The following is a 144,179-nucleotide window of genomic DNA, read 5'->3' as shown; positions in this document are numbered from 1 at the left end:
CAAATGAAAGGCTCAGATATACCTCCACATACAGTACACATAAACAACATGACTCATACACAATTTAGGTCTGAATTCGGATCCTAAACATGGTATCTAAGTGATAACAACATATTCATATTTATAACATAACTCAAATAGAAAATCTTAATCAGGCTTGCCTACTGATTTTAACATACTGACAGTTAAACGAAGACGGTTCTGGCAAACTCCAACACAACCTCTACAGTCTAGTGAGAAGGAATGGAAAACACTTGTTTTCCCTTTGAAGCAGTCTCGCAAAGGCAAAGGCAAGCCAGCCACCATTGAAAGGCCCACAGGTACGTTTTCTAACTCTCAATCATTAATTCCTAATTATCTTTCTAATACAAAACTTAACCCTGCTAATACTGGTCTTATTAATTCCACTAATGTGTTTAATTGTTTAGACAATGATAATGAAGAACTCGTGGACCCCACCACCTCCACATCACACCCAACTAAGCAGTCTCCAACACATATGTCGACTATGATAGTGCGTAACACACAAAATTGCCACGATTTTCTGCAACATTCCACTGTCCATGTCCATAAACCTTCCCTTTCCACGTATAACTCTACTCATGCCGTAAAAATAACACGGTATAAATAGTTTTTGGATTGGTCATTCAAAAATAGCCAGTGTTTATCAAGTCAATGAAAAATAGCCACTATTTTGCTGCAACAGAGACCTGTCCAGCATAATATACTGGAGTTCGGTGCACCTGTGTATGAACTCCAACATATTATGCTGGACCGGTATACTTTACTGGCTCCAGTATAATATACTTGAGACTGGAGCACCGGTGCTCCAAACTCCAGTATATTATGCTGGACCGGTATACTTGTTTGAACTCGAGTATATTATGCTGGAGTTCTAGTGTACTTATGCTAGAACTCCATCATATTATGCTGGAGTTCCAGCATACTTATCCTGGAACTCCAGTATAATATGCTGGAGTTCAAGTATACTTATGCTGCAACTCCAGCATAATATACTGGCATATTTTTTGTGTTTAAATAGTGTTTTCGCTCAGATTTATCTTTACATAAAAAATGGCTAAATTTCGATTATTTTTGAAACTGAGTTATTTTTAAACCAATTGTAAATCTGGCTATTTTTTAATTTCTCCCACTCATACCACATCCATAGGGGATCAAATCAAATCCTTTTTCCCAAATCAGGAAATAGACAGTGCAAGCCTACCCACTTCTTCAGCAGCCGACACTAACCCAAGAGGCTCCAAAATATCACCCCTATTTCCTAAAACAATTGATGAAGCCCATATACCAAGTTCCCAAAATAATCATCATATTCCCTCACATACTCCAAAGTCTGATAGCCCAAATATCCCATCACCGCCTACCACACTAATTCTTTCCACCCAAACTAAGCTACAACATACACTATTGCCTTTAGAAGATTTCCAACTTCATTCACAATCAACTATATCTAATGTTCCTTCACCATCACAACTGTCCATACCCAAGAATTCCCCTACACCACACTCCTCCTCCACCGCACCATCTTCTACCACCTCTTCCCATCACCATGCAGAATCCACACCTACCCCTCTAGTATCATCGAATCTACAACTCATCGACCACCCAACCACTTGCACCAACACAGTCTTGGCTCGAGATGGGACTACTGGGTCATCCACTGACCTTAGTGCTGGAGATAAACAACCAGGAAGTCCTAATCATGATACAAAACCCCATGGACACTGCTTAAATCCCGACGAAGGGGATGAGGCTAGATTGAGAAACCTATGCTCAGTACCAATCTTTTATGCACCAACCTCTGATGTTCAATCCCTACAATTCCATCTCACTACCCTCCCAATATCCCCCACCACAAGACTTACTAATACACACGTGGGAGATGCCATTTTACAAGCCGCTATTCCCGGAGAACCCTCCTGTTTCCTGTATACACCAACACATCACTCAACATTCTCACATGCAGACTTCCCCTCTACACACCACCCTTCCACTGTCCCCACCAGCCCATTGTACCTACACGCTCCCCAACATACTCCAATAGTACAAGAGGCCATGACCCAGCAAGAAATATCGGCTCTAGCCGCCGAAATGCGGGAAGCTCGCACAGAATTGATCGATCTCGACGGAATAGAGCTCTTAATCCTAAAGGAGCAGTATCAAAAAAAATTGTATCTTCGATGTCCACCAAATCTCAAAAAATGCCTCATCAAACTCCGCCCCACTGTCAACCTCGACGTAGGCAAGCTCGCATTAGTTCTCTTACCCACCCTGCGCCCATCGGAGTAGAGAAATGTGGAGAATCCATCAGCAAACCTCCAGGTTGCAGTATCACCCCCTACCCTCCAATAACCCAAATATTAAATTCATTATATTGAACTGTAGGGGTGTTCGATCGCCAGACTTTCATAGAAATTTCCGCTCTTTGTTGGACTTTCACCACCCTGCGTTGGTTGTTCTGTTGGAAATTCACCTAATGGATCACCAACCTTTACGTGATGATTTTACTTTTACTAGTATGGCTTCCGTAGCGGCTGAAGGCCATTTTGGTGGCATTGCCGTCCTCTAGGATGAAAATATTCTTCTTGTAGAGGAGATAATTATTACTAACCAAGAGGTTCACTTCATGGTGGAGGTATTATCTCTAACTCGAAAGTTTTTATTCTCTTCAATTTATGCAAGTCTTACTTTAGCTCATAGACAAATTATCTGGCAAAATCTTTAGTGCATATCGGACAACTATCGTGGTCCTTGTGGGAGGTGATTTTAATGAAGTTACACGTGCTTCCGAAAAATTTGGGGGACGCCAATTAAACAATAAACGTGTTGATCAATTTTTAAATTGCCTCAATTATTTTAATTTAGTTGATCTTGGGTTCAAAGGTAGCCGCTTCACTTGGTCAAATAATAGAAGTAATTCTGCCACTATTTTAGAACGATTACACAGGTTAGTAGCTAATTATGGATGGATTAATTTATTACCTAATGCTCTTGTTCGCCATCTACCTCGTACCCACTCAGATCATTTACCATTACTTCTTACCCTTACTCCGCCTACTGCAATTACGAATAAACCTTTCCGTTTTGAATCTATTTGGACATCTCACTCAGGATTTCGTCATCTGGTCTCGCATGTTTGGCATGATAATAATGATTCTCTTCTTCCAGCCATAACAAATTTTAAAACTGAGGTGCATGACTAGAATAAAAATACCTTTGGAAACATCTTTGAAAAAAACGTATTTTACTTGCTAGGTTAAGTGGCCTCCAAAAGACTCCACACTATCCTACCAACAATTTTCTTCACCATCTAGAAGCTGACTTAATTGCGAATTTAATAATTTATTAAAATTAGAAGAGGATTTATGGAAACTAAAGTCTCGTATCCAATGGTTAAACGATGGGATGCAAATCTGCAATGTCGTAAGTGCAATCGTATCACAACATTGCGAGACACAGCTGGAAATTGGACTTTTGATAATGTTGTTATAAAAGATTTAATCTACTGTCATTTTGAAAAACTCTTCACTACGGAGCATGACTATTCCACACCTCACTTATTTCCTAATTCCCACCACTCCTTGTCCTCTATAGATTCCCAACATCTTGTTCATTCACTTCTGCATACAGAAGTGTTAGAAGCCATTAATTCCTTCGAACCATTTAAATCACCGGGTCCAGATGGGTTTCACCCATATTTTTACCAACAGTACTGGAATGAAATTCATACTTCCGTTCTTAACTTTTGCAATCAAGTTTTTACCACATATGAGATTCCTCTGGAAATTAACTCTACCTATATTTGCCTCATTCCTAAAAACCAAACTGCAAATTCTCTTAACCATTTTAGACCCATTAGCTTATGTAACAACACTTATAAAATCATTACAAAAAATCTCGTTGGTCGTATTAAGCCTTTCATTCAACAATTAGTAGGACCTAGCCATTCCAGTTTCCTTCAAAATTGTCGTGCAGCGGACAATGCTATTATAGTACAAGAAATCCTCGATCACTTTAAGAGAACCAAGGGGAGGAAAGGGCTTATGTTACTTAAACTTGATCTAGAAAAAGCGTTTGATCGTATTGAATGATCTTTCATCCATAAAGCTCTAAACCTTTTCAATTTCTCAAAGCTTTTAATCAAGCTTTTTATGTCATGTGTTATTTCATCCACTGTCTCTATACTCATTAATGGATCTCCTACCACCTATGTTTCTCCCACAAGAGGAATACGACAAGGCGATCCTTTATCCCTATATTTATTCACACTATGTTTAGAGATGTTTTCTAGAAGTATAAATGTAGCTGTGGATTATAACTCATGGGAACCCATCCAAAACTCCACCTTAGGTCCTCAAATCTCGCACTTCTTTTTTGTAGATGATCTCATTGTCACTGCCCAAATCTCTCACAAATCTTGCCATACCATCATTGATCACCTCTATATGTTCGCCAAAGTTTCAGGTCAAAAACTAAACTTTGATAAGTCCCGAATCTTTTTTTTTTCCAATAATTGCCCACACGAGGATAAGCATTATGTCCTCTCTTCATTCAATATGTCAGAAGGCACTTCCTTTGGGAAATATTTTTGTTTCCCTATCTTCTTGAAGCGCCCTACTATGAGTGATTATCAATTTATTCTAGATAATTTTAAAGTGCGTTTGGCAGGATGGAAAATTACTTTTATAACCAAGGCAGGCAGGACAACCCTCATACGATTAACCCTTAATACCCTCCCTAATCATGTAATACAACTTCTCACTCTTCCTTCAAATAATATACGTAGAATGGAGTAATATGAACGCAACTTCTTGTGGGGTTCAACTACCAATCATAAGAAAATTCACTTAATTAAATGGGACAATGTTACCACCCCAAAGGATGAAGGGGGACTGGGCATACTAAATCTTTCTACAAAGAATTGTGCACTTCAAGCTAGTATGACCTGTTTCTAAACCTTCTAGAATTTGAAGGTTCATCCAAAATGGATGGCATCATTGTCAATGAGGCATCCAATGGCAACCTGCATATGGCTCCCATATCCTATTTTGGACTGAACCTTGGCTCCAAGCAAATCTAACCCTAAGGTCCCTTATTCATGGACCATTAACAAAATTTGAAACTACTGCCACTATAGCTTCCTATCGTACCCACTCTTGTTGGTACTTTTCTCCTTTATCTTTCGTGTTGCCTTCAACAGTATATCAATGTATATATAGCACTTACTTCCCTACAATTCCATCATCTCATTATCGTATAATTTGGGGCCTTAACTGTACTGGCCTATTCTCAGTCAAATCTAGCTATGCATCCCTCTGGAATAGCACTATTACTCACCTATTTTGCTGGATTTGGCCACTGAAATTACCTCCTAAGATAATCCACTTTACTAGGTTATTTTGTCACAAACGCTTGCCTACTGCTTCCTACCTTGTTCACCTAAAATTTCTTCCATCTTCCATCTATAAAATTTGTAACAAAGAGGTAGAAACGATCCGCCATATTTTCTTTGCTTGTGCTTCCGTTGCATCCTTTTGAAATTCACTAGGTCTCTATCAAGGAGTTCCTATACTGCCAGATGTCACTACATACCCCTTGATATATCTTAAGGAGATCATTCACCAAAGTCATACTCTGTACCCCAAACAACTCCCTCCTGCCCTCTTTATACCATTCTCCTTGTGGCATATCTGGAATGTTCGAAACCATAACACGTTTGGCGACACTCAACACTCCATCAGTACTTCTTGTATAATCGATCAAGCTACTGAATATCTTCATGGTTCCCTACCTCTACGATCTACACCTACCTTAACACCCATACATGTTCGGTGGGAACCCCCCAATCAGAATTTCTATAAACTCAATTCAGATGGTGTTGTGTGCACTATGACTGGCGCTAGAGGTTATGGAGGATTCATTCGTGATTCTAATGGAAACTGGATTGTTGGATACACTGGTAGTTCTACGCACACAACCAATTTATACATGGAGCTAATTGGCCTTCTACAGGGTCTTCGTTTTGCACACCAGTGCCAACTCACACCCTTAGAAGTAACTGTCGATGCAAAAGAGGTAATACATTTACTAAAGGTAGGTAACTTATTATACTCACATATTCTTCATGATTGCAGATCCATTCTCCACCAACTGGATGATCCTCTTGTTACTCATAAATATCGGGAGAAAAAACAAGTGGCGGATGCTATGGCAAAGCATGGTCTTTTGTAATACCGTGATCCATCAATGCCCGTTTTTGAAGACGCTCCAGTTTTTGTGTTGAAGTTACGTCTCAACGATAAGCACGGCTCAACCTATCAACGTCTATTTAATCCAACAACATTAGGCCAACCAAATGATCACAAATCTTTTTTGTTAAACTCTCATGTATCACTTTGTACCCAGAATAGCCATTTGGCAGTAGATTCCCACTTAGATTCACCAAGGTATGGCAATGCTTTTTGGTATTCTGTAGAAGAACAACCACCCTAATAGATCCTGCTATGTACTTAAGTTTGTTATATAATATTAAACTTTCAAGACCAAAAAAAAAATTAAGGCTAGGTTCAAAAAGTTTTTAAACTAAGGAAACAATTAGTAAGAATTAAGTAACAATGCAGACAAGGCAAGGGAAAATTAATTAAGGTAAGCAACTAATCAAATTAAGTGGAAAGGTAGGAGTTGAGATTCAGTAGCATAGAGTAGACGATTAGGACCAAATTCATAAAGCCTTGATTAAGGACGCAACTCAGTAGAAATAAGTATCATAGCAAATATGGTAAGGAAATCAGTCAGCTTAACAGACGGGGCAAAACTTTTAGGGTTTTGAAAGAAAATTTTCAATCACCATCAATTAAGAAAACCAGAATCGATCAAAATGGAGTCATGACTCTGAACTTTCAACATATAAATAGAGAAGGTCAACAGACGTAGCAAGAAAACATATTCAAAGCATAGTCACAGAAAGAAGTAAGAGAAGAACAAACAAAGTGAGCATAGTCACGCCGAAGCGACATAAGTAGGCTAGGATTCAGGAAAACATATTCCAAGCAGGGTAATCACAGGACTTCAAGTAAGCAGGCTAACACACATAAACGAAGTAAAGAAAGCATGCTAACCCTCATAGAAGCAAAGTAAGGAATATCATGCTAACATTCATAGAAACAAAGTAAAGAAAATCTTAAAAAAAGGGCTTTTAACGAAGTCAAGTTAAAAGCAGTAAGAGCACTAAATCAGACAAAACAAACAAGGGAAAAGGTTTAATCATAACGAAATCAGTTAGAACATGCGTAAAAGAACTCCGAGAAACCCTAGTTTTAGAAAAGAATGACTAAAATCGAAATAGTTAGTTAAAACAGGAGATTTTTAAAGGAAAACGCTTAATAATACTCGAATCACCTCAGATCTATAAAGATTTGGGAAGAATCAAACAGTAGCGAACTAGAGTTTTCAGAAAATAGTAAAGATGGAGAGAATTGGTTAAAAACTCAAGGATTCAAACGAAATAAAAGAGGAAATCCTTTCTTACAAATGAAAATGGCCGGAGACAGGCCAGTAAACGAATTTCAAACCAGAGCAGGTTGGCTTTCCTTGAGATCTTCTCAAGGACTCATGAAGTCGAAGAGCCATAGAGTATAGGAGACCAGAGGTGGTCGGAGAAGGCACGAAAACACCATAGGAAGGAGATTCTTGCCGGTGACGGCGATTAGGGTTAGGGTGAGTTGAGAGAGAATTTGGAGATGACAAAGTTTGAGGGCGGCTGTCTCTGAATTATGAGACTAGGGTTAGGTGTCGGGTGAAATTAAAAAGGAAAGGGTGTGTTTGGACCGTTGATCTAGGAGATCAACGGTCGAGATTAAAAGGGGTAGGTGGGTTCTGGATTTGGGTAAGGGTTAATAAAGTATGGATTGGCTGATTCGGGTGTGAAATTGGGCTGGAAAGGGGTCCAATTTTGGCTATAATTGAAAGCCAAATTTGGTTGTTATTTAAATAGCCAATTTTCCACCAATTAATTATAAACAATAATCGGTAATTTCTGGAAAATAAATTAAGGTGTCAAAATGATTTAAAATACAAAATTAACAATTTAACAATATAGGGTACAATTTTATGCATATAGAACAAAATTAAATCTTAAAAGGGATAATATTGCAATTATGTGCAATTTAGCTTTAAAAATACTAAATGTAATTATAAAAATATGTAAAAATTATATTAGCCATATTTTGGCATAAATATAGAAATCCAATATATGAATTATCAAAATAATAATTTTGAAAATAATTATTGGGGATTTTATTGATAAAATGGGAGAAAATAAATCAATTTAAAACGTTAAAATTATGGAAAAAATAATAAAACCTTGGACATGCTTATATATGATATTTTGAAGGTATTTTGCATATTTAAAATATATAGGGAAAATTAGGTATCAACAACTGCCCCTCTTTACCCGGGAAGGATGAAAGAGTTTTCGGATAAAGAAATGATGTCCAATTTTGACCGAGCGAAATGGTTTGGAAAGATTTAGGCCGCACCCTGGCTTCTGAGTTTCCTATACATCCCTAGTTTTACAGGAATCAGTTCATATGTAGTTCAGGATCCATCGGGGGAGTATACCGATGAAGCGATTTCAAGAACGGACGCAACATCTAGGGCTGGGTGAGTGGATGGTTTACAGGAATGGTTAGGAGAACTGGAGCGAGACTGCTCCTGTTTGGATAGCCTTTGCTTGCCGGATTACATGCTAATAAGTAATACAAGCATATATTATGCGTAAATTTAAACATGATGGAAGTTCCCGTTAGACTATGAATGTTATCTTCGGACGGTTAGGAATAGCGTCCTCAGACCATGATGTCTAGGCCATGGGTTGTTTGATGCATGATTCGCAGGCCATGAAATGATGTTCTCGGGCTATGATGATGGTGCCTCCGAACCATGACACCTTTAAATAATGATATGCTAAAGATTGAAAGAGAACCTCAGGCCATGACATGCTATTCTCGGGCTATGAAGATGGTGCCTCCGAACGATGATGACTTTGGATGAGTTGGCGATATTTTAGCCCATGAAAGATGCAGTAGTATGATATAGATAGGACAGAGCTTAGTCTTGCGAATTGAAGGGCAGAGCTTAGCCCGTAAGAGAAGCAAGATAAATAGTGCTTGAGATAGCTCTTAGTTTCGAAGAAAATTGGAGGCAGAGCCTAGCTTCGGAAGGCAGAATGGTAGCCTTATGCAGATTGGAAGGAAAAATAGTAGCCTTATACAATGAAGGTGCAGATGGAGGTAGAGCTTAACCTCGGAAGGTAGAATGGTAGCCTTATACATATTGGAAGGCAAAATAGTAGCCTTATGCAATGCAGATACAGATGGAGGCAGAGATTAACCTCGGAAGGCAGAATGGTAGCCTTATGGAGATTGAAAGGCAAAATAGTAGCCTTATGCAATGCAAATGCAGGTGGAGACAACGTTGAGTCTCGGAAGGTAGAATGGTAGCCTTACGCAGATTGGAAGGCAAAATAGTAGCCTTATGCAATGGGAATGCAGACGGAGACAGTGTTTAGTCTCAGAAGGCTGGATGGTAGCCATATGCAAGAAATACAATAACAAATAACAATAGAGTTTTCTTAGCTCATAGCATATTGTGGCGTTGTGATTACTGGGAACATTGTGACATGCAGAACATCACTGGTGTGTACTAATAGCAAATATTGGTAAGTGCAACGGTTCTGAGAATCGTATTTTGAACAATGTTTGTCTCGTGGGCATATAGTATATCTAATGATTTCACAATCTTAGTGCCTGCATCCAAATAAAAATAGTGAGTTTTGTAAGGGGAAGATTAGTTCGTATCCCCGCTGGCTTTGCTTGACTTGTTCGGCTTTGATCTGATGATACCATCTGTATTATTGGGGTAGCATTGCTAAACAAAGCAACTTCAATAATAAACATCCCTGATTTTGTAAAAGTATGACATAAATTAAAAAATAACTTCTAGATGAACCGACGACTATGACGTAGTTCAGGACATTGCAACCTCTCCTGCTAGGGAATTTTGATGGTCCTCCTGCTAGGTGGCGAACGACCATGGTGAGCTTGTTGTGTTAAGATTGCTTGGAGGTACCTTTATCATGTCTACGTGTATCTGACAGTGGTGGCATTTTTGGACATACTGAATGCAGTTCGTTTTTATAGTCATCCAAAAGTAACCAACCCGGAGTATCTTCTTTGCTAAGACAAAACCGTTCATATGTGAACTGTAGGTCCCAACATGAATTTCCTCTAGTATCCTGGATACTTCCTTTGCATCGACACATCTTAATAATCCTAAATCGGGAGTCCTCCTACACAGGATTCCTCCGTTGTGAAAGAAGTTGTTGGAAAATCTCCGAAGTGTGCGTTTCTGAATAGGATTCGCAAGCTCTAGGTACTCTCCTTTTGCCAAATACTCCTTGATATCATGAAACCAAGGCTTTCCGTCTGCTTCCTCTTCAATATGGGCAAAATAAGCTGGCTGATTATGGATTTTCACCAGAATATGATCAATGAAATTCTTGTTGGGATGCTGTATCATAGAAGATAGGGTATCCAATGCATCGGCGAACTCATTCTTGATTTTGGGAACATGCTGGAATTTCGTCTTCGTGAACCTCTTTATCAATTCCTGTACATGATGCAGATATAGGAGTATCTTGGAGTTATTGGTCGTCCAGTCTCTTCGAACCTGATGTATAAGCAAGTCTGAATCTCCAATCACTAGTAGCTCTTGAAAGTTCATGTCAATGGCCATTTTGAGTCCTAAGATGCAGGCTTTATACTCGACCTGAGTTTGGCAGACACCGGATAATGCTGACCGGTTTCTGATATTAGGACTGCTCCTAGGCCAACTCCTTTGAAGTTTGCTGCTCCATCGAAGAACATTCTCCAACCATCATAGGATTCCGGAATGTCTTCTCCTATGAATAATACCTCTTCATCAGGAAAATATGTTTTCAGGGGTTCGTATCCTCCATCCATGGGGTTTTTAGCAAGGTTGTCTGTCTGTGCCTATCCCTTGACCGCTTTCTCAGTTATGTAAACAATGTCGAACTCACTCAATAGGATTTGCCACTTGGCTAGCTTGCCGGTAGGCATGGGCTTCAAAAAGATGTACTTCAAGGGACCCATTCTCGATATGAGATATGTAGTATAGGCGTAGAAGTAATGTCTCAGCTTCTGAGCTACCCAAGTCAAAGCGCAACAGGTGCGTTCCAATAGAGAATATCGGGCCTCATACGGGGTGAACATCTTACTGAGATAATAAATGGCTTGTTCCTTCCTCCCTCTTCCTTCTTTAACATCTTAAAGATTGGCTCACAGATAACTGTAGACTATGTTATGAATCGGCTGATGTAATTAAGCCTTCCCAAGAAACTCATCACATCCTTCTTGTTCCTTGGTGGTGGTAGTTCTTGAATGGTTTTGACTTTCGATGGATCCAGTTCTATTCCTCGGCGGCTCACAATAAACCCAAGCAATTTTCCAACAGTTACCCCAAATGCGTATTTTGCGGGGTTTAGTTTCGGATTGTATCTCCGTAGTCTATTGAAGAACTTCCTTAGATCTTCTATGTGGTCAGTGGCCTTCTTGGATTTGATAATAACATCATCCACATATACCTCTATCTCTTTGTGTATCATATCATGGAAGATGGTAGTCATAACACTCATGTAGGTGGCCCCTACATTCTTCAGACCGAATGGCATCATCTTGTAGCAATACAATCCCCACGGCGTAATGAAAGTCGTTTTCTCAGCATCTTTCTCATCCATCCAGATCTGATGATATCCAGCGAAGAAATCTATGAATGACTGTAGCTCATGCTTGGCGCAATTGTCAATCAGGATGTGTATATTTGGCAAAGGGAAGTCACCTTTCGGACTGGCTTGGTTGAAATCCCAGTAGTCAACACAGACTCTGACCTTCCCATCCTTCTTTGGTACTGGCACAATGTTGGCTAACCATGTCGGGTATTCTACCACCCTGAGAACCTTAGCGTTGATCTGCTTGGTGACTTCTTCCTTGATTTTCAAACTCATATCAGGCTTGAACTTTCTGAGCTTTTACTTTACCAGTGGACACATTGGATCGGTTGGCAGTTTGTGAGCCACAATAGACGTACTCAGACCAGTCATGTCATCATACGTCCAGGCGAATATGTCCCAATACTCCTTTAGAAATTTTGTGTATTCTTTCTTCTCTGATGGTGATAGGTAAATGCTGATTCGCGTTTCCTTGACATTTTCTGTATCTCCCAGGTTGACAATTTCAGTCTCATCTAGGTTGGACTTAGGTCTGTTCTCAAAGTTCTCAACTTCTTTGATAATCTCGTCAGGTATGTCATCTTCATCTGAATCAATGTCCGTTTGTTGTGTTGTCTCATTGCATGTCATAGTCGTTGGTTCATCAAGACAAGTAATAGTAATGCTGTATTGGTAAAGCAAGGAGAGAAAACGATAACAATAAATATTAATTCATAAGAAAAATCAAAATGCTTTTGGTAAACTGAGTAACGGTTTTGAACACTGAAGATCTTATTGCGGGAATTGAAAAATGCAAAAAGAAAATCATTTATTAAATAAAACAGTGAACAATGCTTGTTTTAGCCTTGCTACCCCGAGGCTCGTCGGGCTTTAGTTGTCCTGATGGTCCAATTCTTGAGATGTGCCTCTCTGCTCACAACCTGTATGGAAGGGCCTTCCTCCCCCTCCTCCTCGAAAATAACGCAACAGTCCATATCACTGTCATCTAGAAACAAGTTCTTCACTGCTACTAGTGCTTCTTCTTCATCTAACCCATAAATAATGTCGGCATGTTGGAAGGTCTTCTCCAAATGAGGTATTGGCTGCTTTAGTGGGGAGTAAGGACTGCGCCATGGTGGCGACCAGCTATTGAATTCTTCCCAGGTGTATTCATATCCCAAACCGAAGGTAGTGCCATGTTTCTTTAGTTTATGGGTTTAGAGATTCCTTGGAGGTTCTTGCTGAGCCCTTTGCTAGGCTCGTACCCATTCCAACTAAGTATACTCTCAATTTTGCTATCCTACCATTTGTCTTTGTCGATAATATTGACCCGCTCAATGTGGTGGTAAGTTTGTCCTCCCAGATTCCTTCTTCCCTCGATCGCCAAAATGGTCTAGCGACTATATATAGGGTTGCTACCGTCGCCGTGAATGATCACTTCTTCATGATTCCATTCAAACTTTACTGCCTGATGCAGCGTTGATGCTACGGCCCCAGCAGCATGAATCCATGGCTGTCCCAACAGCAAGTTGTAAGACGCTGGTACATCTATTACCTGGAAACAAGGTTGGTCCCATCTGCAGGCATAGACTAATCTAACTAATGGTGGACCTCTAGGAACCATCTAAGGCTTTCACATTGATTGCTCCATCCTTTATCTCATGTAGCCATTTACCCAACTTCTTGAGTGTTACCAGCGGATAAATGTTAATACTGGAACCTCCATCGATCAGGATTCTGGTGATGAAATAATCTTCGCATTGCACGGTGATATGCAGTGCTTTGTTGTGCCCCAGCCCTTTAGGTGGCAGCGCGTCCTCATAAAAGGTGATCTTATGGCTTTCCAGCACTTGTCCTACCATATTAGACACTTCCCCACTAGTGATGTTATTTGGTACATAGGCTTCATTTAGTACCTTTAACAAAGCATTCTTATGCGTCTCAGAATTTTGTAGCAAGGAGAGAATGGATATTTGTGTTGGCGTCTTGTTTAACTGGTCGATGACCGAATATTCCTTGGCCTATATTTTCCTCCAAAGGTCGTCTGGACCTGTCTCAAACAGGGGCGGCCGATTGCAGGCCTACTTGCTTGATTCATGTAGATGTTCAAGAGTATAGACTCTACCAGTTCTTGTCATACCATGTGCTGCGACAGTTTCTTCAATCCTGACCTTGCCCTTCCTTCTCGCCTCAGTTGTATAGTTCCAGGGTACAACATTTGTATAGAAGGGTGGCATGGTTGACATCGCCACTAGGATCGGTGCGGCATGTGCCTTGGGTGGCAAGACTGCAACCTCAAATGGTGCGGGTGCATTTGCCGGAGACACGAATTCAACCTCAATTGGTGTTGGTGCCTTTGCGGATGGCGCTACTTCAAACTCAAGAGGTATAGACATATTCACCTCAGCGTCCTCAAACGGTTGGATCTAGACTATGATTGGATTGAGAGTAATTGTTGGTATCTTTGGGTTACCACCTTCTACAATCAACCCGATTGATCCCTCAGGATCCCAGTCGTATTCTACTTCAATAATGTGGATACCTCTTCCCTTATGGTCCAGTAGAAGGTTGTTACGGATATTTGGAGTGAGTTCCTTTGCCACAATAATCTTGTTATCAATCAAAGACTGTATCTTATCTTTCAAGGAGTAGCATTCATCGATGGTGTGCCCTTTCATGTCGGAGTGGTATGCATAGAATTTGTTTGGGTTAACCCACTAAGAAAGATTCTCAAGGGTTTCAACAGGGACGGGGTGACATAACCAGCAGCTTTGAGCCTCTCATACAGTCGGTTGATGGGTTCAGCTATGGCTATATATTGTTTTGGAGGTCTGCGATCAAAATTAGGTCGGGGTCTAGGGAAATTTTGGCATGCAGGGGGTGATTGATAATGAGATGGTTGAGCATTATAGGTTTGGTAGACATGAGCAGGTTGGGAGTATCTGGATGAAGTAGGTTGATATGTAGGAGGTGGAGATGACTGATAAATTGGTGGCGGAGCTTGGTACGAGGGTAAGGGTTCTTGGTAATTTGGGGTTGGCTGATATGTGAGTGGAGGTGTTGGGTAAGCTTGGTATTTAAGGGGAGACTTGGTTCTTTGTGCAATCATCACGGCCCCTATGTCCCTTTTTTGGACACACCATCGGACTGTAAAGCCTTGTTTGAAGCTTGTAAGGCCTCGAAATTTGTAAGCATACCACTTTTAATACCTTCTTCAATTCTCTCACCTAATTTAATAATATTGGTGAACTTGTGGTTCTCAATCATCATCAGTCGTTCATAGTACTGCGGATCCTGAGCCTGGACAAAGAACTTGTTCATTTTCTCCTCTTCTAAGGCGGGTCTGACCTTAGCAGCTTTGGACCTCCAGCTAGTAGCATACTCGCAAAACATCTTTGTGGGCTTCTTCTTCAAATTATGGATATAGAACACGTCTGGTGCGTTCTCTGTATTAAACCTGAATCTGTCCATAATGTCAGATGCCATGCCCACCCAACTTGACCACTTCTTGGGATCTTGGCTGATGTACCAAGATAATGCATCTCCCTTCAAACTCCTCATGAACAGCTTTATGCAGATCCTTTCATCCTTCCCTACTCCAACCAGTTTGTCGCAATAGGTCCTCAGATGGACCCTTGGATCACCCGTTCCATCAAATATTTTAAACTTAGGAAGTTTGTACCCCTCCGGTAATTTTACATCAGGCTGTATGCAAAGGTCCTCATAGTTCATCCCCTCGATTCCTTTGCTTCCCTCGACGCCCTGAATCCGGCTGGTCAATTTAAGTTCCTCGGCCAAGATCCTGATAAGCAGATCCTTTTAATTAGACTCAGGTGTGCATGAGATAGGTTGGGTGGAGTGTGACATGGTCTCCACGTAGATAGGAGTGTTATGGTGGCCTGGTGTATGGTCATTTGTGAAGTTCTGAGGTTCTGGGATGAGTAGTGGAGTGTTGTTAGGGGTATGGCAGGTGTTGCATTGGTTCTTTGGTGGAGCAGCATGATGATGAGGTACGGGATGATTATGCCGTTTTGGGATATTTTGAGGAGGTGTAAGGTTTTGAGTGTTGAGGAAGTTGATATATGGGGTGTTGAGGGAAAATAACAGGTTTTCCAGATTTCGAACCTGATCGAGCTCTTCCTAGAATTTCAACAGTTTCTGTTCAAGTTGTGATACATTCTCGTTGGGAACCCAAATACCCTGGCCATCAATGGCCTCAACCCGTTCAGCCGTGTTCTCCTTCCCGATGTTGTTTAAATCTTCCATTTTCCTTTAATGGGACTAAGCGGAGGAGTGGGTGGAGGGTCCCTGGATCTTGTGAAATTACATGATGATGCTAGAGTGCACGAACTAACCTTTGGGAAGGGGAATAATAAAAAAACAAAAGATAATCAAGTCAGTGAGGATTATATAAAGTATTGCAATATTTAAACACATAGTGCGGAAATGTAAAGTGTGTCCTAATTTGGGAACCTCTTTGTGCCCGAGGTAAGCCTAGTGACAAATAGATTTGGAGAACTTCTAATGCTAAATGACTCATTTTATTGATAAAGATAGGCGAATCCCAAAACGACACTAAATAAGCAAGAAATAAAAGTCACTAATGGCCATTGGCGTTATTACATTCATAAAGTGAAAAAGTAAATTCCTATCTATTTAGTCCCAGAAGGACCTTCCTCAGGTTGAATGCTCTCGTTGATCAAATCCTTCAGTTTGCGTAGGTTCACTAGTGAAAATGCCTTTGCCAGGTATTCTCCTTCGTTTCCCTCAGTGTTCTGGCAGTCGGTGACTCTCTTCCTCACTTTTCCTTCTAATTCCAGCAGACTGTATTCCAGATATTCCAACTTTTGCTAGCTTTGGCGGCCCTCTCTTTCCACTCATTCATTTGGTCATTTAACGGAAGACTCCTCCACCAGTCTAGCAAGAGTGGGGGCGTGCTAACCATACCAAAACTGGGGACCTCGTGCCTCATATTTCTGCAAGACAAACAAGGTTAGGCCCTTACCCCCACCAGACTCGACTATTTAACATCAATAATTAGCATGAAGCATTTAGCTCTCCAAGTAAATGCACTGAATGTGATGATGTTCATTTGTGTTGTAGGGAAACCCAGTGTACTTTTGGACAAGGCTATCTTAAGGGATCATTACATGTACAACATAACTGATCCGGCTAGGTTTGACCATGATGCATGCACAATTTAAATAGAGTAAGGTTTCTATGGGGTTTTAGACTGGTACCCTTGAGCGGACAACTCAAGGGGGAAGGCACGGAACTATCGACTGCACCCCTGATCGACTAGTTTTACCACAAATAAGTCTTTCCGAATTTAGGGGTAATGATATAGGAATGGCGCAACCACTCATCAAGCATTGCTATAGTATTTGTTTGGCACGAGTGGAGTATGATGTTGAGCATGATTATGCAATAATTTAAAGCATGTTGACATGTATTTGCACGTTAAGAAAGCAATAAATACAGCTGTTTTATAATTTAAATCAGTTATAAAGGAAGGAAACAAGAAAGATATGTCAGTTTTTCTTTTGAAGAAGAAATTAAACGCTTAAAAAAATTAAACAAATAATTACACATAGGGAGGGTACAAATTCACAAAAATAATATGAAATGGTAAAAGCCTAAAGATCCCTAGTAGAGTCTCCATGCTGTCGCACCCCCTTTTTCTCGCGAAATTGGGTTTATGACATTTTTGGTTGGGACAACTCTTTCCTTTTGGGAAAGGGGGTTTGCATTTGTTGAAGAGTCGCCACTTAACGATTTTAAGGTGCGTTGAGGAACCTATAGGGGTCATCTATAACTATATTTGGTAACCAGAGACAGGGTAAGGGCTTAAAATTATCCTATGGGGAAGGTGTTAGGCACCCCTCAGGATCCACTAGTGTGGTTCCCGGCCAAACAGTTTTTGTGAGTTTGTACAAGTAGCAAATAAACAACTATGGCTCAAATAGTAGGGGATTTAAGTTTAAGTAACACAGATGTTTGGAAAGCAGTTAATGAAAGCAAGATTTTGAAAAGAGTTACAATCTAAGCATATTCGGGAATGTAAAGGGGGAGTCCTAGGTTTGTTTATAATATGGATCACATCAATGCAATACCTGGTATGATACTCCTCAAAGAGGGGCTACGCGTGGTATTAACGCACCGGTCATCATGTTCATATCTACTCTTTTCCCACTTGTGAAGGTAATTAAAGCGAAGGTTGGTCTCGACCCCTATTGCATGCTGCTACCCATCCATTCCTATCAGTCCCGGAGGAATTTAGGACTCCTATCCTATAAAAGGGGGTTCTAGGCACACCCTCAAGTTTAAAGGTAAAATACTATAGCGACATATAATAAACAAGTAGGACTTCAATTAATGGGGAGCATGGAAGACAAATGAAAGGCTAAGATATACCTCCACACAGAGTACACATAAACACATACACAATTAAGGTCTGAATTCAGATCCTAAGCATGGTATCTAAGTGATAACAGCAGAGTCATATTTATAGCACAACTCAAATAGGAAGCCTTAATCAGGCTTGCCTACTAATTTTAACATGCTGACAGTTAATCAAAGACAGTTCTAGTTTTATTTTAAAGCTATATTACCTAAGGCTTGCCTAAGCGTAAAAATAATATGTAGTAGTTACCAGAATGATTAAAAAATAGTTTGGAGGTTATTTTACCTAAAGCATGTTGTTCTAAACGTTCCAAAGACATGCAGGGATTGTGACCAACTTCACTTAAACAGGATAATCAAACATGAGACTGTTTTTGTGTCCTTTTCATGCATTAGTAGCTTAACTAGGTGTAACTGAGCGAATGTGAACAAGATCCTAAAATAGGGTATGCACATATGAAAATGCAGAATGATTTCAAGAAATACGGAATCTTAAAGCATGATTTCTAAGTGCCGGAGCAACATTTTATGTTAATTTTGTTATTTAGCCTACAGTAGGATTTCTAAGTGATCAAGTGATGTCAAATGAGATGCTGAAACAGTAAATCTAAGAACATGTATCTAATGCATGACATGCATTTAATATATCGATCTTACACATGGATTCTAATGCACATATAGGAAATGTAAACCTAAGGCATGGTTTCTACCCATTGATGTTGATAGCATATGTAACTACCATTCCCTTTTCACTAGCCAGCCTCAATACTTGTTTACAACAGATTATTACAGACCAATACTGAAATGAATTATATAAGAAAAATAAAATTTACACTATAGAGAGCCTGAAAACCTGCCCAAATATTCAGGACCTGATTAAGACTTCCTCTCTAAGTTATGTAATAAATCACTTCTAGTGCCAAGATTTTTTCATAGCTTTTCTCATATCTGGGCAGTGGTGTGCATTCGAATCGGTTTATCAATAAATTGAATTGGTTATTTGTTCTGTTTATCGATATCAGTTTATCGATTTATCGATTTCGAAATTTTCCTTATCGAGTTATCGATTTTGATTACGATTTTGTTCTATTCGGTTATCGATTTATCGATAAACCGATAAGATATACTAAAAAATAAATTTTTACCCTTATTCTATAATATCCTTTCCTTTATCTTAAGTCCCTAACCCTATTATTTCATCTACCACATTTAAGGAATGATCATATTTAAAGCTCAAGGGAATGAAGTTCAAATTAATGGAAAATAGAATTAGTCGTGATGATGTATTTTTTTTTTTTATACCGATGGAGTGTTTGGTGGCATATATTTGATCTCTTACTTTAGTTTCGTTTCATGTGCTTGTTGACACAATTTTTATGTTATAAACGATGTTCGTCTTATTTTAGCTTCTTTTTGTCCATATTAGTTAGGCGTGTTTATAGCGATATACTTTCCGTGGAATCCCGCAAATTTTCTTATTGGTGTAATCGATAAACCGAATGGATAAGCCCCAAAAATTGATAAATCGAAATCGAAAAAATCGAAACCTTATTGAAACGATAACGATAAGCATATGTACAAATCAATAAGTAATTATTGATAAAGGTCAAAATCGAATGCACATCCCTATATCTGGGTGTGTCAGAGTTCCCTAAGGACCTCAAGGGATCCCGGGCAGTGCTCATACCCAGATTTCATAGCCAGGATAAAGTAAGTGCAGTATGGAAAGGCCAGCTTTTGTGTGTCCAAGTTCAGAGGGGGCTCAAGGGTCCCAAGGCAAGGCTCACACAAAAGGGGCAAAACTTTGTGGTCTAAGAGTAAGGTGAGAGTGCTTGATGAAAGACTTAGTAAATCAGTTTAGAAGTGAAAAGGTTCAGAAATAGTTTTTAAAGATACTAGGAATTATCAGTTTTGAGAAGAATGCTAGGAGTAGGAACATCAGTTTTGAAATCATTCTCTGAGAAAAGCATACTCCGCAAACAACCCAATTAACCATAGCATACCCAAATTTACTTGACAAGCAGACTTACAAATAGAGTGAAAGGATTGAGAACATATAGTTTTGAAACCACATAAATAGGGAAACATTTGACACAACAAATATACAGAACATCTATGAGTCTACTGAACAAATCAGTCATGGTAACAGACATTTAAAATATAAGGAAGAATGCAGCGGGATCATATTGAAGACAAGAGTTTTGTTGAACAAAATTTGACATACCATTTGGGCCAAGAGAATGCACTAGAAGACTAAGTAACTACATGGTCATACTAGTTAAGGGAGAGGTAAGGGAACTAAGTGAACATGCTTGACAAGTATTAAAGAACTAAGTAAAGTCTGATATGATGATGACACATAAGGCAGAATTTAGACATGCTTAATAACAACAAACATAGAAACAAATTGAATAACTAGTACAGGAATAATCATGGATGTATAGGCATGGAACACATAAAGTTGAGTTTCAAATTTAAACTAGACGCATACCAGTTAAGGAAGCAAAAATGCAGAAAGTAAAGCAAGTAGAGTTCCACAGTCTACCCTTGGCTTTCAGCCGGCTAGACAAGAAATTAGCACAAGTAATAGAGAAGAGAAAACTTTTATGTATATGTGTGTGTGTGTTTTTTGAACTAATTGTTCGTGTGTTAAGACTGTAGAAGAGAGTAATTTATATAGTAGTTTGAAAACTGGTTAAAAATAAGGCAAGAATCAATTCTTCAGTAATTATAGAACTCAGTATAAAAAATTGATTCGAGTCTCCCTTTAATTAAGGGAGTCAATGTAAAGGTAAATAGCAGGTGGCAAGTAAGGAAATAAATCTTACATGGCTGGAGTACAACAAATAAGAAAAGATTTCAAAATAGTACCAGTATAGAGCAGATAATTAAGGTTAGGTTCTAAAAGTTTTTAAACTAAGGAAACAATCAGTAAGAATTAAGTAGCAATGCAGACAAGGAAAGGGAAAATTCATTTAGGCAATCAACTAATCAAATTAAGTGGAAAGGTAGGAGTTGAGATTCAGTAGCATAGAGTAGTCGATTCGGACCAAATTCATAGAGCCTTGATTAATGACACAACTCAGTAGAAATAAGTATCATAGCAAATATGGTAAGAAAATCAGTCAGCTTAATAGACGGGGCAAATCTTTTAGGGTTTTGAAAGAAAATTTTCAATCACCATCAATTAAAGAAACCAGAATCGATCAAAAAGGAGCCACGACCCTGCACTTTCAATATATAAATAGAGGAGGTCCACAGACGTAGCAAAAAAACATATTCGAAGCATAGTCACAGAAAGAAGCAAGAGATGAACAAACAAAGTGAGCATAGTAACACAGAAGCGACATAAGTAGGCTAGGGATTCAGGAAAACATATTCGAAGCAGGGTAATCACAGGACTTCAAGTAAGCAGGCTAACACATATAAACGAAGTAAAGAAAGCATGCTAACCCTCATAGAAGCAAAGTAAGGAAAATCATGCTAACTTTCATAGAAACAAAGTAAAGAAATCTTAAAAAAAAAGGATTTTAACAGAGTCAAGTTAAAAGCAGTAAGAGCACAAAATCCAGCAAAACAAACAAGAGAAAAGGTTTAATCATAACGAAATCAGTTATAACATGCGTAAAAGAACTCCGAGAAACCCTAGTTTTGGAAAATAATGACAAATCGAAATAGTTAGTTAAAACAGGAGATTTTTAAAGGAAAACGCTTTATAATACTCGAATCACCCCTGATCTATAAAGATCTAAGAAGAATCAAACAGTAGCGAACTAGGATTTTCAGAAAATAGTAGAGATGGAGAGAATCGGTTAAAAATTCGTGGATTCAAACGAAAAAAACAAGAGGAAATCCTTTCTTACAAACGAAAATGGCCGGAGACAGGCCAGTAAACAAGTTTCAAACCAGAGCAGGTTGGCTTTCCTTGAGATCTTCTCAGGGACTCATGAAGTCGAAGAGTCATGGAGTATAGGAGACCAGAAGTGGTCGGAGAAGGCACGAAAATACCATAGGAAGGAGGTTTTTGCCGATGACAGTGATTATGGTTAGGGTGAGTTGAGAGAGAATTTGGAGATGAGAGAGTTTGAGGGCAGCTGTCTCTGAATTATGAGACTAGGGTTAGGGGTCGGTTTAAATTAAAAAGGAAAGGGTGCGTTTGGACCGTTGATCTGGGAGATCAACGGTTGAGATTAAAAAGGGTATATGGGTTCCAGGTTTGGGCAGGGGTTAATAGGGTATGGATCAGGCGATTCGAGTGTGAAATTGGGCTGGAAAGGGGTCCAATTTTGGCTATAATTGAAAGCCAAATTTGGTTGTTATTTAAATAGTTAATTTTCCACCATTTAATTTATAAAAAATAATAGGTAATTTCTAAAAAATAAATTAAGGTGTCAAAATGATTTAAAATACATAATTAGCAATAAAAAATACAGGGTATAAATTTTTGCGTATAAAACATAATTAAATCTTAAAAGGGCTAATATTGCAATTATGTGCAATTTAGCTTTAAAAATATTAAATGTAATTATAAAAATATGTAAAAATTACCTTAGCCATATTTTGGCATAAGTATAGAAATCCAATAGATGAATTATCAAAACAATAATTTTGGAAATAATTATTGGGGATTTTATGGATACAAGGGGAGAAAATAAATCAATTTAAAACCTTAAAATTATGGAAAAAATAATAAAACCTTGGACATGCTTATATATATATGCTATTTTGAAGGTATTTGCATATTTAAAATATATAGGGGAAAATTGGGTATCAACAATCATCACGCCTCTCAGGACATCCCATCATATCATCTTGGCCACTGTGGGCAAATCATCAATGTATACCAGCTGATCAGGTGGTGATGTGTATATATATATATACCGCCATCTGGTCATGAGTTGATGTGCATGTATAAATACATGAAATGCATATGCAATACATTAATAAAATCTCTCGGTACGTCATAAGACCATTATACCTCTGATTAATATCATGAAATAAACTTTATCAACTTACCTATTTTTTGAGACCCATGAACAGACGATAGAATAATAAGATTTATGGGAGAATAAGAATATACACATCTCTAGAATTTGTACAAATAGAGTAATTTATGGAAATTATGCATTTGCTCGTTTCGCTTGTGTCGTATAGATCATGCCAAAAAGAAAAAAGAGATAGCCTTAGCATACCCGAAGTAAGGAAAAAATCCGTACGATATTCTTGAGAAAGATTGCACCGTACTTCTTTAGAATTGCAAAATCCCGTTGTTAATGTGTTAAGGAACCAGTTAGTGCACAAGAGAACAGGTGGATTAACTTCTGCCCTTAGGGTGCCTCTATAGAGGAAGCCTCAAAGATAAGACCGTTGCCTACATTAGGACCCCCTCTCCTGCCAAATCCCCAAGCCCAAATTTTCCTTTTCCTTTGTTCCCTCTACAGATCTTAATTTCTATTCTAGGAATCTCCTGCTTCTTTGTGAACTGTGAATTGTGATTTTAAGTGCCACTTTTAGGTCTACAACATCGAGCCATATACACAAAATTACGAAGCATTGCACGTCTTGGACATGTAACAAACCAATTTTCAAATCCACTAGACAATTAATTTTTTAATGCAGGGCTTATTTTCTCCTTCATCATGTTTCCATTTTGCACATCAAATTGATCCTCAATGAAGAGAAGCTTTCACATTCTCTCTAATAAACCACGTAGACCTATGCGAGAACCTAACAATATAAGTGGTCAAAACTCATAAAGAATTTGTATGCCACTTACACAACTTAATGAAGGATATTACCCTTTGTGAAATCATGGCACACAATAATCTAATCAAGCATGGTATCATGGTACACAAGAACCGAGAAATAATTTTACCATGACAGGATCAAGAGTAGGATAAACAAATTTAACATCATCAAAAAGCCGGTGGAAGCATCTCTAAATTCATCCAACAAAATCATGGAGTATTGCATGTCTTGGTAATATAAACACAACAAATTTTCCATGGTAGGAGAAAAGAAAAACTTTTTTTTTTCTATTTCATAGAGGAGAAAAATCCAATTTTCACATGAAGGAAGAGAGCTACTGCATTTTTGCTCAATTTTTTTGATGGAATTCTCTTGAAACCCAAAGATGGCCACCTAATTAAAAGGGGCTATGAGTCATTTGTTTGGTTTAGTAGCTTGATGCCACATGGGATGGGTGGAAAAATTTAATCTTTATCCATTTATTAGGTAATGTCTCGTTACTCGGTAATTAACCCATTACCCGTATAATTAAGAATTGTTACAAATTTTTTAAAACTCTACTTATTTTTAATACACTTTATACATCCCACTATCATGTTCATATGGTACCATATAAAATATATACATATACTACTATTTCTATTAAAACATCCATGTAAAAATACATATATTTTCTCAACTTATAAATTTTCCAATCTCATATAAAGAATAATAATTCTCGTATGTTTAATTCTTAAAATGGTAAAAAAAAAGATAACCTTCTTTTCTTGTGAGTAAATAATTTCTATCTTTACAATAAAGAAAATATCATAAACTTTCTTATATTATGTGTATAATTTATCATATACAAAATTAATAATAAGGGTAACTATTCAAAATTATACTTATAAAACATTTACTAAAATACTTTACTTAAAAGAAAATACCACACTAACATAATATCTAACGGTATCAAGGTTGTAAACTTACAAGGTCTCATAATAGTAATGTCTTAAACCCTCTATAACCTCCTAATAGACATAATCCCTTCGAACTCATGTGGATTTACTAAGGCACATCCTAATGCGAAAGTAGGGGATGTAACACCTTCTTTGTCACCACTCGACCAATGTTAGGTTTGGAACTTACTAGGTACCGTTGTGGTGTACTCATGCCCTTTCCTACACATGTTTTCGTTTGCAGATCCAGGTTCTTCGACTCAGCCCTACTATCCTTGAGGTGAGGCGATTCTTCAGAGACTTCTAGATATATCTGCCTCGTCCGCAGACCTAGGAGTCCCTCTCCATTCTTTCTTGTAGTTATAGCCCTTCTGTATTTATTTTGACTTAGGCATTATGGAGTTAGAGCACTATGTAGTATCCATAGCTTGTGATTTCATGAGATTCCAGGTTTGGGACATCTTTTCAGTTGAGAGTATGTATTTGTATATGCCGAGCGGCATTTAAAACCTTCATTTTGTTTATTCCGCAGTTTTTATTAGTTTTATCTGTTCTTTTCTCTTTTTTCGCAAATTGTTAGGCTTACCTAGTCGTAGAGACTAGGTGCCATCAAGATAGTTCACGAGGGCGAACTGGGGTCGTGATAGGGTGACTGTGGATAGGTTGACCATGATAGCACATTTCATTCTAGTGGTGACTACTTATTGTTCAGAGCAGCTGGCTCAGGTTTATATTTGCGAGATTGTTCAACTTCATGGCATGTCGGTATCCATCATTTTTGACTGATGTACGTAGTTTACATCGCAATTATGGAAGGCCGTACAATGCGAGTTGGGCATACGGGTTGAGTTGTGTACAAAATTCCACCCTTAGACGGACAGATAGTCCAAACGCACTATTCAGATATTGGAGGATATGCTTCATGTATGTGTGATGGAGTTCAGGGGTTCTTCGTATCAGTTCTTTTTGCTTGCGGAGTTTGCCTATAACAACAGCTATGTGGCTGTGGGTTCACAGATGCGAATTCCCTGGGCAGTAAAAGACCTAAGTCGGGGGTTTGATTTCATAATCAATTTTTGGACCTAAAGATCTCAGTTTTTGGCAATTCTTCGGGAGATTTTCAAGATAAACTTTGGGCTAAGAAACCCTAACTTGATTTTGGTTAAATTAACAAATCTATTGTTAATTTTATTATTTAATTAGTGATTTGAGTTGAACATTTCAGGAAAAATTGTGAAAACTTCCTATACTAAATTTTGAGGTTTTGAAAGGCGATTTGAGGTCGCATTTCTATAATTCTTATATAGTTGGACAGGTTATCAAATGGGTGTCTGAATTTTGGAATTTTGCTCTAGTTCCAGGTGCGCGCTCGGGTTGACTTTTTGAATTGACTTTTTATTTCTTTGCGAAGGCCATAATTTTATTGCTCGAAATAGTTTCTATAGTTTATATTTATAGTATGAAATTGTTTTTGGATAGATTCGAGCCATTCAGAGTTGGATAATCGAGAGAAAGGCTTACAAGTGGATTGAGTAGTATGTTTTGACGTTAGTGTTTTGCCTAACTTTGTGTGAAAAAAGTAACCCTTAGGATTGGTTCTATTTTTTGTGATAAATGTGATGTGTGGAAGCATTGTATACAAGGTGACGAGTGTGTACACAGGTTAAATGTGAAAATTTATTGGTTTTAGTTATGCTAATTCCTTTCATGCCTTAATCGAGTTATCTTAATATGTTATCTTCACCATCATTAGTCTCTTTTCCCATGCTCTACTTGTCTAATCTCTTACTTGTTTATTGATCTATATGTTTGGTTGAAATTCTTGACTCCTTTATTCCAAATTCATTATTTGACCGTTGAATTCTTTACTTGAATTTGTTATTCTTGGAATATCTTGTTGATGAAACTGGTATTGAATTATAAAGGCCGATTTACATTGAGGCTAAGTGTTAAGTTGTGAATACTATTATGTTGAGTTATTCACTTTCGGTTGTTATTGTTGAGACTCTTGCGTAGATTATGGTTGAGCCATGAGCTCTTTATTGTGAAAACACTGTTATTATTGATTTCTTTGGCAAGTTGTGATATTGAGAACTTGAGGTGTAATTTGTGATACGTTGTGATATTGACACGCATACAGTGTTATAAAGTTTTGGGGTTAAAACATATGCGGCGAAGTAAGGTATAGGTAGTGCACCCCGGGTCTGATATACGATAGTTGCATGTCCCAGAGGCTGAGTAGTAGAGGTCTGGGCTCCCCCTCCCACCTGACATATGGCTGGGTCTGCTGGAAATAAACCATCTGGGGTCATAGTATCAGTGAACTGTAGCATATGGCCCATAACATCCTGAAAGTCGGTGCTGCATGAAATCGATTGGGCCAAGCTCCACTGCGGGCACCTCGCCTTGCTCCTCTATAGTGGGATCCTCCATTGGATCCTCTAGTGGTGAAACTGGAGCAACTCTACGACGTCCTCATCCCCTACCTTAGGTCGGTGCCCTCCCCCGGCCTCAGCCTCAGCCTCAGCCTCTAGCAATAGGGGGAGCAGCCCATCCCGGGTTTGGAACGTCCATTGTGCGCGTTCTCACCATCTCTGAGAGAATAAGATAAGAAAGTTAGTATACCATCAACTACACGATAGGAGATGAATAAAGAGTAGTTTTCTAACACCCTGTAACCTCTCGAAGATAAGTACGGACGTCTATGCATCGATTCGCAAGACTCTATTAGGCCTGCCCATAACTTGTGAGACCTACGTGAACCTAGCACTCTGATATCATGTTCTCACGACCCAATTCTATTATAAGCCATGATGGAGCCCAGTGCCGCTGCTAGGCAAGCCAATAGTGAACTAACCACGTGATTTCTCTTTCTATTTAATTTCCAAGTAATTAAGCTTCCTTAATCTAACAGAATTAATAAATACAGATTTAAAATAAGTAAAACGAAAGCAATTGAGTGCACATAATAACCATAGAAAATGGACCCAAAACCACAAGTCTACTAGCGTGTATGCCAAGACCTGGTGTCACAAGAGTATGGGCTATTAATAGAATATACAAAAGATTTCTACTCCTATTGTATGAAATAAAATAGACAGAACAATAAAAAAAGAAAGACTCCAACTGCTGCAGAATGGCTCAGAAGGCAGCTCACCGTGTAGTCTTGTAACAGGGATCAAGTGTGCACGCCAGACTGACATCCAGATGCACCTGCCCCAGATCTTGCACATCAAGTGCAGAAGTGTAGCGTGAGTACATAAACAACATGTACCTAGTAAGTATCCAGTCTAACCTCGAAGAAGTAGTGACGAGGGGTCGACTTTAACACTTACTATGGGCTAACAATAAGATGTCAAAATAATAACTAAGCATGGGTTACATAAATATAACAAAAAGCTCAATAACAGGAATAATAACCATTTTTCTGTCCACTAAGAATATGTCTCAAGTTTATTTTCCATCATTTAACAATTTATGTCTTAAGTTGATGAACAATATGAGTTATAATTGGCTCCAAAAGTTTATCATGCGCAAGTTATGCCGAGGTCATATGACCAGAAACAACATAATAATATCTAAATTGTGCACTGCCGAGGGTCGAACGACATGAACGATGGATGCATCTATTTGCTACCGAGGTATTCGGCCCGCTCCACAAATAGAAAACACTTTAAAGAAACACAAATTCTCACTAACAGTCAAGTGTCCCATTCACAACTTCAAGTAAGTGAAATTTAATCTTTTACAATTATTTTATCAATTTTCAATATGACTTAGACAATTAAGTTAACAAGTAGGGTGCAAACCTTTTAAGTATAGCATTAATATGGGTTCTAGACTACCCGGACAATAGCATAATTAGTAGCTACGTACGGACTCTCGTTACCTCGTGCTATGTATCCCCCACAACTAGGAGCACATATTAATTCACCTATGGGGTAAATTTCCTCTTACAAGATTAGAAAAAAGACTTACCTCATCTCAAAGCCTACTTTCCGGTCCAAGATTGTGCTCAAACCCTCAATTTAGTGTCGAACAATCCAAAATAATCTAATGGTATATAAATTAATCATTCCCTGTTCAAAAGTTTGTGTTCCAACTATTAAAGTGATTACCCAACCACAAATGCAGGATTCCTAAAATTCAATCCCCGGGCCCACGTTCCCGGATTCCGAAAATTTCCAAAAAATGTTGTTACCCATAACCTCATAAAATCAAATATATAATTTTTATTAAATTTTATAACAAATTTCGTGGTTAAATCTTATTTTTATAAAAAAACCTAAGTTTTTCAACTAACCCATAAATTCCACAATTTTACATGTTAAAATATACCTATAGTCTATGTTTAAAAATAGTATTGAGTAGAAGTTACTTACCTCAAAGTGCTAGGTGAAAACCCCTCTCAAGAATCTCCAAAATCGCCCAAAAAGTGAGAAAAATAAGTTAGAAATGGCTTATGTCTCGTATTAAATGAACCCTTCTGCCAGCGATTTTCGCACCTGCGGTGCCTTGGCCCAATTTGCGGTACCACACTTGTGTTACATGGTCCGCTTCTGCGGAGGTCTTCAAGCCTAGTGAGGTCCGCTTCTGCGGCAGGGTCCGCACCTGCGCCCTTTCTCATCGCACCTGCGCGTTCGCGGGTGTGCACAAAGTTCTACATCTACGGTCCCTAGCCAAATGCTCCAGAACCACTTCTGCGGCCCAACCTGTGCACCTACGGGCTCGCACCTGTGGCCCAAAGCTCGCAGGTGTGGGCACACCAGAACTGGTGCACCAGCAGCCCTCATGAGTTTCAAACTCAATTCGCGCATCGTTCGAACAACATCTGGGGCACCCCAGGTCCCGTCCAACATACCAACAAGTTTGGAATCATAAACGGACTTTCTCGAACTCTTGGAACGCAAAAAATAACATCAAAACTAAGAATCACACCCGAAACCAATTGAATTAAAAATATGAACTTCAAGTTCTTCAATTTACTCCCAAAGCACCAAAACGTACTTAAACTACTCGAAATGATATCAAATTTTGTATGCAAGTCTTAAATGATATTATGAAACTATTTCCGCTCTAGGAATTCTATTTGGACCTCGATATCATCAAAGTCGAAATGCTCCCGGGTCATCAAAAACCAGATCCAAACATACGACCAAGTCCGAAATCATCATACGAGCCTATTAAACCGTCAAATCCTGATTCTGATGTCGTTTACTCAAAATGTTAATTGAAGTCAAACTTAGCATTTTTAGCTATATATGGTGAAATTGGGGAACCAATTTCTCATTAATAAGGCATCTCGGAAGATCACCTCGAAGGCTCAAGATCACGGATCGAGTACCCCCCTTCTGGGTCTATCGACACCCGGCCTGAGGATAATGTTGGGTGTGACCCCAACGGGCATGGGGAGTTTTCGAAGAGTGCAACCGGGGCTAGCAAAATCTGTCAGGCTTGTCTGAAGCTAGTCTGAGCCTGCATCATGAAGTTAGTCAGCTATCCCATCCAGTTTTCTTTATCATTAATGTATTTTGTACTATGTTGGGATTTCCCTTCCTATATAAGGGGGATCCTTGGCACTTTATAAACTCTGTTGCTTCAGCCGTTGCATAAGAAATATACAAGAATCTTCTCTTTCCTTTCTAACATACTCTCTTGATATTATTGCTCTCATTTATTATCTCCATATTTGTTCCTCATTTATTCTTATCATTGTCCATAAAGAGCCTCCGTCAATCTTATTATAACTGTTAATCACATAGCAACTACCCTCGATAGCTCGTAGCCGAGCCCGAGATCAACCTCGTGGATCCAAATCGGCAAGCTCGAGGCCCCAAATAGTTGTCCTACCTGTTTAATTATAGCTTTCTCCTTAACTCCATTTCGTCTTTAGATCTAGTACATTTGGCATTAACTGCTTAACCAACTAGCATAAAAATAGATCACATATTTTTAGAGTGTCATCAACAAATTTAATTGTTATTACCATTTTTATGGTAAACAGTTTGGCGCCAACCGTGGGGCTAAAAATAATAGTGATTGCTTTCTTGCTGGTTTCGTCACTCAACGCAAGTTATCTTTCATGTTTTTTCTTGTCCAAGATCTTCGATTTCAGGTCAATATGTCTAACTCAGTGAATGGAGGTGAAAACAACAATCTCGAGGACCATGGGGAGAACAGTGTGGATGTTCCAGGTGTTGGTGTGCTACCACAAAACCTTAGGAATTTTCCTGAACCAGTCCCTGTGGATGCGGTCTCGCACGGCGCCCAACACATCGACATAAGCTCGCATACCGACAGGAGCATGCGTCAGGGAGATCCACAAGAAGCTCAGGAAAACCTGACCAAAGAAGAACGTGAGGTTAGCCTTCATGCTATTTTGAAATGTTGCAGGCACAACAGCTAGCTATTTCTCAGCTGCAAAGTCACCAGAAACCTCCTAGCACGGTAGCACCGGGGACAGCTCCCCTAGCCGAACAGGTACTTGAGAGATCGAGCAATAACGTATTAATAAGCGACCCTATCATCGTAAAAATGCTCTAGGACCTCACATAAAGGATCGAATCGGGTGAGAAAATGATAAAAGCCAACGATAAGAAGGTCGAGACCTATAACTCCAGGGTCGACCAGATTCCGGCATGCCCCTGGTCCTGAAAGGTGTGGATTCATAGAAGTTCACACAAAGGCCATTCCTCGAGGAAGCATCCCCGAAACCCATTCCAAAGAAGTTAAGAATGGCAGAACTCCCAAAGTACAACGGGACCTCAGACCCCAATGAACACGTTATTGCGTACACTTGTGCGGTAAAGGGTAACGATATAAAGAACAACGAGATCGAGTCTGTATTACTGAAAAAGTTCGGGGAAACACTCTCGAAGGGGGCCATGATGTGGTATCACAACTTGGCTCCTAACTCCATAGATTCATTTTCCATGCTAGCAAACTCCTTTGTAAAGGCACATGTTGGTGCCATCAAAGTAGCAATGAGGAAATCCGACGTATTCAAAATTAAGCAAAGGTCGAGATGCTGCGAGAATTCGTATCTCACTTTCAAATGGAACAGATGGAGCTACTACCAATCTCCGACGATTGGGCAGGGCAAGCTTTCACTCAAGGTCTGAATGAATGAAGCTCAGTGGCTTCAAAACAATTGAAACAAAATTTGATCGAGTATCCAGCTGTGACCTGGTCGGACGTCCACAACTAGTACCAGTCGAAAATCAGGGCCGAGGATAACTAGTTAGGAGACCCCTCGGGCTCTATATATCGAAGTAGATTTCTGATGAAGGAACCAAAACCGAACAAAGAAAAGTACTAGTCATACACCGAAGATAGGAGGAACGCCCCGAGGCGCAATCCACCTCGCAACGATCAAAGGATAGACTGAGGACATGATCCTCGGGGACTCACCAACAGAGCTAGATTCGATAGGAACACAGGGCCAACGGGGGCACCTCACTTGTCAGAATACAACTTCAATGTCGACGTATCAGACATCGTGTTTGCCATCTATAAAATTAGAGAAGCCAGATGGCCCAGGCCTGTACAATCGGATCCTTCCAAAGGAATCACAACTTAGTGTGTGATTTTCACAACACGCATGGCCACAAGACCGAGGATTGACACCAACTCCGAGAAAATGTAGCTTGACTACTTAACAAAGGTCATCTCCGAGAATTCCTTAGCGATCGAGCCAAAAATCAACTCCGGGAAAGAGAGGCGGCCAAGAAGAGCAAAGAAAACGAGCCACAACATGTCATCCACATGATCTTGGGAGGTGTCGATGCCCCGTAGGAACCCGTAATGAGAAGGACAAAAATATCCATCACCAGAGAAAAGCGAACCTGGGGATATATTCTAGAGGTCGCCCTTACATTCAGTGAAGAGGACACTGAGACCTTGTCTCAACCTCACAATGACGCACTGGTAATCTCCTTCCTTGTGAATTCTTTTCAAATAAAACGTGTACTTATGGATCCAAGTAGTTCAGCCAACATTGTCAGGTCAAGGGTGATAGAGCATCTCGGACTGCTTGACCAAATCGTGCCCGCCACTCGAGTCCTCAAGGGATTCAACAGGGCAAGTGAAACAACAAAAGGAGAAGTCACCCTCCCGGTCACTGTGGCCAGCACAACCCAAAACACCAAATTCCATGTCATCGAAGGAGACATGAGGTATAACGCCTTGTTCGGACGGCCGTGGATGTACTGCATGAAAGCAGTACCATCTACTCTCCACCAAATGTTGAAATTCCCAAAAAAAGGATGGAATTAAAACCATCTACGTGGCACCGGCGCAAGGGAAAAGTTCGTAGTGCACGATGTGGCACCGGCGCCCGCACCTCTGCTCGCAAAAGAAAAGAGCCAAAGGGTAATCAAGCCACACCCTCGATCAAGCCCGATTAAACGAAATAAAGGACCGTACCGCGTCTTCATCTCGAGTGATTGGAACATATCGATCCTCAAAACATCGCCGGCGCGTCTCACACTAAGGTACAACCATCTCCCTTTTCATTTCGTATTTTAGACTAACCCTCATGCAGGAGCCCGATAGAAGTAGTTAGAACGTTAACCCAGCTCGAAAACCTTGAGGTTTTAAAGCATCCATTGCAATCTTTTCTTTAGACCGAGTTTTTGTCCCAAAATGGGTTTTAACGGCAAGGTTTTTAACGAGGCAACATCTGCATACAGCCTGAGAGAGATTCAATAAGTGTCCAAGGTTTCTTTTGCAATCAACCTCGAGCAATGAAGGACATCCCCCCCTAAGGTCATCCGCTTAGAAAAGCCAAGAGACGCCGAATCTGGCCCTTATAGGAAAATGATGTACCGGGCCAAACGGTCGAACGAACCATGTCTGTTTAGCCGGTCCCCCGATGGCGAAAATGTGTACACTTGTACCAAATAATTATAGAATATTTGTTATCAAAGAATCTCATGCTCCAAAAGGGGCTCAGTACCTTCGCAAAAACAACTCCTCCGCCGAAAACGTCCTGAACACCTGGGGACTGGCGTCAACAATTCATCACCTAAACGACCTACGTTTTGGGACTCCAAAATCGTAAGCCCTCAGATAAGGCAATGCAAAAATCCCTAAACATCTCCAACGCCACAAGTACCTCGAATACTCGGGGACTGGCATCAAAATCTCAAAAGAAAAATGCACGGCCTCAGGGTCGGGATCTCCAAAATCGTAATCCCTCGATGAGGCAATGCAAAGATTGCAAAAAATGGCTCCCGAGCCAAGAAACTCTCGACGGCTCGGGGACTGCCGTCAAGCGCCACCTCTATCGACTTATCCAAACCCGAGGCCATAACACCTCGAACGGGCAGACTCGGTCTTGTAAGACCTACATAAGGCAGCAATCATATCTGTAAGACCTCAACGGTATGTAAAACTGTAAGACCTCAACGACATGTAAAACTGTAAGACCTCAACGACATGTAAAACTATAAGACCTCAATGACATGTAAGACTGTAAAACCTCTACGGCATGAAAAAACTGTAAGACCTCAACGGCATGAAAACCCTGTAAGACCTCAAGGGCATGGAAAACATGTAAGACCTCAACGGCGTGAAAACTTGTAAGACCTTACTAAAGGCATAAACCCAATCTCAAAGTTTCAGCTATATATCAAACTTGTAAGACCCCTAAAAAGGCATGCCCTCGATATAGATGCTGAAAGTACTTCACTCAAGACTCAAAGGCTACGGCCAAACACAAGTGACTCCGGTCACACGGCTTTACCAGCCAAACTAACGCGACTCGGGGACACCCGACCGTCGCTACAAGGCGTAAGGGCCATTGTCGCTAGCCCACACAGGACTTCAAATTACTTCGAATCTACTTCGGAAATAAATAGTGAAACAGGCTACCCTCGACATAGGCAAATGAGCTTCGACCATGCCAGCTCCAAATTAGAGGCTTCGAGCTACTCAGCCTCCGAGCCAAACCTCCCGAGGTGCTCGAACATTGCTGCAAGATACTTGAAATCGAGGTTCTTCCTCAACCGACGACGAGTCAGGCAAAAATTACTTCTAAAGTCCTTAACAAGAGGAAAATAAAGCCTACATAAAAGGTCACATCGACCAAGCGCGTAAGAGCCATAGTTGCTAACCTAATGAGCCTCAGGACCACACCCACAAAAGGTCGCTTCGACCAAGTACGTAAGAGCCACTGTCACCAGCCTGAAATCTGAAAACTTAAGGGTTAAAATGAGCTCGAGTCGTAACCCGATTCGAAGACTAGACCTAAAATAGTTAACTATATATACCTAAGGGCAAAGTGTAATGTTAATACCCAATTTTTCCCTGTATATTTGAAATATACATAAATACCTTCAAAATAGCGTATGTATGCATATATAAGCATGTACAAGGTTTTTATAATTTTCCTATATTTTTAAGGGTTTAAATTGATTTATTTTCTCCCCTTTTATTCATAAAATCCCCAATAATAATTTCCAAAATTATTGTTATGATGATTTATTCATCTAATTTATATACTTATGCCAAAATATGGCTAATATATTTTTTATGAATTTTTATAAATACATTAGTATTTTAAAGCTAAATTGCACATAATTGCAATGTTGGCCCATTTTAATATATACTTATATTTTGTATATGTAAAATTGCCCCCTGTATTTTTAAAATGCTAATTGCATATTTTAAATCATTTTGGTATAGAAAAGTTATTTTCAGAAAACTATTTATTATTTATTATAACTAAAATAGGGAAAATTGGCTATTTAATTTATAGCCATATTTGGATTTCGATTTTAGCTAAATTGGACCCAATACCTAGCCCAATTTCGGAGAAAAATACCCAACCCAGGCCCCAATTACTCCTACCCGACCCAAAGCCTCATTAAATCCTGGTTGTTGATCTTTTTAGATCAACGGCCCTTATTTGCCCTTTCCTTTTTTTAACTCTAAACAACCCCCAACCCTAATCACTTTTCCAAACACTCCACCTTTGAATCCTCTAGTCTTATCTCTTATCTCAACCTAACTCTAGCCTTCTTCAACCACCGCCTCCCTCTCCGGCCAGCTCCGGCGACTACCTTTCAACCCCAAGCCTCCAATGGTCCCTCCATCGCCTTGCTCATCATCTCTGAGGCCTTAAAGGGCCCTAGGCCATGCCGATTTGTATCTAGGGTTTCTGGTTTGGTTGTTCATGGCTTCTCCGGTGTAATTTTGGGCAAAATCACACCATATATGTTACGATCTTTGAAGTTTATAAACTTTCGTTTGTATCTCTCAGATATGTGCACTTTTTAACGATTTAAGCCTGTTTCTTTCTATGTTTTACACTATCCTCAAACTTCTTTTGAAAAACATCAACTTTAAACCGCTTTTACTTTCTTTAAAATTAGGGTTTCTCGGAGTTTCTTCTATGCTTGTTTAAATCGATAATTCTTTATGTTTAAACCTCATTCCTCGCATATCTTGACTGATTTTGTGTTCTTAATGCTTTTTCAACTCGACTCTGTTAAAACCCCTAATTTCTAAGATCTTCTTTGTTTTGTTCTGTCTGTTAGCATGACTACTTAAATTTTGTTAATTTTTTGTGGTTACCATGCTACAAATGGGATTTCTACTGAGTTTTTTGCCTACTTGTGTCACCTCTGTGTGATTGTATTCATCCTGATTGTTCATCTCTTGCTTCTTTCTGTCGATATGGCTGATCTTGCATGTTTGCTACGTCTGTTTGTTCTCCTCTATTTATATGTTAAAATATAGAATCATGACTCCCTCTTGATTAATTTTGATTTCCTTAATTGATGGTTTGATTTAAAGATTTTCTTTTAAGACCCTAAAACACTGCCTAGTCTGTTTAAATTGACTGATTCCATTTCCTTATTTGTTGTGGTACTTCATACTTACTGAATCCTTTCCTTTATTAGTATATTTTGTACTTAGAGTCAATCATGTGCTCTATACTTTTACTACCCCTTATATGGTAAAAATCAGTCTTTCTCAACTGATTTTCTTTCCTTGATTATCCCTGTTGGTATCCGTTTAAGTTGTGATTCCTTGATTAAAGTGAAGCACTTGTATTAATTGGATTCTAATTGTGATTACTTCCATAATTATGCTAAACCTTTACTTGTTACCTTATTTTTCTGCCTATTATCAAAACTGTAAATACTCGAAGTCTTTCATTAACACAGGGCACGAACACTTGGTTTCAAAAACTATCTCTCTTGCTAAAAAATCTCTGCTCTCTCTCTCTTGTGCTATTTGCTACTGTTAGCCGGCTACAAGCCAAGGCTAACCATTTGTGCTCTCTTGTTCATTCATTATATTTATTCTCCTCTTCAATGGTATGTCCTAATTTCAATTTAGAGTTCCAATAACAACATGCTTCTATTATTATTTCAGTTTCTCTTGTTTCTGGCCTTTTCACACTGCACTTGTTCAATTCTTTGGTTACTAAGTCTAGGTGTAAGCTGCCTGAGGTCCTTGATACTCTTAAGGACCTTTAATTCACCTAGACTCTAATTTTCTAATGGAACTAAGGCTTATGAGACCATTGGAGGCTTTGGGAAACTTGGGCCTAATTGAAGGCTCCCTATAGAATAGCTTCTTAATCTTTTTATTTTACTTATGTAATTCATTCATTGGCCTGTAATAAATTGTAAACAGATATTTGGGGTATCTAGTAAAAAAGGGTGGGTAGATGCATACTTTTTGGGATAATACGGGTAGAAATCCTGCTCTTAGGTCCTTATTTTAAGTCTGTCTGCTCCATTCAATATAAAACATGCTCATAGTTTTACTCTTTAATCTGTTTGTTTGCCTAAATAGAAAACATGCTCATAGGGTTTCACTCTTTAATCTGATTGCTTTTCCCAAGTAGTGACATGTTAGAAACCATGCTTCTTGGTCCAAAACAATCATGTCTTAAAATCAGATTCAATCATAGATGCCATGCCTATAGGAATTCAGTTACAATGAGAATTTATGTATGTTTTTTATGCCTGCAAATCGTTAACAATTAGTAATCCACCTAGATATCATGCCTATAGGGATCTCTACTCGCAATATTGTCTAATAATTTAATTTAGTCTCATAAATCAACATCATTATGCATAGTTCATTTTTTAAACTGGTATTATTAAGTATTAAGCATTTTCTAAAACAAGCTCTTTCAAATTGCCTCAACCTCATTAGATATATAGGTATTAAAGGAGTCTATTTCAAAATCTGTTTGTTTTCTACATTAACATAGATACCAGTATTCTGCATATAGGCAAGCCTTAGGGTATTTTCAACAATTGCATTTCTCTGAAACTATCTTTGTCGCTTAATGTTTCTGATTCTAATAGGCTTTTTTAAAAGAGTCCCTAGGAAACTACTAAGGTATAATTTCTGAGTCTAAAAAAAGATTTTGGCTGTTTCTGCATATTCACTTAGATATTTTGCTTTAGGACATTATCTAATAAAGACCTTAACTGTGTTTGAATCGTGTTGCTTATATGTTTGTTTGAGGAGGAAACTCTGAGCCTTTTAATTACTCCCATTATGTGAAAGTCCTAAATGTTTTGATTGTCGCCTTAGAATTTTCGTCTTTCTAAACCTTAGGGGTATGTCTAGAACTACCTATAGGTAGAGGTCCTAACTCCCTCCAGGACCATTAATAAGGGACGGGTAGCAGCACGCAATAGGAACCATTGACCAAACACTCGCTTTGCATGACCTGTAAGGGGATGGGAAGGGTAGACATGGGATGTGATGACTACGCATTAATGTCATGTTTAGTACCTCATTGAGGAGTATTTACCGGATATTGCGTGGGGGTGATCCTATAGGATAACCAACCTAGGACCCCTCCTTACCCAAATCCTCTCTTTATTTAAACCTTTATTTTACAACTTGTCCAAACTTTATCTTCTTACTTGAGTTATCTAACATGATTTACTTGCAATTTTTTTGATTCAACTATTTATATGCACTAATTTGTGAATATAAGTTCAGTCGGGACCCACAGTTGTGGACCAAGAGGGGTGCCTAACACCTTCTCCTCGAGGTTACTTCGAGCCCTTACCCTAATCTCTGGTAATGCAAACCAACCCAAGAGTTAATTGCTCTAGGTTCCCTAACGCACCATAATTCGTTAGGTGGTGACTCTTCAAATACCCAATTTCAAAAAGGAAATGAGTCATTACACCCCGTAAATATCGAAACCCGAACCTCTGCCCCCGTCAAAAAGGGAAGAGAAAAAGGGGGCACGATAGCATGGCGACTCTGCTGGGGATATCTTTTAGACTCTTACCATAACAAATTTATCTTTGACAAATTAGTCCAAGCATACTTATCCCGTACCCTTCTCCCTTATTTGAATTTAATTGTCTATTTTTCAAGAATTTATGATTTCTTTATAGCCCTGAAACTGACTTATCTCTTTATTTTCTTTTTACTGTAACTGTCTTTCAATCATTTAAATGTTGTATTTATTTTTCCTGTGTGAAAATACTTGCATCCATGTTATTAATTACTGCATAATTCATACGCCTCATCATATTCCACTCGTGCGTCTCAAATCCTATAGCAACGCTTTAATGAGTGGTTGCGCTCTTCCTATTTACAACCCTTAAATTTGGAAAGGCTTATTTGCAGTAAAACCAATCGATCAGCGGTGCATTCGACGGTTCCGTGCCTTCCTCCTCAAGTTGTCCACTTGAGGGTACCAGTCTAAAACCACATAGAAACCTTACTCTGTTTATATTTTGCATGCATCATGGTCAAACCTAGTTGGATCAGTTATGTTGTCCACATAATGATCCTTTAAGATAAGCCTTATCCAAAAGTCCATCAGGTTTTCCATAATCCTAACGGACACAATCACGTTCTGTGCATTAATTTGGAGAACTAAATGTCTATATGTTGATCATAAATGTATAAATAGTCAAGTCTGGTGGGGGTAAGGCCTAACCCCTTTTGTTTTGTAGAAAATGAGGAACGAGGTCCCTAGCTTCGGTATGGTTAGCACACCCTCACTCTTGCTAGACTGGTGGAGGAATCTTCCATCAGAAAACCAAATCAATGAATGAAAAGAGAGGGCTGCCAAATCTAGCAAAAAGCTGGAATACCTGGAATACAACCTGTTGGAATTAGAAGGTAAAGTGAGGAAGAGAATCACCGACTGCCAGAATGTTGAGGGAATGAAGGAGGACATTTGGCAAAGGCATTCTTACTTGTGAACCTACGCGAACTGGAGGATTTGATCTACGAGAACATTCAACCTGAGGAAGTCCTTCTAGGACCTAATAGGCTAGATTTATTTGCTTTTCCTAAAAATGTAATAAGGTTAAGTGCCAGTAGTGGCTTATTTTATTATTATCTTAGTGTCGTTTTGGGATTTGTCTATTTTTGTATTATGAAATGAAGCATTTATTTCCATTTGAAGTTCTCCAAATTTATTTGTTGCTAGGCCGACCTCGGGCACAACGAGGTTCCCAAATTAAGACGCGAATTTACATTTCCGCAATATGTGTTTAAATACTGCAAACATTTCAGGATCCTCACTAAATTGTTACCTTTTGTTTTTGTTTATTTTAATTATTATTCCCATCCCCTTAGGTTGGTTCATCCATACTGGCCTCATCAGCATATCATACCAGATCTAGAGGCCCTCCACCTCTTCCTCCTCCAAGCAACACAAAAAGTAGAGGGGAAACAAAGATGGACGACTTAAGTGGAATACAAAAGGAAAATGGTGAGAACTCAGAAACTTCCATTGGCCGCAGTACTCCGGCCCCGAATGACCTGGTTTTGAGACTGGAATAAAAGATACTAGAACTGCAAGGAGAACTTGAGTAGGTTTACAATTTGGCAAACTTGTCACTCACCCTTAATGTCCCTGATATCCACCAACATAACACAAAGAACCCAATACCTGCTCAGAACACACAAAACCAACAGCCACAAAATCCTACTGCACCAAATCAATACGCAACTCCACCTCAAAATATCAATCCATTGCCAATGACAACTCCCCCACAACACCATCATCAACCGATTCATTACCCACCAACTACCACTTACCATACTCTCCAAAATACACCACAACTCATTTCCGATCCACAAAACTCCACCAATGACCATCACTATACCCAAGTTTCTGGCATCCATCAGAGCAACCCCATATATGTGAAAACTATACCACATTCTACCCAACCCATCTCATGTACACTGGAACCCTCCGAGAAGGACCTGCTTATAAAGAACATAGCCGAAGAACTCAATAAGTTAAAAAGCCGAGTTCAAGGTGTTGAATGTGATAGAGGAATAGAAGGTTTGAACTATGAAGATCTGTCCATACAACCCGATGTGGAATTGACAGAGGGGTACAAACCTCCAAGTTCGAAATGTTTGATGGTATAGGTGATCCCAGGGTTCATCTAAGGACCTACTGTGACAAGCTTGTCGGGGTTGGAAAGGATGAAAAGATTCAAATGAAGCTCTTTGTGAGGAGCCTTACTAGGGACGCTTTGTCTTGGTATATCAACCAGAATCCCAAGAAATGGTCAAATTGGGTAAGGATGGCGTCGGATTTCATGGACCGATTCAGGTTCAACACGGAGAATGCACCGGATGTATTCTACATTCAGAATCTCAAGAAGAAACCTACTGAGACTTTCCACGAATATGCTACTCATTAGAGGTCAGAAACTGCCAAGGTCAGTCCCCCTTTGGACGAAGAACAAATAAATAAATTCTTTGTTAGAGCATAGAATCTGCAATATTATATGAGGTTGATGGTTATCGAAAATCATAAATTTCTGATATCATCATGCTCGGGGAAGGGATCGAGGAAGAAATCAAAAGCAGGATGGTAACAAATTTCGAGGCACTGTAAGCCATGAATAAGGCAATCCAATAAGACGGCATTTCGAATGAGAGAGATGTCGGGGCAGTAATGGTGGCCCAGGGCCCAAAAACTCCACTCACATACCAGACACCTCCACCCACATATCAAACACCTCCACCCACCTATCAAACACCTCCACCCACATACCAATCATCACCACCTACATATCAGCCTTCATTTCCCAGATACTCACAACCAGCCACTGTCCATCACACCTATAATTCCCAACCGTCCCACTTCCAATCACCACCAACTCACCAAAATTATCCAAGACCGAGACCGAATTTTGATCCCAAGCCACTTAGACAATACACAACCATTGTTGAGCCCATCGACCAATTGTATGAAAGGTTAAAGGTCGCAGTTTACGTCAGTCCTATTCTCGCTTTAGCACTAGAAAATCCTTCCTAATGGGTCAATTCGAACAAAACCTATGCATACCACTCCGATATGAAAGGGCTGCTGAGTGCTGAACATTGAATGATAAGATCCAGACACTCATTGACAACAAGGTCATACAAGCGAAGAAGCCGCACCTAATGTCCGCAACAATCCCCTCCCTAATCATAGAGGTGACGGTGTACATGTTATAGTAACAAATGAAGAATGGGACCCTAAGGGGTCAATCGAGCTTATCCTAGAAGGCGATGACTTTAAGGTTGCAGTTACACTTACTCCTATCGTGGTCCAGACTCAGGCACCTATTGATATTGAGGTAACTGCATCAGTTCAATTCGAGGTAGAAGTAGCTCCGCCCACAGCCACCTCCGCTCCATTTGAAGTAGAAGTGGTCACACCTTTTACTGTGATGGTGTCAATCACACCCCCATTATACTCAAAAGCAATACCCTAGGATTATGTCGCCGAGGCTCGGCAAAAGGGAAAACTAAGATAGAGGAATATGATGCCGCACAAGGAATGACTAGAACTAGAAGAGTCTACACACCTGAACACCTGGGAGGTTCAAATAAGGATGCCACTGCTAGGCAGCCTGTAATTGAGACCGGGCCAGATGACCTATGGAAGAAAGTACAGGCAAAATATTATTTTGTTGTTGACCATCTGAACAAAGTCCCTGTTCAGATATATATCCTGTCTTTATCACAGAATTCAGAGGCACACAAGAACGCCTTGATGAAAGTACAGATCGAGGCTTATCTACCCGATAATATCACTGGTGAAGAAATGGCCAACATGGTTGGTCAAGTGCTGGAGAGCCATAATATTATCTTCCACAAAGATGAGCTGCCACCTAAAGGTCCGAACCACAATCGAGCATTGCATATTACAGTACAATTTGAAGACAAGTTCATTGTCAAGGTCGTGGTTTATGGAGGTTCGAGTATAAATATTTGTCCGTTGGATACCCTGAAAAGGTTGGACAAAGGTTTCCATGAAATATGGACAGGAAGCATGAATGTGAAGGCTTTTGATGGGTCCCAGAGGGCCATAATCGGGGAAATCAGTCTGTGCTTGCAAATGAGGCCAACTTGGTTCGACGTTAAATTTCAAGTGCTTGACATACCAGCCTCATATAACCTTTTGGTGGGCCGCCCATGGATCTATGCTGCTAGAGCCGTGCCCTCCACACTACATCAAGTCGTAAAATTTGAATGTAACCATCAAGTGGTAATCATCCATGGAGATAGGAGTAATCCCCATATACACTAGTCAAACCATCTCGGTCATTGGATATAGAAGAAGTCTAGGAGAAGAAACATATCACCACATTGAACGGGTCAATGTTGTGGAAAAGGATAAGTGGTAGAGCAACAAAATAGAAATCATACTAGCATGATCCGGATATGAACCCGGTAAAGGGTTGGGAAAGAACCTCCAGGGTATCACCAAGCCGATACGGCTAAAAAATCATGGTACCACCTTTGGGCTCGGATACCTATATACATGGCAAGAGTACAGGGAGTGGTCGCCTCCATGGTGTGGACCGAGCAACCGGTACCACGTTTGGAACAAGCTTTCCAACAGGCTGACACAATATGGGGAACTGCAGAAGAAGAAGCACTAGCTGGGCTGAAGGATCTGTTCTTGGAAGACGATGACACATATTGCTATGCCATAATTGAGGAGGAGGAAGAAGAAGGCCTCAGCATTCAAACTGTGTCAAAGGGAGCTATTATCAAATACTGGACCGCCACACCATCCCGAGTCTGCCGTGTCCCTGGGTAGCTTGGTAGAATTTATAGCTGTTCTAGGCATTTAAATTTTTTCAGCAATTTTGTTTTAAGATTTTTGTTTCAAAATAAATGCTCGACCCACTGAGTCAATCTTTATTTGAACAATTTTCTCAGTTTTAATCAAATGCATTTATCCTTTATCATTATTCATTACTATTTTTATACTCTTCCCTTCTACAGTGATATTATTACTTTTCCTAATGAACCAGTGACTGTGACATGTAATAAGGCAACGTAACATGAGAATAGTGACTCAGAGGAAGAAGATGAGATACCCGAGGAAATTGTCAGAGAAGTTGAGAATTTTGAGAACAAGCCTAAATCCAACTTGGACGAAATAGAAGTAGTAAATTTGGGAGACGTCGAGACCGTCAAAGAGACCTGAATCAACATTCATTTCTCGCCAACAGAAAAGGAAGAGTACATCTTTTTCTAAAGGAATATAAGGATATCTCCGCATGGTCGTATGCCGATATGACCGGTTTGAGCACATCTATAGTAGCTCACAAGTTGCCTACCAATTTTCATGTGCCCGCCAGTCAAGCAGAAACTCAGAAAATTCAAACCATACATGAGTCTGAAAATCAAGGAGGAAGTTACCAAACAGATCAAAGCCAAGGTTCTCAGGGTGGTTGAGTACCCAATATGGTTAGCTAACATTGTGCCAATTCCTAAGAAAGATGGGAAGGTCCGAGTATGTGTTGATTATCGGGATTTAAACAGAGCAAGTACCAAAGACGACTTTCCACTACCAAATATACATATCCTGATCGATAACTACGCCAAGCATGAACTCCAATCCTTTATAGATTGCTTCGCAAGTTATCACCAGATCTAGATGGATGAAGAAGATGTCGAAAAGATAGCTTTTATTACGCCTTGGGGTGTATACTATTATAAGATGATGCCATTCGGTCTAAAGAATGTTGGGTCTACCTACATAAGGGCCATGAAAACCATCTTCCATGATATGTACACAAGGAAATAGAGGTATATGTGGACGACATCATTATCAAATCCAAGAGAGCCGCAAATCACATAGCAGACTTGAGGAAATTCTTTGACAGGGTCAAGAGGTACAATTTAAAGTTGAACCCTACAAAGTGTGCATTCGGAGTTCCCGTAGGAAAGTTATTGGGATTCATTGTCAGTCGCCGAGGGATCGAGCTAGATCCAACTAAAGTCAAAGCTATTCAGGAGTTACCACCACCTAAAAGCAAAAAGGATGTGATGAGCTTCCTAGGACGGCTTAACTATATCAGTCAATTCATAGCACAGTCCACAGTAATATGTGAACCCATCTTCAAGATGATGAGGAAAGATGCCGAGATGAGTTGGACCAAGGATTGTCAAAAAGCTTTTGAAAAGATCAAGGAATACCTGTCCACACTGCTAGTTCTAGTCCCGCCAGAACCAGGATGACCTTTGCTACTTTATCTATCCGTGTTAGATGGAGCCTTTGGATATGTTCTGGGACAACATGATGAGACAGGAAGAAATGAGCAAGTCATATATTACCTGAGTAAGAAATTCACACCTTATAAAGCACGGTATTCTCTGCTTGAACGCACTTGCTGTGATTTGACCTGGACAACCTAGAAATTGAGGCATTATTTCTGTGCCTACACCACATACCTCATATCCAGGATGGATCCCCTGAAGTACATATTTTAGAAGCCCATGCCTACTAGGAATTTGGCTAAATGGAAGATACTACTGAGTGAGTTTGACATCGTCTATGTAACTCAAAAGGAAGTCAAGGGACAAGCATTGATAGATCACCTCGCTAAAAATCTAGTAGGAGGAGAATACGAACCCTTCAAAACATATTTTCCTGTTGAAGAAGTATAATTCATAGGAGAAGACATTACTGAAGCATATGATGGTTGAAGGATGTTCTTTGATGGAGCCGCAAATTTCAAAGGAGTAGACATTGGAGCAGTTTTTGTGTTAGAAACGGGTCAGCATTATCCCATATCTGCTAAACTCATATTTTCCTACAAAAACAACATGACGGAATATGAAGTCTGCATACTAGGGCTCAACATGGCAGTCAACATGAACATTCAGGAGTTGCTGGTGATCGGTGACTTAGATTTGCTTGTGCACCAGGTACTAGGAGAGTGGGCCACCAAGAATTCCAAGATACTTCTATAACTGCACCATGTGCAGGAGTTGAAAAGGAGGTTCACAAAGATAAAATTCTGACATGTGCCATTCAAAATGAGTTTGTCTACACATTAGCCACTTTGTCATCCATGATACAACATCCAAATAAGAACTATATTGATCCTATTCCGGTGAGGATCCATAATCAGCCAGCATATGTGCTCATGTCAAGGAGGAAGTTGATGGAAAGCCTTGGTTCCATGACATCAAGGAGTACTTATCAAAAGGAGAATACCCGGAGCATGCAAATCACATTCAGAAACGCATGCTCCAGAGATTGTCAAATTACTTCTTCCACAATGAAGGGAACTTGTACAGAAGAACTCCGGATTTGGGTTTTCTAAGGTGTATTGACACAAAGGAAGCTTTTAAGCTACTTGAGGATGTGCATGCTGGGACATGTAGTCCGCATATGAATGGTTGTGTTCTGGCCAACAAGATACTCAGGGCAGGTTACTTTTGGATGACCATGGAGACAGATTGTTTTTAGTATGTCCGTAAATACTTTCAATGTCAAGTGCATGCTGACATGATAAAAGTGCCGCTAAATGAGCTCAATGCAACGAGCTCACCTTTTCCATTCGCCACTTGGGGAATGGATGTTATCGGTCCAATTGAGCCCACTGCTTCAAACGAACACTAGTTTATTCTGGTAGCCATTGATTACTTTACAAAATGGGTAGAAGCTGTATCTTACAAAGCTGTAACCAAGAAAGTTGTCGCAGATTTTGTCAAGGGTCGTATTGTCTGCCGATTCGGAGTCCCTGAGTCCATTATTACTGACAATGCCGCCAAGCTCAATAGTGATCTGATGAAAGCTATATGTGAAACTTTAAAAATCAAACACAAGAATTCCACCGCATACAGACCTCAGATGAATGGAGCCATAGAAGTCGCCAACAAAAACATTAAGAAGATACTAAGCAAAATGGTATAGAATAACAAGCAGTGTCATGAGAAGATACCATTTACTCTGGTAGGGTACCGCAACACAGTTCGCACGTCAACCGGGGAAACCCCTACATACTGGTTTATGGTACCGAGGCTGTCATCCCAGCCGAGGTAGAGATTCCTTCTTTAAGAGTCATATGGGAAGCTGAGCTCAGCGATGCAAAATGGATAAGAAGTCACTATGAACAATTGGCCCTTATCGATGAAAAGAGGATGAATGCAATATGTCACGACCAACTTTACCAGAACAGAATGTCCAGAGCTTTCAACAAAAGGGTCAAACCAATACAGTTCGCACCAGGGCAGCTGGTATTGAAGAAAATCTTCCCATACCAAGATGAGGCTAAAGGGAAATTCTCTCTCAACTGGCATGGTCCGTACATGGTTCACAGGGTCCTGACAGGAGGAGCACTCATACTTGCAAAAATGGATGGAGAAAGCTGGAAAAAACCAATCAATTCAGACGTAGTCAAGAGATACTATGCTTAGATTATTTCACATTTATTTTCTGATGTAATTGAACTACGCTTAACCTGATTCCCGTTTAAGAAGGGATACGTAGGCATCCTTATGGGTTCGGTCATATCATAATAAAATTTTCATTTCCTCCAAAATCAAAAACTGGGGCAAAATTTTGAGAAGGGTCCTCAAAATTCATAAGCAAGTCCAGCCAGTGCCATCACATGCCAGGAAGTCAGTAATCAGTCAAGAACAATAGCAGAATTTTGAGAAGGATTCTCAAAATTCTAAAGAAGATTTAGCAGGGTCTACAATCCACAAACAGTTAAAATCATCTGCCAAACTGGGGAAGAATTTTGAGGATGACCCTCAAAATTCCAACATAAGAGAGCTGCAATGCCTTTGAAATGTGTCACAGTCGTTAGTTCATCAAAAATTACTTGATATATCCATACGATTCCAGAAACGATTCTATTTTATCAATGCATATTTTTTGAAAACTATTTTTCAAAACCGTTAGGTGCTACCTAGGGGAACTCGAAGGGGGCTTCCATAGCGGAGCAGAGCAAGGCCGACAGACGAAGCAAGAACCAACCTCCCCTCATAAAACTTACGATTTTTCTTTGAACGTAGGCACATTTGACGTAACAGTAGCATTCGCAAAGCATATATACACAAAGTAAATTCCCTATCCATACGACCATCAGACGCTGAACATATCCTAGCTAAGACATACTCTACCCTTATCTACTATTCTCTCTTTGCATGAGTCTAATCTCTTACTCCCCATTTGCATGGGACATAAGCCCTATCCCGAATTTTGCATGAGGTTAAGCTCTACCTCCAGAGTTGCATAAGGCTAAGAAATTCCTTCTCTCTGCATGAGACTGAGCCCTGTCTCCAATCTTGCATGAGTCTAATATCTGACTCCCCATTTGCATGGGACTAAGCCCTGTCCCGAATCTTACATGAGGTTAAGCTCTACCTCCATATTTCCATAAGGCTAAGCATTGCCTTCTTCCTGCATGAGTCTAATCTCTGACTCCACATTTGCATGAGACTAAGCTCTGTCTCCAATCTTGCATGAGTCTAATCACGAACTCCATATTTGCATGAAGCTAAGTACTGCCTTCTCTTTGCATGAGTTTAAGCTCTACCTCCATATTTGCATAAGGCTAAGTATTGTCTTCCATTTGTATGGGACTAAGCCCTGCCCTGAATCTTGCATGAGGTTAAGCTCTACCTCTATATTTGCATTAGGCTAAGCATTGCCTTCCATTTTCATGGGACTAAGCCATGTCCCGAATTTTGCATGAGGTTAAGCTCTACCTCCATACTTGCGTAAGGCTACGCACTTCCTTCCTTTTGCATGAGTCTAATCTCTGACTCCCTATTTGCATGAATCTAATCCTTGACTCCCTACTTGCATGAGTCTAAGCCTTGACTCCATATTTGCATGAGGCTAATCTTTGCCTCCATATTTGCATGAGTCTAGTCCTTGACTCCATATTTGCACGAGGCTTATCCTTGCCTCCCCACTTGCATAAGGGTAATCCTTACCTCTCCACTTGTACGGGACTAAGCATTGTCCCTTCTTTGCACAAATATCACTCTATTTCTATTTCTATCTGCTTGTTTTTCAATCGGGCTAAGCTTTGCCCTCTACTTTGCAAGACTAAGCCTCGTCTTTTTACATCATATTATCGCATATCATGAGCTGAAACATCACCAATCTATCCGAAGTCCTCATAGTCTAAAGGCACCATCCTCATAGTCGGAAGACACCATACCATGGCCTGAGGATCTCTCAAATTTTCATATCATTATTCAAAGGTGTCATGGTTCTGAGGCACCATTTTCATGGCCCGAGAACAACATTTCATGGCATGCAAATCCTTCATTAAACAATTCATGGCCCAGGACGTCATAGTCCAAGGACGTCATCTTTAACCGTCCGAAGACAACCTTTATGGTCCAAAGGGAATCTGCATCATGTTTAAATTTTCGCAAATACATTTGTAGCATGTCTTATTTGTAGGTAACTAGTAAGAAACCACTATCCTCGCAGGAGAGATCTCGCTCCAGTTCTCTCCAACAGTCCCGAACCTCAACCGCTCATCATAGTCGCTTCCACATCTTGTGTCCGTTCTTGCAGTAGTTTCATCGGCATACTCCGCAGGTGAATCCAGAACTACACATGGCCTGATTCCTGTAAATCCAGGGATATATAGGCAACTCGAAAATTGGAGTCTGGCCTTTTTCTTTCAAAATGTCCCATCTAGTCAAAATTGGCCATCATTTCTTTACCCGAAAACTCTTTCATCCTTCCCGGGTAAAGAGGGTAGCTGTTGATACCCAATTTTTCCCTATATATATTAAATATGCATAAATACCTTTAAAATAGCATATGTATGCATATATAAGCATGCACAAGACTTTTATACTTTTCCCATAATTTTAAGGGTTTAAATTGATTTGTTTTCTACCCTTTTACTTCTAAAATCCCCAATAATTATTTTCAAAATTGTTGTTATGATGATGTATTCATCTAATTTCTATACTTATGCCAAAATATGGCTAATATATTTTTATAATTATATTTAGTATTTTTTAAGCTAAATTGCACATAGTTGCAATGTTGGCCCATTTTAATGTATAATTATATTTTACATGTGTAAAATTGGCCCCTATATTTTTAAAAAGATAATTGTATATTTTAACAATTTGGTATAGAAAAATTATTTTCAAACAACAATTTATTATTTATTATAACTAAAATAGGGAAAATTGGCTATTTAATTTATAGCCTGACTTGGCTTTCGATTTTAGCCAAATTGGACCCAATACCCAGCCCAATTTCGGAGTAAAATACCCGACTCAGGCCCTAATTACTCCTACCTGACCCAAAGCATCATTAAATCCCAACCGTTGATCTAAAAGATCAACGACTCTCATTTGCCCTTTCCTTTTTTAACTCTAAACAACCCCCAACCCTAATCACTCTTCCAAACATGCCGCCTTTGAATCCTCTGGTCTTATCTCTTCTCTCAACCTAACCCTAGACTTCTTCAACCACCTCCTCCCTCTCCAGCCATCTTTGGCGACTCTTTTTAAATCCTAAGCCTCCAATGGTCCCTTCAACGCCTTGCTCATCATTTCTGAGGCCTTCAAGGGCCCTGGGCCATGCCGATTTGTATCTAGGGTTTCAGGTTTGGTTGTTCATGGCTTCTCCGATGTGATTTTGGGCAAAATAACACCATATATGTTACGATCTTTGAAGTTTATAGCAAGTTCTTCCGTTTCTATTTGTGTTTCCTTTGAAACCTTAACTTTCTTATGTATCTCTCAGATTTGTGCTCCTTTTAAGATTTAAGCCTGTTTCTTTCTATGTTTTACACTATTCTCAAACTTCTTTTGAAAAGTCATCAACTTTAAACCGCTTTTACTTTCTTTAAAATTAGGGTTTCTCGGAGTTTCTTCTACACTTGTTTAAACCGATTTTTCTTTATGTTTAAACCTCCTTCCTTGCATATCTTGACTGATTTTGTGTTCTTAATGCTTTTTCAACTCGACTCTGTTAAAATCCCTAATTTCTTATATCTTCTTTGTTTTGTTCTGTGTGTTAACATGACTACTTGATTTTTGTTAAGTTTCTATGGTTACAATTCTTCGAATGGGTTTTCTACTGAGTCTTTAGCCTACTTGTGTCACCTATGTGTGATTGTATTCATCCTGATTGTTCATCTCTTGCTTCTTTCTGTCGATATGGCTGATCTTGCATGTTTGCTACGTCTGTTTGTTCTCCTCTATTTATATGTTAAAATATAGAATCATGACTCCCTCTTGATTGATTTTTATTTCCTTAATTGATGGTTTGATTGAAAGATTTTCTTTTAAGACCCTAAAACACCGCCTAGTCTATTTAAATTGACTAATTCCATTTCCTTATTTACTGTGGTACTTCATTCTTACTGAATCCTTTCTTTTATTAGTATATTTTGTACTTAGAGTCAATCATGTGCTCTATACTTTTACTACCCCTTATATGGTAAAAATCAGTCTTTCTCAACTGATTTTCTTTCCTTGATTATCCCTGTTGGTATCCATTTAAGCTGTGATTCCTTGATTAAAGTGGAGCACTTGTATTAATTGGATTCTAATTGTGATTACTTCCATAATTATGCTAAACCTTTACTTGTTACCTTATTTTTCTACCTATTATCAAAACTATAAATACTCTAAGTATTTCATTAACATAGGGCACGAACACTTGGTTTCAAAAACTATCTCTCTTACTAAAAAATCCCTGCTCTCTCTCTTGTGCTATTTGCTACTGTTAGCCGGCTGCAAGCCAAGGTTAACCATTTGTGCTCTCTTGTTCTTTCATTATATTTATTCTCCTCTTCAATGGTATGTCCTAATTTCAATTTAGAGTTCCAACAACAACATGCTTCTATTATTATTTCAGTTTCTCTTATTTCTGGTTTGCTTCTATTTGTTGTTTTGTTGTGAAATTTGTAGTTAAAAGTTACCTAATCAGCATGTTATTATGTCTTTCCCTTCCTTTAGATTAATACATTCCCCTTATATATGTTTCTGAGCATGCCTTACCAATTGTCTCTTACTTATTGTATACTTACCATCTTATATCCCATAGATCCCCAAATCCCCATCACCCCTATATGTGTTTGTGTTCTTCATGACTGGTTCTGTGATTATGCCAGTGTCAGCTGTTTCTGAGCCTGTCTGAACCAGTTCTAAGACCTTTGCTAGGTTATGTGTTTGCAGCCAAATGTTCTATGTGTCCCAAACCCCTTGACCCCTTGTGTGACAACTGAGTTCACTTGGTTCTGTGAACTAGTTGTGCATGATCCTATCCTAAGGTGTTTGAACTTTGTTAACTACTCCAATCTCTTCTTCAAACAATCTATGTTGCTTTACTGAATTACTTTTGTTAAAGTACAATCTTACTAAAATCTTTTTCAACTTATGTCCTTCACTTTCACTTTACTCTTAGTCAATAAGTTTTGCCCCCTCTAGTATGTGTACTGCCATGGGATCCTTTTGATAACCCTATGAACTCGGGCATACTGAGGCTGGCCATTCCACACTGCACTTGTTTAGTTATTTGGTTACTAAGTATAGGTAGCACTGCCCGGGGTCCTTGAGACTCTTAGGGAACTTTGATGCATCAAGACTCTAATTTGTCTAATGGTACTGAGGCTTATGAGACCATTGGAGGCTTTGGGAAACTCGGGCCTAATTGAAGGCTCCCTATAGAATAGCTTCTTGATCTTTTTATTTTACTTAGGTAATTCATTCATTGGCCTGTAATAATTTGTAAACAGATATTTGGGGTATCTAGCAAAAAAGGGTGGGTAGATGCATACTTTCTAGGGTAATACGAGTAGAAATCCTGCTCTTAGGTCCTTACTTTTAAGTCTGTCTGCTCCACTCAATAGAAAACACGCTTATAGGTTTACTCTTTAATCTGTTTGTTTTGCCTAAATAGAAAACATGCTCATAGGGTTTCACTCTTTAATCTGATCGCTTTGCCCAAGTACAAACCATGTCTATAAGGTTTGCATTCTGACATGTTAGAAACCATGCTTATAGGTCCCAAACAATCATTTCTTAAAATCAGATTCAATCATAGATGCCATGCCTATAGGAATTCAGTTACAATGAATGTTTATGTATGTTTTTATGCTTGCAAATCGTTAACAATCAGTAATCCACCTAGATATCATGCCTATATGAATCTCTACTCGCAATCCTGTCTGATAATTTAATTTAGTCCAACAAATCAACCTCATTACACCTAGTTCATTTTTTAAACTTGTCTTATTAAGTATTAAGCGTTTTTTGAAACAAGTTCTTTCAAATTGCCTCACCCTCATTAGATATCATGCCTATCGGTATTAAAGGAGTCTATTTCAAAATCAGTTTGTTTTCTGCATTAACATAGACACCAGTATTCTTCATATAGGCAATCCTTAGGGCATTTTCAACAATTGCATTTCTATGAAACTATCTCTGTCGCTTAACGTTTCTGATTCTAACAAGCTTTTTTAAAAGAGTCCCTAGGCAACTACTAGGGTATAATTTTTGAGTCTAAAAAAAGGTTTTGGCTGGTTCTGCATATTCACTTGGATATCCTGCTTTAGGAAATTGTCTAATAAAGACATTAACTGTGTTTGAGTCATGCTGCTTGTGTATTTGTTTAAGGAGGAAACTCTGAACCTCTTAATTGCTCCCATTATTTGAAAGTCCTAAATGTTTTGACTGTCGCCTTAGAATTTTTGCCTTTCTAAATCTTAGGGGTATGTCTAGAACTAACTATAGGTAGAGGTCCTAACTCCCTCCGGGACCATTAAGAAGGTACGGGTAGCAGCACGCAATAGAAACCATTGACCAAACACTCACTTTGCATGACCAATAAGGAGATGGGAAGGATAGACATGGGATATGATGACTACGCGTTAATGTCATGTGTAGCCCCTCATTGAGGAGTGTTTACCGGACATTGCATGGGGTGATCCTATAGGATAACCAACCTAGGACCCCTCCTTACCCAAATCTTCTCTTTATTTAAATCTTTGTTTTACAACTTGTCCAAACCTTTATCTTGTTACTTGAGTTATCTAACGTGCTTTACTTGCAATTTATTTGATTCAACTATTTATATGGACTAATTTGTGAATATAAGTTCGGCTGGGACCTACAGTTGTGGACCAAGAGGGGTGCCTAACACCTTCCCCTCGAGGTTACTTCGAGCTCTTACCCTAATCTCTGGTAATGCAAACCAACCCAAGAGTTAATCGCTCTAGGTGCCCTAACGTACCATAATCCGTTAGGTGGCGACTCTTCCAATACCCAATTCCAAAAAGGAAATGAGTCATTACACCCCATGAATGTCGAAACTCGAACCTCTTCCCCCGTCAAAAAAGGGAAGGGAAAAAAGGGCACGATACGTAAGAGCCATTGTCACCAGCTTACACTAAAAAGTCGCTTCAACCCAAAATGTAAGAGCCATTGTCGCCAGCTTACATTAAAAGTTTGCTTCGACCCAAAGTGTGAGAGCCATTGTCACCAACTTACATTAAAAGACCTATCGGCCTAAGGCATAAGAGCCATTGTTACCAGCCCACATATACTAAAAGGTCGCACCAACCAAAAGCGTAAGAGCCACTGTTGCCAGCCTAAAATTCATCCATTCAAAGGTCAAATAAGCTCGAGTCGATGTCTGACTCGGGGACTGAACCCAAAATAGGTGGCCTAAGTATGCCTAAATGTGACCCAAAGCGTAAGAGCCTACGGGCCAGTCCAATGAGCCTCGGGGCCACATCACTATTCTAAGGATTCCTACCAATGCAAAAACCAACTCACCTGGACAAAATCGAGACAGAAAAAGATACAAAAGGAGTAAAGCCACAAGGTTTTCTTTTATACACATGTGCGAAAAAGTGAAATATCTGTCTACAAAACATGCTTCGAAAATGCTACATAGAGATGGCAAAATCTATGCCTCCCCGGGGGGCTACGGCCTTCTGGACTCATCTTCGCTTTCTTCGGCATCGGGAAAAAGCAACCGAGCATCACACTCGTCCGCCCTTGCTAGCGCCAATTTATCCGAGAGGGCGAAGCCCCTAACATAGATCTCTTCGAGGGCCTTTCTTTGAGATTTGCAGTAAGCATATTCTTCAACCCTCCCTTCACGATTGTGGATCCTTCTTAGCTCAACTTGAGCATCGACAACATCCTTTGAATAGATCAACATCTCCCGGTCAGCCTTAGTCTGGCTCATCGTAGCTTCTGCGGGCATCGACGATCTCAGCCCTTACTTTTGAAAGCTCGGACTCGAGCTTTGCAATCATTTCTGTCTGAACTAAAGCATTATCACGATCTAGGCGAAGTTAGGCTTCAAAATCCAGAACTTTGGCTAGAGCATCCTTCCCTACTACAACCTGAGCCTCCGCCCAAGTTTTCAATTCATCATGCTTACGCCTGGCCCGACCAACTTCATCTTGAAGGCGTTCTAGGGCCTTCGTCTTTTTCTGTGACTAAAATAAACTATGTATTAGCCCCAGAAGCCAGGAGGCGGAATACACACTCACCCGAGATAGAAAACTACCTGCTCCTTTAGGTGGTTTTCCTAATTCAGGCTCCGGCTTGCCTCATACTGCAAATGTACCAACTCAAATTCTTTTTCATCATAAAGGAGCCTTAGGGACCTCTCCTCATCCAGAGCTTTCCGTAGCCTGGCTTCATAACAAAGTAGCTTGGACTTAAGCTTGTCGAATGTCTGTAAAAGAAAACTCAATGTGGAAGGGGAGGTGCAAAGCTCGAAAAACCAGTGTCGAAACTCACAACAAAGTGAAGCCGCTGGGCGTCCTCGAAGGTCGTACGCACAAATGCCAATCCAGTCCCTTTTGGCCCTGAAGGAGCCTGCTCCAATCGAAGCACAGTCGCTTAGTGTGTGCGACCACGGGTTTCCAGTATCTCCCAAAATGCTATCAACGGGAGAAGAAGGTGACATCAACGGGGAAAACCTCTTTCCAGAACTGGGAGTCGCGGACACTACAGGCTCGGATGATGTTTCCGCTCCAAAACCCCAGTCTTTCTCCCTCTTACTTTGAGCGCCATCGCCTTATGAAAGCACCTTTCATTCATTGTTACCGTTCTTCAACCCAAAAGTCGGCAACCCTTCCCCCTCTCCGGAGGAGCACGGCCCCAGATACAAGTATCTGTATACATGACATATATCTACAAGACTGCAAGAATACATAATATCATAAAGGTCGGGACAAGATCGCACCATACCAATCAATACATTTACTAATCATACTGACCAAAGAATCAACTTCGAAGCAAATGGAGCATACCAACACCTTTTACTGAGCTGACAGCCAACTTAGAGGACTCTCGACCTGTCTATCAGGACCTGTGGGTATAAAACGCATCGTCCCCAGGTAAAAGGGACATCAGTACAAATAATGTACGGAGTATGTAAGGCACCTAAATAAGTACATAAAAGACATGGAAGAAATATAGAGTAAATGACTCAACCTGTAAGTCTGGATAACTCTGTAAATCATAAAATCTTATAATGTCATACATATGCGTATGAATGTCATGTCGTGCATAGGTACATGTGTTCATAATTTCATCCAGCCTCTGAGGGCATCCCATCATTTTATCTCGGCCACTGTGAGCAAAATCGTCAACGTATACCAGCTGATCAGGTGGTGGTGCGTATATAACGCCATAACCTTTTACCATAACTCATATACATATATATACATATAGAGAAAATACATAAAATGCCCATCAAACTTGTTCGGAAAAATCATTTACACACCTTAACTTTACGGGCGACCTATGTCCCCTCTATTCTTGTTTGGGATGAATTTAATATCCCATTGGTAACACATAGTCAGTCTTGTGGTAGGATGTATAGTACACGCGTACCACGTTTCAAAAGCTCCTTTATTTTTTTTCCACTTTTTTCGTTACTTTTTTTTAACTCTTTTTTTCCGTGTCATCTTTATCTCCACCTACACCATCATGGAAGATCCAACACTTTCAGCTTTAAAAAGTAGGGGAAAATTCCTCATCAAAAAAATGAAGACGGCAAATCCCAAAATTTTCAGTCAGTTAAAATTCCTCAAGCTTCGGCAAAATGTATGTCCAAACAGGCCAGACTACATTATTTATTCAATTCTTTCAATGAAATATTACAAGAAATAAATTAGAAAGATAGGATTTTTGTGTAAATAATTTTTCCGGACAAGTTTAATGGGTAACTTATGTATTTTCTCATACATATATACACGTATATAACACCGTTTGAGTCATGGGTCAATGTACATATATAAATGCATGAAATGCATAAGAAATAAATGATAAGATTTTCTTGGAATGCCATAAAACTCAATATGCCTTTCGGATAAACTTTATCAAATACGTATTTTTCTGAGACCCATGAACAAACGATAGAATAATAAGACTTATGGGAGGATAAGAACATACACATCTCTAGCATTTCTATGAATAGAGTAATTTATGGAAGTTGTGCATTTGCTCGTTTCGTTCATGTCATATAGATTTTGCCAAAAGAAAGAAGGGATAGCCTTAACATACCTTAACTCCGTTGAGTCCTTAATACCTTATATATTATTCTTCAAACAACTTAACTCAATCTACCACAGTATAAGGAAATTCAAAATTAATGATGAGTAAAGGCTAAGTCCGTAACTTAAACTAGTAGCTTGTTTACGTAAATTTGGCAGCATCTCCCCTATAACAAGGTCGTCCTCCAATACCATATACCAACAACAGCAAGAATACACTAATACAAACATGTATGCATCATGTCCGAACTTATCTCCATCATAATACACCACAAAACAGCCTACACACCCAAATCACTTCTTACATAAAACGACAACCAAAGTAGTGTCCAGCAACCAAAAAAATGTAACGACGAACGACCAGCCAAACACCCTGCCATTATGTGGTGTTTATACACACTCTTTATCCTCCTAAACTCCATAAAAATAGTAGCAACATAGACAATCCAATAGCAACACGAAACACCCACAAAACAGTCCCATAATTTAACAACTCAAAATTGATTTTTCGATTTACTAAAATATGTTTTGACTTGTCTTTTATTTCAAATTGAGAAACACAACCAATAGTAAATAATTAAGACTCTTATCCTATAAACCATCCATCAATTCAACTTAAAAATAAGTTCACAACTAGCTAACAGTGATGCAACAACAAACAACATGCCACTTATTCGAAACTCGCTAAGTCTAGTCTTTATGGACGAGTTACAACTCGTACAGGCATAGATAATGGAAGGAGAAGCATAAACTCACCTTGGACTGAGTAGAACCACGAAACTTAGTCCTTCTCCATCGAGAATTAGGCTCCCAACACAGCTACACGAAGGAGAAAGAGAAACTAGTAAGTTGTCCAGGGTTTTTAGTACTAGAATCACATCGTAGCATCCGTAATAACCTAGGGTTTGTGTGAGATTTTCGTGGAGGAGGTGCAGGGGTGCAATCTGATTTTTTTCTGAGAAATAAGTGAATGAAATGAGTTAATATGTCCTCAAAATACCCCTCTTGGCCGACTTTAGGGTTTTTAATTGTGGCCTCTCCTTTTGGCAAGTAGGTGATGCATCTACTTGTCACCTACCATTTTGCGCAGTCTCGCAAAAATGTATATTTATCTCTACTCAAATGTTGTATCAATGAATGGTTTAATCCGTTGGAAACTAAACTCATAGATCTTCAATTTGGTAGGTAGATCATACCATAATTCTAAGTACATTGGGAGAAATGCTCTGCTACATTTGACCTAATTTTCACTATATTTATGAATGTAACTTGTGATGACCTTTTTCAGCTTTTGTTTCACAACTTGCTTGACTTCAAGACATGACACACGACTATCATATGACTAAAATAACTCATAACATAATCTACTTATAAGGTTAAGCAACCTAGTCTCACCCCAAAAGTACATATTATAACATTCCCAACTTATCGACTTTTGACAAAACTTATTTTCTTCAATTCATTTAGCTTCGAAACCTTCAAACCCTCTTAGTACTTGGTATTAATGGTCTTAAATATTTGTAACCTCCATTATAAAATAATTAACTTACTTTATGTATTTTCAAAGTTGATCTCATTTCTGAGCTTATATCAATTGACTTACGGATAGTTTAACGTACAAAAACATGGGGTGTAACAAATATGAAGTTATCCTCTGCATGCGTGGCTCCATATTTAGCTAAACTGTCTACAAAACAATTTTGCTCTCTGTAGATATGCTGGATAAGAGGCCTACCCAGCTATAGAAGTAACAACCTACAATCATTAATAATGTTAGTATGATGCATAGTAAGTGTTTGGAACATACTGATGAGTTGTTACGCATCTGTTTCAATGGCAATGGGAGTGATATGCAATTGTACAGTAATTTTCATCCCATTAGTAGTACAAGGAATTTTGTCTGGACGCTTGTACCCCGGTTTGATTGTCCTGCAAAACCCATAATCCAACGGCCTTGGTGGTTACTTAAAACTCCACCAATGCCATATTATTTATGGAAAGATGAGGCAGACCCATCTATGTTTAGTTTATAGTGGTTTGCAGCTGGAGGATGCCATTTAATATAAAGAGGTGTGACATGATTTTTTTTAGATTGTTATTTGCTAAGAAATAATATTCTGCTGCTATAGTGATTAGTAAGTGAATATTTAAAGGAATTCTTTTATTTTCTAATATATGTTTATTCCTTATAATCCATAAATGCCATAGTGCAAAAGGTAGTAATGCTTTGTTTTTTATTGAGAGATTTTGTATTCCCAAATTTCCTTGCTCTAATGATTGTGTTACAGTATTCCACTTAATAAGATGCAATTTTTTCTTTTGAGGAGTTGTACCCCATAGAAAATTTCATTGATAAAGAGCAAGATATGATAGTATAGAGTTAGGTATTGTAATATATTGCATGAGGTGATTTGGTAGTTGGTATAGGGTAGAATGAATTAGTGTTGTCCTACCTGCTTTGGATAAAAAATTTATCTTCCAACCCGCTAGTTTATTTTTGAAATTATATAGTAAGAATTGGTAATCCCTTTTTGAAGGAGATTTTCTAAAGATAGATAATCTTAAATATCTTCCAAAGGTTTTCCTTCCTTCATTTGAAAGAGTTGGAGAACTAATGTTCTGGTAAATATTGAGCAATTTTTTTAGAAGAATATATTTAATTTTTGGAAGTTTATAGTTTGGCCTGAGTGATTGGTAAAATGGGTAATAGTATCAATAATTGATTCGAATATGGTTGGAGTAATTTTTGTTGTTAGAATATTATCATCAGCAAAAACTAAATGAGATAGGTGAGGTCCCCGTTTAGCAAGGGAGATTGGTTGCCAAGCATTATAATCAACTACTGTGTTGATTGTGCGCGAGATCATTTCAAGATAAAGGATCAACAGATATGGCGATAATGGGTCTCCTTGTTGTAGGCCTCTGGTAGGTGTGAAATATTCAGATGGGTTTCCATTAATAATACTATCAGTAGATGTAATTGTGATACAAGACATAATTAGTTGAATAAAAGTTAGAGGAAAATTTTGGGTAACGAGAGTTTGATATATGAAAGACCATTCCAATTTATCAAATGCTTTTTCAACATCCAATTTAATGGCATATTAGAATTTTTACCCTTCATTTTTTGAAATCTAGTAATTATTTCCTGAACAATAAGAGCATTATCTACTACTCTTCTATTTTTTGGAAACTATATTGAGTAGGATTAATAAGATGTTCCAGAATTGGTTTGAGCCGAATAACAAATATTTTTGTAATAAGCTTATAAATTGTATTGCATAGACTAATAGGTCGATATTGGAAAATAGAAGAAGCGTGTTTATGTTTAGGGATTAGGAAAATAAGAGTATTGTTGATGTTAGGGTTTAACTTGTGATCAAGGAAAACCTTATGGCAAAAGTATTTGACTGAATTTCCAATGATGTGCCAATATTTTTGATAAAAGAAAGGGTGTAATTCATCTGGACCTCGAGCCTTGAATAGTTTGAAATAATGTAAGGCGTTGATGATTTCATGATCTTGTAGTGGTTGAGTTAATGAAATTTGTTCATGTAGAGTTAGAATGTTAGAAGGTTGGATTGAATGATGTCTATTGGAACAAATTTTTTATGTTGTAAAGAGAGATTGATAGTAATTGATAATATTTATTTTAATGACTTGTGGGTTAGTGAGCCAGTTGCCCCCTTGATCTTGTAAAGCAGTTATACGATTATGTCTTCTACGATTTAAAGTGGAGAGGTGGAAAAAATTTGTGTTTTTTCATCTCCATCATTTAACCAGTTAATACGGGACATCAGTTTCCAAAAATCCTCCTCAAGTTTGAGAAAAAGATTAAAATCAGTCTGTAATTGATGTTCCAAATTAGGTAAAAAGGTGCTAGTAGGATAGTTTGTTGAAGATTTAATACCTCCTAAATGAGCCAATATTTTTTTCTTACGTTTAAAATATTTTTAAAAGTGGATTTATTCCATTCTTGTACAATGTCTGTGAACTTTTCAATTGCTGGGAGTAACTGTAAATTATTATTCCAAGCTTGTTGAACTAAGGAAGGGAAAGTAAGGTGTGTAGCCTAGATAGTTTCAAAGCGAATTGTTTTTTTCGAGGTAAAGGGCAGTGTTGTAGTTGTAATAAGAGGGGATAATGATCGGAATGTGTACGTGGGAGGTGTGTGACAAGTGCATCAGGGTAATGCCTAATCCAGTAATAATTTGTTAGGAAATGATCAATACGTTCTAGAATATTATGATGATTATAACGACCATTTGTCCAAGTATAACGGCTACCTTTATAACCTAAATCAGTAAGGTTGCAATAATTTATACAATCTATGAACTTATTAGACCGTGAATTGTTAATCTTTTGGCCTTTAAATTTCCCATTAGCATGAGTTATGTCATTAAAATCCCCTCCTATAATCCAAGGACCCTTGTAATTATCATACATATATATAAGATTATCCCAAAGAATATGTCTATTACTTAAATCATTACTAGCATAAATTGCAGTAAATAACCACTTAGTAGTGGGGTGTACCTAAATGTTGTAGTGTATTTCTTGTCGTGTGGTTGCCACTGGTTCTACTGTAAGCACATCACAATGACATAAAATGACTATACCTCTCGATTGGCCTATAGCAGCCTCCTCAAGTATACCAGTGAAATTAAATTCCTCCTCCAGGTTTTGATGATCTTGACAGTGGATTTTCAGTAGCACAACAAAAGAAGGATGATTGTAGTCAAGGAGGGATCAAAAGTTACGTCAATAATCAGCAGACTGAGCTCCTATACAATTCCATATAATGAAATTCATATGATTATCACTGGGGTGAGCAGTGCGCTGCTCCGTGTGTTCCTCATGGTGGTGGTGTTCTCCTCTGGATGCAAACATAGTGTTGGCATTAGAAGCATTGCATATTTTCCCACGTCTAGATTTGTGGTGGGCCTAATGTGAAATGATGTTGTGATTAGATTTGGAGGACAACGTATGTAAATTTTTCTTCTGTATTCCTCTTTTTGGACAAAGACCTTGATTCCATCTAGTCATGCATGTACCGGTCGTGTCTCCCTATTGTAAAGTACTGTTGCTTTGAGTTCTTCCTGGAAAGTTCCGTTTTGTGTGACTTGATTGGGAAGGTTTAGTGGAGATTGTGGTGGTGAGGGAAGTGGATGTGTAAGAGGTTCCAATAATGGAGTGTGTGTCTGTGGGACTGAGTATGGTTATATGTATGGTGTTACATGAATTAGGGTAGGAGGTGGATAAAAAGGCAGTGGAAGAAGATTTGGGTGGAGATGAGTGGGATCCCATATTGGTACTAGTAGATGTAGAGGATGGTATGGTGCAAGATAAGGGGTTTGCATCATAGACCAATGGTACCTTCCATATATTTTCGTCCCTAGGCTCATTCCCTCCGCTACTATTTGCGCAAGGTCCCTCGGATTGTTGGTAAGGATTGTCACTTCTTGGTGATTTACCTCCATTGTGAAGGTTAGAGCATGATTCTGGAGGCCTATCTCTAGCCAAGATGATGGTTTTGTCATTGCATGGGGTGTTTGAGCAGTATTTATTATTATGTTGGGTTACATGATGAGATGTGAAGGAGTGAGTGAGTACGGAGTTTGATGACGGTTGAGACAATCAATAGTCTACCTATTGGTAGTGTTGGAGTGACTGCGTAGATGATTGAAATTGTTTGGAAACATCTTTTTATTTGAAGGAGGTGATAAAGGATAATGAGTGATTTGTATAGGAATTGGGACTTGATTTAAAGAGGAAGATATATCAGCGGTTGAAGAGGACGGTGGAGTATTATGAATTGGAAAATATGTGTGAGATTGATGTAGAGTTTGTGAAGTGTTAGTAGTTGATATATCATCATTTAGTGTTTGCATGGAAGATGCAGTATTTTGGCGTGGTGAGGAGGGTAAACTGTCATTGGTAATAGAAGTGTTATGATTGTGTAGGTTTTGTACTAGGGCTTGTAGAGGTGCTGAATGGGATTGGGTTGAGTGTGGTGAGCAGTCTTGCATGTGGGTTGGGGTATCGTGTCTGTGTGCATGGGCTTGGATAGGTGTTGGAGTTAGTTGGTTTTTTGATTGGGCAGGAATAACTTGTTCTAATAGGGATTTATTAGTAATTAAAGGACTGACTTTATTAGGTGTTAAAAAATCATCCTTATTTAAATTAGAGATGTGGAAACTAGTATTAGGAAAAGATTCATTATTTAATAAAGTATCAAATTTATTATTATTTAAAACAGCTGATGTGGAACCTTTACTCATAATATTATTTTTGTAGGATTAGTGGTGTTAATGGACGGATTAGTGAACAATAGTTTGTTAGGGTTTTTTAACACATCTATTCAATTCATGTGCTTACCTAATAATGGAGAAGCTGGATAAGGGGAAACTGTCATGGATTGGTTGGAGTTTTGTTTGGTTGCGGTTGTTTTCATCATGGATTTCCTTGGAAATTGTACAAGCTTCCATTCGTTATTAGTTGGAGCGGGGAATTTCAAATAAGGAATGTCTGTAGGGTTTTGAGTTTGGGACTATTTCAACGGAGTGAATTCTAGGGGAGAGTTTTGTTGGAGTTTGTAAGAAAATGCCCTTTGGTTATGGCCAAGTCGACCACAGTTAATGCAGAGCATGTTTAATCCTTCGTAAAGGATAGTTTGGTTGTGGCTGCCTATAAAGAGATGAGTTTTTAACAGTTGATCCAAAGGTACCTCAACACAGAGTCTTGCATATCTTCCTCGTGTTGTATCTGAATGTCACAAAATTCTATAGGTAATTCTGGGAAACGCAACCATATGGCAGAGTATGTGATTTTTGCTTCGAAAGCCATAAATTTTGGTTCCCATTGACGGACGGAGATAAAATGGTTTAAAACAAACCAAGGTCCATCCTGCAAAGCATTGTCACAACCCGGATTTACCACCCTCGGGAGTCGTGATGGCGCCTACTAATGAGAGTTAGGCAAGACAACCCTTAACTACTTACTTCATTAATAAATTATTTTTTTGAACAAATTCAAGCGATAACATGAAAATAACGAAACTTTAAAAAATTAAGTGGAAGATAACGATGAAATATCTAAAATTAGCATCTATTACAACTTTTAAATTCACAAATACCCAAAATCTGGTGTCACAGACAGTCTAAGATTACTACATACAGTTTCTGAAGAAAACAACAATACATTATTTCTGAATAAAAGATAAAGGAAACAGAAAATAGGGATAGAGGGAGACGCCAGGGCCTGCGGACGCCTGCAGGTCTACCTTGGATCCGCGGGTGGACTGAAGGAAGCACTCCAACTACTGTCTGTAAGCTGCTCCTAGTTCTGCACACAGTGCATAGTGTAGTATCAACACAACCGACCCCATGTGCTGGTAAGTGCCTAGCCTAATCTCGGCGAAGTAGTGACGAGGCTAGGACCAAACTACCAAATAAACCTGAGCAGTTTAAATATATACAATGGAAAAGAAGTACAAAAATAACCAGTCAATGTGGGAAGGGAAAACATGTTGTGGGGGAGATAATAGTTCTGAATAGAAAGGCATCAAGTAAGAAAAGAAATAACATAACTCGAATATCAACAAGGAACAGAAATCAACAGTTTGCACGGCATCACCCTTCATGCTTTTACTCTCGTCCTCACCAAAAAAAAAATATATATAAGATGTGCATGGCATCACCCTTCGTACTTTTACTCTCTTTCCTCACCATGTAATCAACAAAATCGGCACGGAATGGTACATCGTGCGGCACAGCATCACCTTTCGTGCTTTACACTCTTTCCTCACAATCATGCACGGCATCACCCTTCGTGCTTTATACTCTTTCCTCACAAAACAAACAATACACGACTTCACCCTTCGTGGTTTAACACTCTTCCTCACCCAAACAACAATCATAAACAATGGGGCGAGGGAATAAACAAGATTGTAATAGGAATCGCGGCAAGGGAACAACATCAATAATATCAATATCCCGGCATGGGAGATAACCAATAAAGCAATAATATCCCGTCAAGGGAACAATTTAATAACTCTCTCTCTTTTTCACTTTTATTTCACAACTCAATTTACCACTAGCGCCAATGCTCCAAAGGGTTCAATCAACTCATTTACTTTCACAATTCGTAATATAACTTGAGCCAATGCTCCTCAATGTTCAAAAGTCACAATTACTTCCTCAACTTTTCACAACCAATAGAAATCACTTCTAAGGCATAGATTATTCAATAAAATCGTGAAAATCACATTATAATACTCACGGTCATATTAGACACCAACGTATAGATACTCGTCACCATGCCTATACGTCATACTCAACAATAATCTCGTAGCAAATAGGACTCGACTCCTAATCCCTCAAGCTAAGGTTAGACCAAACACTTAACTCGATGCCTCGAACACAACTCAAGTTTCAATTATAGCTTTACTCCTTGATTCATCCGCCAATTAGCTCGTATCTAGCCACAAGTTACTTAATTACATCAATAAACGCTAAATGAATCCATTTGAATGCATGAAAATGAGTTTTTCAAAGTTTAACCAAAAAAGTCAAAATTGCCCCCGGGCACACGTGGTCAAAACCGGAGGTTCGAACCAAAACCCGATTACTCATTCCCCCATGAGCTCAAATATGTAATTTGTTTTGAAATCGGACCTCAAATCGAGGTCCAAATCCCCAATTTTTGAAAGACCTAGGTTTTGCCCCAAACACCCAATTTCCCCCATGAAAATCATTGATTTGAAGTTGAAATCATGTTAAAAGATGTTAATGATTGAAGAAAACTAGTTAAAAATGACTTACAATTGATTTGGAGAAGAAAGGTTATTTGAAAAATCGCCTCTTACATTTTTGGGGTTTTGAAAAATGAAAAATAACTGAAAATCCCGTCTAAATATACTATTCTCAGGTGCCCTGTGTGGACCGCACAAAATCAACCGCGGCCGCACAGGCCTCCCTGTGTTCTGCAGTGACAGGTCTTAGTATTTTGACCATACCTTTCTCTACTGATGTCCAAATTGTGATTTCTTTACTTTTTTGGAAACTAGATACGAAGGGCTACAACTTTTAATTTTGAATCAACTCAACATTTCTTGTAGATCAAAAGATATAAGCTTCCGAAGTTGGACCAGTGAACCTGTTCTTCACCGCGGACCGACACCAAAACTAGTGCGGCCGCACAAGCCCCTCCGCGGCCGCGGTCCATATCGTGCAGACCGCACTGACCTGTCAGAGGTCCTCCACCCCTTTGAGCCTGCAACAGCTCTGTTTTTAAGCCTAAGACACCCCGGAACCTACCCGAAACTCACTCGAGCCCTCGAAACTCCGAACCAAGTGTACACAAAACCTCAAAAATATCCTACGGACTTATTCGTGTAATCAAATCATCGAAATAACATCGTGAACATCAAATTAAATATCGAGATCAATGAAATTTTCTCAAAACTTCTTTAAACATCAATTTTGGCATTTAAGTCCGAATCACGTCAAATGATATCCATTTTTCACCAAATTTCATAGAAACATCTTAAATCATATATAAGACCTGTACCGGGCACCGAAACCAAAATACGGGCCCGATACCATCATGTTCTAAGCAAATTTCATTTCAAATTTCTTTAAACAATTTCAGAAAACAATTTTCTTTAAAAATTCATTTCTCGGGCTTGGGACCTCGGAATCCAATTTCGGGAATACGCTCAAGTACCATATTTTCCTACAAACCCGCCGGGACCGTTAAATCACGGGTCTGTGTCCGTCTACCCAAAACATTGACCGAAGTCAAATTTATTTATTTTACAGTCAAAACTTATCATTTTTCACAGATTTCACATTTAAGCTTTCCGGCTACGCGCCCGAACTGTGGACACAAATTGAGGTAGTGCTAAGGGAGGTTTTTTTAAGTCCTCGAAATGTAGAATTTTATTGCAACACAAGTGATGACCTTTTGGGTTATCACAAGCATGAACCTTGTTTTCCTCCGTTTGGAATTTGAGAAGGAAAAAATCAGGGCCTAGATCTATTAGTGGAAGATTTTCAGTTGGTTTCCATTGTGCATAAATTTTTTGCCAAAGAAGTTCGTGTTCAACGTTTCGACCAAAAACCATGATAATAAAAACATGTTTCCATGGAGCATAAAGTCTGGTTTTTTCTTCGAGTGATAGTGGAATGAAATTAGAAGGATCAGTAGGTGCCTCTATTTCATCGAGGATATCTAGGGTAGGGTTTAGTGAGTAAGTGTTGTTGGTATAGGATGGTGTACTATTGTAAGAGATAAGTGTGTTAAGGTAAGATTTATTAGTTAAATTTTCTGGTTGTGGTTGGGAAACAGGGGAATCTATATTCATGGTGCCGACAGTGATATCAGGTGGTTTGGGTGGTATGGAAGATGAAGGTTCATATGGTTGAGGGTTCATAGTGGAGAGGAATTTTGTAAGGAATTCAATATACTCATACTCTTGGTGGTAGAAATTCTAGTAAATGAGTTATTGGTTTGTTGTTGTTGATTTGAATTATTGTACGGTGGGATTGGGTTGCACGTCGCAACAAGAGGAATATGGGTGATATATTGAGGAGGAATAATGGTGAATTTATATTATATGGTGGGACCGGGTTGCACGCCGCAACATGAGGAATAAGGGTGATATATTGAGGAGGAATAAGGGTGAATTGGTATTATATGGTGGGATCGGGTTGTGCACCGCAACATATTATATTTATTGTTATGATATTGGTATTGTATGGTGGGATCGGGTTGCACACCGCAACAGGTGGAATAAGGGTGATATCTTGAGGAGCAATAATCGTAAATTGATATTATATGGTGGGATCGGGTTGTGCGCCGTAACATAACTTGTATTATGGTATCCCCTGTGTTACTGTATTGACTTTAGTTCCTTCGTGCAATACTTTGATAATTTGTATTTCTGGTTTTCACTGAGTTTTGAGGATCGATTTATTGTCATTGACTTATTTACTTGCCGTCATTTCCTAAGTTCTTTTCTTAATACTATTGTTCTAGTGAATTAATTCTCAAAGTGAATTTACTACATTGAGTCATTTCCTCCTGCCCTGCTGAGTCGTTCGTAATATCGTGATTTAATAATGAAGGAATTAATATCTTACTTCCTTGTGTGCCTTTAATTTAGAACTCGCCGTATATTTTAGTATCTACTATTTCTAATAATCATTATATTTTATTTCAATTGCTTCCCTAGTTTAATATTCTTCACTTGTCCAAGGTTTTCTTCTATTTTATTTAAAAAGGAATGTTATTATGTTTTAACTTAGTAAATATTAAATGCAATAGCTATTCGATTTTAAATTTTATTCAAAAATGTTATTTCTTCACTCAAATGATTTAAAAAACAATAAAATGAAAATAACTTCCTCTTTCTCGATGGTTTCCTATTTGGTCTAGAAACTATAGATTTACTCTATAAAATATAGTTGGAACTTCTTGAACATTTTAATTAGTAGTTGATACGGATATGATGTATTGAGTAGCACGTGAATTTTGCCGTGTAAAGTGAAAGGGAAATATGTCAGCACAAGGTGCCATGTGTATTAAAGGTTTGGAAATTGTGATTATGATATGAGACTTCGAGGATTGGGATGGTCAGAACTATGTATGAGGAATGGTGCGGTTGGTTGAGTTAACATCGCTTTCCTTTTTTTGAGTACGTATTTACTTTTTTGTATCCCAACTATGTTGGTGTTAATTTACTTGGTTACTTCTCATTACCATCCATATTTTCCCTTATTGTTTGTACTGGTTGTAATTTGATTTGTTCCTGCTATTGACATTACTTTGTTATCTTTATCTTGTTAGTTGTATGTCATATCCTGTTTAGCTTATTAGACCAGTAGGTGTCTTGATTATTCCTCGTCACTACTCCACCGAGGTTAGTCTTGATACTTACTGGGAACCACTGTGGTGTGCTCATACTAGACTTCTAAAGATTTTTGTACAGATACAGGTATTCGATCGTTCATAGCTGTACGGATCGTTGCTGTAGAGACTCAAGGTAAACCTGTTGTTGCGTTTACAGGTCTCAGGGTCACCAACTATTGTACTTATTTCCATTGTTTCCTTTTGTTCTGAAACAACGATGTATTCATTTTGTACAACTACTCCTAGAAAGGCTTATGACTTGTACTACCGGTTTGGGATTATAAATTGTTTAGAGATTTCTATTTCGAAATTGTTCGAAGTTAGTAAATATTGTCGCTATTTCTATTAATATTAGGCTTACCTAGTCTTAGAGACTAGGTGCCATCACGACTCTTTCGGAGGGATTTTGGGCTATGATAATTCACCTCAAGGTCACTTTGGCTCAAGGTCGAGATTGGCTTAAATACTGGTTTGGTTTTACTTACATCCTTCATTTATACTCTAGATTTCTTGGTTATTAATTAGTATTGAACTAAATCACGTATCTTTAAAACCATAAATCAAGTTTAATTGTTACTCATATTTTCGAGGTAAACAGTTTGGCGCCCACCGTGGGGCTAAAGATAATAGTGATTATTTTAGTACTAATTCTGATAACACACGTTATTTTCACAATTATTCTTGTCAAGAATTTCTTTTTTTAGGTTAAAACATGTCAAACTCACAAAACGCACTTGTACACGACAACGACTGTCTTGGATTTCATGGGTAAAATGAGAATGTAGCTGCTCCGGGAGCTAGTATACCATAGATTAACCCTGGAGAAGTGCCAAATGTGGAACCAGTCGATGTTAGTTCAAAAAATGCTTTAAATGCAGATTTAGGCGCAGACCCTAAGGGAAGTGTACGTAGGAAAGTCAAATCTGGTGGAACACAGGGTATAGGATATGAGGGAGTTAGCCTCCAAGTAATATTTGAGATGCTACAAGCTTAACAGATTTCCATTGCTCAACTTCAAAGTCATAATAAAACTCCAAGTGTGGTCAAGCCAGGGAACACTCGACGTACTGAGCCGATGCTAGATAGATCAAACGGTAATGGCTTGGGGACTGACCCAACGATTATGAAGATGATCGAGGAACTCACCAAGAGAATCAAGTCCGGGGAGAAAAGGATTGAGGATAATGACAAAAAAAGTGGAGACTAATAACTCACGTGTTGATAAAATACCGGTGGCACCCCCAGTTTTGAAAGGTTTGGATGCCAAAAAGTTCATACAAAAACCATTCCCTCCGAGTGCGGCTCAGAAGCCCATTGTTTGGTATCACAACTTTCCCCTCAAACTCTATCGCTTTGTTTGCTATGTTAGTGGACGCCTTTGTGAAAGCATATGCCGGGGCCATAAAGGTAGAAACGAGGAAATCAGACAGTTTTAAGATAAGATAGAGGAAATATGAGATATTAAGGGAGTTGGTATCCTGGTTTCAAATGGAGCGTGGAATTACCACCGGTCTCGGATGACTGGGTAGTACATGCTTTTATGCGGGGTTTGAACGAGCGGAGTTCGATCGCGTCTCGACAATTAAAGCAGAACCCGATCGAGTATCCAGCTGTGATGTGGTTAGACGTGCATAATCGTTACCAATTGAATATCATATACTAAGGAGTTTGTTAAAAAATGTGATGAGTGTCAAAGGTTTGCACCGATGATTCATCAGCCCGGATAACTACTTCACTCAGTTTTGTCCCCATGGCCTTTCTTGAAATAAGGAATGGATATTGTCGGCCCCCTACCAATGGCCCCAGGTAAGGCTAAGTTCATTTTGTTTATGGCTGATTACTTTTCTAAATGGATGGAAGCACAGGCCTTCAAGAAGGTCAGAGAAAAAGAAGTTATTGACTACATTTGGGACCATATCGTGGGTCAATTCGGGATACCTGCCCAAATTGTATGCGACAATGGCAAGCAATTCATCCGTCGTAGGGTAATAGAGTTCTTCAAAGCACACAAAATGAAAAGGATTTTTTTAATGCCATATTATCCGACCGGGAACGGACAGGCCGAGTCAACAAACAAAACCATCATTCAAAACTTAAAGAAGAGGTTGAAAGATGCAAAAGGAAAATGGAGAGAAGTTCCACCCGAGGTTGTTTGGGCGTATCGAACAACATCGAAGTCCAGCACGGGGGCGACCCTATTCATATTAGTATACAGCTCCAAGGCCTTAATTCCGGTCAAGGTCGGGGAACCCAGTGCCAGATTTTGACATGCATCGGAGGAGTCAAATCACGAGGCTATGAATACTAGCCTCGAACTATTAGATGAAAAAAGAGAAGCACCACTTGTTTGGATGGCGGTGCAGAAACAATGAATTGAGAGATATTATAATAGGAGGAGCAACTTTTGACACTTCAGGATAGGGGACTTAGTTCTACGGAAAGTCACCCTCAATACTCGAGACCTGAATGAAGGGAAACTAGGCCCGAATTAGGAAGGATCGTACCGAGTCATCGGAGTTGTCGGTAAAGGATCTTATAAACTTGGCACGATGGGAGGCGAACAACTGTCGAACAATTGGAATGTATCACTACTCAAACGATACTACTGCTAAAGTATGACTTTCTGTTTTTGTACATTTGAATTTAAAACTACTCATTACAAGTGTTCGATCGAAGACATTGATGGCACCTTTTTATATGAATACCTAAGGTTTTAAAGCACGCGTTGCACTTGTTTTTCCTTTAGATCGGATTTTGTCCCAAATGGGTTTTACCGACAAGGTTTTTAACAAGGCAACAACTATGTGCTACCTTAGGAGAACACAATAGTATCCAAAGCTTCTTTTTAATCAACCTTAAATACTGGGGGGCATAACCCTCAGAGGTTATATTTTCAAGGAAAATACCTCATTCCACAGTGGGCCTCGATAGGACAACTTTGTAATGGGCCAAACAGTCAGATGAACCAAGTCCATATAGAATAGTCGAGCCCCGAAGGAAAAACATATACGCACGTATCAATTATTCAAAGAAGCATTCTTTCTATATCAAAACACTTTGTGTGTCAAAGAAATTTGCTACTGTATGAACATCATACTTGTGATTTTGCAAGAAACAGCTCAAGGGCCAAAACCCAAATACACCTCGAATACTCGGGGACTATCATCGACAGTCAATGCATTCTAAGTCAACTAAACCTGAATTTTTAAGACCTCAAAGAGGCATACTGGGGGACTTACCTTTTGAACAAGTTCAAATGGTTATCGGGAAACAAGTCCAAGAGACATACCTGAAGGCTACAACCACATTAATGGCTACGACCATATTAAAAACATCGGCCATATAAAAAGGCTACAGCTAAAATAATTCGGCTTTGAGATGTCCGACTTCCGCCATAAGTTAAAGGCCTTCAAATACTTTGAAAAACTAGTTAAACTAGGCTACCCTCAGCAAAAGCAAATAGGGCTTTGATAAAATCAACCCTCAAAAAATTTAAATGCTTCAATAAAATCAGCCTTCAAAAAAAGCTTCAAGAGGTATTCAATCATCGTAACACAAACGGATTACAAATGAGGTTCCGATCGATCAAACCTTTGAAAAACCCAACGGGTACAAAAAAACATGCTAAGGCATAAAAAAATTTCACTAAGTCTTTTAGTTGAAAAGAGGGAAAAATTATAGCAATCTTAGAGGCTGAATCGGCCCAAATTAAAGAGCCTAAGGGCCGACCTAAAAGAGACTAAGGGACAATATAAAAGAGCTAAAGGGCTGAAGCATGTAGAGTTCGAGACCTCACTCTCACTCAACTCGGACTCAAGAGTCCGATCATCCCGAGCTCACAACAAATCGACTTAAGCTTAGCTCGAGGATTAACAAAAATGTTAAGAGGTATTATGTTAAAAGTTCAAAGATTGCCCATTGATCATTAAAAAAACTAAGGGTTTGTTCTATTCAGAATCCGAGCCAATGAAGTTATCAAAAAATTTCACAAAAGAAAGACGAAGCAAAATTTAATGCACATCGAAAATAAAGCAAGAAGAAAGGGAATTCCTTATATTCACATAGAGTATTGACAATATCCACAAAGGGCCTTACACCAAAACAAAACAAAGGAACCTAATCTACTTCGGGAACCACATCTTTGGAAGCCACATCCTCGGGAGTCGCATCTTCGAAAATCTCCTGCTCGGGGACTTCGTCCTCATCTCCTCCGCTCTTGGAGCCACTAGCGGAATCCTCGTCATTGGAGATCAAAGCGGAAGCCTCTTCCTCCAAAGTTTTTGTTTTTTCAATATCAGCTGAGAGGTCAAAGCCATGAGCGTGCACCTCCTCGAGAGTTTCTCTCCGGGACTATTGCCTGGCATGGTCGAGAGAACATGATAACTTAACGTCAGCCACAATAGAGATCTCATGTGCCTGAATGTTACTAGCTTTAGTGTCAGCTCGGTACGAGGACACAATTGCTTCTGCCTCAAATTTGGCCTTCACAAGCTCAGCGACTGATTTAGCTTCGAGCTCCTCGATTTTGCGGCTCCTGGCCAAGCTTTCCTCCTTTGTATTTTGAAGTTGTTGTTCGATTGATGTCAGTTGTTCCCAGAGTGTATCTTTCTTTGAGGCAAGTCGGTCTATGTGTTTCTTCCACCCTAGGGTCTCGACCTCGTTTATCATGACTTCTTTTCGAAGCTGCTCCACCAGCTCGCCCTTCTGCTGGGCCTGCAAAGTTGAAGTGTTAGTCACCAAACCAAATAAATGCGTAACAGACCCTCAGAGGATATATTACCTTTTCAATAAGCTCGGTCTATTCTTGACGAGCCTTCACTAACTCGACTCGGAGATCTCTGACCTCTCCCTCTTTCTGTACATAAAGGCGCTTAAGGACATCCCTCTCTTCCACCATCTTCTTGAGTTCGGGTTCTCATTGGCCAAGCTCGGCCTGAGATTTGGAAAATGCTTGTCGGTGAAGTGACACAGCCTTCACACAAAGAAATTGAGTTAGACTTAGAAAGATGAGAATTAAACTTGAGCGTAATTATAACGACAAAAACTTACTTGTTTGAGAAGCCTTTGGGCCTCATAAAAATGAGGCGTCAGGATCGGGACCATCTTCATTCCCCGCAAGGTACTCCCAAAAAATATCACCCCTTTCATGGCTCGTTCCCACATCAGGACTCCTCATGGCCCGGGCATCTTGGAATTACCCTTCGGAGAACACTGGGACTGGCAGCGACTCATCTACATTGATTATCCCAAGTGACTCACTTGGGATATTATTCTCTCTTTGGAGGGCCTCGGAATTAGGCTCTTTGAGCTTGCCCACCAAATGTCCCCTGGGACGAGATGCACTTTTTCCGCCTAATGGCTTGTGGATTTTTCTCGAGCTCCCCTCCAAAATTTCTTCAGTTCAAGATTTAACTGCATCGGCCACCATCGGTTCAGCGGCCTTCGAAGCATCAGTGCTTCCGCTTTTCGGAGCTACCAACATGCAGTCATCATCTTCTCCTTCCTAATCCTCATCCCTAAGGTGTTTGGCTGCCTCTGAAGATAGGGCCACGGGATCGGCCTTAGGCTTTCGAGCCTTACTTTTCTTTGGCTTCGGGAACTTGCAGGCGATCCTCTTTTTCTTTTGTTTTCCTTGGTGGGCTTTGGGATTTCTTCTTCATCGGGCAGGGGCGGTTGCATAGCAACGACGTCTTCGAGGCCTGTATAATGATAAAATGAGTATTTCAGTAATAAACATAAATATGTAACCAAGAGAACTCGCCATGGATTATAGCTTTCCATCAACCCTTGGCCAAGTCACGCCAACTGCGTTCCGCATACAAAGAAGTGGAGGCCAGTTTCCGAACCCAAAGTGCAAGGTCCGGAACCACTCTAGGAAACCAAGAAACAGCTGCATCATCAAAAAGGGATTAGATCGAGAAAAGGATGAGATCCAAAAAGAATAGGGAAAGCAGAATATTAAGTCACCATCAATAAATTTGTACTTACGTTTCATGTTCCATTATTCGGGGAATGGCATCCTCTCAGCAGGAATCAGATCGGAGGTCCTAATTCAGACAAACCGATTCATCCATCCTCGGTTCTTGTCCTCATCGGTGCTAGAGAAAAGAGATTTCGAGGATCAGCGCTGCAGCTTTATCAGACCACCTCGATAAAGGCGAGGGCTATATAGCCTGATCAGGTGGTCGAGGGTAAAAGGCATCTCCTCGACCAGGCCCGAGAAATATCTGATCAAATTGACGATGCGCAAGAAAAAAGGGTAGATCTAGCCAAGCGTCACATGGTATTGTTGGCAAAAATCAAGAATCACTGGGTATATGGAACCTACAACTGGATCTATGAGACCCACTGTAAATGGGTAGGTATACACGCTCAAGTACCCTACCTTATGGGTGGTGATGTCCTCTTCAGGGGAAGGGCTCACAACATCCTTATTCTCCTAGTTGGAATCCTTTTTCACTTGCTCAAGTGCAAATTTATTTATTAAGCAGATGTATCGAGACATGGGATCACATCACCCTGGTGTAGATGAAGGTTTATCGATTTTATAAATCGGAAGTTAGCTCGCACGGACAGGGAATGCACTCCTCAATACGAGGTGGCACCACCATTCTACCTTTGGCCAGATGAGGAAACCTTTTCTTTCTGAGGAATGGTTTTGGATGTTTTGGCCATTACTATTGAGAAATTCAAAGAAGAAGAGAGGTTGAAGTTGAAGCAAGTACAGGTTGGGGAAAGGATGAACTCAAGAAAAATGAAGAAGCTAGTAAGGGTTTGAGAAAGATTTGAGAAGTAAAGAATGTAAAAGTTGTAAAATTGGCCTATTTATAGTGGTCGCTTTAACGATTTGGGGAAGCCAATAGCTGATTTTCAGCGCCAACAATTAATGGCCTTGGGAACTATGCAGGCACGACCTTTCAGTCACTTCAGTTACTGACGTCACGAGATTGACATCATGATTGAGGCACCGGAGGATCAAGAACCAAATCATTTCTTATCATCTTACTGTAAAAAAATATGGCGACTTTCTGTATACGGTCAAAATCAGGTATGCCCGATTTTGTGGGCTCGAAGAGTCACTTAAAGCCTGAGTTCTGGATAGGTCGATTTCGAGGACGATGAACTGAGTCCGAGCCCGATGACATACTACAGGGCTCGAAGATTGAGTGCGCAGCGAGCACCGAAACTGAGTATGATAGACACCGAAATGATGTCGTTATGGGTTTGTTACAGAAGGACAAGATTCTTGCCACGTCCCCAAGATCATGGCATAAATTATGAAATTGATTTGTACGACCTAGTACGAATCCGTACTGGGTGGTTAGACAGTTGTACCAATAAGATTCTTTGTTGTAAATAGAAATGTACCTTATTTAGGGTTCCCCTCCTATATAAAGGGGACCCCAATCATTTGTAATGTTACGCGGTGCCTTCCTGAGATTCCTTGGAAGGGCAACGTAAGGCTAAGCAACTGATGTCAGTGCAGTTACTGTCCGCCAACTGAGGTCCCCTCTGTACGCTAGACGAGATTGTCAGTGTCGTACGGGAAAACCAATGTTATGAGCAATTGAGAGAATAGAAATGAGAATTGAGAATGAAAGAAATCTTGATTGCATTAATGAAAGCTATTATAGAAATTCAACACGGTGTCGAGGGGGAGAGACACTAGTACAGAGAAACGTTTGCCTTCTAAAAGGTTTTGAATGATTGATCACCCATAATAATTCTTTAAAAAATAAACCAAAGATACAAGACTAGACTTGATTAAGATAGAGAAACATAATGGAAGTACATGAAATAAAACTACTCTATATTTACAATGAAAAGGACTTAATTTTTTACAAGGAAAAAACAGGTCCATTGTCAGCTGAATTGTCCTTGGCATCACGGTCTGCGCGGATGACGTTGTCTGCGCGTGCGGTGCTGTTTGCATCTGCCTGCGGCTGGGCGCTGGCGAGGGATATCAGTGGGGCGATAGAGGCACATGCGCGCTTGTCAGTTGGTGCAGCCAAGACCATGGGGTCGTCTGTGGTGCTAGGCGTTGGGAGGCTTGCTAGGATGCCACGGGGCACGCCCAAGGGGTCTTGGGGCATGGCTGGAAAGCTGCCCATGACATTCTCCCCCACCTGAGTTGGCGATATCCTTGGCGCCTTAGTTGAAAGAAAATCATCAATTAGGCTGTTGTAGGCTTTGAGGTTTGTTCCCATCTCCCAAGTATTCTCCTCTGCATCACAGCCCTGCCATTTTACCAAGAACTCTTGGTGATCGTTCCTTGAGGCATGAATCACTCTATCATTAATGATAGCTTCAAAATGCCTTTTTTGGTTTAATTGTGGCCTTGAATACTGGGTATAGTGATATAGCTCCGTAAAGGATCCTCTGTGTCATCCCGAAAAGGTTTCAGGAGGCTGACATGGAAGACATGATTTATTTTCCACCAAGATGGGCTATCCACCCGGTATGCAACTTTCCCAATGTGCCTTTCAATGGACAAGGGTCCAATATATTTTTGCAATAGGCGAGGGTCATGGACCCCCGCAAGTAAGTACCGCTTTGGGATTTTGAACATCACTTTTTCTACTACTTGGTATTCAACAAAGCGATGATTTTGATCAGCATGCCTCATCATCCGATTTTGGGCTTTGACGAGATAGCTCCGCACTATCTCAAAATTTTGCTTCAATTCTTTTATTAAGCTAACAGCTCGAGGAGATTTTGACATGTCTGGTGCATTCACAGTGTGTGAGAGTAGCGGTTGATGTCTGGTAACAATTTCAAAAGCGCTTTTGTTTGTACTAGAGACCTTTTGTGAATTGAAAAACAGTTGATCGGCATCCATAAGCTTCACCCAATTCTTCTACGATTAGGTTACGAAGTGGCGGAGATATTCCTCCAACATACCATTGAACCGCTCCGTCAGGCCATTAGATTGCAGATGAAATCTTGAGTTGTGACTCAATTTTGACCCAAGGCACTAAAAGAGTTAGGTCCAAAAGTTGCTAGTGAAGCGTGAGTCGCGATCACTAACAATGTCATTGGGTAGGCGCCAATATTTGACAACATGAGAGAATAAGAGTTGAGCTATATCTTCTGCTGATATATATTATGGGGCTGCAATGAAGGTGGCATACTTGGAAAACCGATCCACCACAACCAAGATAGTTGTAAGATCTCCGATCTTAGGCGATCCGGTGATGAAATCCATGGAAATACTTCCCCAAGATCTCTTTGGGACAGCTAGTGGTTGCAAGAGTCCTGCTTGCCTTAAGCGGTCCAACTTGTCCTTCTGGAATACTAGACAAGTCTTCACATACTGAGCGACGTCATCGGCCATTTGAGGCCAATAATATACACGGCAAAGTAACTCCATGGTGCGTTCCTCACCGGGATGGTCGGCCCACAAAGTATCATGACATTCTGCCAGAAGAGTCCTTCGCAGATCTCCTCTGTTAGGAACGTAAAGTCAGTTCCCTTTCACTTTCAGAAAAGCATCTTCCATGTAGAATTGGCGAGTCTTGCCCTGTCCTACCAAATCAACCAAATACTATGTAGTAGGATCCTTGAGGAGTAGATTTTGTATCTGGTCCTTGATGGAGGTGGGTACTTCGCTCCCCCTTTGGGTGGCGAGTAGGCACACCAATGTTAGATCAACTCTTCAACTGAGTGCATCAACAACATGATTGGTCTTCCCACTCCGGTACTCCAGGTTGAAGTGGAATTCAGCTAGGAGTTCCTGCCACCTGGCCTGTCGACCATTCAGCTTTGGTTGGGTCATGAAATGGCTAACAACTATTTTATTTGTCTTGACAACGAATGGGGTTCCCAGCAGATAATGCCTCTAAAGGCGCAAGCAATGGATGACAGCCAATAATTCTTTCTTATGGGCGGCATAGCGTTGCTCTGCATCCTTCAGCTTCCAACTCTCGTGCGCTACAAGATGCCCTTATTGTAGTAATACCTCTCCATGAGCATAGTTGGATGCATCTATTTGTACCTCGAATGGCTTGGCCAAATCAGGGAGAGCCAAGACGGGGCTACTAAACATAGCCGCTTTTAATGTGTTGAAGGCCTCTGGGTCCCCAATCCCAAGACGTGACCTTCTTGAGGAGTTTTATCAATAGTACTGTGATAAGGGAGTAGTTTTTCACAAATTGCCGATAGAAATTGCATAGGTCAAGGAACGCCCTTAAGGCGTGGATATCCTTAGGCAGCGGCCAATCTGTGATTGACTAAATCTTTTGTTGGTCCATCTTGATCCGACCTTCCTCGATGACATGTCTGAGGAAGTCAATATTCTTTTGAGCAAAGGAGCACTTGGACTTTGCATATAGTTCGTGCTCCCAAAATCGGGCTATGGCCTTTCGTAAGTGCTCCAGGTGTTCTCCCAGTGTTTGGCTATATACCATAATGTCATCCAAGTAGACAACCATGAATTCGTCAATGTACTCTCGGAAGACTTGGTTCATCAGGGTGCAAAATGTAGTTAGGGCGTTAGTTAAGCCAAACGGCATAACCAGGAAGTCATACGACCCGTGTCTTGTCACACAGGTTGTCTTGTGTTCATTACCCTCTGCAATCCAAACTTGTCAATAACCTGTCTTCAGGTCTATCTTGGTGAACACTGTCGCACCACCCAGTCTATCGAACAAGTCTGCCATTAGCGAAATAGGGTACTTGTTTATAGTCTGATAGTCCACACAGAGTCGCAGGCTTCCATTATTTTTTTTTTGGAATAGCACTAGGGACTCGTATAGGGATTTGGAGGGCAGGATAATCCATGTCTAGCATTTCCGTCAATTGTCTCCGAAGCTCGGTCAGTTCGGGTTGTGACATTGTGTAAGGCGCTCGGGCGGGTGGCTTCGCGCCCGGCACCAACTCAATCTCATGGTCCATAGCGCGCCTAGGAGGCCGTCGCTTTGGCATTTCCTGTGGCATGACATCTTCAAACTCCAGTAGCAGCTCCTTCACAGGTGTGGGAATGGGACCCGATGAGCATTCTATATCTTCAATGCAGAGGGTTTCCAGGAACGTAGGTTCATGTCTTTTGATCCCCTACTTCAGCTGTAAGGCCGAGATGTTCTCTGCGGCCATCTTCATGGGGATGCATGGGATGATGTTGGGCTTGACCCTGTTTTCTCCCATCATCAGTAACATATCAGGATACGGTATAGGCATGGTGTTGGTTTGCCTCAGGAATTCCAATCCAACTATCAACTTGAAGTCATCTATGATCACTACGTGTAGGTTGAATTTTCCTTCATATGGGCCAAGCTTCACTGGTACCTCTTTGGCTATCCCACCCACTGGCTGATGAGGTGAGTTGATAGACTTGACACTACCTCTGCCCTTTCCTACAACTAGACCAAGGTGCTCCACCTGAGTCGAGGCTAAGTAATTGTGGGTAGCACCCGTGTCTATCATCGCCCAAATGGGTTTGCCATTTACCTTCATCTCGACGAACATTAAGGTCCTCTCATGTTTAATAGGAGTCCTCTCATCCACCTTTTTTTCCCTTTCTTGGTACTTGGACATGTGTTATTTTTATTACGGACACCGCCACTAGTTCCCGCTAAGGCCTTAGAAATGGAGCCAACAATTGCATTAAAGGCACCTACTGGTTTGGTCTGGTCTGCATCATCTGTGTCGTCATCCATCCCATCATCAAAATCTTGATGGGCATTTGATGGGTTTTCAATGTCTTGGCCTTATGCTTAGTATGTTTTGATGATCTAACAAACTTGTTGTGAAGAACCAGATAGAGAACCTTGACCCACAGGGTATACATTTCATGTGAGTTAGTCGAAGTCTGAAAATCAGCAAATGAATGAACGACCACAAGGAGGAAACTTAATAGAGACCTAGTGACTTGGTCCCTCAGGGGTCCTCGACACAAGCACAAGATAGTGATTGTACGCAAGAATTATAAAGAGAAACATAATAGGGATCTGGTCCCTTAGGGTTCTCTAACAGAAGTACAAGTCAAATGTACAGCTCGAACGTAGCAACAGAAAGTGACCATCTAGCAACCGTAACAGAAGAGGAACACAACTAGGACCTGGTCCGTTGGTGTGCTCTGACAGAAGTACAAGCCGACTATCCAGCTGGAACGCAACTGCACAGAAGTGGTTGTGCAGACAGTACAACAATCACTTCTCATTGGGAGGAAGTGTGCACCAAAGAGTTGACATCACTATCTATTGTGATATCTTTTGTGATAAAACAAACTGGTGCAAGACACACCATCCTTGTGCATTTAGTGATATTATCTCAAGCAACAACAGTATTCATCCAGCATTGAAGGCACTGGTGTGTCAAGAACAAGAAAACAACTCCACTAAGGATCAGTTTCTTAATGCATTTATGTACATCCGTAGTTGAGTTGTAATCTTGTTATTTGGTCTTCATTGTATTTCCTAGTTTGCTTTCTAGAAGCTTTGTCATAGGAACAAACCAAAAATTCGTAAACTTTCGAGTTTATTTTGTGACTAAGAATAGTCATAAGTTCAAAGCCTTTGTAACTAGGATAGTTATAGAGTGACTTGTGGTGGGTGCATCACAAGTTAGTTGAAGTCTTTGGAATAGGGTTTTTGCAATGTGGCTTGTAATAGGGAGATTGAAAGTTAGTAAAGTTAAAAGCCTACAAGAGTAGGTCGTGTGTTTTTGATCCCCTTGTGTGGGATTTTTCCACGTAAAAATCCCTTGTCTTCTTTACTTTCAGTTTTTACAGCATTCTCATCATCATCTCATATAGGACCAAGTACTCTATAGTTTGGTAGACTTATATAAACTAACATCATTCATCTGTCCATGGGAACATTCATTATTCCAATGTGGTCTACCGCAATGACGACATCCTGAAGGGGGTTTTCTTCCCCGATCGTTGTTATTTCATGCAACACTATTGCTGCCTCAGAATGGAGCCTTAGATTTGGTTGCACTCCAATCTCTCCCACTTCTGCTATGGCCACTATTGCTAGGCTGGCCCCCTTTGAATCCCGCTCGGGTAGGTAGCTGAGGCCTATCCTTCCGAGCTTCCACTTGATAGTCCCCAAGGCATTCAGCTGCTTGGATCACCTTGGTTAAGGTATCTACCCCATGAATCCTTCCATGGGGAGAAGGATTCTCCATACGGGCATAAGGTATCAATCCTTCCATGAAGGTGAAGAGCTTGTCTTTGTCCCCCATGTCACGTATGTTTAGCATGAGTGCGGAGAATTCCCCCACGTAGTCCTGCATTGATTTTGTATGGCGGAGATCCCGTAGCTTTCTCCTTGCGTTATATTCAACATTTTGGTGAAGAATAGTAGGCGTATGGATGCCTTAAGTTCTGCCCGTGTCTCGAGAGCATCTTCATCGGCTTTGATGGCTTCGTACTTCACCCACCACCAGAGTTTAGCATCGCCCTGAAGATACATGGCAACAATTGCTACCTTCTTAGCTTCTTCTAGGCCCCTAACAACATCGAAATACTGTTTGATATCAAGGATGAAGTTTTCCACTTCCTTGGCATTCCTAGCTCAACTATATGGCTTTCTCTCATGAATTTTCAGTTTTTGTGTCGCGAAAGCGGGGTTCACAGCGCCCCCAATTTGGTTTCCACCTCCTCGAAGCAAGCCCTGTAAAGCAGCATTGACAACGTTGAGCTAGTCTGTCAAGTTGTCAATATTTTGTTGCATGGTAGTCACCATGTCTGCCTCTTGTGCCTTGTAGGCTAAATCCTCAGCACACTCCTGTTGGAGTCCCTCAAATTTGCCAAAACTTTCGGCTGTCTCTGTGGCTGTCGTTTGCCGGTCTCCCTCGAGTCGCGGCTGATGTTTTCTATGTCAACTTTGGCCTGGAGCACTCTGCGGTCCAGGTCGTCGAACCTTTGCACTAGACTGGTTCTTAGTTCAGGCACCGTATCCACGATGGGCCGTAATATGTCAACCGTCCCTTCAAGGGTCGTAATGCGGTCCCCATGATTCACCATTTTTAGAAATGGTGGTAATGGCAATGCATTCCCTCGTCCGATGACTAGCCTAGGCTCTGATACCAACTGTTACACAACACTTTGCTGAGATTCCTTGGAAGGGCAACGTAAGGCTCTGATACCAACTGTTACACGGCACTTTCCTGAGATTCCTTGGAAGGGCAACGTAAAGCTAAGCAACTGATGTTAGTGCAGTTACTGTCCGCCAACTGTGGTCCCCTCCGTACGCTAGACGAGATTGCAGTGCCGTACGGAAAAATCAATGTCAAGAGCAATTGAGAGAATAAAAATAATAATTGAGAATGAAAGAAAGCTTGATTGCATTAATGAAAGCTATTACAGCAAAGCAACGCGGTGTCGAGGAGGAGAGACACCAGTACAGAGAATTGTTTGCGTGCTAGAAAGTTTTGAATGCTTGATCCCCCCTAATAATGCTTAAATTAAAGAAATAAACCAAAGCTACAAGACTAGACTTGATTAAGCTAGAGAAACATAATGGAAGTACATGAATTAAAACTACTCTATATTTACAATGAAAAGGACATAATATTTTACAAGGAAGAAACAGGTCCGTTGTCAGCAGAATTGTCCTTGGCATCACGGTCTGTGCGCGCGGCGTTGTTGGCATCTGCCTGCGGCTGAGTGCTTGCGAAGGATATCGGTGGGGCGACAAAGGGACATGTGCGCTTGTCGCTTGGCGCTGCCAAGACCACAGAGCTGTCAGTGGCGCTAGGCGTTGGGAGGCTTGCTAGGACGCCACGGGGCACGCCCAAGGGGTCATGGGACATGGCTGGAAAGTCGCCCATGACAGTAAGCATCATCAATCATTGGCAAAGAATATACTCTCTTACTTTCTCGCTCATTGTTCATCAGATTTGTCTTTTAGCTTTATTATTCTTGCTTTACTGTTCTTGATTCACTTCGAGGTCACTTTGGCTCGAGGTCGAGACTGGCTTAAATACTGGTTTGGTTTTACTTACATCCTTCATTTATACTCTAGATTTCTTGGTTATTAATTAGTATTGAACTAAATCACGTATCTTTAAAACCATAAATCAAGTTTAATTGTTACTCATATTTTCGAGGTAAACAGAAATTTATTGGTTTCTGAATGAATAATTTACACTTATTAAGTAAATTTTTTAACACAAAGACAATATTTGAATTAAAATTAATTACTTAGTTCTGCCGAAAAGGAAACAAAGTATCTATATAGATAACCATAATTGAAACTGATTATCTCTTAGAGTGATTCCGTGTGTTATTGGTTTCTTTCATAATGTTCTTAACTTTGTAATTTGTATTGTTTACCCTTTTTGTTCTCTTCTTCATGAGTTCTATGTTTTAGAAACTTTTGGATCTTTGATCGCCAATGCAGTCAAATATATTTGAGCTAAATTATTATTTTATGTTCCTCTCCCCGCACTTTCTGCATGTTATTTACTTATGTACTAAGTGATGTTATCGTTAAAAAATCAACGCTTGGTTGACACAGAATATTTTGAGACATGGCGTAGAAAATATAATTTTCTGAAAAAGATGTAGAAAATGTATATTGTCAAAAATTAAATAAAAGTTATTTTTTAAATATTAAGTTAGAGGAAAAAATATCTTTTTAGTAGCGAGAGATATACGTGAGAGACACATATGCGGAATGTAGTATTACAATATAATAATATTTTCAAGTTGACTGAATTGTTGTGCATCAACTATTTTTCCCCAGTAAGATTTGCCGCAAGAATTGCTTTTTCTTTAATAAGCTACGTATTACTTACTTTATTGACCGGTCCTTTGATTTCTAGTTTAAATATTATGCACGGAAATTCTTTTTTTTCACATTGAACCCTTATAATGTATAGATAAAAAACACGAATACAAAAAGAAATTTTTTCCTAGCAAGGCATAAGTAACACTAGCTAACCAAAAATGAGAAGCAATATTTTCAAGTTGATTTAGAGCTTGTTTGGCCAAGCTTCTTTTTGGCCAAATATACTTTTATTCTTTTTAGAAGTGTTTTTTTCTAAAGTGAAGATGTTTGGCCGAACTTTTAAAAGGAAAAAAAAGTATTTTTGAATAAAAACAAAAACAAGTTTTGAGAATCCGAAAAAATAGCATCTCCCATAAATACCTTTTTGAAAAGCACATATAAATAAGTTAAAATAAATAAATGTCTCCTTTAAGTTATCCTCAAGGATTAAACAAACAACTTAAACTGAATCAATTACTATTTTAACACTTCAAGTGACTATTAAGTGTACCTTATAAACACCCGAATTCGGCAAACCATATTTTTGAATTACACTCACTAATGTAATTACTCGACCGGTCGTTTCGAGCAACTGCATTTAGTTCGGTAGATTGAACTCATGAGTAATTTTATATGGTGTATTATAACTCACGTGTATTGTAGGTTTTGGTTTCCAGGTGCCGCGAGATTGATTTGGAAGAATGATTCTCAATTTAGAAGCTTTAAGTTGGAAAAGTTGATTCAGTTTGACTTTTGTATATTTGATCTCGATATGGAGAATTTATGATTCCTTTAGGTCTGGGTGTTGATTATGGACTTGGGCGTATATCCGAATTTGTATTTGGATATTTCAAGATGGTTTCGACATTATTTGGTGAAAGTTGTAAATTTGAAGGCTTGGTGTTGATACCCAATTTTTTCCTCATACAATTTTTTCCTCATATTTAAAAAATATATATATACTTTCAAATAGTGCATATGCATCATCATTTGATTTATAAGCATACATAAATATTTTTTATAATTTTTAAAGACTTTAAACCAATTTATTCTTGCATTTTTATTATATATAAATATCAAATAATTAACCTTTAAATTATTTTTTTAAGATGATTTAATCATCTAAATTTATCATTTATACCCATATAATGTTTAAATATTTTCAGCGCATTTTTATAACTACATTTGTATTTTTAAGACTAAATCACACATCCTTGCAATAATAGCCCATATTAATGTATAATTACATTATTTGTGCAGAAAATGACTTTTTATATTTTTATAATATTGAGTAATTATTTTTAATCATTTTAGTGCACAAATAATATTTTTTTTATTTACTTATTATTTTTGTAAACTATTTATTTAATTAAAATTGGGTATTTAAAATCTTGCCCTAATATCATCCTAATTTCGGACCTAACTACCCAGACCTGGGCCCAATAACCCCCAGCCCAATCCTAAATGACCTAACCCAGTCCAAACCGACCTAACCTCTTCTCAAATCCCAGTCGTTGATAGAAAATGATCAACGACTCACAAACGTCTCCCCCCTTTCCTTATATCACTCAACCCCAAACCCTTACCTCATTCCCTTGAAATCCGCCGCCTCTCTATTCTCTCCTCTCTGAAGAACCTTAACCCGCCTCTTCTCAAAAACTCCTCTCTTAATCCCTCTTATAATGGGATTTTCTTTCCATTCACTTAACATATCCGTATATTTCCATTACCGGGTGATTCTCTAGGGTATTATCTAGTACGTGCCTAAACATGGCAAGTACTCTTACTTTGATTCTGTCTGATTCACTTCCACCTCTTGAATCTGGACGATATTGTGTCCGCACACATTTATTCTACACCGTGTGAGTCCGATTTGTTCATATTTTGTTGATTCGTATTTAACCCTAAAGCTAAGGTTTACAGATTTTCTGTGATTCGAGCCAAGCTGGTTCAAGCCTTTGATTTTAATGTTTATTCACCCTATTTTGTGTAAATTTATTTATTTCCACCGATTTTTTACTTACCCTAAATTAGGGTTTCAGATTCTTTTAAATCGAACAAAATCTGATTTGATTCTTTGATTTTGAATAGTATTAATGTCTATGTTCATCTTATTCTATGCAGCATGTGACTCTTTTGCCTTTTATTTGTGTCGATTTATGTATTTTACCTAAAAATTAGGGTTTTAAATTTTTTCCTTCCTTACTGATTTAAATGCTTTCCTTTTCAGTGTTTGACTAATTATTTCCATGTTTATGAGTTCAATTCCTACACTATATGAACCCTTCCCCATTCCCCTTTAAAACATATCAGAAAATCATTAAGAAAACTACAAAACTAAGTTGTGTGCTCTTTGCTTTCGAATAATCTTGTTTTGAAGTTTAGTTCTTGGCCGGCTGAAAACCAAGGCCAAAAATTCTGAGTTCTTGCTCTTTTGGTGATATTCACATTACTGTGGGATTCCTTTCTTTCTTATTTCTTTCTATATGGTGAGTTACCAAGCCTTTTCCATTTCATTCTGATTTGCCTGTCGTTTTGTTCAATGTGTTATTCAATTCTAGACTCTGCTAATATAAATGACATTACGTTTGTAGTTTGAGACATGTTTAGACATGAGTTGATTAATTTCTCTACGTAGACTATGTGTTATTGACAACCACCCCCCTCTTCTGTTTAGAACTGCTATTTGAACATGTACTCATATCCCCTTTCTATGGTTTAGCTGACTAAGTATGAGTATATTCATTAAGAGAATAACAAGTTTGTTTCTGAATTTGTTGTGATGTAACTTGTTTGATCCTGTTTTGACTTCCCAGAAATTGCCCTAAGTAGTTCTCAGCATGTTAGGTCATGTTGCTAATTGATATTACCCTCTCTTGTGACACTATCCTTCTGTACTTAGCCTAATCTAAACTCTCTTCTTTTTCCTACTATGAGACTATCTTCCAGCTTGTGTTGTTGATATGTACATTATGTATTTGAACTCATTTTTTGAAACTTGGTTAGGTCTGTCTTATATCTAAGAATGTCTGTTATCTATTTTTGTGTGCTCAATTTGGTTCTATCCTTCAGTGGTGTCCCATAACCTCATTCTATATTTTTACTGTTTGGTTCTTTTAAGTTCTTATTCTTAGTCGGCTGAAAGCTAAGACTACTTAGATTATCCCTGTTAACCTCACTAGTGTGAGCACTGCCCTAGGTTCTTGAAGCCCTTGGGAACTCTGACACACTAGGGCCTTGGTTCTCCATGCTTAGCTTTGTTTTATACCTACTGGGTGAATCACTTAATTCATGGCTGCCTTATGTCCACGAAGATGTAATTTCTGGGCTATTGCGAACTGTGGGAATGAAGGCCTGGCCTGGCCGGATGTATCTTTGGGCCTGCTGTAGGCTCCATATAGTTATTTGTTTCTGTAATCTACTCTATTCATTCTGGGTCTATAATAATTCTTGTAATAACATTTTGGGGTATTAATAAAATTGGGGAATGGGTTTTATATTACATTTGTATTGAAATGGGTAGAAATCTTGCCTATAGGTATTCTATTTCGCTAAAAAATGTGCCATTATGCTCAAACATGTTCAGTCATCATGTGTTAGAAATTCTACCTATAGGTTCTTAATTTGGTTCAAATGTGTTCTGCTTTCACTTGTTAGAAATCATGGCTATAGGATATTGAATGATTAATATCTCAATGTGTGTATAGGATTCTGCTAACTGCCTAATTTATGATTTAGATATCATGCTTATAGGATCTGAAATCGGTTTTAATTATAGAAATCATGTCTATAGGATCTAAAACCAGTTTAAATTATGATTATAGAAATCATGTCTATAGGGTCTAAAAACAACCTTAATTATTGTCCTGCTCGTTTCTTTAAAGAGTTTTCAACATTGTGCTAATTTTCACTATTAGAAACCATGTCTATAGGACTCGACTAAGTAATTTTGAACATACTCATGTGTTCACCATTGTTAGTTACTGCGTGAATCACCTAGACATCATGCCTATAGGTTTTTAATTTCTTATGCTTGTAATAAGTAGACAACTATGTAGGCTTTTAGAAATCGTATTAAAGGGAATAACTTTACATCTGAAATTGCTACATGTGTTAAAATCCAGAATCACATAGAGATCATGCCTATAGGACTCAATAACTTTAATTAGCTTAAAATCTACAACTATCAAATACTCAATGTGTTTGCGTGCATTCGTTGTCAAAGTGTGGAGGCTAACTTAAGCCCTTAATTGCTTTTATATGTGTTTACCGTGAAAATAGTAACAACAATTAAATTTATAAATATGATTCTAAAAATACGTGATCTATTTTTATGCTAGTTGTTGGAGCAGTAGATGCTAAGAGAGTGAAGTTTAATGAAGAGATTCAAGCTGAAACACGGCAGTATTCGAACCCTGGGGCCTGCCTCCCGAGCCTCGGGTTAGTCAATAAAGAAGCCTCGGGGCCGATATCCAGCTCGATCGCAAGCTATGGGGGGCAGTCGTGAATGGGGCAACAGTTAAAATATGATCAAGAAAGGCTCTTTATGGCCAATACCGAGCAATAAATGAAGAACAAGTAAGAAAGTAATAAATGCTAAAGTGACCTCGAGTGAGTAAGTTAGAGAAAAGAAAGAGAGAGATATTATTCATATTGTGTAGAGTACTTGGAGCTCTGCCTTACAAAGTGTTAACGACTCCCTTTTTATAAGAAGGGGGAGCCCAAAATTAGTACATGATACGTTGAATGATAAAGGAAATGGGATAGGACAACTAACTAGCTTCATGATGTATGCGTGGGCCGATGTTGAGCCACTCAAATAGACTTAATCGACCTCGGATGCATTCTTCGTAAGCTTCCCGTGTTCATTCAGGGTTCAGGCCGATGTTATCCTTGGCTGGGTATTGACAGATCTTGAGGGAAGTGACCGGCTCGAGGACACGAGCCTCCGAGGTTACCTACTGAAGCAATTTTGTCAATGAGAAATCGGTCCTCCGATTTCACCGTGCACAGATAGTCTCCGTGTTTCTTAGAGGGAAGCGATAACAAATGATTTTGACACGCCACTTTGCGGGCTCCCGTAATGATGTCGTGCTGATGGCGCAACCCCTTTTTACAAGTGCCAAGGTGTTTCACCCTTTCGCTTCCTCAATATTATTTGATGTGTTGCGACTCCTCATTCTTCGGGGTCATATTATTGCCATCGATTCATCTCCCATGAACGCATTGATTGCGCCTGCTATTACGCTTTTCGGGAGAGGTAATGGCGTCGTCGATTACTTTGCCCTCCCCCTATAAATGGGGCTTCTTGTGATCATTTTTCATTCAAGCTTCCTTTGATACCCATCCTTTCCTCCTTTCTTGCCATTTTTAGTACTTTTCACCTCATCATGTTTGAGGCCCACGGCCTCAAGATCTTACATTATGTGTGCTATGGCCCAACACTCAATCCTTCTTTGGTTGGACAAAGTTGTGCTGCTGTGATGCTATTATTGTTGTTGTTGTTGCTGCTGTTGTTGTTGTCTCTGTTGGCTCGGGGCGATGAAGCAGGGGACCGATTTCCTCCGAATCGGGGAGATACTTGGATTATGCACCACTGCTCAAGAAGGGGCTCAGATTATACATCGCTGCTCCCCCTCCTTCCTCGGCTTGGCGTGTTACACCCTATTTGGATTCCAGGGGGATATGGCAACAGTCTCTATTGGCTGTTTCCCCTCGGTCCGGGGCAACGTCTCAAGAAGTGGCTTTATAAAGGTAGTACTGCAGAGTTCGTACTAGCCAAATTTTTCACCTAGCCACTTCTTGTCTTTTTCTGGACTCTCCTTTGTCATTTTGCTCTTCTCTCTCGCCTTCCTCTTCTATATCCTTCCTTTTGAAGATGTCATTCCGAGAGGATCGGGATGAGGTCTCCGAGAGAATTGGACTAAGAAGATATTGTCTTTGAGGTCATGCGCCTGGGGAGACGTTGCCGGAGATGCCACATTTTGGGAATAAGCTAGATTCTTAGGCTCTTGTTGTATGAATATCCGTGAACTTCTTTATTTTTGTGTAAGGATCCCCTTGCGGGCTCATGTAATCATATGTAAGGACCCTCCAAGGGTTGTTGTAAGCGATCGTTTTTATGAATACAAAGATATTTCCTTGACTCCTACCTTTGATACTTGCTGTATTTCTTTATGTTTGCGGAAGCTCTGAATGCATGATCCTATCTTGTCGTTGCTAATAGTGAACTCGGACGTGAGTATTCCTTACGGCCTTCGGTTGATGGAAACGGCCTCTCGTGGGGCTTTTCGTGGTTCCTAGGACCGAACCCGAATAAGGCCAATAACCTCGCGCCGTCGGGACCTTGACTTCGCATGAAAGTGAGGATGGTGTTTTCGGGCTTCATAATGACCTTTTAGAAGAAATTTTCTCGGGGACCCGTGGATGGAGGATGTTGGTGATTTTTTGAAAGCAGCCCCTGAGCGGAGGCTCGCTTGCACTCGGACTATTCTGGACAACACCCGAAGTCCGGTTCGTATGGGTGATGTCAAAAATGCTTATTTCTTCATAGGTTGGTTTCCCTTGACGGAGATCTTCGAAGTTGCATGTCATCCTTGTGTTGGTGTAGGCGTTGTTGGATTTCTGGAGCGCTGCCTTACTATGATGGAGGTATTGCCTCGAGGCTGGAGATGGTGCTATTGGTTAGCATCTTCAATTAGCTTCGAATCGTCATCGCTCTTCCAATGTATGATATGAGGCTGTTTCCACCCTCCTAGAGATTTCCCTGTCTCACGTAGTTGCCATTTTTCGCGCCATGTTTCTGGAATCAACATGCCTGCACGTCTATTCGGCTTTTAGTCTTTCAACTTTGCGACTGCTATGGTGGAAATGACAGGATTAATCTGACAGGGTAGGGAGGGGGGCAAAGCTCCCCCTCCGGTTTTCGGGACCATCGGGGTGTGCTTATTGCATGATGCCAGTTGATCACGCCCTTAATTGCTATTGTCGGGGACGGCAGAGACTGGGCATGAACGAGTCTCTTTGCTCGGGTGCTAACCGTAGGTATTATACCTTAGGAGTCTGTATTATTTGTTTGGAAGATAAAGTAATATTCTTTAGGCGGCGTGTCCTGTGCCTTTCCAGCTCCACCTATGGCGGTGGCGAACTCAGCTCCACCTCATGGGCAAGGTTGTGCTCCTTCGAAGAGAGGGAGGAGTTGTAGGCTTCCGAGCCAGGGGACGGTGGCGATAAACGGGATATGCACTCGTAGTGTGATGGAGCTTTTTAGTGAGCCTAAATGGGTCCGTATTTTCGGGGAGGGAACATCGTCTGCGCCTGCTGTTCTTGAAGTTTTTGATTCCGGAGCGGAGGTTCCTACGAGTAATCATGCTTCAACCAAGGTTGGTTCTTCCGGGGTCGAAGGGACAGGTCCAACAGGAGTGTGCTTCGCCTTCGAGGAAGTCCGCCGGCTTCACTTCATGGTGAGTTTCGGTGCAGTCCTTTTGTATTTTGAGTCTTCCTTCCTTTATCGAGTTTATCTTTTGCAGGCCTTTGGTAGGCTCAGGTCTGTGTTGCTCCGTCATGGGGCGGGGCTTCAAAAAGCTCTGGATGAGGGCGAGTCCCTTAGGCTCCTTAGATAGGAGAAGGATGTCGAATTGATGCACTGGCGATATGAGGCATATCGAAGCTTGAATTATGAGAGCTATTTGATGGAGTAGGTAACCTTTCGTAATACACACTTCACTCTTTTTGACCTTTAAGGTTAATCCTTTTGCCTATTTTAGTTGCAGAAAAAGACGGAGGCTTTGGAGTACCTTAGGGGCGAAGCTGACTGAGTTAGGAATGCTTGCGGTGAACTGAGGGCACAGGTGCAGACTCAAGCTTTGTAGGAGAGGGACGCCTTGGCCAAGCTTCCCGCCTTTGAGGCCCAACTCTACTTGGCTCGTGACAATGCTGCAGTTCAAGCGGATTTGATTGCGAAGCTCGAGTCCGATCTCTAGAAGGTTAGGGCTGGGATAATCGATGCTCGAGCTAAATGAGCATTAAGTCGGACCAAGGTTGATCAAGAGATGGCGATTCATATGAAGAACGTTGTTGATGCCCAAGTCGAGTTGAAGCAGGCCCTCGATCATGAGAAAAGGATCGAGGAATACGTTTGTTGCAAATCCTGAAGAGAGGTACTCGAAAAGATCGGCGCTAGGGCTTCATTCTCTCGGAGGAGTTGGCTTGAGCAAGGGCGGACGAGCGCGATGCTCGGTCTCCTCTTGCTGATGTCACGGAGAGTCAATCTGGGGTTGGTAGGCTGTAGCCTTCTAGAGCGGAGCATAGATTTCACCGCTTTTCCATTTTGTATTTGATATTTACAGAGCATGTTTGTAGATGGAGAGCGTGCCTTTCGCATATGTAAATAAGAGAACATTTGAAGCTTTATATTTTTTGTATCTCTTTCAGCATTGATTTCGACCAGGTAGGCTGGTTTTGGTGTCTGGCGGGAGCCTTGTGGATCAGGAGCTCACTAGATAGGCCTGGAGCCTCTTAAGTGCGATTTTTGACGCGAGTAGGTATCAGGGTCTTTGTGCTTTTCCCAACTGTTTAGGCCTAGTCTCTGAGTCCAGCTTTGACTCGAGCTTACTTGACCTCCAATCTCCTGTGCCTGCATGGGCGGATGATAATTATTCTTATTCCTTGCCCTTGGGCATTTATTGTTTCAACTATTTTGGGTTCAATCTCCGAGTCACGTTGCGACTCGAGCTTTAATTGACCCTCAAGTTTTTTCATGCCTGCATGGGCGGTTGATGATGGCTCTTACGCTTCGGGTCAAAGTGACCTTTTAAGTGTGTGGCCTGGAGGCTTGTTTGGCTGGCGACAATGGCACTTATGATGTGCCCTTAGGCATTTGTAGTTAACTATTTTGGATCCGGTCTCCGAATCAGGTTACGACTCGAGCTCATTTTACTCATCAAGTTTTCAATTTTCAAGCTGGCGATAGTGGCTCTTACGCTGTTTGGTAGTTGAGACCTTTTAGTGTGCGGCCCGGAGGCTCGTTTGGTTGGCGACAATAGCTCTTATGCTTTTGCCTGTGGGAATTTTGTAGGATTTGTTTTCCTCTCCTTAAGGTCTTTTTGAAATAATTTTGCCTAACCCGTCGTCGGTTTGGGAAGAACCTCGATTTCAAGTGGTTAGCGGCGATGTTCGAGCACCTCGGAAGGTTCTTAGCTCATAGGCTGATTAGCTCGAAACCTTGTGATTTGGAGCTGACATGGTCAAAGCTCGTTTACCTGTTGAGGGAAGCCTATTTTAACCGGTTCTTTTTGAAGTATATTCGAAGTAATGGCCTACGATTTTGTTAGCGACAGTCGGGCATTCCAGAGTCGCATTAATTTGGCTAGTGCAGCCGTTTTGACCGTAGTCATATGTGTTTGGCCGGAGCCATTTTTTATCCCGAGTGATAGTTTAGGCATCTACACCGAGGGTATGCCCTTACGAGATTCTTACAAATGCGACGTATGGCCTAAACTTCGGGATTGAATTTTATGCCTGTAGTAAGGACTTACTGAAAGATATTCTTTGGAGTATGAGATGCTGAAAGATATTCTTTGGAGTATGAGATGCTGAAAGATATTCTTTTATTGCTTCGCGTAAATACATATCGTTTCATTATTGTGAGCTAGACCCGCGCGGGTGCGGCTCCTTGGACCGTGTTGTCTGGTACATGATTCCCTAATGAAACTCAGTCTGCCGTTCCCCGGCCCTTCTGAGTGGAAGATGCCTTCAAGGGGGGTGTCCTTCATCATTTGATTGCAGAAGAAGGCCTGTGATCTTGTCGGATCCTCCTCAAGGTGTACATTGCTCCGCTAAGAACCTTGCTGGCGAGACCCTCTCCAAGGCGGAAATTTGGCTGAGGGGAAAGAGCGCGGCGGGTTCTGTTAAGGCCTTAGGGTCTCTGGGTAGAGTTAGAACTCTCAAACGCCCTGGCCGGGTGTCTGCATACAAGTTAATGGAAAATAATGAAGGATTGAGGTAGTTTTTCTTTACCACAGGATGTGTAGGCGATGTTCTGAGGTTTGGTATTTTCCTACTATTTCGGGGTGTGGACTCTACGTTGTGTTTAATCGGGCTTGGTTGAAGATGTGGTTTGCTTACCCTTTGACACTTTCGAGAGTGGAGATATTGGTGCTGGCGATGCGTCATGTGATGCCGAATTTCCTCTTGTCGCATATTGCTTCCTGCCGACGGTTTTAATTCCATCCCTTGCGTGGAATTTCATCCTTTTGGAGAAGTGGGGTCGGCCCTATCTTCGGACGATGCGCCCGTGGTCATCTGAATAAGGCGTCTGTGCCTTGCGCCTTCTTTGATAATATGGAACTCGGCGTTCTGGTCTGGGACAGTTATGTTGATTGAGAGAATGGTCTTTCTCCTTGTCATAGCGATAGCCGTTTGGAATATGCCAAAGATTCGAGAGGTGGTTGTGTTTTGACCTGGCAGTCTAAGCCGCCCCATCATCCTCGGCGCGACAGTGGTGATCAAGCCACCTGCACTTATGTGCACATGTTTTATTTAAAATTGATCGAGTGAGGAAGAAGGTTACCAGTGCATCATTGTGATGTCGAGACAAGGTCTCTGTACCCTCTTTGCTGAATGTAAGGGCGTCCTTAGGGGTATATCCCCAGATCTGCCTTTCTCTAGTGACGAGAAATTTTGCTCTCCCTTTTACATGTTCTTGGAAAGGGTCGTTGCTCCTCCATTATCATGGTAATGCGTTGTGGCCCATTTTCTTCGTTCCTCCTAGCCGCCTTCCATATTGGGGACTAATCTTGAACTCGGTCGCTCGTCAGTTTTTAGCTGTGATTTTTGTCAAGCGACTTAGTGTCTTTCCTTCAGAGCTGGTGGCTATCTTCGGCCCAGCGGTCGTACTTGCTATGTAGTTCCCACGCCAGGCTGTGATTCCTTTGAGAGGAATTTGATCGAATCGGTCCGAGCCATTTGACGTCCCTGGTTTTGCCTACGGTGAACACGATGTTTGGTATAGTGATGTGGAAATTGTACGCTGATGGGCGAGGTGCCCTTTCCAACCATGCGTCCTCGTCGAATCTGGCTTTACTAATGATTCCTTTAGGATATTGTACTCGGGCCACTCTCTGATCATTGCGAGGTAGATAGCATCTCGGGGCATTCCTCCTGTCTACGGCGCACGGCCGGTACCTCCCTCTATTTGGCATTGATTTCTTTGCCAGGAGCGTATTTAGGTATGCTGAGCTTGAGGAGGCTCCCGGATGGTCATCCACGACCCAGATTTGCGATTGATGCTGGGTCCGAGCATCCGAACAGATCTTGGCTGGGTACCTGATCAAGTTTTATTTGAACTGCCCTAAAATCATCGAGCTTGGTTTGTTTAAGCTTTGAGTGAAGGCTGTGCTGCCCAGTTAGCCGAGACCGGGGGTAATCCTATTCGTTCCATCAGGGAATGAGGTGCGAATCCCCGTAGCATTTTATTCTCCCTTTGCTCGGCCCTGGATGCGTTGGGCTTTCTCGTCATTGCTTCAATGCCACCGACGCGTGCTTTTATGGAGGAATCTGCCGGTATGGTAAGCGAGTTTATGGGGTCGGGCTCTAGGTTATGACACCATATCATGGTTCCTTTCAACAATGTTTCCCCGAACCTCTTCACTAAGACGGGCTCGATCTCATAATTTTTTGGGTCTTTACCTTTTTCCGTGCACGTATAGGCAGTAATGTGTTCGTTGGGATCTGAGGTCCCGTTGTACCTAGGGAGTTCTGCATTTTGATCTTCTTTGAAATGGGTTCCGGGGTCGCATCCTCAGGGAACGGCCGTTGCATGATCTTCCACGAACCTGATTCGATCCTTTTGGAGAGATCCCCAAGCATCTTTGTTATGGCAAGGTCGGCTACCGATCTTTTATTCCTTGATCTCTTGGGTACTTGCTGTGCTGGGAGTCTTTAGATGGCTTTGTAACCGAGAGATGTCCAACTGTTGTGCCTGCAACATTTCAAAAATAACATGAAGACTAACTTCTTGTTCTTCCCAAGCTGGGGTCTTTTGGGCTTTCAGTTGGTCGCCATGTTGTATGCTTCCGTTGGTGTATGGGGTTTCGTCGACCCGCTGCGCGTCATACAAAACCGCATCCGCTGGAAACAGTCTAGGTGCTTTATCAGGGTTCTACAGTGGCGCGCCAACGACTGGAACATCCATACCATTTTCTCCGTGATTTTTGAGGTAGTCGTTCTTAACCCCCTCTACCGAGCCAGACAGTTTGACCTGAAATGAAACGATCTTGGACAAGAAAAAGTGTGAAAGATAACTTGCATTTGTGCAATGAAACTAGCAAGAAAATAATCACTATTATTTTTAGCTCCACGGTGGGCGCCAAACTGTTTATTGTGAAAATTGTAACAACAATTAAATTTCTAAATTGGATTCTAAAAATACGTGATCTACTTTTATGTTAGTTGTTAGAGTAGTAGATGCTAAGAGAGTGAATTTAAATGAAGAGATTCAAGCTAAAACGGGGCAGTAATCGAACCCTGGGGCTTGCCTCCCGAGCCTCAGGTCAGTCGATGAAGAAGCCTCGGGGCCGATATCTAGCTCGATCTTGAGCTATTGGGGGCAGTCGGGAATGGGGCAACAGTTAAAATATGATCAAGCAAGGCTCTTTATGGCCAATACCGAGCAATAAAAGAAGAACAAGTAAGAAAGTAATAAATGTTAAAGTGTCCTCGAGCGAGTAAGTTAGAGAGAAGAAAGAGAGAGATATTATTCATATTGTGTAGAGTACTTGGAGCTCTGCCTTACAGAGTGTTAACGACTCCCCTTTTATAAGAGGGGGGAGCCCAAACTTAATACAAGATACGTTGAGTGATAAAGGAAATGGGATGAGTCAGCTAACTAGCTTCATGACGTATGCATGGGTCGATGTTGAGCCGCTCAAATAGACTTAATCGACCCCAGATGCATACTTCGAAATCTTCCCGTGTTCGTCGGGGTTCAGGCCGATGTTATCCTTGGCTGGGTATCGGAAGATCTTGAGGGAAGTGACCGGCTCGAGGTCCCGAGCCTTCGAGGTGACCTACTAAAGCAATTTTGTCAATGAGAAATCGATCCTCTGATTTCACCGTGCACAATACGAAGTCCGACCTGTTTTGCATGTCGATTAGTTTTATCATTTTGAGCAGCCTAAGTTGAAGTCTAGAACTACTTAAATAGAGGTCCAAAGCTTCCTGGACCATAGGCATGGGACGGGTAGTGCACGCATAGGGTACGATTTAGAACCAACTAGTACGCTTTAGGTAACAACTTAAAGATAGTAATCGGGTAGCAGGAGATGATAGTCTGTGACCGCGGAATAATATGAGTAATACCCCATCTTGAGGTAGTTATAATGTATTATTTATGTTGCACATGGTGATCCTTTAGGCTAAAAAATTTAGGACCCTCAATCTTGTCTTTAAATCAATTACTTGTATTTAATAATAAACTTCCCAAATTTGTTGTTTCCTGTACTTGATCACCTAGACTAATTTATATAATTGAGTTCGGCCGGGACCCACAGTTGTGGACCTCGAAGAGTGCCTAACACCTTCTCTTCGAGGTAATTTCGAGCCCTTACCCGATCTTTGGTAACGCAAACTAGTTAAATAGAGTTATCTGCAAAATAAATGCCCTAACGCACCTCAAACCCATTAGCTGGTGACTCTTTCTTTTAACACCATTCCTTAAAAGATTTGTCACATGTCGAAACCCGATTTCGTGACAAAAAAGGGCGCGACACTTGGAATGTTCATAATTTTGATCAAGAGTAGCCTTTGATGATATCAGATTTTATATTTTATTCACGGAGTTGGAATAGGTTTGTTATGTCATTTGGAAATTATGTGCAAATTTTGAGGTCATTCTGAGTTGATTTGATATGGTTCGATATGAATTTTAGTAGTTGAAAGTTTAAAAGTTCATTAAGATGGATTTGAGGTGCGATTCATGGCTTTGGTGTTGTTATGTGTGATTTTAGGCCTCAAGTTGGTCCGTGTTATATTTTAAAACTTATTGGTATGTTTGGACGGGGTCCCAAGGGGCTCGGGTGAGTTTCAGATGTGGTTAGGATCATTTCATATGGTTTTTGCATTGTTGGTTGCCGGTGTGTCTGTAGAGCATCGCGATTGCAGATTAGGGGAAGCGATCGCATAGAGTAATTCTGGAGCTGAGTATCTTCTTCTTCTTCGCGCTCACGACTATTTGACCACCTTCGTATAGGTTTGCTGAGCATCACGTTCGCGCAAGTGGCTATGCATTCACGTAGTGCTGAGCTAGGCTGGTAGGTTTTCATGATTTCTTCATCTCGTTCGTGCTGAAGCATCTATGTTAGTCCGCGCAAATGTTCTTCGCGATCTCGATCATTGGGCCTTGTTCGCGTAGAGATTCTTTGAGGCTGTGCAGTTTTCATGTTTCACGATCGCGAAGAGTATTCCTTGAGTAGACCCATAAGTATTCTGTTTGGGACCTTTGAGCTATTTTATCATAGTATGATTTGGGGATCTCGAATTTTGGTAATTTTGGAGGCGATTTCCACCACATGGATTGGGGTAAGTACTTTCTACTCGGATTTGATTATATTTCATAATTCTATCTTCTATTTTGGCATTTGATAGATGATTTTGAAAGAGAAATTGGGGAGATTTGTCTAAACTTCCCTAAAGTAAATTTTTGAGTTTTAAACATTGATTCAGAGTCAAAATTGAGTGAAAGTACGGTTGGAGTCATAATAGAATGGGTTTTCAGAATTTGTAAGTTTCTTCGACTTCCAAGGTGCGAGTTCGAGTTTTCACTTTTGGTTGAATTTGAGTATTTGATTAACGATTCGATATTTGTCGTTTGGGTTTGCTTCCTGTGGCATTTTTTGATGATTTAGAGTTGCTTTTGGCTAGTTTCGAGTCGTTTAGAGGTCGATTTGAGTGGGATGACATTTCTAGTATGTTGACTTGGCTTATTTGAGGTAGGTGTCTTTCCTAACTTTATTGGGAAAAACTTTCCTACTAATTGATATTGTTTGCTACATGCGGGGGTGATGCATATATGAGGTGACGAGCATATGTGCCATGGTTATTCATACTTAGGGGTAGATTAATTGTTGGGATATGTGACCTTCTTGCTTCATGTTTTACTTGACTTCTATATTAATATGAATATGAAGCTAGAAGGTAGAAACCATGATTTAGCTTATTATAACTTGACTAAATTTTGACGGGCTTTTTGTGACATTATTGATGTGCTATACTCGGTCATCACTATACTTAATAAAAAATACACCGCTATGACCGATGTTCTTGGAATAGTTGGATTATTGTCACGACCCAATTCCCACTATAGGTTGTGATGGCGCCCAACGTTGTCGTTAGGCAAGACAATGGTGAACTATCACTTCAATTATTTATTTTATTATTTTTGACATCATAATTTTTATTAAGTAAAGAATTCAATGCATTTAAAAATCATAAATACTTAAAATACTAGTAAGAAGTAAAATAAAATATGACAATATCAAGATGAACCATAAACAACCAGTGGAGTATCCGAAAATCTGGTGTCACAAGTGCATGAGCATCTACTAAAGAATGCCATAATATTAATACAACATCTATTTGGGACATAAAATAGACAAGATAAAGTAACTAAATAAGATAGAGACTCTGTGGGCTGCGACACGTAGCATGAAATGCAGGTCACCATAAAGTCTCCTCGATAGTTGCGCCTATGCACCAAGATGACCATCAAATGAATTTGTCAGATCCTGCACATGTAGTGCGGAAGTGTAGCATGAGTATGTTAATTAATGCGTACCCAGTAAGTATTTAGCTTAACATTGGAGAAGTAGTGATGAGGGGCCAATATCGATACTTACTAGTGGTCCAATAATTAAAATGCAGAGGATCATAAATCGGTATGAAATACATGATGATCAATGGATTAAGGAGAAGTAGATAACGAAATCCTTTAGCAAATATTATTAGATAAAAGCTCTCAAAGGCCACATGTGTAACGACCCGGCTAGCCGTTTCATGTTACCGCTTCATTTCCCTTATTTCTACTTTTTTATGTCTCGTTCAGCTGCGGGTTAGTTGGTTTGGGTTCAGAGTGGTTTTAGAGATGTTTGAGACACTTAGTCTTTTTTGAGTAAGTTTAAGTTAAAAAAGTCAACCAGACGTTGACTTATGTGAAAAAGGGCTCGGATGTGAATTTCGATGGGTCGGATAGCTTCGTAAGGTAATTTGGGACATAGGACCGTGATCAGAATGTAATTTGGGGGTCCGTGGTAGATTTAGGCTTGAATTGGTGAAATTTGAATTTTGGCGCTTTCCGGTTGGTTGTGGAAATTTTTAGATCGGGGTTGGAATGGAATTATGAAAATTGGAGTAGGACCGTGGTGTCATTTGTGACATGTGTGCAAAATGTTCGGTCATTTGGATGAGGTTTGATAGTCTTTTTGAATGTTTGCAGAATTCGGAAGTTTTGGAACTCTAAGTCTTGAATCTGAGGGTAATTTGGTGTTTCGGTGTTGATTTTAGCATTCCGAAGATTGGTACAAGTTTGAATAGTATCATATGACTTCTTCGTACTTTTTGTTGAGGTCTCGGGATGATTTCGGATGATTTTTGGGAAGTTTTGAAATTAGTTGGAGCAGCTTCAGCTGCTGAGTTTTTGTCATAATCGCACTTGCGGATTGGAGACCGCAGGTGCGGGCCCGCATAAGCATGTAAAGGGCCGCATATGCAGCCAAGGTGGTGAAGGGCAGAAATCGCAGATGTGGAGGAAGGAAAGCATCTGCGCGACCGCAGGTGTAGTTATTGGAGCACATGTGTGAGTTTGGGCGGATAAGTGGTTTCCACAGGTGCGCACCTGGGACCGCAGGTGCGCACCTGGGACCGCAGGTGCGGGTTCATAGGCGCGAGTAATTGACCGCAGATGTGGTATCGCTACGCAGAACATATAAATAAATGCCTTCGCGAATTTTTGCTAAGTTTCTCCATTTTTAAGACGGCAAGAGAGCTATGGCTGTGAATTTTCAAGGAAATCAAAGGGTTTCAGTTGGGTAAGCTTCTTAAGCCTTGTTATTTATGTTTATGACCATTTTTCCATTGTCTAATCATGGTATTAGTGTAAAATTAAGGAGAAAAGTTGGGAGATTAGGGCTTGGAATTGGAGACTTTGATTTAGGAATTTGAGGGGTCGTTTGTGGTCGAATTTTGGTGTGTTTGGTACGTATGAACTCGTGAGAGTGTAAGGATTCTAGTTTTGTAAATTTTATCGGAATCTGAGACGTGGGCCTGGGGATCGGGTTTGACTAATTTTGGGATTTGTGATGTAATTTTATTATATTCGCGTGGGCTTTGTTCCCTTATCATATATTAATGTTATGGTTCTGATTTTGGTTAGATTCAGGGCACTTGGAGGCCGAATCGAGAGGAAAGGACATCGTGGGCTAGAGTTTGGCTTGGCTTGAGGTAAGTAACGCTTCCAAACTTGGTTCTGAGTGTTCGAAACTCCAAACTATGTGTTCTACGATTACTATTGAGGTGATGCAAATGCCAAGTGACGGGCATGTGGGCATGCACCGTGAGAATTGCAGCCTGGGTCATTCCGTGGACCGCTTAGTGACTCTTTCTTGCTGATATCTGTGTTGTGATTATGTTATTAAGTTAATGAGCTGTAAATCATGCTAATTATCTTGTTAAGGCTTCATGCTGATACTGTTGAGACCCGAGAGGTCGTTTCTTGTTGTCATATCATTAGCTTTATTGATATTCTGTACTCAGTCCTGTTCATGCATATTATATCATGCCTTAATCATAATTATTACTATTTGACATATCATATCATTATTTGGGCTGGTACCATGACATTTTGATCCTTGTATGTCAGACTGGAGAGTAGTGACTGAGTGTGGCCGAGAGCCTGATATTAACTGACAGTATGGGATCGGGCTGCACACCGCAGCGAGATATTGAACATGCCTTCGTTGGCTTGTTGTAGTGCTTGGGCTCAGAGAAGCCCCTCTGGAGTCTTTACACCTATAGTGAGTGCATATGATGATATTGAGGGATGGATCTTCCCTGGATATGGATCTTGTCCGAAGTATTGATATCTGGAGATGGATCTTCTCCATAGGGTTGGAACGGCCTTCCTCGGTAGTGGATGACTACAGTCAGTGATGTATATATTCCGGGATGGATCTTCATTGGGCCGGATGGCCATATACAGTATCGAGTAGTTGAGCACTTGTGAGTGGAGGTATACGTAACATTGATCATGCTATCTGTGCATTGGTACTTAGAGTTTTACTGAAATTTATATTCCGTACTGGTCATATTATAAATATTACTATTGAGCTTTTATTTGAACTGCAAGCATGTCTACTTTTCCGTACAATTATTTGATTACCTATTGAGGTTTGGTTCGTCACTACATGTTAGTCCATAGTTTAGACTTGTTACTTACTGAGTTGGTGTACTCACGTTACTCTCTGCACCTTGTGTGCAGATCCTGGTATCTCGGGCTACAGTAGCAGAAGCTGATCATATTGTTGTGGACTCTTCCTTGGAGATTGCGAGGTAGCTGCATGGCGACCGCAGTTCCGCCTTTTCCTTCCTTATCTTCCTTTAGCTTATTTGTTTTGGATACTCTCAGACCGTGTTGGTCATGTTATTTCGATAAAAAGTCATTTTAAGCTATTAAATTAAGAGAATCTCATAATATAAGTCTAAATAACCAGTGCAGAAGGAAATAACACAAGCCCGACATCGGGGTGCCACAAGTCACGAGCAACTACAACTCTGCCTAAGTACAATAAAGTCTAACAAAGTCTGGAAGACAATACTAATAAAGTCTAGGGAAAATATGCGGGAGAAGAACAGGGCTGCGAATGCCATGCAGCTACCTTGTCGACTCCAAGACCTACTAAATGAACGATCAGTGCTCACTATCGTGACCCGCAACTCCTAGATCTGCACACAAGGTGCAGAAAGTAATGTGAGTACGCCAACTCAGTAAGTAATAAAAGTAAATGAAAGCTGAGTAGTAAAAAAAACAGATAATTCCACGTCAAAGCACTACAGGAAATACAGTACAACAGCTTCGCTCGGAAGCGGTGATGAACAAGCTTCTTTTCTGCCACCACCAACGGAAATTCCTCTTAACCTTGATGGATTTATGAAATTTGTAAGAGATACCATGTAAAATTAATATGTAACTTGTATTTTGGCACATCTTGGTTAGTTTTTTCTTCTTCTCAATGGTGGTATTTGCACCTTGGTTGTGTTCATTCCATTGGGGGGAGGGGGTGAAAGCTAAGAAAGATTGGGCCATATTTTCTTAATGTTATAATAATAAAAATTATAACGCATTCCTTTGAATATCTTTTTACAATATTTTGTGTTTTAAATTTGAATTAAATTTTTTTAAGTCACAATTATATAATATAATTTACAAGAAAATGCCTTAGATAAAAAATTTAAACAAATAAATAGCCCCACAAATAAAAAGGCCCACTTAGGCTCATATATATATACACATACATACACACACACACATTTAAGCAATGTCTAAAGTGTATATATATTTATAGATATAGATATAGTATATATAATATATATAAGCTATATAATTTACAAGAAATTGCCTTAGATAATTTTTTTTTAAAAAAAAAATAGTCAAGGCCCGCTTAGGCCCGTTTAGGACCGGGCCCGACCCACATAGACCGAGATCATTAGTTCACGGTCCCGGTCCTGGTCTGGTTACACCCAAAAGCCCACGAAGCTCGGATCTGTTTAAGCCCAGCCCACGAAACTCGGGCCGACTTAGAACCAGACCGTTTAAGCCCAGCCCGCAAGGCCCGTTTAGGACCTAACCCGGACCGTGTGCCACCCTTATCTCTAACCATTAACAATAGCACGATCTTAAAAATGCTCGCAAGTTCGAAAAAATAATACTCCTTTCACTATATGATTTGGTGTATGATAAGTTTATTCCAAAGAGAATATACTACAAAAGCAAAATAGAAAAATAAATTGCCACGTCGTCAGACCCCCAAAGCTTTTAAAAAAACTCAAACTTTCATATATTGAACGACCTCCCCTTCGCTTTTCCTTTTTCTTTGCCTTCGCTAGCCACATCAATACGCCATAAAAATGGTGGAGATCGTAGAAGCTTCCGCCGACGAGGCATCTCCGCTGTTAACAAATTCAAACCCGAACCCGACAAACAGGACTAGGTCCGTACGGACCAAAGTCCCAGAGGTGGAGGTCCACCTATACCGACGTGGCAAGGGCCCCGTCGATGTATTCAAGTCATGCCTAGGTGGGTGGGACCAGGACCAGCTCGATGTTAGAGAAATTCTCGACAAATATGGGTTCAAATCAGTTTATGCATTCAAGCCTGAGTCGGGTCGGGGCGTTCCGATCCGATTTAACCCCCGTAATGGCCGATCCATTCTCACTTATCATGATGGATCCAAAATTTACGTCGATGGAGAGCCTAAGGTAATTTCATTCTTTTACCACTTCACAGTTTTATTACCAGGATTAATATTTAATCATGGCTACATCGTGTCTTAGTTCTTTACAATAACAACAATATGCCCAGTATAATTCCACAAGAAATGGGGTCTGGAGGTTAGTATGCAGGCACAACTTACCCTACCAGAAGTCAGGCTGTTTCCGGAAGACAACGTGTCTTAGTTCTTTCAAAATTAAATTTACAATACACAAAAGTACTACTTACAATTTTTATACTTTAAATATTTTTGGATACCTTTTTTTATTTCTTTTTTTTTTTTTTTGCTCTAACAGTTCATGCAATTGAATAGCTATAGTTTTTCCTTTTTTGGGTTAAATCTGTGAGTATTTTAGTAAAGCATGGACCTTCTTGTCGTAAAACTAATGGCAGACTCGGAGTACCGGGATTATTATTTAATTGTCAGTGTGAAGTGGGATAATAATTTCTGAAGACTTTTGAAAGAAAATTTACAAATTTGAAATTACTGCAAATCATAATTAGACATATACTTTGTATGAGTAAAAATTTGTTACGAAAATGGTTGAAAGTCAGCTTATATTAGTTTTAATATAAGCATAAAGAAAGTGAATATTTTGTAAAGCATGAATTTTTGTGACAATTAAAAAATAATGTTGGTAAAGCGCTTACTTTTTTAATATAAAGTGACCAAATTAGCAGCATGAGCTTAGCGAAAAAACCTAGCGAGCAGTAGTAAAGCGGTTAGGCATGAGCTGATTGTTGTAGTGCACTTGATTTTATTATTCTTTAGCTTGAAGATTGATGAATGTAAAGGTAAAAGCAAATCAGCTATTGCTTGGATTCCGGTGTTCTATATGCTGCTCTAAGTTGTTCATTCTGTTTTACATTGTTCAAATAATCTATAGTAAATCTATAGTTAGTCTCAACACGAGTTTTAGTCTAGTGGTAACAGTGCAACTTGTAATGTGTGAATTAGGCGCTTCTTGTTGCGGCCAAACGCACACGCAAGTATACACGATAGTCAAGTAATAAAGTGACTAAAAGTCAGATATCGAACCCACGAGAACTTGTGATTAATTATTAACTAAATTAGAGTATCTTAATTATCTAAACAAGAATTAAACCTAGAAATATTTGATTCTAAACTAATTAAATAAAGAAATATAAATAATGAACTTTGAACAGAGAAAGAGCAGATTTTTATGATATCAATGTAATGAAAACGATCTATGGTTATGGGCTATCTAACAATCCTATTGTATTCTTTAATTGAATTGACTGACTAATTTATCTAGCTTATTGGTTGACAGGGTTAATATTGCTCATAAGAATCTGTCGAGTTCTTACTCGGCTATTCAAGCTAACCTAATGCCTATATGTCTATGGAGTTAGAATCAACAAGAACGCATTTATAGTTCCTATAAATCAACCAAGCAAGACAATTACATATATGTCTATCCTAACCACGAATCTGTTCCCCGATGTCCAGATTCAAGAACTTGGTCTACTAAATTCTATATGCAATCTAGAATTCCTATTTTAGAGTTTAATTTTAGATTCGTAGATAGTGTTCAATTGGTGATCAATCAATTAAATAATTAAGCACAAGATTGAATAAATAAACCAATATGGCGAGACTTTAGGTTTCCGAGGACATGATATCTGATAGGAAATTGTGGAGATCGAGTATTACGGTTGTAGGCTAGGAGGTAGTTGAGTCTTGCGTTACTTTGTGTCTTTGTGAGCCTAGTCCGGCAGGGTTTTGTCTAAGATAGCTAGGGGTAATGTCGTTTCTTACTATTTTCTATTTTCGACGCAGGTTTCACTTACTAGCCATCGTTTTTGATTTGCATTTTTCTTTTGCATTTTATGTTCCTATTTTTCCTATGAACTCTGTGATGAATCTAGTATTCTCTCCTTTTGTCTTTTTATTATCTTGAGCCGAGGGTCTTTCAGAAACAGTCTCTCTACCCCTTCGGGGTAGGGGTAGGGTCTGCGTACACACTACCCTCCCCAGACCCCACTTGTGGGATTCTACTGGGTTGTTGTTGTTGATAAATCAAGAAGGCAAAATCAATATCTGAATAACAATAGTCATGAAAGAACCACAACCTTAGAACGTGAAGTTTAACTCCACATAGACATGGTAGCCAAACAACAAATCATACAAAGAAACATAAAAATTAGTACTAAGTTTGGCGGAAAAAGATGAAATCAGGCTTTCACGGCGGTTCCTTGCTCTCCCCAGGTCGAATCCCCTTCAAAAAGTGTGTTAGATGACCTAAAAGAGGTGTTTTTGGCTTATATATTGCGTACAAAAGTCGTGGGCCAAAGTTTTCCTTTTCCTATTCCGAATCAGCTTCAGGGATTGATGCTGGGGTTGATGCTTCGCATCTGCCTCAGCTTCCACTTCTTCAGCTTCGCATGCTAGGGTGGATGCTTCGCATTCACTCTTTGTTCCTTTATCTCTGCTGTGCCTAGGTGCGGATGCCTTGGCCCGACTTCACTGCTAAGGGTGCACCAACTAGCCTTCTTTCCAAGGTTGGATGCGATGTATCCACCTTCTTCTCCTCTAGTTGGAGCATTTTTTCTTTATATTTTTGCACTCCAAACATCCTAAATCATCACATAACTTAATTAGTCATAAAACTAATAATTAATACATATTGAGCATTTTAAAGATTAAATAGTATCAAAAAGCGGTTAAAACATGAGTGAACTAACATTAAAACATAGAGAAATATGCCCAACATCACTTCTCATGGGTTTGAACCCTGTCGCAAATAAAAACCTGATATATAGGTGGAGAAGAGTAGAGGTGCAAGTCCATTATCCATTGAATTTGAACCATGCACCAGTGGCACTCGGGGACTTCTCGGTTTTCAGAAAAAGAAAAAAAAGAATCTATAGTTTAGTCTCATAAAATTGATGGCTAAGCATAAAGATAGTTTCTTTCAATATATGCTCCAACCTTCGGAGGCAGATGTAAAGTGGTGGTACCGAGTTCATCTGAACCCAATACTTTTGACTAGGAGCATAATGTAAAAGTTCACTAACATTGCAAGAATTAGTACTGATGAACCCATACTTTTACACGTATAATAGGATGTTCTATGCTAAAAATCTTAAAGATTGAACCCGTAGAGCATAAATCTTGGATTCGCCTCTGCCTTTGGTAGCTTGGAATTTTGGTGTACAATTAGTCTGAAAGCACTGGTCTTTTTTCTGCTGGAGAGTCGGAGAGAAATTTATGCCTAAGTCAATTTCATTTGCTCTTTATTTACTGGTTCCAAATTCTTTTGGTGTTGGACCAATATCTCTGTGACAAACTGTCAATTTGAATGGTCTAGCACTCTTGTTCGCTCAATGTGAGATTAATGTTGTGAGTGCATCTATGGATATAATGAATTCTGACAGTTTCTCTGGAAAATGAATATCATTATGCTGACTGGCAAAGGGTAGTCTTGTGGGAAAATGATACTTTAGATTGACACATGAATGCTGTCTGGACGTGATTTTGAAAGAACTAATTGGCATAAGGTGCTTATTTACTTCATGGAGTTGAATAATTTTTACTGAGATAGGAAAAAGTTGGAGTTCAATTATTTTGCCTACTATTTTGATTGTCAGAGAGCTAGATCTTTATATTTTGAAAACTCAAACACCATCTAATAGAAGTCTGGACTTCCACTAATTCCCAAGGAGAATAAGTATGATAGGCTTGTACCTTTTAGATTCCAGGCAATCCACCAACCATGTGGAAATAGATGATAGAACTTCTAATTATGCCCAGCTACTTTCTGTACTCTAGTTTTCCCCTTTCCTAAGGAGTCAAAAAAGAATCGTTGGGTCTAAGTGTCGTCTATTTCCTTTTCTCTGTTAAATATATCTGTAGTCGTTTCCAAATTCCTTTTTTTGCCGTAAAGCTTTTCTTATGGTTGATGGAGTTGAATAATTTTTACTGAAATATTAAACTGAGAACTCACAAGTGAAACTGAGAAGATCTCCAGGCAATGAGGGAAAAGGTTAACTTACTGGAGTTATGCAGTTCACCATTTAATTCTCAAATTTGAACTTCCAAAACTTTTTGAAACTACTTAATCCCTTCTGTAAGCATGAAGTAGCAACATGAACTGGTGTTACGTATATATCTTGAATCTTTGCAAAAAGTCTTCTTAGCTGTGAAGACGTTGTCATGGTGTTACTTGATAATGCTCTCAGTTTCTGGTGTAGCTGCAAAGATATTAAATTGTGATAGTCCGATAGAAAAGTCTATCGGAAAAGTCTCTCTATCCTTCCAGGGTAGGGGTAAGGATGCTTACATCCTACCTCCCTAGACCCCACTTGTGGGAATACACTGGGTTGTTGTTGTCTGATAGAAAATTATTTTTATGACAAAAAGACATCAAATTGTGATGGTATTCTGATTTTCCTACGGTTCCCCTCACATAAAATTGGATAAAAGTTAGATTCTTCTGATGACATTTATCTCAGTTATTTCACTTAGAAATTTTCAATAGTCTCTTTCCCAAGGAAAGCAGGCCATGCCTTAATGGCAGTGGCGAAGCTAGGAATTTTCCCAAGGGTGTTCAAATTTAAAAGAAGTGAAAAGAATTTTCGACAAAGGGTGTTCAATATGTGTTATATACCTATAAAACGTAATATTTTACCTATGTACACAGTGCAAATTTTCGACGACTTCGCCACTGCTTAATGGTGCTACTAGCTGCTAGAGATTTAAGAATGAGAAAAGGTCGCTCAGTTATTTTTATCACGAATAGTGTATTTGTCATACCAAGAGCTTAGCCACATATTGTTTTTTTAAATCTCATAAAATGCTTTAATTAGATGTTCTCACGCAAGTTGCTGATCCTTAATTGTGCAAGTATTTGCTTATTTCACATGGTGCTCTTTAAAATAGACACTTAGATGCATATGAGTGAGTTGTAATGGTTCCTTTGTTTGATTTTTAGGACGCGTTGATCAAACCTATTACCAGGATATTGGTCGGGGTTGCAGTGGTAACCATACTTATAGTATTGCTGGTGATAAGAGACCCTCCAGAGTGGGCAAAAAAGTTGAATCTCTCTGATGGTCGTATTCCTCCATGGCTTCTGGCTTGTGTTTTTGTTGTCTTCACACGCATGAGGAAGAGAACTAGGGATTTCTTGGAAAATCGCCGAAAATAAGCTGGTGGTTTACACTGCTGGATGAATGTTCTCAAAATTTTGCAGGCTTTGTTTCTCTTGCTTCCTCTTGTTTATTGGATTCACATATAACAAATGATTCTTAATATTAACCCTTTGAAGGTATATCCCCATTTTTCTCCATCTGTTGTATAATTTTCTTTATGGCTATGAATTTTCTGGTTGCAACTTGCAACTAGAATTTCACACAAAGGCATTCATTTGCTATTCTATTTTACTAACTCATTTATCTTCTGAAATATTTGGATAAAAATACAGAGATCTAAGCATGGCATTTAGACTTGCAGTTTAACGATTACACTTTCACCCTGCGGTACTGAGCGGAGTTGTAACTTGAATTAATTTTCCAAAATTCTATGTTTGCTTACATGAATTTTCAAATTTTTTTTGTGGGTCAAGAATGGCAAAGAAAGAAACTAAATAGAGACTCTTTCTATTCCAATTTTCTTAGTTTTTGCTTAGCTTTTAACGGTTTTGGTTCAGTTTTGCTTCGTTCAGTCGTGTTTCCTGTAGTGAAATTTAGCACCTACGGTCGCTCAATAAAAAAAAACTTAAATAGGTGCAAAGCAAAATAGCAAGAGCGAAACCTTTACTTTGGGGCGTTTTCTGTACAGTCCGAGTCTCAAATATATCCATTTTTTAAAATAACAGTAGTATTTGAGTTACTTTGGGGCGTACGTTGACAGATTTATCGGGTACATACTATCTCCTTGCGTAATTTTTTCAACCAAAATTATATATCTCTGCTAAAATTTGGACCCTCATTTCCCATTATCCGTTCCAGCTTAATTCACCGCTAGACCGTCCCATTGAATGCTGGGGCAGAGGGTAGAGTCTTGGAGATGTCCGGAGATATCCAATTCAGTAGAGCTAGGATGATATGCTATTTCAGTTTGGCAATAAAAGCAGGAACAAATTTTGACACTAAGTGGTGAAAAATAAATAATAAAAAATAGTTATGATAAATTAAGAAGCATAGAGGGCATATGTTGATAGCATCTACTCGTAATATGTTTGTACCAAAAAATATTAATTTAAGTTGAATCCGGTAGCGTAATGCTAAATTTGACTATCCTTATCAGTTAAACTCAAAATAAAAAATGTAAAACTAAAGTTAAGAGTAAAGGTGTTAATCGGGCTGGGCTGACCCGCTAACGATCCGGTTCAACCCGGGCCACCCCGGTCCAGCCCGTTACTGTGCATATGTGTGCGGGTTGGGACGGGTTGGACGGGGGGCGGGCTAGTAACGTTAAGTTTTCGCCAAACGGGTACCCGAACCCGCCACAACCCGTTAAGGGCTTAACGGGTTCTTAACGGGCCTCAGCCCGCGACAACCCGCAAACCCGCCTAATTTTATTTTATTTTTAAAATTAAATCTGACCGTTGCCAACGGTCAAATTTCAAAAATGACCGTTGGCCAACGGCCAAATCTGTCAAAAACAGCCAAAATTTGGTATTTTATTTATATTTTAGCCCCCCCCCCCCTTTTATAATTTGTAAATTGCAATTGAATCCTTTTAAAAAACTATAAATACCCCCTTTCTTTTTCATTATTCCTCACAATTATCTCTCAATTCTCTCTTGATAATATTCTCAATTGCTCGTTATTTCAAGCTTTTAAGTTTCAACTTACAAGTTTCATACTTTCATTACAAAAGTATTATTATCATAAATTTCTAATTCAATTATTCAAGTGAAGTGTGACATCAATTATCAAGTTATCAAATATCAATTGAAGATTTGAAGTTTGAGTTTCTACTTTCTCGTTTCTATATCAAATTTAGTGCGGCATTCAGAATCCCGGTACACTCGTCCATCCCTTTCTCTTTATTATTTAGAATTATTATTTGAATTTTTTGTTTTAAATTAGATAATGGATTTACTTAGAGCGGCCAAAAAATCTTGCACTAGTAAAGGTGGTAATAAGAAAAATTCCAAAAGAGTAAGAGGTGGTTCTTCTAGTAGTGCAACACATGTTTCTGAAAGTTCACCCGAAAACGTAAATGTAGATTAAGTTCACCCGAAAACGTAAATGTAGATTATGAGCTACTTCAAGAAAATTTTGGTATTGATGATGATTTAGATGATATTCAATCACCCGATAATCTTGAAACACCACCACCTATACCCGGTAATGCTAGTCAAAATATTAACGGTGAAAGTGTAAGTAAGCCTCCTTTGCCTATTAAGAAGAATAGAAGATTAAGAAGTAAGTGTTGGAATTTTTTTGATAGACTAGAAAATGAGAAAAATTATGTAAAATGTAAAATATGTAATGAAGTTTATAAACATGAGCCCGGTAAGAATGGGGGAACGGGTCAACTTCGTAGGCACATGGAAGAAATTCATCCTATTGATTGGGGAGTAGGCGATGAAGCTGGGCAACAAAAACTTAACCCGGTCACTGGGGGGTTAATGGGTAAATACGATATTAAAAAAGATCGAGAAGAATTAGCTAAAATGATTGTTTTAGGTTGTTTACCTTTTAGTTTTGCTTCTTCACCATATCTTGTTACTTATATTCAAAGAATTTATAACCCTATGTTTAAAGGTATTCCTAGAAGTACTTGTAGATCTGATATCTTTAGGCTTTATGGACAATATCAGACATATATACGTTATTTGTTCGCTAGTCTTTCTTGTAAAGTTTCTCTTACTTCTGATATTGGTCGTGCTGTAAATGGAAATGATTATTTAACTGTTACATGCCATTGGATAGATGATAATTTTTGTATGCAAAAACGTATTATTGCTTTTAAATATGATGAAGATCAAAGTCATACTGGTGCATTTATAAGTGCTACTATCCATGAAGTTGCTTTATTTTATAATCTTTCTGAAAAAGTTTTGTGTATGTCATTTGATAATGCTTCTAACAACACTTCTGCTATTACATTACTAAAATTGCATCTACGCCCACCACTTCCTGAAATATTTCATATTAGATGTGCATGTCATATTTATAACTTGATTGTGAAGAGTGGCCTTGACTTATTTCACAATGACATCACTTTAGTTAGAAGAGATGTTGGTGTAATTCAAGGAAATAATAGAAGTGCTAGATTAGATGCATTTAAGGAAAAATATGTACACTATGGACTAAAACCAAGACTCATGCCTGAAGAAATAGTTACTAGGTGAAATTATACTTATTTGTTCCTAAGATGTTGTTATAAATATAAAATTTCTATAACTGAAGTTGCTAATTCTCATTGTACCGATCCTAACCGTAAACATCTAAAAATTGGGATATCATTCATGATGTTGTACAATTTTTACAAAAATTTTATGTGGCTACACTTGAGTTTTCTGGAGCTTATTATCCTACTATTGTAAATGGTTTAGTTCACATTGCTGAAATTTCTCTTTTACTACATAAGTTGAAGGCGAAAGAGGGATATACTAATGTTGTTGAAACCATGCTAGATAAGTTTAAAAAATATTTCTTCCCAATTCTCCCTATTTACCTAATTGGTGCTATTTTAAACCCTACTATCAAAATGATAAAGTGTCGCCAATTAATCAGTGTTTTATATACTTATATGGATATTGGCCCAACTGAAACTCCTGATACTAAGACTTGTATTTCTGATCTGCACAAACATTTACAAATTTTGTATAATTATTATGCTAACATTGTTGATGCTTCTTCGGTTGTAGATGCAAATATTCCTTCAAGTAATACTTCAACATCTGGAACAAATTTGGAAGATGATGATAATGTTCAAGATTATTTGATTTGGTCGACACTAGGAGAGCATCAACAAACCAGTAGCCAGAATATTGATGAACTCCAATTCTACTTGCAAAAGTCATCGGAGCCCCTCACAAAGGATTTTTTACCTCTGAGTTGGTGGAGGAGCAACGCAAATCAGTTTCCTGTTCTTTCGGCCATGGCTCGAGACGTTCTAAATGTGCCTATTTCAACAGTCGCATCAGAGAGCGCATTTAGCCAAGCAAGACAGCAGCTAGGAGATACCCGTCATTCATTGGGCAGCAACGCTTTGGAAGTTCTAGTGTGCTTCAGAGATTGGATTAGATCAGAACGGCGAAATCAAGGGCGCGACGAGGTAGATGAAGAGGAAGGCCAAGAAATTGGAGATATAATGGCTTATGGTACCGATTATAATACCTGAAACCAAGTACCTCACATTGACATGGAAGAGCTTACAAAAATGATGCAAAACATTTGATTTACTATTACTTCTTTTTTTTTAACAATTGTTGTAACCTTTTAATTTGCAAGTTCAAATATTTAAAAAATCAAAAAATAACTTGCAAATTAATTAGAAGTACTATATATTATTCAATAAAAATATCAAAGTTACTTAAATATTGTGAATTTTTTATATTGCATAATGTCTTATACTCTTATTCAATATTTTTTATATAGACTTATGCATTTATGTTAATATGTTTTATGTTTTAGACTTTTAGTTTGCAAATTTTAGACTTTTAGTTTGTTCTTTTAATTCTAACCCTTAAAAGTTCAATTCTAATCTTTAATTTTAACCCTTAAAAGTTTGAAAACACTTAAGTACTTAACTATCAATAACATTGAAAAAGAAAAATATAAGATAGTTAAAAATAATTAAAAAAAATGAAAGCCCAACCCACCCGAACCCGCTAGGCCCGAACCCGTACAGGCCCTATAGGACCCGAAAAATTCCAGCCCGCCACCAACCCGTTAACTCCAGCCCGCTAACAACTCGCCCGTAACCCTAACGGGCTGACTATTTTTGTGTTCAGCCCGTCCGATAAACACCTTTAGTTAAGAGGAGTCTTTTCTTTAAAGCAGAAAGTTTCTTCGATGAGGAAATTCTCATATGTTCACATTCAGTGAGTGGTAACAAAGTCAAATTGCATGGATTGTTCCTTGTTTGGGCACAACTATGAGATTATCTGCATTTTGTACCTACTCCAAGAACGACAGCTAAGAGAAGTCACAATCTTGGGGTGAGGTGTAAGATATCTACAGTAAACTGAAAGACCATGGAGGAGATTTTGACATAAATAATATCGATTTTTTGTACTTTAATAATAATTAGGTTGAGAGAAAAAATAATAATAATGTTGAGACTTGTATAAATTTCATGCATAGTTATAACAATTACACGATTCTTAATTTGTGCGTATCATCTAGGCTGTCTAAGGGGAGGGTACTGATTCTTAAGGGTTACAGGTGTATAAGGTAAAATATGTTTATATTAAATGATCGCACGAGAAAGTGACGCGTGGAGTCGAAGACAGAAGATAGTTAAATCCGAAGGCAACAATCCCGTTTATTATCTGAGAGAATGATATTCATAAAGATGAAATAAATGCCCGTAACCCGGTAGCATTTAATGAGGAATATTCTATACTATTAAGTACACGACCCGTTACAAGGAATATGGCATTTCAACGCCTGCCGTTAAACATTCTTCAATGGCCCTCATAATTGACATTAAAGAGGGGCTTGATCCTAGGATCTTGTTCCCTAAGTGCAACTATAAATAGTGAGCTCTATTATTATTGTAGAGGACACGAATTTTCTGACAAACATACATTGCACTATATTCAAAGCTCAATATAATTTTATCTTCTTGTTTACTGATATCATTGCTATTGTGCCCGGAAGCCCTGCTCCCGAAATTACTATTTTTGCTATTTTATCTTCATCTCAAGGCTAACTATTATATTTTTGTCTAATTCATCTGTTGTTTTAGAATCAAATTATTTCACTTGTCTATAAACCACGTATAAATTCAACTATATTGTTTTACAGGTAAACAGTTTAGCGCCCACCGTGGGGGCTTAGACAGTTGTGTAATTAAGTTGGTCCTTGACTTTTTTACTGACACGTTTGATTATTTGTTCTTAGCAAAACAATCGTTGAAAATTGCAGATAATGGTAATAACAACACACACAACCTTGAGGCCCAAGGAAATCAACTTCAGCATGAGGATTCAATCAGCGATACCCATAGTGAGAGGCACGAGGCCACACTGGTCCACGTAAGGTGATACTCGCGACATGTTCGAGAGGCAACTCCTGATGATGCTGAAGAAGAGCACGTCGTCGAAGTGATAAGGGTGTTGCAGGAGCAACATGAGACCATTTTAGGTCATTTCACTCGGTAGGATAAGGTTATGACAGAGCTGAAACAGGAGTTAGCAGGTTCTTCCAATAGGCCCGAAAGGCCGATATTTTCAGGATTGTACAAGGAGAGTCCGGGTTGCTGCTGGAATTTGTAACCTGGTTCCAGAAGGAAAGGATGTTGCTACCGGCCGTTCCGGATGAATGGGCGGCTGAAGCATTCACCAAGGGTTTGAATCCGAAGAGTTCCAATACTTCCCAGAAGTTGAAAGAAAGCTTGCTCGAGTTCCAAGCGACAACTTGGGCGGATGTTCACAACCGGTACGATTTAAAGATAAGGATTGAGGATGATTAACTCTGTTTCTCAATGTCGGTTAAGGGTCAGGAGAAGAATAAAGAGAAATCAAAAGATGGTTTCAACACAGATAGACGGTCTTCAAGTAGCAGGTTTTTGCCCTATGAATGGGCCGAAGGACGTGACAGAGGTTCCAGTTGGTAGACAGGTTCATTACCAATAGAAGAACTGATCGCGACCGGAACAACATGTCATTACATGACAAGAAAACATCAGGTTCTCGAGATCCTTCCTACCCCAGACTTTCAGAATATAACTTTAATGTCAGTGTAGTAGAGCTGGTATTGGCTATGCGGAACATTAAAAATCACGGTTCCCGAAGCCAATGAGATCCGATCCCAGCCAGATGGATCCTAATTTGTGGTGCGAATATCATGGGACAAACGGTCACCAGACTGGGGATTGCTGGTATCTGTGCGAAGAGGTTGCGACACTGCTGAAAAATGGCCATCTCAGGGAATTCTTAAGTGACCGGGCTAAAAACAATTACGATCACAATCATGACAATATGGATCCCTCAAAAGCAGGAGAAGATCCCCCGTGCCTGATGATTAACTCGGAGGGAGGGGGACGAGATTAACGAGGTTACCTTCTCGGCAGCGAAAAAGATGAAGGTATCAGTAACCCACAACAAGCGACTCCGGGAAGTTGCTGAAGACGACATCACTTTTACGGAGAAGGACATAGATGGATTGTTGCTACTGCACAACGACGCATTAGTAATCTCTTTGAATATATTAGATTTTAAAATCAAACTTGTTCTGGCGGATCTAGGGAGTTTGGCCTATATTATACAATGGAGGTATTGGAGCAAGACTAGCTTACCGGAAGCATTATTTTGGCCACAAAACTCCTCACTGAGTTTAACCTAGCAAGCGCAACAACCCGGAGAGAGATCCTGCTACCCACGAATACTGAATGGGTGATGAAGACGACCCTTTTTGAGGTAGTGAATGGTGATATGGGTTACAATATTATCCTGGGAAGACCATGATTGCACGAGATGAAGGCTATGCCATCGATATATCACCAGGTACTGAAAATCCCAACTCCCAAGGGAATTAAACAAATAAGAGGTGACCAACCGGTGGCAAGGGAGATGAATGCAATTTCGGTCTCCAATAGCAAAGGGAATGAGCATATGGCGTAGCAATTATAGGAACTGGCGCCTGCTCACGAGTCAAGCGAGGTCAACTAGAGGGAAGAGGTGCCAGAATCTTATCAAGTGCCAAGGTATTTCCAGGTACCAGAAGAGAAGGACGCAACAAAATCCACAGAGGAAGATCTTGAGCAAGTCGCATTATTCGAAAAGTTCTTGGAGAGGAAATTCCACTTGGGGACAGGACTGCACTCTAAACTAAGGTCTGAATTTATTGAATTTCTTAAATTTAGCGTCGATTGTTTTGTGTGGTCATATGAGTATATAACAGATATCCCACGGAAAGTGGCCGTACACAAGCTAAGCTGATCCCAAAATTCCTCCGGTAAGACAGAAAAAACATCATATTGTCGAGGCCAGAAACAAATTCGTCAAAGAAGAGGTAACTCGCCTACTTGATATCGGTTCAATCCGGGAGGTAAAGTATCCAGACTGGCTAGCTAACATAGTAGTAGTTCCAAAGAAGAATAATAAATTTCGCATGTGCATAGACTATAAGGACTTAAATAAGGTGTGCCTAAAGGACTCGTTCCCATTGCCGAACATTGATCAAATGATTGATGCAACGGACGGGCATGAGCTAATGAGTTTCCTTGATGCTTACTCTGGATACAACCAATTAAGATGAACCCGGAGGATTAGGAAAGAATTTCGTTCATAACGAATTTCGGCACATATTGCTATAATATGATGCCATCATTTCTTCTTGTTACTAAAAAAGAAGAACAACTTCGAGTGGACACTGAAATGTCAGCAGACTTTGAGGGATTTGAAAAGGTACTTGTCAAGTCATCCGTTATTATAAAAGCCGGAGGAAGGCAAAAAATTGTTAATCTACCTAGCAGTATCAGAGGTAGCGGTAAGCGCCATTTTAGTTTGTGAGGATGAAGGTACGCAATCTCCCATTTATTATGTTAATAGAATTTTAACGGGAGCAGAAACTAGCTACCCACATTTGGAGAAGTTAGCCTTAGCCCTCGTAGTTGTCGCTCGGAAGCTAAGGCCTTATTTCCAATGTCACTCGATAGCTGTGGTTACCACCTTTCCCCTGCGAAATATCCTTCATAAACCCGAAATTTCGGGTAAGCTGGCCAAATGGACCGTCAAAATGAGTGAATTTGACATAGAATATAAACCTAAGACTGCGATTAAGTCATAAGTTTTGGCCGACTTTGTGGCTGATTTCAGTCCGGGATTGCTACCTTTGGAAAGCAAAAAGCAGTGATGGTGTCAGAATCGACATCAGAAGTTTGGACCTTATTTACGAACGGAGCTTCCAACGTAAAAGGGTCCAAGCTCGACATAATATTAACCACGCTTTCGGGAAAAACCCTAAGTTAGGCCATAAGAATGATTCCTCGAACTAACAATGAATCGGAGTATGAAGCTTTGATTGCAGGGCTCGAATTGGCCCGAGGACTAGATTCTGAGGCCATAGAAATCAAATGCGACTCCCAACTGATGGTAAATCAGGTCTACTAGATCTTCGAAGCCAAAAAGGAACGCATGCAGCAATACATAGTGAAGGTTCATGCTCTGCTTGCTCGGTTCCAGGAGTGGTTAATTACGCATATTCCGAGGGAAGAAAACGCAGAAGCGAACGCATTAGCTAACCTTGGCTCATCAACAGAAATAAAGGGATCAGACTCCAGTATGATCGTATAGCTTATGCACTCTGTTCTGGATGCAGATAACTACTACGAGGTAAATGCGACTAATTTGGTCTGGGACTGGAGAAATGAGATCATTGATTACCTCGAGCACGAAAAGTTGCCTTAAGATCCCAAGGCATCCCGGGCGCTGCGCACTAAAGTAGCATGGTATAGTTTCAAAGGAGTCCAATTGTATAGGAAATCTCTCCAAGGCCCGCTGGCCCGATATTTGGGAGCCTCCAAAGCTAATTATGTTATGCGAGAAGTCCACAAAGGGATCTGTGGAAATCATTGTGGAGCAGATTCCTTAGTGCTAAAATTGGTAAGGTCAGGCCCCGAATGGAACAAGATGCCAAATATTTTGTTCAAAAATGCGATACGTGACAACACTACACACTGTTGGAACATAAACCGGCAGAACCATTGCACTCAGTTTTGTCTCTATGGCCGTATATGAAGTGGGGAATGGATATCATCGGACCACTACCGTCGGCCCCTGGTAAGGTAAGTTTTGTTTTGATTTTAACTGACAATTTTTCTAAGTGGGTTGAAGTAGGTTCTTATCAGAAGATCGGCAAATGCGAAGTGGTGGATTTCTTGTGGGAGAATATAATTTATAAATTTGGGATACCAAAAGAGATAGCCTGCGACAATGGGCCACAATTTATAGGCACAAGGGTCACGAAGTTCCATGAAGACTTGAAAATCAAAAGGATCACATCTTCGCCTTATCATCCGAGCGCAAATGGTCAAGCGTAATCAACGAACAACATGATTATACGAAATCTCAAAAAGAGATTGGAAGCAGCTAAAGGCAAATGGCCTAAGGAGTTGCCCGGTGTATTATGGGCATACCGAACAACGGCCAAATCGAGCATGGGAGAGACTTCGTTCTCCCTTGTATACGGAGCAGAAGCCATGATCCCGGTGGAAGTAGGGGAGCCTATCTTGAGATATTTCCAGGCAAATTAAGAGGAAAACAATGAAGAAATGTTGGTCAATTTGGATCTGCTTGATGAACGCAGGGACTTGGCACATATAAGGATGGCAGTTCAAAAGCAGAGAATAGAAAGATATTACAATCGAAGAGCCAACCTTCGTTATTTCAAAGTGGGAGACTTGGTTTTAAGGAAAGTAACTCAAAACACCTGGGAACTCAATGTAGGGAAGCTAGGTTCAACATGGGAAGGCTCCTACTGAGTTTCAACTGTCACTGGGAAAGGATCATACAAGTTGGAGAATCGAGATGGAGAAAAGTTGCCAAACAGCTGTAATGTGGCACACCTCAGAGATACTATTGCTGATGAACATCACCTTACTGAAAGTATGTGCTGCACTCTTTTTCCCTTTATCTAGTTTTTGTCCCAATTGGGTTTTTCTGGCAAGGTTTTTAATGAGACAGCAACAGAAAGCATACTACGAAGGAAGTTTCAACAACAGCAATAAGACCTTTTAATAAGAAGGCATACGGGCGAAGAACCACTCCGGAGCGGTTAGATAATCTTTTGCTCGGTAGAGAAGTCCCCATTGGGAAGTTAAGTTTGCTATCGAACAAATATTACCCGATCGTTCACAAGTTCATGCCACTAGGGGATTGTTAGATAGTCTTTGTTTCGATAGCATAAGTTTCTAAGGGGAAGTGAAGTTTGTTACCGAACTGAAGATTATCTAGCAATTCATTAGTGGAATCCTTGAAGGTATTAAACTTCTAGTGTTCAAATTCGCATTCTTTGCATTCGAACACTAGGGAGGGGGGATAATATGAGGATACGACAAAAACGATTGCCGCTTCGACCGAAATACGAAGCATAGTTGTATTATCGAGACATGGGACTATGCGGCCAGCCCCGTAGAAACAAGTTGTACAAGTTAGCCACAAGAAATCAATTTTGTTTTAGCACAACGAATGCTTATGTACTTTTGAAAATGGAAGGAATAAATAAAGTCCTTTTATTCTTATCTTGTTTCTTGTCTGAACGATGAATTGATTTTGTCATCTGAAAGTTAAACAAGTATTTCAAATTCTAGTACCGTAATGAACATGAGACGTCCTCTCCAAGAGCACTGTAAACATAAGAGGGCCCTCTCTTATGAAAACCCTGATGATAAAAGGGTTGATTTCGGAAGAACTTGTGCCCAAAATCCAAACGCTTTTGGGGGGAAATACACCCAAAGCCTTGGATGACCAGGCGCAAACAGTAAAACTTGCGCAAAACACTTAAACGAAAAAGGATGCAAAGATCAAACTTGCATAAATGTCTAAACGAAAGTACGCAGAAAGGAAAACTCATACAATACTTGAGCAAAAATTATTTTTATTTACAACGAATGTGCCAAACGGCACAAGTACAAAAGTTGAAAAAAATAAAAGCTAATTTGCTGCATCTCCAGAACCCGGAGAAAGAGAAGCATTCGCGCCCTAGGAGAAGTGGGTAGATCTGCCGCCAGCTCAATATCTTGATGTTTATCATTTTGACCTTCAGCATCATCGCCTTCCGGTTCCTCTTCAGTTCCCGAGAATTTGAAACTGGAACCAGAAGAATTGGTAGCATTAGGCACGGCCGGAGGACCTCTTTTAGCAGTTGACTCCAGCTCATGGGCTTTAGCGATTTCGACAGCAAAGTCAATGACACCCGCTTTAGCCTCTTCCAATGGTTTTCTCCTCATGTTGTACATAACATATGTTTTTTCAACAACGAGGGAAGCCGCTCGGCGCTTGAGTTATTCTTTAAGTTGGTTAACCTCGGTGGAAAGATTTTTCTGCGTGGACCTAACGGATCGAAGAATGACATCGAGATCACGGATAGTAGATCTAAAAGTCTATTATACTCAATGATGTTCTTATAATTCTCCTCCAAATGGGCATACTTCACCCCGACAGCAACAACCTCTTCAGTTGTGGAGTTCAAGGCCGCCTCCAAATTCTTCAATCTTTATGCGCAGGTAGCCTCACGATCGGATGCAGTAAAAACAACGCTATGGACACATTATGCCATAGCCTCTTCAAATTCAACCCTCGACGGGCGGATCTCTTGGCTAAGGGTCTCTACTTCTTGCCCGCTTTGCTACAACCGAGCCTCCAACACAACAGCCTCAGCAACTTTGTCTTCCAGTTCTGATAGGGAGCAGCAGTTTAGTCCCGTTCGGCTAAAGGTTGATCCCATTCGGAGGTAAGTTCCTCCTTATCTCGAATCAACCTTTAGTCCTCAGAAGCAAGAAAATTGGCATGCGAAACAAAAAAGGCAAACTCAAAATATTACTAAATCAAAGATAAAAGAGACAATCAAGAAAACGAAGAATATACTTATGGGGCATTGTGCATAGCATTTTTCAACAAACACTCTCCTGAGAGAGTTTGTATCTTTTCCCTATCTTTTTCTGAATCCAAAGGCTTCAGATAGTTAGCAAGTTCCACTGGTCCGGACAACAAATTACATTTGGTAGAGACCGAGAGAGTAATGCTCCTCCTCTTTTGCGGATCTTCAGAGGAGCGGCATAATTTTGCCCCAAGTTCCCATAAACTGGGGACTGAGGGAGAGGAACATCCTCTTCTAGGACAACTGCGGCCGATAGAAATGATGTAGCAGTTGCTGGTGGTAAAGGAAGAGTTGGTAAAGAAGGAGATGAAGCTGATGGTGTTGAAGGATGAGAAGTGGATCCAGCAAGCGCAGTGCTGGTTATTGGTTGCTCGTCAACCAAAGACGGCAGGGACCCGGTACTCATCCTCACGGTACTGGGCGCAGCGACTGGGATCCGAAAATGGGAGTTTGCATTTTCCACCATCTCAAACTCCCCTAGAGCACTGAGGCATCGTCCTCAGTTAGTGTAACTAATTCAACAGATTCAGCAATCCGTTGAGCTGAGGAAGGTCGTCGTCTTCTACTTAGAGAAGCCCCATCCTTGCTAGTTTCCCCATCATCATCAATCATCACGGTGTCTATAGTCATCATGGTGCCTATGACTGGCCCAGGAGCACGGCTAGTCACCACCACTTTCGGAGACGACTCAGGGGCAGCAGCCTTCGCCCTCTTATTCGTTCCCCCGTCCATGGAGGAACGTCTTCTCTTTGGTTGTTTGTTCTCCGGTCGGGGACTCCGAGAAGAAGCACTCGCACCAGAAGCAAGCCCGGAGACACCTGTCTGTGTAAAGGCCTACTGCAGCAGCCTCGCCGCATCAGTAGGATTAGCCAAAACGTCCTCTTCGGGGACCAAAACTGATCCCTGTGGTAGACCTGAATTCAATAGAAGAGACGGGTCAAACAATTGCCTTATATGAAAAGGTAAAAAAGTAGATGAGTTTGACTTACCATGATTTTTGGCCTTTCACCCGTATTTGAGGGACAGTTCTTTCCATGTGCGGGTTTCGGGCATAGTAACGTTCAAATTTTTTTAGATCCATTGATCCAAGACTTCAACCCTAGATGGAACCCATCGAGTAGCTTAAATAAGTAAAAGAAGAAAGGTGAATAACGATGTGGAATGCTAGTTAAAGGAAGAAAAATATTAATGGTAGACTTACAGGTGCAGTTCCATAATTCTAGAAAGGCTAGAGCCGTGAACCGGGATGATGTCACTAGTGGCGACTGAAATGAACCTACTAAAATAACATTTGCTTGTTATAACTGCATCTTTCATTTATATGTTTATTGGTTTACCTATTTTAGTCATTTTAGTTTTTTTTTCTTCTGTAATAATATGTTTATTGTTAATGTAAGAAAGGAACTTATATACTCCACACGGTAAATTACTTGTACTGTTTGAGAAATATTTTGAACCTGCTAGCAAATTTAGTATTTTATTTACTTAAACTACATATGCCATTATTAGGATAATAATTAAAGAGTTGCTTACCAAAAAAAATCTTTACGCTTCTTCTTTTCTCTTTTCTCCAAGCTAGGTGGATAATTACTTAATTTTCAATGTCAATTTGTTACATGTATTAAAATTACTCCCTTCGATTGACATTAATCAAAAGGCTATTTGATTAAATTACCCTAAAGTTTTCCTTAAAATAATTACTTAATGGCTATATGTATGCCTCAGGGAGAAAGGGTCAAATGAAAAGAAAAAACATTATGTTTTCTTGTTCTTTTAATGTGAAAAATATTTCGGAAACAAATTTTTTGAAAAACTTGACGGGTAACAAGGACCAGAATTTGTGTAAGAAATTAAATCATATCCATAATGATTTGCATGAAAAGCCTCTACATTTATTTAAGCAGAGACCTTTAGGCAATGCCAAGAGTAACAAAATTTACGAAACTCCAAATACGGGGAAGTGCATAGTTAGCCACTAATTAGAAATGTCTTTACTCTTTAGTCACTATATAAAATGTATTTACTCTTTAGCCAGTACTTAATAAATTTTTACCTGTCCGAACGAAAATACCCCTATACTAGACATGGGTACTGTATAAATATTAAGGACATAATGTCCTTAACTTCATGAATACTGTGTAAATATTAAGGATAAAGTGTATGTATTTGCACCTTCCATTATTAAACTTTAGGACACCATGTCCTTAACTTCATATGTGTAGTGTAAATGTTACAGACATGGTGTCCTTAACTTCATGTGTGCGGTGCAAATATTAAGGACATAATGTCCTCAACTTTATGAGTGTTGTGTAAATATTAGGGACATGATGTCCTTAACTTCATGAATGCTATGTAAATATTAAGGACAAAATGTCTTGTATTTGCGCCTTCCGTTGTTAAACTTTAGGACATCATGTCCTTAACTTCATGCATGCAGTGTAAATGTTAAGGACACCAAGTCCTTAATTACACATCACTCATGAAGAAAGGGTAAAAACATCATTTCGTATTAATTTCAATAAAGTAGTGACTATTTTTGCTCAACATTAAAAATACTGGATAAAAACTAAATACTATATTAAAAAGTTGCTATCCTATGCCATTTCTACTCAAAATACCTATGCAAATGACAAAGAAATTGGGCCTATCTTTTTATTTTGGGGCTTTTTACACAAATAACCGGTTGGACTTATTATTTACGTTAAAAAACATATTATGAAAAAAGTACGTATACTGGTTGTTAGTTTGTTATTTTAAAGAGGAATAGGAAACAAATAAGAAGAATCTGCACAAGAAAAAGGGAGAAGAAGTCTATTTATATAGTAATCGATAGGACTTTCATTTTGCATAAAGTATTCAAGGAGATGAATCTACTAAAGTTACTCGAAGAATTCTAGGAGATCTATTAATTTAGAGAAATAAAAAAACAAGATTAATCAAAGAAAACATAAAAAACAAGAAAGTCAAAAAAGAATTACAAGATGATACATGTATTTGATATCTCTATTTTTTTAAAATAATGATAGAAATTAGAAAAAAGAAAAAGAAAAAAAGAAATAGTCCTATCGAAAGAAGCAAAAACAAATGAAAAGACAAAAAATAAATTTGAAAAGTTTGCATGATTCATGTATCTGATGGTAGAAAAATTATATATATAAGGAAAGAAAATGCTTAAATCATTAAGGGATAATTTGGAAAATGTAAATTTAAGGTGAGGATAATTTTGTCTTGAATAAATTAATTTTACGCTTCTGCTTCTTGGAAGAAGCTAGAATTTTTCGCTTCTTCCCAAAAGCAGAAAAATTAGTTCTGTTGTTTGCCAAAAGTACTTTTTTATTTTGGCCAAACATTTTAAATTTTTCAAAAATACTATTTTGACAAAAAAATTAATTTTGGCCTCCGAAAAGCTTGACCAAACATGCTCCTAAACTTTTCTAGAGAAAAGGATTATTTTCTTTTTACCAATACTAAACGTAAGTTGTCATATATTGACTCTCATTGATGTTACTATTTAAATATTCTAATTTAATCATGTGATTTTTTTCTTCAAAATTCCTCCCAATTTAGGAGGATATATAGTGTTTTAATACTTTTCCTCCAGTGTGACTCAAAATCAGGATCTAACGGTCATGGATAGAGGTGCTTTACCAACTGAGCAAGCCTCACTTGTCAATCATATGATTTTATACTTCTATATTTTGTGAATTGATTGGTCGACAATCAAATCAGACATATCTCCCCGTTTGGTTGAGCTTATTTTAAGTGATTTTTAAGCCATACATTATGAATTCTAACTTTTGGCTTTTGGTTTGTTTTTATTATTTTAGCTTAAAAAAATAAATACTTAATAACACCTTTTTACATTATTCAAACACTATAAAATGACTTAAAAGTTATTTTGGTTTAAAAACACATAAAATAAGGCAATACAAACAGGCAACAATTATCTCCTACTTAAATAAACTCCATTCGTGATAATTAAGGAGGACCCACTTCTACAAAAGAAAAAGGAACCACTGCAAAAAAAATCGGATGCAAATCCCAAGTAGATCCAACGGTTCATTAAACATCGTGGTGTACGTGTACGTGAAACCCTATTTTTGTTATAAAAATGAAGAATTTAATTCGATTTTCTCTCCTATTTACTACAGCAACGAAGAATTAAATTATCACTATATCTATTCCTTTTTCTACTTCTTCTTCCAAGTGCAGGATAACCCAAAGGGGTTGTGAGTTTTTTTCTACCAATTGGGGCTCTCCTTTCACCACTCCCATGGTGATGGTCTACAGGGTTCATAACTACTCCTCTTACTACATGACACTTACCTAGCCATGGGCGAATAGAGGTTCATCACTCGAGTTAGGGATAGCTCTTCTCCCGTCTCCTGGCACAGACACCGAAGACAAGCGATTGTCTTCCACACGAAAAGATTTACTTATCCCAAGCACACCTAATAGCGGAGGTAGAACTCCACGATGACCGAGTCAAGATCTCCATTCGAAGAAAATGCTCCAAAGTGAAGGGATACATGCAAAAATATGTAAAACCCTACTTGGGTAAGGTTATCCGCTCCGCCAAGTCGGGAACGATAATGTCCAAATCTTGACACTGGCAGTCTTCTTTCACAGCAGGAATACTAGAAGGACGGATGGAAGAAGGGTATACGGCTATACGCTAACAACCCATACATGAGGGTGAGAAGAATGATACTTCTCTTCAAAATCTTTGGTAATAAATAGACTCTTTGGGATGATGGTACTCACCGTAAGAGGAGCAACATCATCAACTTCACCTTTGTTCTTTGAATAACTATGGTTTCTGGAAGAAGAGGCTATTTTATCAGAAAAAGAGTTTTCTCTCAAAGAAGAAAGTTAAAGAAAGATTAAAGACGAAGTATGAGTTGAGTAAATAAAGTTTGACAAAATTTGGAATATTATGAAGTGTAAATGAAGGAGGTTGATGCATATAAGTAAATATATAGACGGCTAAAATCGTGACCATAATTACCTTGATAACGGGCAAAAGTGATGCTAAATCGTGGGATGACGCGTGTTCAGGGCATTAAATGCGAACAAACATGCGTCTAATCAACCGTCAAAAACTTTTCAGAGGTGGTCAGTGAATTTTCTGCCAAAGAAGGTATTTTTACCAACTTCCCGCTGACATAAAGTTATGCCACCAGAAAGCAGGGGGACTATCTGTATAGGATAAAATATATTTATATTAAATGATCGCATGAGAAAGTGATACGTGGAGTCGAATATAGAATATAGTTGAATACGAAGGCAATGATCCCGTCTGTTACCGGAGAGAATGATACTCATAAAGATTAAATAAATGCCTGCCATCCAATAGTATTTAATGAGAAATATTCTAAGCATTAAGTAACGACCCGTTACAAGGAATATGGCATTCACTGCCTGCCATTACACATTCTTCAATGGCCCTCATAATTGACATTAAAGTGGGGCTTGATCCTATGGCATTGTTCCCTGGGTGCAGCTATAAATAGTGAGCTCTATTATCATTGTAAAGGACACGGATTTTCTGACAAACATATGCTACACTCTATTCAAAGCTCAACATAAATTTATCTTCTTGTTTACTGATATCGTTGCTATTGTGCCCGGAAGCCCTGCTCCCGAAATTACTATTTCTGCTATTTTATCTTCATCTCAAGGCTAAGTATTATATTTTTGTCTAACTCATCTATTGTTTTAGGTTCAAATTAATTCACTTGTCTATAAACCACGTATAAATTTAACTCTACCGTCTTACGGGTAAATAAAGGGTACGAGGACGGTAAGGGTAAGGGGAGGGTTCCTTTAGGGTACTTTTCTTAAGAGGATTTAAGGGTATGGGATAAGGGTACTTTTACAGGTACCCTATCAGTACACCTACCTGTCCTAAGGGTGTGGTACCTGTACTTAGGGATAATTTTAAATTAAAAATAAAAAATTATATTTAAATACAAACAAACTTTAATGGATAAAAAAAATTCAATACTTACTAAAATAAATTATAATATACAAAAAATTTCAATAACGTCTATTGGTTCTTTGCTTGGAATTGATAGCACTCGTTCTTCTGCGTCCCTGCTGTCTCCGGTGGATAGTATTTTATAGGCATCGTCGTCTTTTTGAATTATTTTTGGAAGACCAAATCCTTCTCTTCCAATTTTTCAATAAGTCTTCATTTCCTTCGTTATGGCAAACATTATTTCTAACAGTTGTTCTAGGAAAATCTTGAAAAGTAGGATTATACGTTTCTTGTATGTAACGCCTAAACCTGGACTTGTTAAGATTTGTTTCAAAATGAGGACCCCTCCTCCCTCCTTAACATTACCCTTAGTCAATTTATTACATACTTTTTTTACCAGTTTAGTAGCCATTCTACTATTAAATAATTAAAATTACAACAAATAACAACACAAGTATAACAAAAATTAATGAGAAAATTAAAGGTACCCGTACGATATGGGTATCAATACGGATTGGTCCGGTACCTTAAGGGTGCTAATCGGACTGGTACTAATGGTATTTTTTTCGGTACCCTCCCATTACACTTACACTTTACCCAAATCCGAAACTCATATTTCTAATCCGAACCAGTACAATGCAGTACGATTATAGATACAAATTGGTACCGGTACAGGTAATACCCTCCCCTTGAATGTTTCCGAAGGGACTACTAACAATTGCAACTAAATGAGAATTAAAAAAAATTGAGAATTTAATTAAGGAAATGTTGTACCGATAATCATTTATCTCGTGCGTGTAAGTTTTGTCATACATAAATAAACTAGTAGGAGTTGCCCGGGCCCAACATGAAACTTTCCTCGATGGTGTGGTATGACTTTATTTTTTTTGGTGGAATGAAATTTTTTATTCATCTCCAAACAAGTACATCAATAGGAATACAATGAGAAAACTATAAAGTAGCTGACTATGCTTCTAACTATATAATGAAGACTGTACAATTCCTTTCTATCTATCTATATATTCTTTCTATCCATCTTCCATCATTTTCTTTTGTTCTCTTGTTTAATACTTCTACCATAAAAATCTTGCATTCTTCTTTAATTTGCTCACACACTTTATGTGGTCTAGGCACTGAACTCTTCCATACGGTTTCATTCCTACCTTTCCATACATAGTAGTTGGTTGCTGATAATGTTGCATATGCAAACTATCTGCTCAATTTTCCAGCCATCTTCCTTGCCACTCTTCTCCATAATAACAGCCCCTCCAAGTTTGTAATTCTAATATTTAGCCATTCTAATATTATACCAAAAGAACTGGCACTCATAGAATAGATGCTCTATAGTTTCCTGTTCATCCCCATACAACACACATAGACTATCAGTATTCATCCCTCTACGCCCCAGCCTATCATTTGTGAGTAGCTTCTTCTGCATAGTCAACCAGCAAATGAAGCTGTGTTTTGGCATGTTCTGCTCCATACCCATCGTCTCCATTGACATTTGCCTAGGGACCCTTGCAGCCATTCATATCCCTTTTGTATTGTATATTTCCCTGTACTTGACTGTCACCCCCTGTTTACATATCCTTCTGCCAATTTGTCTCTAACATATCCTTTTGTATGGTGTGGCTTTGTTATTTGCATCGCATATTGGCTCTTTACTCGTCCGAGGCAAACCAGCAGAGACTAAAGTAGCCCATCATGAAACTTTCTCCCAATTAAGAGACCATAATGCATTGACTATACATTTTAAAAAAGGAACATCTATGTGTTGATTAAAAAATTCCAGCATCAAGATATGTGAAAATTACCGCAATTTCTTATAATTTTCTCAAGAAGCTAAAACTTGCATATTACCTCTCACTATGGCCACCCACTGATCACGGAACATGCATCTGAATGACACGAGAACATCATATTACCTATTCGCTGCATAAAATATATGAATGACACCGTGCATCATGAGACTTCATTCTTTCAGCCAACAAATTAACAACAGATTTTGTGGAAGAATTGCATTTCTGTCGCTCCAATTCTTTCGTGCGTCATTGTAATAATATTGCCTCTTTTTTATCAACTTATATCTTCCCATAACTATCACACCGCCTGGGTTTCATTTCATCATTTCTCTCTTCTGAATATGGACGTTTATTTTTTGTCTGGAAGACATTTCTTGACAAGCTAATTACCGCAAGATAGCTGCATTTCAAATAGTTCAGAAAGAAAAAAATTTCCATTGACAATACAAAGATAGCTGAATACAGTATAATAAATTCAAAGATTAGCTGGTAACATCACAATTATCAACCCCCAAAAAAGATTGTAATAAGGAAAATGCTGGTAGACATAGGTAAAATGTCATTCATGTAAAAATAGAGTACAGGTAAACACAGATGTAATCTTTTTTAGTGGGGAAGTACAGAGGTATATTTTCAGTTCACTTTATGCCTAAAATAACTGTGGATACCTCATTTGAAAGTAATGCCTGAAAGATTCACTTTGAAATGAAGCAGGAGCAACACATATTGATCTATTCTAACATATATTAAAAGCATCATTAGGTAAACATAGATCTGTCTGGAGACTCTTATGGGATAAAATTTGATAAGCTTAGCCTTAATTTTAGTAGGTCTGCTCGTTTTACAGTCTTCTCTTGGGCTAACTTCTACTAAATTTAGCTTAAGGGGTTGATCCCAAGCAACTATACATTGATTAATATGGTGCCAACTTTATCTTGTTGTCTCAAATTTAGATTTATGGATCAGATGAATTCCAATTTATTTTCATCGTGCCAATCGACTAAGAACTCAACATGTAGCTTAAATGTGTTATACAATAATAAAATCTGCGTAAAGTAATTTAAGTACTAATTTTGATACATCTATACTTTGAAAGGCTTTACAAAATTACTATCGTCAAATACAGTGAAGCTCCTTTCTATTTTGAATTGTTTACACATTTTTAGTTTGAAAAAACTCACAAGACCCGAAAAAACTTAACCATTCCAGATTCTTCCTGGGCAAAAGAGAGCACCGAAGAACCATGAGAATGAATTCTTAATAGCAAAAATCCAACACATATGAAAACCAATTGGCGGAATATCAAATTGTCGCCGCCTATGATGTGCCTAAACTCAAATTACCAGGCCCTCCTTCCTAAGGAAAGTATTTAACCAAAAAGTGGAATTTCGATCAAAGCTTTAATTTAGAAGAACTCGGGTTACTGATAATCAAAAAATATATAAGAGAAAGTAATTTGACTAGCAATAAGATAATTAGAAGAAAATAAAGTAAACCAATGTATTCAGTTAGCCTTTCGTGTCTTTACAATTGACCCATTCTTTCCCTTTTATAGCTATCTTGGAAATATGCGCTTTGCCTTTGTCATAATAAGGCCATTATAGACATTAAATGCTACGTTACATAATCATTGTATTTTAATACAGATTCTCTAATGTTTTAGTATTTAATGCTCATTAAATACTGTATCTGTACTCTCTTGTGCTGTCAGATTCGTTCTCCTTGATTCTTGGACTTAAATAGGTACGGGCGTTGAATCTTTTGAGTATCCGCTCGTGCCTCCTCTTATGCCTTTGCTCGTATCTGTTGCAACTCGTACCTCTTTGCCAATCATAACTTTTTGACCAGTCTACGTGTCATGACATGTCATCTTCCAATCACTTTAATATGTAAATTCAATTTTTCTCAATACAGATAGTCCCCCCACTTGCCATTTATTCATCAATTAAATATTTGGGAAGTGGATTTCATTAAAACAGGAATTTTTGTCACCATTAATGCTCTTAATATGTGACACCCTTTTACTGGTTCTGTAACTTTGCAGCGTTTTTAGGGCTTTTTCACGGCTTCACTAATCATGAAGCGTCGGTTCTTATTATGACTTTTCCATCATTGCACCTTTTCCTTTGACGGTCGCTTCGCAGTATAAATATAGTTTTCTTCTTTGTCTTTATCACATAAAGTTCTCAAAATATTCAGTTCTTGAATCTTTGTTTGTTTCTTCCTCGTACTATCATATCTTCATCAAACCCTAGCCCTAGAAGGGTCCCCATAGTTGATAACTTCCCTAATGCCCCTAGTAGGAGCAGAAGAGGATGTAGGCTTCGTAATTTAGGATCTTCATCCTTGCGTGATTCCCACAATGCCCCTCGTGTATTTCTCTCATTATGTATTCTGTCTGAGAAGGTCTGAGGCATCTTGCTAAGGGACCACCAAATATTTTCCGACAAAGATTGCCTTGCTTTAAGCAATATCGAGCAACCTTTTTTCGAAGCGCGTGAGCTTTTCTCTTGTCTTCAAGAACGATACCATTTTGCAAAAAAGCAACAATCTCGTTCCTCCAATCCCACGTTAAGTTATTAAAATTTACCTCATTTTTATCTGGATCGAGCACTGAATGAAACAAATGTATTAAAAAAGCATTTTCATTGCTTGCCACGTCTTCTGTAGATGCGAGATTAGCTAAGGCATCCACCTCAACATTTTCATCTCTTGGTATTTGCGTAACCTTCCAGGTTTGGAATTGCCTGATTAGATCCCGTACCTTCTCTAAATAATGATGCATTCGTGCTTCCCTGGCGGTATAAGTCCCCAGCATTTGGTTAACCACGAGCTGCAAATTGCTCTTGATTACAATCTAATTAATGCCAAGTTCTCGTACCAGTTCTAAACCTGCAATCACTGCCTCATACTCTGCCTCATTGTTAGTTATAGAATGACAATTAATGGCTTGTCGAATGGTTTCACCCGTAGGTGGTACAAAAACGATCCCTAAGCCTGCACCATTTATATTAGATGAACCATCAGCAAATAAGGTCCAAATCCCTGGGTTAGCTCCGTTGAGCACATGCAATTCTTTTTCTGCTTCTAATTGCATCCTTTGGCTAAAATCAGCCACGAAATCAGCTAACACTTGAGATTTTATAGCAGTTTTAGGTTGGTATGTAATATCATATTCACTTAATTCTATAGCCCACTTAGCTAACCTAGTTGACAACTCATGCTTGTGTAATATATTGCGTAATGGATAAGCAGTTACTACAACAATATGATGACATTGAAAATAAGTCCTTAATTTTCTAGATGCCATGATTAATGCAAGTGCAAGCTTTTCTAATTGAGGATACCGCGTCTCCGCATCTAATAAAGATTTCCTGACATAATAGATCAGATATTGTTTACCTTGGTCCTCACGGACTAAAACAATACTTACCACTACTTCTGAGACAGCAAGGTAGATGAGCAGTCTTTCCCCAACCTTTAGTTTTGTGAGTAGTGGCGGATTTGATAAGTATGTCTTCAAATTTTTGAGTGCCTGTTGACATTCCTCATTCCATTCGAAATGATCTTACTTTTTAAGAGCTGAAAAGAATTTAAAGCACTTTTCTGATGATTTAGAAATGAATCTTCCCAAGGCTGCAATTCTTCCTGTCAATCTTTGCACTTCTTTTTTACTTGTAAGTATGTCAGGGATTTCTTCAATGGCCTTAATCTGTGTGGGATTCACTTCAATACCACGGTTAGAGACAAGAAAACCTAAAAACTTACCTGATGCAACATCGAATGCACACTTCTCAGGATTTAATTTCATATTAAACTTTTGCAAAATCTGAAATGCATCAGACAAGTATGATATATGATCCCCTGAATGTTGAGTTTTGACGAGCATGTCGTCTATATAGACTTCCATAGTTTTCCCCAAATGTTCTTGAAACATTTTAGTCACTAGTCTTTGATATATTGCACCAACATTTTTGAGACCAAAAGGCATTACTTTATAACAGTAAGTCCCCCTGTCAGTTATGAAGGAAGTTTTTTCTTCATCTATCAGAGCCATTTTGATCTGATTGTATCCTGAATACGCATCTAAAAAACTTAATAATTCATGTCCTGAAGTAGCATCAATTAGTTGATCTATATGTGGTAGTGGAAAAGAATCTTTAGGACATGTTTTTTTAAGGTCTGTGTAATCTACATAAACTCGCCACTTACCATTCTTCTTCTGTACCACAACAGTATTGGCTAACCAATTAGGATACTTTACCTCACAGATAGACCCAATCTCTAGTAATTTTTGAACCTCATCTTGAATCACCTGATTTTTGAAAGTTTCTTGCTTTCTCTTCTTTTGTTTGACAGGAGGATACGATGGGTCTTCATTTAATTTGTGAGTCATTACCTCCGGTGGTATTCCTGTCATATCAGAGTGGGACCAAGCAAAACAATCCACGTTAGTTTTCAAAAATTCAATCAACTTACCTTTCATGTCCTGGCTTAGATTGGCCCCTACGTAGGCTTTCCTATCAGGCCATTGTGCAAATAACACCACAAACTCCAGTTCTTCAATTGTTGTCTTGATATTTTTGTTTTTCTCTGGTTCTTGAATGGTATCTGGCCTTAAGTCCACATCTGTTCGCCCTTATTCAGTTGAGGTTTGTGTTGTGGTACCCTCAACTGGATTCTGTGATTGTTATTTTTCTTCGTTTCTCGTACTTGAATCCGCTATAGAGTTGATGCTCCTGGATGTATGTTGGTCCCCACGGATTTGACATATTCCCCTTGGTGATGGAAATTTAATAACTTGATGTAAGGTTGACAGAACGATATCCATCTCGTGGATCCATGGTCTCCTAAGGATCATATTGTAAGCCATATCCATATATATTACCTGAAACTTTGTATCTTTGACAACTCCTTCTGCGAATGTAGTAAGTATTACCTCTCCTTTTGTCACGGCACTGGAATTGTCGAATCCAGATAGAGTATGCGCCTTTGGTATTAATTTATCTTCAGCTTGCATCTCACGTAAAACTCTTAACAGAATAATGTTCACGGAACTACCTGGATCAATGAAAACTTGTTTTACATTAGTATCATGTACAAGTAGAGATATTACCAGTGCATCGTTATGAGAAAATAATACACCATCCGTATCTGCATCATCAAACGTAATGCTTTCTTCCTCTAAGACATGTCGCACCCGTTTCCCTTGGGTTATTATGACTTTGGAAATTTTATTGGCTGTTGTGTACGTCATACCATTTATGTCTTCATATCCACTTATAACGTTGACAGTCCTTTTGGGAGAAGGTGGTTTAGGGGGCTCCTGCCTATTCTTCATGTATGCTTGCTTACCTTTCTCACTGAATAACTCGGTGAGATAACCCTATTTTAATAAATGTTCAACTTCACTTTGTAAAAACCTACAGTCTGCCGTTTTATGCTCGTGATCGTTATGAAATTCACACCAATGATCAGGATTGTGCCTGTTTGGATTCGATCTCATCTCTTTTGACCATCGTACCTTGTCACCCATGCTTCTCAAAACAACTACGAGTTCAGAAGTGCTCATATTGAAATTATAACCGCCAAACCTCGCCTTCAAGTTTCTATCATCATCTCGTGACTCACGCGTGTTTCGATCATTCCCAAATCTTGATGACGAGCCCGACTCTCTATTCCTCGACCTGTGATCATACATTTGATCGTCCTGTTTTGACTGTGAGTCTTTTCTTGCTGGTCCCACGTATGGTTCGTACCTATTTTTACCGGACCTTTTTTCGATTTTCGCCCATCTCGAACTTACCTTTTCTTCTTTTTGAGACAGTGAGATAATATCTTCCTCTATTCTCAGCTTCGTGCTATACCTATTGTAAACATCATTCCATGTTGTAGCTGGGAATTCACGAAGACTTTCCTTGAGTCGCCTCGTAGCTTCTGAGCTTTTTTCATTCAAATTACTTGTGAAGGCTATAGCTGCCCAATTGTCAGGTACACGCGGTAATATCATTCTTTCACGTTGGAATCTGTCCACGAACTCTCTAAGCAATTCTAATTCCCCTTGCTCGATTTTGAAAATATCTTCCATTCTTTTTTCGTCTTTTTGAGCTCCCGAGTGTGCTTTGATGAAAGAATCTGCAAGCTTAGTAAAAGAATTTATAGAATTTTCGGGTAAAAGAGATTACCATGTTAATGCATCCTTAGTGAGTGTTTCACCGAATTTCTTGACCAATACTGATTCGATCTCCTGTTTGGTCAAGTCGTTGCCTTTTACGCCTGTTGTGAATGCAGTCGCGTGGTCTCGTAGATCAGTTGTTCCATCGTATTTTGGAATATCGGGCATTTTGAATTTCTTTGGAATTGGGAGGGAAGCAGCACTTGGCTTCCAGGGTTGTTCCGAATATTTATCCATATCTATCCCTTTGATTACGGGCGGCACCCCGGGTATTTGCTATATGCGGTCACCTTGCTCCTTGAGTTGTTTCTGCAATGTTAGTACTAAATTTTGTAAATCAGAATTGACTAAGTTACCCGGTACTCCCTCTTGTGATTCGCTGGGGGTTCCACCACTACCTGAATTAACAAGCCCAGAGCGAGGGTTCTCCAAAGTGTTGTTATTTGGGGTGGGTGTGGGTGGTGCAGCTGGTAACTGGCTAGCAAAAGCCTCAAGAGCTTTATTGACCTGTTCAGCAATTAGTTTTTACAAAGCTTCATCGATAGCTTCAACATTTTCAAATTGAGCATTTCCATTTGCATGATCTTATGTCTCTACTCGTATCTGTTGCAACTCGTGCCTCTTTGCCAATCATAACTTTGTGACCAATCTACGTGTCATGACACGTCATCTTCCAATCACTTTAATATGTAAACTCAATTTTAGCCAATACAGGAAGCAACAAATTAACCGAAAGATAATAGTAAAAGTCTAATCGAAGGCCTAATTCGTTGAAGAATTTTCTCAAACGCCTACAGAGCCAAATGAAACGGAAAAACACAAGATGAGAACAAGGAAACCCAGCAAAAAACAACGATCAAACTGCAAAATCCAAATGAATTACAGAAAATTGCAAAATAATTATGAAATAAAATAACTGAAAACAGCAGTAACATAACCCTCACCTGAGATAAGAAAAAGCACCGTCAAAAAAATTTAAGAACGAAGAGCAGGTAGAGATAGCAGAAGTCCTAGAGAGCAAAACCTAAAAACTGTTCCACTGATAGAAAATGAGACTACACGTGTTGTCCCACCAATATAAGTGTCAGCACTAGAAATACGTTAAATGACAACAATACCCTCAAATAAATTGTTAATTTCAAGGAAGCACACATGTTGATCGAGACGTGCCTGCTATTCCCTCTTATTATAAGTAGTAATGTAGAAAGAGAATTGACCTCTATTTACAGAAGTGATCCAGTACATAACAAGATTTTGGGCCTTGTTTTTATTTACAATTTTGATCAGAACCAGAACTTTTTCATGTTATACCAAATTGACGTGAAGTCTAATAATTTTCAGCATGACTGCAAATCCCTCCTTTCACACCCTTTATATTTGAACTCGGTCACCATTCTCTGGTCAAGTTTGAAATGACAAGAAGACTTAGAATTATCCTTTCAGTTCATGATCTTTTGAACCGTTTAAAACTCAATTTGTTTTCCAAAATGATCTTTTCCTTGTATACTAGAATTATTAATATACTTTATAGCTGCCTGCTGGATATTAAATTTACAATCACTGTCACGACTTTAATTTCCAAACACATATTATAAAATCCAAAATATTAGAATTTACTTAGAGAGATCCACAATTCTTGAAATTTTATTGTCTTGTTGCATTATATAATTGCCATCTAGAAGCCTATTAGAAATCGTCTAGTTTAGTATGAATTTAACACATCTGCTCTTTGACTAATTATATTTGCCATGTTTTATCATGTTATAGTCTTTCTAACAAAAAATCAAGTATATATAAAAACCAGCAAATTTTGCACCATTGTTTCCTTGAAGCTTCTAAGTTCTATCAAATGCAGTGAAATTATCAGTTTCCTCTTTTTCTCACTTTCCTTCTGATTTCTTTGGAGATTGATAGTGACAGAGCTAATAGCACTATAAATTTTAGATTGATGGCTTTAAAATTATATGTCTAGGACACTTGAAGAGTGATATATTTTCGTTGGAAATTATTTTGTTGGAATATATATAAATATAATATAATTTCAAAATTCGTGGATCTCTGATGATAGGCTATAATTACGTATTTTAGTCGCTTATTACACTCTAATTTACTGCACTTTAATTGAGTTTGAGCTTTAATCGCTAGTGTCTTGCGCTAATTGTGTGTTTTATGCCTTGTAGGAGTGATTCCGAGCTATATAGATGTTATGGAATAAATTCAAGTGATTTGGAGCTTTGAAGTCTGAGTAAAAGTTCAAGGAATTAAGCCGGGATCGTGTCAGGGGTCAACTTTGTTAGTTAAGAATAAACGAAGACTCGAGTAGGTATATTGCGCACTGTCTAGTAAAATGCACATAACCTTTTGCTTAGGACTCCATTTAGGCTCCACGATATATGGTTGGAAATTTAACTCAAAGGGCTACAATTTTCATGTTTTATGTTTTTCTAAATTCCAAACAAAACAGGGTGAAAAGTGCGCGTCAATAGCGCGGCCGCGCTCGTCAGGCAGAATACTGGGCAATATGCGCGGCCACTAGCGCGGTCACGAGCGTGGCCGCGCTAGTCAAACCCGGGAAAATTGTCCCTTTTTACATTGGAGAAGGTATAATTGTTTGGGCCCAACCCTACTTGGTATATATACATGGAAAAACGGTATTTTGAGGGAAGAGACCAATTTTTGATACAGATTCGACCTAAGGAGGCAGAGACACAATAGGAGCAAGACGGAGAATTCTTCTACGAGTTTTTCCTTCCTCTTCCTATTTTTCATCATTGGTTATGACTTTTAGTATTGCAGTTTTACATACTATTATGAATAGCTAATTTGTTATCTAGAGTTTTGATATAACCTTTTGTAGGATAAATTCTTGTTATGTTTTTATATAATTGAGCCGTAGCTTTTCTCTATTTGTTCAACTACGTTTATATTGTGGTTGGTTGAAAAACTCTCAATTAGTTGTGCCTATTTAGTATGTATTACCCGGGAGAGAGTGTATATTTAGGTAGTTGTTGAACAACATCACTCCCGACGTATGTGAGGAATCAATAACCAAGGGTTTAAAGGTGGGATTAGGGATAACGAAACCTTGGGTGCGATCTAAGTGAGCTGTAATTAAAGCCAACTAGTGTAACTCGGGAGAGTATGTCTAGTAAATTGTAGTAATTACTCGGGAGAGAATTACAACACGCATAGCGCTCATGATCGGTAGAGAATACTTAGGCGAAATTATAGAAGACATAGCGGGAAGGATTCCGACGATTAGGAAAATCATAACTCTAGACCTCCTTAATCTTGTCTCTAACCCTTAGCATCTGTAGTTGTTAATTTACTATTTTAATTTATTAGTTAATTAGTTAAACACAAGAATCTTAATATCTATAAGTTAGGAACTGTTCAAACTTGTCTTCTTGGTGATAGTGAACAGCTGTAGCTAAGCCTTAGTTCTCTATGGGATTCGACTCCGGACATATAAACCGGATTATATTTGCAATGATCGCTTAGTCCTTTTTATAAGGCATAGTTGAGCGTGATCAAATTTTGGTGCTGTTGCCGGGGAACTAACGGTGTAGTTGTAGGTGTACATATTGCTAGGTTTCAAGTTTGAACTTTTATTTTATTATTTGATTTTTTTTAATTTTAGTTTTATTTGTTTATTTGAGAAACATGGCATCATGGAATTATGAGAATTTTGATGTTGGTAATTCTACTTTTAATCCTCCTTATGCAAATTGTGAAGGAATTCACCCAAGGCGAAATTATCAAAATATTTCCGAGAGTGAGTTTTGTGCACCAACTCAATCTTATGTGTGGAATGTGTGTGATATGTGTGGTGATCAAGATGATCACTTTCATGGTTGTGCTTATAGTTCTTATCTTCCCCCAACCCCTTACTTTGATGGTTTTTTTTTTTTTGAAGTTAATAGGAGCAAAGAACCCAGGTATGAGAACCTGAAAGAGATCGAGGATATGCTAAAGTGGCTTACGGAACAATATGATGAGATACAACTGCGGGTACAAAGGCAAGGGGAAACTATTCACAACTTAGAGGCTCAAGCGATTAAATTAATTGAACCTTGTAAAGCGCAACAAGTTGACATTGTGGATAGTAGCCAATATGAGCATGAATTGGCTGTAGAAATTGCCATTTTACTGGAGGATTTAAAAAAATACGAGGATGAGCTAGAGGAGGATGCTAGAGTAGAACACCAACGATCAATCTCACTAGATTTTGAGGATGTCGATGTTGTAGAAGAGATACTAGAGTCAACCAAGGATATTGAGGACACATATTTAGTTGACTCTATTGTCATTAGTATTGAGAATGTAGACAGTCCCAATGTTCATGTAGTTGAGCGCATTGGTCCTCACTCCAAGCTTTTTTCCCACATTGTGTTTAGATGATGATATGGAAATAGAGTTGTCCGAGCCATTTGAGGAGTCAAGAAATGAGGAACAAAGTGCTTACATTCTGGAATTCTTCTTGCCAGAAAGTCGGGATTACACACCTCATCTAAAGGCCAGAAGTGCAGAATACTATATTATTTTATTGGGTCAGTCAGATTCGTTCCACCACCCCGGGAGCATGATCATAGAGCATAATCAAAACTTGGGGTCCGATTCATAAGTTCAAAGTGGAGGCAAAAAGTGATTCATGTCGTGCCGCGACATTAAATCCAGCGCCTGTTGGGAGGCAACCCAGCTTTATTGCTTTCTTTTATTTATTATTTTTTTAATTGTATTATTTTTGTAGTGTCAATTTTTTATTTTCTAGGAGCATGGAAAGCAAAGGTATTGGAAGGATGCAACAACAAACTAAATGGTTGGAACTAAGTGTGAGGTACCCGCACGAAGGACCAAGCTTGGGAGAAGTCTGAGTACCCCATGAGCTGCTAGTGCTTCGGCCTTTGGTCTACCAGGGAGTTTCTTTTACCCTCTTGTATGTATGGGTGTGCATTGGGGACAATGTACAATTTTAAGTGTGGGGTGAGGAGATTGTCTGAGTGACTTTCTATGATATTTTATTATGTTATTAATTGAATATTTTTTTAAATAGAAAAAATTAGACTTTTCCCGACGATGGATCTATTAGACAATTTTCTTGAGGGATTTAAGTCTAATGAAAAAATAAAATAAAACAAGAGTTTCTTTTGTTAGGTAGTGTAGCAATTCCCCCTTGGTTTTTCTTTGTGCCGCGGTTCTTTCCAAGAGTTTTATTTGAACCGGATGTAGTTAGTTTTTTTAAAAATATGAGCCATTGTGTTGTGTTTTGAAATGAAGCAATATCTCTTGACTTTGTTATGCCTTGAGAATAGTGAGTACTTTGGTTGTGACGTTTAGGCTCAGTTTTTAACTCTTGTAAAAGTATCTTAAATTGTATGATCTTAACTTTGCTTAACTTCTTTGACTAGTGTCTATGAAACCAATCCTGAGTGAGTTATGTGCCATGTGTATCTAAGAATTTGTTACATTCTGTGCATTGCATTTGATGCCTAGAACTTGCCCTGTATGTTTGCAAAGCGAAATAGTAGTTTTGTTTGGTCTTGGAAGTGATATAGGCGTTTCCTTGTTGAGCCAGATATGTATATTTTACCCACCTAATTATTATGTATCGTAGTTAACCCCTTTGAGACTGTAATCTTGTTTCTTTGGCAACCACATTACAAGCCTTACCCATTTGTTTAAATTAATCATCTATTTGAACCTTTTAACCTCTCATGAGCACTTGAATTATTATGAACTATGTAAAAGTTAAAGTGTGAGGTAGTTGGTTTGGTTTTTGATTGGAACTAATGAAATAAGGAGAAAGGTGCTGTGCTTTAAAAAAAAAAGTAAGAGCCACTTGAATTGGAAAAAAAAGAAGAAAAAAAAGAAAAAAAGAAAATAATTAGATTGTTGTGGAAAAAATAATTCCTTGGTAAGTGATAGCTCTTGATGTAAGTGTGCTTAAAGAAGAATGGGGTAATATACATTGATGTGAAGGTGGAGTTTTGGTTTGACATAAGTATGAGGTTTGAATGTTAAAGTATATGTATTAAAGTGCTTAGGGAGGTGTAGTCACTCTTATATTTAAATGTATCCTACCCGCCCCGTAGCCTACATTACAACCAAATAAAGTCCTAATTGATCCTAGATTGAATGAGCTCGATTAGTGGAGTAGTACACTACGGGCAAGATTGTGGTGCATCTTTTGTGGCATATGAATGTTATTTCTGAGAGTGAGTGAATTCTTTCTATCTTGAGTTCCTAAGTATTCTTAAATTTTATTGTGTGGAACTACTCTCTTTAGTTGTGTGAGGGCACTTGCCTACTGTCTAGTAAAATATACATAACGTTTTTCTCAGAACTCCATTTGGGATCCACAATATATGGTTGGAAAGGTAACTCAAAGGGCTACAACTTTCATGTTTTACGTTATTCCAAATTTCAAGCAAAACAGGGTAACAAGTGCGCGTCAATAGCGCAACCGCGCTTGTCAGACAGAATACTGGGCAATATGTGCGGCCACTAGCGCAGTCACGAGCGCGGCCGCGCTAGTCAAACCCGGGAAAAGTGTCCTTTTTCACATTGGAGAAGGTATAATTATTTGGTCCCAACCCTACTTGGTATATATACATGGAAAAACGGTA

This window comes from Nicotiana tabacum, chromosome 20, assembly GCF_000715075.1.
Source record: "Nicotiana tabacum cultivar K326 chromosome 20, ASM71507v2, whole genome shotgun sequence".
Classification (NCBI taxonomy): domain Eukaryota; kingdom Viridiplantae; phylum Streptophyta; class Magnoliopsida; order Solanales; family Solanaceae; genus Nicotiana; species Nicotiana tabacum.
Note: the sequence above shows the minus strand (reverse complement) of the source record.